The 144,179-nt window shown below is 49.3% G+C and overlaps 2 protein-coding genes and 1 long non-coding RNA gene across 6 annotated transcripts in view; 1 reads left to right on the top strand and 2 right to left on the bottom strand.

The window, feature by feature from the left end:
- Positions 1–7,620, top strand: part of LOC134966874 (tyrosine-protein kinase STYK1-like) — a 49,495-nt gene extending 41,875 nt beyond the window's left edge. Inside the window, exon 10 of the mRNA XM_063943913.1 lies at positions 6,990–7,620. Coding sequence (XP_063799983.1) covers positions 6,990–7,164 — 175 coding nt within the window. The 3' untranslated portion in view covers positions 7,165–7,620. The remainder of the gene's footprint in view (positions 1–6,989) is intronic.
- Positions 7,621–41,011: 33,391 nt separating this feature from the next.
- LOC134966875 (uncharacterized) lies at positions 41,012–44,446 on the bottom strand. Its single transcript, XR_010188719.1, has 3 exons — positions 44,048–44,446; positions 43,784–43,974; positions 41,012–43,182 (listed from the first exon to the last, which is right to left on the bottom strand). It is a non-coding gene; the product is annotated as an uncharacterized LOC134966875 (long non-coding RNA).
- Positions 44,447–59,838: 15,392 nt separating this feature from the next.
- On the bottom strand, positions 59,839–114,173 carry TMEM269 (transmembrane protein 269). Of its 4 annotated transcripts, none has more exons than XR_010188502.1 (9): positions 114,073–114,173; positions 113,459–113,732; positions 93,262–93,313; positions 92,768–92,927; positions 92,437–92,534; positions 70,851–70,994; positions 70,520–70,720; positions 63,059–63,226; positions 59,839–60,434 (listed from the first exon to the last, which is right to left on the bottom strand). XR_010188502.1 is itself a non-coding variant. In XM_063942045.1 (9 exons), the coding sequence occupies exons 3-8, from the start codon at positions 93,284–93,286 to the stop codon at positions 63,117–63,119; spliced, it is 738 nt and encodes a 245-aa protein (XP_063798115.1). In that variant the 5' UTR covers positions 93,287–93,313; positions 113,459–113,732; positions 114,073–114,173; the 3' UTR covers positions 59,839–60,434; positions 63,079–63,116. The 4 variants fall into 4 exon arrangements, 3 of the variants coding, with proteins under 3 accessions (XP_063798115.1, XP_063798116.1, XP_063798114.1); XM_063942045.1 differs by having other exon boundaries at positions 63,079–63,226; XM_063942044.1 differs by lacking the exon at positions 59,839–60,434 and having other exon boundaries at positions 62,854–63,226; positions 113,459–113,671; positions 114,073–114,169.
- Between the last annotated feature and the right edge of the window lie 30,006 nt (positions 114,174–144,179).

The following is a 144,179-nucleotide window of genomic DNA, read 5'->3' on the forward strand; positions in this document are numbered from 1 at the left end:
CCCCCACCAGGGCTATTCATGTAACGTAACTACCCCCACCCAGGGCTATTCATGTAACATAACTGCTCCCAACCAGGGCTATTCATGTAACGTAACTGCCCCCCACCCACAGCTATCCATGTACATTAACTGCCCCCACCCAGTGCTATCCATGTACCGTAACTGCCCCCACCAGGGCTATTCATGTAACGTAACTGTCCCCACCCAGGGCTATTCATGTAATGTAACTGTCCCCACCCAGGGCTTTTCATGTAACGTAACTGCCCCCCACCCAGGGCTATTCATGTAACATAACTGCTCCCAACCAGGGCTATTCATGTAACGTAACTGCCCCCCACCCACAGCTATCCATGTACATTAACTGCCCCCACCCAGTGCTATCCATGTACCGTAACTGCCCCCACCAGGGCTATTCATGTAACGTAACTGTCCCCACCCAGGGCTTTTCATGTAACGTAACTGCCCCCCACCCAGGGCTATTCATGTAACGTAACTACCCCCACCCAGGGCTATTCATGTAACATAACTGCTCCCAACCAGGGCTATTCATGTAACGTAACTGCCCCCCACCCACAGCTATCCATGTACATTAACTGCCCCCACCCAGTGCTATCCATGTACCGTAACTGCCCCCACCAGGGCTATTCATGTAACGTAACTGTCCCCACCCAGGGCTTTTCATGTAACGTAACTGCCCCCCACCCAGGGCTATTCATGTAATGTAACTGCTCCCCACCCAGGGCTATTCATGTAACGTAACTGCCCCCCACCAGGGCTATTCATGTCACGTAACTGCCCCCGCCCAGGGCTATTTATGTCACGTAACTGTCCCCCACCCAGGGCTATTCATGTAACGTAACTGCCCCCCACCAGGGCTATTCATGTAATGTAACTGCCCCCCACCCAGGGCTGTTCATGTAACGTAACTGCCCCCCACCCAGGGCTATTCATGTAACGAAACTGCTCCCACCCAGAGCTATTCATGTAACGTAACTGCCCCCCACCCAGGGCTATTCATGTAACGTAACTGCCCCCTACCAGGGGTATTCATGTCACGTTACTGTCCCCCACCCAGGGCTATTCATGTAATGTAACTGCCCCCACCCAGGGCTATTCATGTCATGTAACTGCCCCCACCCAGGGCTATTCATGTCACGTAACTGCCCCCCACCCAGGGCTATTCATGTCACGTAACTGCCCCCCACCCAGGGCTATTCATGTAACGTAACTGCCCCCACCCAGGGCTATTCATGTAATGTAACTGCCCCTACCCAGGGCTATTCATGTAACGTAATTGCCCCCCACCAGGTTTATTCATGTAACGTAACTGCCCCCCACCAGGGCTACATGCCCTCCAACATTTTACACATAAAAATCGGTATAAATTAAAAAGGGAGCGTAGCCACGGGTAAAGGGGGCGTGGTCACGCCCCTTTTCCTATACTGTCAATGAAAGTTTGGAGAGACAAAAATTGGTATAGACCCTACAAAAAAGGTACAGTTGGAGGATATGGGGCTATTCATGTAATGTAACTGCCCCCCAGCCAGGGCTGTTCATGTAATGTAACTGCCCCCCACCCAGGGCTATTCATGTAATGTAACTGCCGCCCACCCAGGGCTGTTCATGTAATGTAACTGCCCCCCACCCAGGGCTATTCATGTAATGTAACTGCCCCCCACCCAGGGCTGTTCATGTAATGTAACTGCCCCCCACCCAGGGCTATTCATGTAACGTAACTGACCCCACCAGGGCTATTCATGTAACGTAACTGCCCCCCACCGGGTGGGCCATGTCAGACGCAGGTCCCGATCATTGCCAGGCAACCAGGACGCTGCGTCTCTTCCAGACGCCCAAGTCCTCGGCCTCCGTCTGACGCGGTGCCTGCTCTGCCTGCTGGGAGCCACCGGGCGCCTAGCAACTGGGTCGCTGGATGTAGACGGTGTTCCCGGTTGCTAGGCATTCAGGAAGCCACTCAGGAAGTTACCCTGCCGGAATTCCTGCCCGTCTGTGTTATGCTCCTGTCCTGCCTGCTACTACCCAGGTTTAGTGTGGCACTCTCCATCTGCCAACTCTAGTTCCCCGACTGGGAGCCTGCATGCCACCTGCACTGGTAATACTCCTGTCCTGATGGGGGTTAATCCAGCTCATACCTCATACCTCGGCAGCTGTGTGCCTCACTCTCAGTCATTACTCAATGCTATTCAGGGTCTTCAGTCTATTGGGTGAACTCCTGCTGCTGGAGGTATTAAGTCCAGGGCCCCCCTAAGTACCGGTGTGCGCAACAAGCACTAAGAGAACAGCGGGGGGGGGGGGGGGGGTTGTTATTGGTCTTGAAAGCTCTAGGAGTCTCACCCCAATACTACTGGTGTTCCCCACAACACCAAGCAAGTTCAAGTTTCCTCCAGGAACAACAAGTCCAAGGGTCTTCACATTTAGAAGGTCCAAGAATTTCCACACTCATCAAGTCCAAGGACCGCAATTCTAAGCAAGTCCTAGGTTTATAACACCCGCACACACTCTCACCCGAACACACTCTCACCCGCACACCCTCTCACCTGCAGGTCACTCTCACCCGCACACCCTCTCACCTGAAGGTCACTCCCTGGCATCACAAGAGTTCCCATGTGAGCCCCTGACTGAGGACTATGCTGAGCTCTCCAGTCTGCCTACAGGTGTAGTTAGGCACAGGTGACTTCATTAGGGCCTCAGCCAGTCTGAGTATACAATTTGTGCACGAACAGGGAAATCCTTAAAACCTGGACTGTTAGTGTGCCTTGAGGACCTAGTTTGGGAAACTTGATCTAATATCCAAAGCCTGAAGAGGTGGCCAACTAGGGCCACCACACATACCCCGCTAATAACCGCCGGAGTGATCAAATTTGGGACAGCGCCATTCAATCCAGAGTTCTTCTTCAGTTTCCTGGTCCAGGTCTTTCCACCAGCCTGATTCTCCTCCTATCTGGTGGCCTCATCCTCCACGCTCTGAGTCTCTCTGCTTGGGAACTGTGTATCTCTGTGACTAACCCACGACGCCCAATGGCTGGTATTCTATAAATCCAAACGGCTGGGTGCCTCTCCCCATCTCAGGGGGCAGATGTACTAAACTGTGGAGAGAGATAAAGTGGGGAGAAATAAAGTACCAGCCAACCAGCTCCTAACTGCCAAGTTACAGGCTGTTTGAAAAATGACAGGAGCTGATTGGTCGGTAGTTTATCTCTCTCCACATGGCTCTCCCAGACACCCTGAAAAGCAGGCAAGTCCGCTTCCTGAGGGAACTGGATTGTCCGATCGGCTGGATGATGCAATTCATGCTGAATCGCGCCATTATAGCCCCGCCCCCTCTTTACAGTGACAATAGTCATTGTGTAGTGGGTTCCGTTCTCCAGCTATCCTGCACCCTCCGCCCTCTGCCTGCTACCCTGGGTAGCACTGGTCCATAGGAAGCGGCCAGAGGGGAATTAAGCTGGCACCAGCAGGCATTGCAGCAGTGTGACCTCACACATACCCAGAAGTACAGTAAGTGGTCCCAGATGTTGGTGTAGGTGTCTGGTGGTGGTGCCAAGTTACCCACCTATGACGCAGTGGGAGGAGTCAGTGATAGGTGGCTACTAGCTCCCCATCTCTTTACCTGTCCACACATTTTATATCCCAACCCGCAGTGTAACATGATTTTGCCAAGGTGCAATATTACCCACTGTAGGTGGACTCCTTCCTAACAGTAGATGAGGCCCCTAATACACACTGCACGGACAGACCGCAGGCAGAGGTCAGGGTCCCGTTCACTGGGCCTCTAATTGTGCTATTGGCCTCCGCTTTACCTATCCACCCTGCCAAGGAGGCAGCTCACCCCCCACTGTGTGTGCAAAGCAGAACATCTCTGTACGCCTGAAATCATACAACAAGCGCCACTAGGTGGCAGCAGATGCCTGCATAGAAAAGTCAGGAAGGTTCTGGAACTTCTTATATCAGTCCTTGTGGCTGTAACAGGCTCCGGGGATATAATAAGTGTGTTTTGTTTCGTAGAGCCCCAGGAACGGCTGATGTAAGCCCCCAGGACATGGGCACCCATACTGCTGTTTGCTCTCTTACCCCCATTCTGCACCCGAGTTCAATTAATGCCCCAAACCTATAATCCAGCTCTGCACATGCCCAGGACGGATCAGGCCAGAGCGGTGCGCCCCTTCATTGCTCTGACAGTCACTCAATCCCCCCCCCCCTTTGTCACCGGCAGATTGACACTGCCGCCATATCCCGGGTTGTTGCCGGATCTGCCTGGGTTGCAGCTTGGTGTAAAAGTTCTTCATAAATAACCCGGGTTGAGTGACCTGGGATGGATTTGCGCAGCCTATATTGTAAATGGGTGACCCGCGTCGTCTGACCCGAGTCACGCTAAAAGCGATCACCGACACCTGGAGATGATGTCATCTTCAGGCGGCGGCAGAGAATATCCGCCACTAACCCGGGACCAGCCTACGGTGTGACACGACTTGAACCGTGCTCAAAACTGAACCCGGGTTTTTGGAGGAAAAGGGGCATTACCAGGATCAGATCTGTTAGTAATTCACACTCTCACTCCTAATCCTGCTGCGCCCTGCTCATTAATGGTGATATGACCGTGTATGTGATATGTTATGTGTCATGTCTGCTACCGTGTATGTGATATGTTATGTGTCATGTCTGCTACCGTGTATGTGATATGTTATGTGTCATGTCTGCTGCGCCCTGCTCATTAATGGTGATATGACCATGTATGTGATATGTTATGTGTCGTGTCTGCTACCGTGTATGTGATATGTTATGTGTCATGTCTGCTACCGTGTATGTGATATGTTATGTGTCATGTCTGCTACCGTGTATGTGCTATGTTATGTGTCATGTCTGCTGCGCCCTGCTCATTAATGGTGATATGACCGTGTATGTGATATGTTATGTCATGTCTGCTACCGTGTATGTGATATGTTATGTGTCATGTCTGCTACCGTGTATGTGATATGTTATGTGTCATGTCTGCTGGCACTGACACCAGAGTGGAGATACCTCGCCTGAGTCTTAGTTGAGCACAAAGCAGCTGTAGTTGGGTGAAGTCAGATTTACTACCTTATAATTCTGTGTATTTCCCAATTTACTACCTTATGCTTACGTGTTTTTCACGATTTACTACCTTATGCTTCTGTGCATTTTCAGATTTTCTACCTTATGCTTCTGTGTGTTCCTGCACTATATGCTTATGCACGTTTCCTGATTTACTAGCTTATGCGTGTATCCGATTTACTAAATTATGCTTCTGTGTATTCCTGATTTACTACTTTATGCTTCTGTGCATTTCACTATTTACTACCTTATGTTTCTGTGCATTTCCCCGATATACTACCTTATGCTTCTCTGCGTTCCTGATTTGCTACCGTATGCGTGTTTCCCGATTTACTACATTATGCTTCTGTATGCTTCTGTGCATTCCTTATTTGCTACCTTGTGCTTCTGTGCATTTTCAGGTTTACTACTTAATGCTTCAGTGCGTTTTAATATTTACTACCTTATGCTTCTGTGCATTTTCATATTTACTACCCTATGCTTCTGTGCGTTTCCCGATTTACTACCTTATGCTTATGCATATTTCCCAATTTACTACCTTATGCTTACGTGTTTTTCACGATTTACTACCTTATGCTTCTGTGCGTTTTCAGATTTATTACCTTATGCTTCTGTGCATTTTCAGATTTTCTACCTTGTGCTTCTGTGCATTTTCAGATTTTCTACCTTATGCTTCTGTGTGTTCCTGCACCATATGCTTATGCACGTTTCCTGATTTACTAGCTTATGCGAGTTTCCCGATTTACTAACTTATGCTTCTGTGTATTCCTGATGAACTACTTCATGCTTCTGTGCATTTCACAATTTACTACCTTATGCTTCTGTGCTTTTCCCGATATACTACCTTATGCTTCTCTGCTTTCCTGATTTGCTACCATATGCGTGTTTCCCGATCTACTACGTTATGCTTCTGTATGCTTCTGTGCATTCCTTATTTTCTACCTTATGTGTGTGTTTTCAGATTTACTACTTTATGCTTCTGTGCATTTTCATATTTACTACCTTATGCTTCTGTGCGTTTCCCGATTTACTACCTTATGCTTAGGTGCGTTTCACAATTTACTACTTTATGCTTCTGTGTGTTTCACAATATACTACCTTATGCTTCTGTGCATTTCTCGATTTACTACCTTATGCTTCTGTGCGCTCCCTGATTTACTTCCTTATGCTTATGTGCATTTCCAGTTTTGCTAACTTATGCTTATGTACGTTTTCATATTTGCAACCATATGCTTCTGTGCATTTCCCAATTTGCTACCTTATGCTTTAGTGCACTTCCCGAATTACTACCTTATGCACGTTTACTACAATATGCTTATGTGTGTCTCCCGATTTACTACCTTGTGCTTTTGTGCATTCCTGATTTACTACCTTGTGCTTCTGTGCATTTTCGTATTTACTACCTTATGCTTCTGTGCGTTCCTGATTTACTACCATATGCTTATGCGCGTTTCCCGATTTGCTACCTTATGCTTCTGTGCATTTTACCGATTTGCTAACTTATGCTTCTGTGCGTTTCCCGATTTGAAGCCTTATGCTTCTGTGCGTTTCCCAATTAGCATATCCTATGGCTAATAGAGAAGCCTCACCGCCAACGGTTATTCCATCCACAGCCACAATTTTCGTTATTAGTATCAGTATCAATGCCCATGTCGCAGAGACACAGAAACCGCAAAGATCCCTCCGACTCAGATTAAGATGAATATATGGAAAGATACGTAAATGCGCAGTTTTCCAATTTCACTATTTGCGTCCAAACACAGAGATCTATCCGACTCGGAATCAGCCCCATAGTGACTGACCCTAGTAGTGACAGTTTCCCGAGTGCCCCGTGTGTGTGCGGGGCGGGTTCCCAGTAACTCCCGCTGCTGATGGTTCTATGGTTTTGTGCTCGACAGGTACCAGGTGATGATGGATTGCTGGCAGTGGGAGGCGCAGAAGAGACCGTTCCTTTCCGATGTGGTGAAACAGCTGCAGAAGGCCTTGGACACGGCTGATGGACATACAGCCCTCACAGCCGTGGACACCCTCAGCTGGGGGGAGTACCTGCTTGTGGCCGGGATATCATTATGACACCAGTCAGTGACTATCTCTGAGAAGATCGGGACATTAATGTTCTCTAAACCCGACACCGAGTGTCAGAACCGAAGGGTGGCTCCTGGAGAGCTGCGTCCTATCTGTGGCCCCAGGCTATCAGTGAGGGGGAAGGGGGGATGAGATGGAACTATACACTGACATGGGCGCAGGGGGAGGTGAATGTACATATATACTGTAATATTTATACCATGGGAGGAATAAAGCTGAGAAATAGGAGCGTGCTGGAGTCTGGGAATGTATTTCAGCAGTAGAGAGTAGTTTATATGTGGAGGTCTGCCCAGCGGAGGTGGTATAGATGTATTGTATTACCAGTAGTAGAAGGTAGTGGATACATGGGCCAGTATTTACTAAAAATCCGAGTTTGGCCAATTTGTGTTTTTTTTCCCAAGTCCCAATCCGGGAATTCACTAAGCACCAATCTCGGCAGTGTCTGGTCTATTCGTAATGGTTTGAATGACAACGTTCCGAAATACGAATGGATAGACTATCGGTCAAACGCGGCTGTTATTTCATAGAATACGGGAATTCACTATTCATTTGTATTTGGGTGTTAGTCTCTGAGTGCTCAATTGCGGTCGTATTTTTTTGCGATTCGGTAAAAAAAGCGGCAAAAAAATAGATCTGTTTTTTTCAATCGTGTTTACATGTGTTGCAACTCAAAAATCACTCACACCTGAATTAGGATGCCTATAAAAGGATGTTAGGCCCATTTCAATACACCTACACTCAGAAATGGCAGCAGGACTGTGGGCCAGTGATCTTTTGTGTGCTGTGGGATTCCTCAGACTCAGACATCAGCCTGTAAGTACCCAGGGCTAAGAAAATGAACATGGTCAGCAGGTTGTACAGGTTCCGCGGAGGCTGCGCAGGCCTCGTTTTTTTAGGGGGCGTTTAAACTTGAACGCATTGTCCGATGATAAGGTCATACAGATGTTCCGTCTAAATCATAACAACATTTTCTCTAACGTCCTAAGTGGATGCTGGGGACTCCGTAAGGACCATGTGGATTAGCGGCTCCGCAGGAGACTGGGCACAACTAAAGAAAGCTTTAGGACTACCTGGTGTGCACTGGCTCCTCCCACTAAGACCCTCCTCCAGGCCTCAGTTAGATTCTTGTGCCCGGCTGAGCTGGATGCACACTAGGGGCTCTCCTGAGCTCCTAGAAAGAAAGTATATTTAGTTTTTTTATTTTACAGTGAGATCTGCTGGCAACAGACTCACTGCAGCGAGGGACTAAGGGGAGAAGAAGCGAACCTACCTAACAGGTGGTAGTTTGGGCTTCTTAGGCTACTGGACACCATTAGCTCCAGAGGGATCGACCGCAGGACCCGACCTTGGTGTTCGTTCCCGGAGCCGCGCCGCCGTCCCCCTTACAGAGCCAGAAGCATGAAGAGTCCGGAAAATCTGCGGCAGAAGACTTCGGTCTTCACCAAGGTAGCGCACAGCACTGCAGCTGTGCGCCATTGCTCCTCATGTACACCTCACACTCCGGTCACTGATGGGTGCAGGGCGCTGGGGGGGGGGGCGCCCTGAGGGCAATATAAGACACCTTGGCTGGCAAATCATCACAATATATAGTCCCAGGGCTATATATGTGATAAATTACCCCTGCCAGAATCCATAAAAAAGCGGGAGAAAAGTCCTCCGAAAAAGGGGTGGGGCTTCTCCCTCAGCACACTGGCGCCATTTTTTCTTCACAGTGCAGCTGGAAGACAGCTCCCCAGGCTCTCCCCTGTAGTTTTCAGGCTCAAAGGGTTAAAAAGAGAGGGGGGGCACTAAATTTAGGCGCAATATATGTATACAAGCAGCTATTGGGGGAAAAATCACTCAGTTATAGTGTTAATCCCTGCATTATATAGCGCTCTGGTGTGTGCTGGCATACTCTCTCTCTGTCTCCCCAAAGGACTTTGTGGGGTCCTGTCCTCAGTCAGAGCATTCCCTGTGTGTGTGCGGTGTGTCGGTACGGCTGTGTCGACATGTTGGATGAGGAAAGTTACGTGGAGGCAGAGCAGAGGCCGATAAATGTGATGTCGCCCCCTGTGGGGCCGACACCAGAGTGGATGGATAGGTGGAAGGTATTAACCGACAATGTCAACTCCTTACATAAAAGGCTGGACGACGTAGCAGCTGTGGGACAGCCGGCTTCTCAGCCCGCGCCTGCCCAGGCGTCTCAAAGGCCATCAGGGGCTCAAAAAACGCCCGTTACCTCAGATGGCAGACACAGATGTCGACACGGAGTCTGACTCCAGTGTCGACGAGGTTGAGACATATACACAATCCACTAGGAACATCCGTTACATGATCTCGGCAATGAAAAATGTGTTACGCATTTCTGACATGAATCCAAGTACCACATAAAAGGGGTTTTATTTTTGGGGAGAAAAAGCAGCCAGTGTTTTGTTCCCCCATCAGATGAATGAATGAAGTGTGTAAAGAAGCGTGGGTTCCCCCGATAAGAAACTGGTAATTTCTAAACAGTTACTGATGGCGTACCCTTTCCCGCCAGAGGATAGGTCACGTTGGAAGATATCCCTTAGGGTGGATAAGGCGCTCACACGTTTGTCAAAAAAGGTGGCACTGCCGTCTTAGGATACGGCCACCTTGAAGGAGCCTGCTGATAAAAAGCAGGAGGCTATCCTGAAGTCTGTATATACACACACTCAGGTTCTATACTGAGACCTGCAATTGCCTCAGCAAAATAGTGCTGCTGCAACGTGGTCTGATACCCTTTCAGATGATATTAACACCCTAGACAGGGATAATATTTTGCTAACATAGAGCATTTTAAAGACGTCGTCTTATATATGAAGGATGCACAGAGGGATATTTACCGGCTGGCATCCAGAATTAATGCAATGTCCATTCTGCCAGGAGGGTATTAGAAACCCGGCAGCGGACAGGTGATGCTGCCTTTAAAAGGCACATGGAGATTCTGCCTTATAAGGGTGAGGAATTGTTTGGGGATGGTCTCTGGGACCTCGTATCCACAGCAACAGCTGGGAAGAAAATTTTTTACCTCAGGTTTCCTCACAAAAGCCTAAGAAAGCACCGTATTTTCAGGTACAGTCCTTCCGGCTTCAGAAAAGCAAGCGGGTCAAAGGCGCTTCCATTCTGCACAGAGACAAGGGAAGAAGGAAAAAGCTGCACCAGACAGCCAGTTCCCAGGATCAAATATCTTCCCTCGCTTCCTCTGAGTCCACCGCATGACGCTGGGGCTCCACAGGTGGAGACAGGTGCGGTGGGGGCGCGTCTCGGGAACTTCAGGGACCAGTGGGCTTGCCCACAGGTGGATCCCTAGGTTCTGCAAGTAGTATCACAGGGATACAGGCTGGAGTTCGAGGCGACTCCCCCTCGCCGTTACCTCACATCAGCCTTGCCTGCTGCCCTCGGAGAAAGGTAGTACTGGCGGCAATTCACAAGCTGTACTTCCAGCAGGTGAAATCAAGGTACCCCTCCTTCAACAAGGCCGGGGTTACTATTCCAAAATGTTGTGGTACCGAAACTAGACGGTTCGGTGAGACCCATTCTAAAATTGAAATCCTTGAACACTTATATACGAAGGTTCAAGTTCAAAATGGAATCGCTCAGGGCGATTATTGCAAGCCTGGAAAATTTCAGGGTATCACTGGATATCAAGGATGCTTACCTGCATGTCCCTATTTACTCTCTTCACCAGGTGTACCTCAAAATTGTGGTACAGGATTGTCATTACCAATTCCAGACGTTGCCGTGGGTCTGTCCCCGGCACCGAGGGTATTTACCAAGGTAATGGCCGAAGTACTTATCCCGTACTTGGACGATCTCCTTATAAAGGCGAGGTCCAGGGAGCAGTTGTTCGTCGGAGTAGCACTATCTCGGGAAGTGCTACAACAGCACGGCTGGATTCTGAATATTCCAAAGTCGCAGCTGGTTCCTACGACGCGTCTACTGTTCCTGGGTATGGTTCTGGACACAGAACAGGATAAAAAGGATTTCTCCTGGAGGAGAAGTCCAAGGAGTTGGCGTCTCTAGACGGAGACCTCCTAATACAAATACAGGTGTCGGTGCATCAATGCACGCGAGCCTTGGGAAAGATGGTAGCTTCTTACGAAGAAATTCCATTCGCCAGGTCCCATGCAAGGATCTTCCAGTGGGATCTGTTGGACAAGTGGTCCGGGTTGCATCTTCAGATGCATCGGCGGATAACCCTGTCTCCAAGGGCCAGGGTGTCGCTGTGGTGGTGACTGCAGAGTGCTCATCTTCTAGGGGGCCGCAGATTCGGCATACAGGACTGGGTCCTGGTGACCACGGATGCCAGCCTTCAAGGCTGGGGGGCAGTCACACAGGGAAGAAACTTCCAAGGCCTATGGAAAAGTCAGGAGACTTCCCTACACATAAATGTTCTGAAACTATGGGCCATTTACAATGCCCTAAGTCAGGCTAGACCCCTGCTTCAACACCGGCCGGTGCTGATCCAGTCAGACAACATCACGGCGGTCGCTCATGTAAACCGACAGGGCAGCACAAGAAGCAGGATGGCGATGGCAGAAGCCACAAGGATTCTCCGATGGGCGGAAAATCATGTGTTAGCACTGTCAGCAGTGTTCATTCCCGGAGTGGACAACTGAGAAGCAGACTTTCTCAGCAGACACGACCTCCACCCGGGAGAGTGGGGACTTCATCCAGAAGTCTTCCAAATGATTGTACACCGTTGGGAAAGGCCACAGGTGGACATGATGGCGTCCCGCCTCAACAAAATGCTACAAAGATATTGCGCTAGGTCAAGGGACCCTCAGGCGATAGCTGTGGACGCTCTGGTAACACCGTGGGTGTACCAGTCGGTGTATGTGTTCCCTTCTCTGCCTCTCATACCCAGGGTAATGAGAATAATAAGAAGGAGAGGAGTAAGAACTATACTCATTGTTCCGGGTGGCCAAGAAGAGCTTGGTACCCAGAACTCCAAGAAATGATCTCAGAGGACCCATGGCCTCTGCCGCTCAGACAGGACCTGCTGCAGCAGGGGGCCTGTCTGTTCCAAGACGTACCACGGCTGCGTTTGACGGCATGGCGGTTGAACGCCGGATCCTGAAGGAAAAGGGCATTCCGGAGGAAGTTATCCCTACGCTATTTAAAGCTAGGAAAGAAGTGAACGCAAACCATTATCACCGCATATGGCGGAAATATGTTGCGTGGTGTGAGGCCAGTAAGGCCCCAAAGGAGGAATTTCAGCTAGGTCGATTTCTGCACTTCCTACAAGTCAGAGGTGACTATGGGCCTAAAATTGGGTTCCATTAAGGTCCAGATTTCGGCTCTATCGATTTTCTTCCAAAATAGAACTGGCTTCACTGCCTGAAGTTCAGACTTTTGTTAAGGGAGTGCTGCATAGTCAGCCCCCGTTTGTGCCTCCAGTGGCACCGTGTGATCTCAACGTAGTGTTGGATTTCCTGAAGTCGCATTGAGTTGAGCCACTTAAATCCGTGGAGCTACAATACCTCACGTGGAAAGTGGTCATGCTGTGGGCCTTGGCGTCGGCCAGGCGTGTATCAGAATTGCGGCTTTGTCATGCAAATGCCCTTATCTGTATTTTATATGGATAAGGCGGAATTGAGGACTCGTTCCCAATTCCTTCCTAAGGTGGTAGCAGTTTTTCATGTGAACCAACCTATTGTGGTGCCTGCGGCTACTTGGGACTTGGAGGATTCCAAATTTCTGGAAGTAGTCAGAGCCCTGAAAAGTATATGTTTCCAGGACGGCTGGAGTCAGGAAAACTGACTCGCTATTTATCCTGTATGCACCCAACAAGCTGGGTGCTCCTGCTTCTAAGCAGACTATTGCTCACTGGATCTGTAGCACGATTCAACTTGCACATTCTGCGGCTGGACTGCCGCACCCTAAATCTGTAAAAGCCCATTCCACGAGGAAAGTGGGCTCTTCTTGGGCGGATGCCCGAGGGGTCTCGGCTTTACAAATTTGCCGAGCTGTTACTTGGTCGGGTTCAAACACTCTTGCAAGAGTCTACAAGTTTGATACCCTGGCTGAGGAGGACCTAGAGTTTGCTCATTCGGTGCTGCAGAGTCATCCGCACTCTCCCGCCCGTTTGGGAGCTTTGGTATAATCCCCATGGTCCTTACGGAGTCCCCAGCATCCACTTAGGACGTTAGAGAAAATAAGATTTTACTCACCGGTAAATCTATTTCTCATAGTCCGTAGTGGATGCTGGGCGCCCATCCCAAGTGCGGATTGTCTGCAATACTTGTATATAGTTATTGCCTAACTAAAGGGTTATTGTTGAGCCATCTGTTTAGAGGCTCAGTTGTTATCATACTGTTAACTGGGTATAGTATCACGAGTTATACGGTGTGATTGGTGTGGCTGGTATGAGTCTTACCCGGGATTCAAAATCCTTCCTTGTTGTGTCAGCTCTTCCGGGCACAGTATCCTAACTGAGGTCTGGAGGAGGGTCTTAGTGGGAGGAGCCAGTGCACACCAGGTAGTCCTAAAGCTTTCTTTAGTTGTGCCCAGTCTCCTGCGGAGCCGCTAATCCCCATGGTCCTTACGGAGTCCCCAGCATCCACTACGGACTACGAGAAATAGATTTACCGGTGGGTAAAATCTTATTTTCTCTGACGTCCTAAGTGGATGCTGGGACTCCGTAAGGACCATGGGGAATAGCGGCTCCGCAGGAGACTGGGCACAACTAAAAGAAAGCTTTAGGACTACTGGTGTGCACTGGCTCCTCCCACTATGACCCTCCTCCAGACTTCAGTTAGAATCTTGTGCCCGGCTGAGCTGGATGCACACTAGGGGCTCTCCTGAGCTCCTAGAAAGAAAGTATATTTTAGGTTTTTTATTTTACAGTGAGATCTGCTGGCAACAGACTCACTGCAACGAGGGACTAAGGGGAGAAGAAGCGAACCTACCTAACTGGTGGTAGCTTGGGCTTCAAGTTCTTAGGCTACTGGACACCATTAGCTCCAGAGGGATCGACCACAGGACCCGACCTCGCTGTTCGGTCCCGGAGCCGCGCCGCCGGCCCCCTTACAGAGCCAGAAGCAAGAAGTGTTCCTGAAAATCGGCGGCAGAAGACTTCTGTCTTCAACAAGGTAGCGCACAGCACTGCAGCTGTGCGCCATTGCTCCTCATGCACACCTCACACTCCGGTCACTGATGGGTGCAGGGCGCTGGGGGGGGGGGGGGCGCCCTGAGGGCAATATAATACACCTTGGCTGGCAAATCTACACCATATATAGTCAGGAAGGCTATATAGGTGTAAAAATACCCCTGCCAGAATTCCAGAAAAAGCGGGAGAACTCCGCCGGAAAAGGGGCGGGGCCATCTCCCTCAGCACACTGGCGCCATTTTTCCCTCACAGCTCCGCTGGAAGGACGCTCCCTGGCTCTCCCCTGCAGTGTCAAGCTACATAAGGGTAAAAAAGAGAGGGGGGGCACTAAATTTAGGCGCAGTATATATAATATAAGCAGCTATAAGGGAAAAACACTCATTTATAGTGGGATCCCTGTGTTATATAGCGCTCTGGTGTGTGCTGGCATACTCTCTCTCTGTCTCCCCAAAGGGCTTTGTGGGGTCCTGTCCTCTGTCAGAGCATTCCCTGTGTGTATGCGGTGTGTCGGTACGACTGTGTCGACATGTTTGATGAGGAGGCTTATGTGGAGGCGGAGCAGATGCCGATAAATGTGATGTCACCCCCTGCGGGGTCGACACCTGAGTGGATGGTGCTGTGGAGGGAATTACGCGACAGTGTCGACTCCTTGCATAAAAGGTTTGACGACATACCAAATATGGGACAGCCGGCTTCTCAGCCTGTGCCTGCCCAGGCGTCTCAAAAGCCATCAGGGGCTCTAAAACGCCCGCTACCTCAGATGGCAGACACAGATGTCGACACGGATACTGACTCCAGTGTCGACGACGATGAGACTAATGTAACTTCCAGTAGGGCCACACGTTACATGATTGAGGCAATGAAAAATGTTTTGCACATTTCTGATGTTACCCCCGGTACCACAAAAAAGGGTATTATGTTTGGAGAGAAAAAACTACCAGTAGCTTTTCCTCCATCTGAAGAGTTAAATGAAGTGTGTGAAGAAGCGTGGGCTTCCCCTGATAAGAAACTGGTAATTTCTAAGAGGTTACTAATGGCGTACCCTTTCCCGCCAGAGGATAGGTCACGTTGGGAAACATCCCCTAGGGTGGATAAAGCGCTCACACGCTTGTCAAAGAAGGTGGCACTACCGTCTCCGGATACGGCCGCCCTGAAGGAATCTGCTGATAGAAAGCAGGAGGCTATCCTGAAGTCTATATATACACACACAGGTGTTATACTGAGACCAGCTATTGCTTCAGCATGGATGTGCAGTGCTGCAGCTGCGTGGTCAGATTCCCTGTCGGAAAATATTGATACCCTAGACAGGGACACTATATTGCTAACCGTAGAGCATATTAAAGACGCACTTTTATACATGAGGGATGCACAGAGGGATATTTGCCGGCTGGCATCTAAAATAAGTGCAATGTCCATTTCTGCCAGGAGAGGGTTATGGACTCGGCAGTGGACAGGAGATGCAGATTCTAAAAGGCACATGGAAGTTTTGCCTTATAAGGGTGAGGAGTTGTTCGGGGATGGTCTCTCGGACCTCGTTTCCACAGCAACGGCTGGGAAGTCTACATTTTTACCCCATGTTCCCTCACAGCCAAAGAAAGCACCGTATTATCAGGTACAGTCCTTTCGGCCCAATAAGGGCAAGCGGGTTAGGGGCGCGTCCTTTCTGCCCAGAGGCAGAGGTAGAGGGAAAAAGCTGCAGCATACAGCCAGTTCCCAGGAGCAAAAGTCCTCCCCCGCTTCCTCTAAGTCCACAGCATGACGCTGGGGCTCCACAGGCGGAGCCAGGTACGGTGGGGGCCCGGCTCAAAAATTTCAGCAATCAGTGGGCTCGCTCACGGGTGGATCCCTGGATCTTTCAAGTAGTATCTCAGGGGTACAAGCTGGAATTCGAGACGTCTCCCCCCCGCCGTTTCCTCAAATCTGCCTTACCAACAACTCCCTCAGTGTTAGGGTCTCCTGCCCTGTGCTGCCACGTCGTCATGGCAACCGGGAGACAAGTGCTAGTGGAGTAACCTGAGCGCAGCTGATACTCCGGTTCGGGTCTTTTGCTGTGCAGTGGTTATAGGCTCTGTGCACGGCAGGGGATCCGGTGCTGGTTTTTGTGCTCACAGTCTGTGAGGTCTGAGTGGGGCGTGGACAGCACCTGCTTTATAAGGCCTCTTTTCAGGGTAAGCAGATGCTGCTGAATCTCTGTTGGTTAGTCAGTTCATGAAAGTTAGCCAGTACTGTGTAGCTTTGTATTTGTTTGTTGCTTACTGCAAATAGGCCTGGGGATTTGGTATTACACTCTGCCAATCCAGACCTAGCAGTAAGACTGGAGTCAGTCGTTTAGCTTGCTGGGGTTCTGTTATTACTCTGTGAACTTAGCAAGTTTGCGGCTGTATTCTAACACTTGCCTGTCTAATCCTGTCTCACTGTGCTAGGTGTCAGGGGTCAGTTTAGTGGCAGTAAGCTTAAACCTGTGCACTGCAAGTGAGAATCAGGATTGTGGAGGCTCTCCTTGTGTCTATCATTCCATCTCTGACCAAGGAGTTTACTGCCACACCCGTTGGTAACCCTTTAGGGTTTTGCTGTTGCCCTTAGCAACAGCATTTCGGGTTCTCTACGTATTAAAACACAACATCTTGCTTTTTACATCTGAGCAGTTCTAATACAAGGGAGATACCCAGTTCCTTAGCCTCTGGGCTTCTCTGTTCACTGTGTGTGTATTTTGTTACCCTATCACCTTCTGTGTACGTTATGTCATATTCCCCAGTTTGTCTGTGAGTCCATTTGTTTTGCATAACAGTTCAAACACCAGTACATTCCTGCAGACACTGGAGTGCATAACAGTTCTGACACTAGTACTTTCCTGCAGGCACTGGTGTGCATAACACTCAGACAGGGAGGCAGTGTTACAGGCAATTCACAAGCTATATTCACAACAGGTGATAATAAAGGTGCCCCTACTTCAACAAGGACGGGGTTACTATTCCACAATGTTTGTGGTACCGAAACCGGACGGTTCGGTGAGACCCATTTTAAATTTGAAATCCTTGAACACGTATATAAAAAAATTCAAGTTCAAGATGGAATCGCTCAGGGCGGTTATTGCAAGCTTGGACGAGGGGGATTACATGGTATCACTGGACATCAAGGATGCTTACCTGCATGTCCCCATTTACCATCCTCACCAGGAGTACCTCAGATTTGTGGTACAGGATTGTCATTACCAATTCCAGACGTTGCCGTTCGGTCTATCCACGGCTCCGAGGGTCTTTACCAAGGTAATGGCCGAAATGATGATACTCCTTCGAAAGAAGGGAGTTTTAATTATCCTGTACTTGGACGATCTCCTGATAAAGGCGAGGTCCAGGGAGCAGTTGTTGGTCGGGGTAGCACTATCTCGGGAGGTGCTACAACAGCACGGCTGGATTCTAAATATTCCAAAGTCACAGCTGATCCCTACGACACGTCTACTGTTCCTGGGGATGGTTCTGGACACAGAACAGAAAAAAGTGTTTCTCCCGGAGGAGAAGGCCAAGGAGCTGTCATCTCTAGTCAGAGGCCTCCTAAAACCAAAACAGGTGTCGGTGCATCACTGCACGCGGATCCTGGGAAAGATGGTAGCTTCCTATGAAGCAATTCCATTCGGCAGGTTCCATGCAAGAACCTTTCAGTGGGACCTGTTGGACAAGTGGTCCGGATCGCATCTTCAGATGCATCGGCTGATAACCCTGTCTCCAAGGACCAGGGTGTCTCTGCTGTGGTGGCTGCTGAGTGCTCATCTTCAAGAGGGCCGCAGATTCGGCATACAGGACTGGGTCCTGGTGACCACGGATGCCAGCCTTCGAGGCTGGGGGGCAGTCACACAGGGAAGAAACTTCCAAGGACTATGGTCAAGTCAGGAGACTTCCCTGCACATAAATATTCTGGAACTGAGGGCCATTTACAATGCCCTAAGTCCGGCAAAACCCCTGCTTCCAAACCAGCCGGTACTGATCCAGTCAGACAACATCACGGCGGTCGCCCATGTAAACCGACAGGGCGGCACGAGAAGCAGGACGGCGATGGCAGAAGCCACAAGGATTCTCCGAAGGGCGGAAAATCACGTGTTAGCTCTGTCAGCAGTGTTCATTCCGGGAGTGGACAACTGGGAAGCAGACTTCCTCAGCAGGCACGACCTCCACCCGGGAGAGTGGGGACTTCATCCGGAAGTCTTCCAACTGATTGTAAACCGTTGGGAAAGGCCACAGGTGGACATGATGGCGTCCCGCCTAAACAAAAAGCTAGAAAAGTATTGCGCCAGGTCAAGAGACCCGCAGGCGATAGCTGTGGATGCTCTAGTGACACCGTGGGTGTACCGGTCGGTTTATGTGTTCCCTCCTCTTCCTCTCATACCAAAGGTACTGAGGATAATAAGGAGAAGAGGAGTAAGAACTATACTCATTGTTCCGGATTGGCCAAGAAGAGCTTGGTACCCGGAACTTCAAGAAATGATCTCAGAGGAACCATGGCCTCTGCCGCTCAGACAGGACCTGCTGCAGCAGGGGCCCTGTCTGTTCCAAGACTTACCGCGGCTGCGTTTGACGGCATGGCGGTTGAACACCGGATCCTGAAGGAAAAGGGCATTCCGGAGGAAGTCATTCCTACGCTGATTAAAGCTAGGAAAGAAGTAACTGCAAACCATTATCACCGCATATGGCGAAAATATGTTGCGTGGTGTGAGGCCAGGAAGGCCCCAACGGAAGAATTTCAGCTGGGCCGTTTCCTGCACTTTCTACAGTCAGGGGTGACTATGGGCCTAAAATTGGGTTCCATTAAGGTCCAGATTTTGGCTCTATTGATTTTCTTCCAGAGAGAACTGGCTTCACTACCTGAAGTTCAAACTTTTGTTAAGGGAGTGCTGCATATTCAGCCCCCTTTTGTGCCTCCAGTGGCACCTTGGGATCTCAACGTGGTGTTGGATTTCCTAAAGTCACATTGGTTTGAGCCACTTAAAACCGTGGAATTGAAATATCTCACGTGGTAAGTGGTCATGTTGTTGGCCTTGGCTTCGGCCAGGCGTGTATCAGAATTGGCGGATTTGTCATGTAAAAGCCCTTATCTGATTTTCCATATGGATAGGGCAGAATTGAGGACTCGTCCCCAATTTCTCCCTAAGGTGGTGTCAGCCTTTCATCTGAACCAACCTATCGTGGTGCCTGCGGCTACTAAAGACTTGGAGGCTTCCAAGTCGTTGGATGTAGTCAGGGCCCTGAAAATTTATGTTTCCAGGACAGCTGGAGTCAGAAAAACTGACTCGCTATTTATCCTGTATGCGCCCAACAAGTTGGGTGCACCTGCTTCAAAGCAGACTATTGCTCGCTGGATCTGTAGTACGATTCAGCTTGCACATTCTGCGGCTGGACTGCCGCATCCTAAATCAGTGAAAGCCCATTCCACGAGGAAGGTGGGTTTTTCTTGGGCGGCTGCCCGAGGGGTCTCGGCTCTTTAACTTTGCCGAGCAGCTACTTGGTCGGGGTCAAACACGTTTGCAAAATTCTATAAGTTTGACACCCTGGCTGAGGAGGACCTAGAGTTTGCCCATTCGGTGCTTCAGAGTCATCCGCACTCTCCCGCCCGTTTGGGAGCTTTGGTATAATCCCCATGGTCCTTACGGAGTCCCAGCATCCACTTAGGACGTCAGAGAAAATAAGAATTTACTCACCGGTAATTCTATTTCTCGTAGTCCGTAGTGGATGCTGGGCGCCCATCCCAAGTGCGGATTGTCTGCAATACTTGTATATAGTTATTGTTTAACTAAAGGGTTATTGTTGAGCCATCTGTTGAGAGGCTCAGTTGTTATCATGCTGTTAACTGGGTATTGTATCACGAGTTATACGGTGTGATTGGTGTGGCTGGTATGAGTCTTACCCGGGATTCAAAATCCTTCCTTATTGTGTCAGCTCTTCCGGGCACAGTATCCTAACTGAAGTCTGGAGGAGGGTCATAGTGGGAGGAGCCAGTGCACACCAGTAGTCTAAAGCTTTCTTTTAGTTGTGCCCAGTCTCCTGCGGAGCCGCTATTCCCCATGGTCCTTACGGAGTCCCAGCATCCACTACGGACTACGAGAAATAGAATTACCGGTGAGTAAATTCTTATTTTCCATCTGTATGACCTTGTCAAACTGGGCCTAGACCCTGAGACAGCACGCTCTCGCTCTGTCTCAGGCCTGCACAAACTCCTGGCTGTGTTGCACTTTCTGGCTACTGGCAGCTTTCAGGCTGTGTCTGGGGATGTCATAGGAATCTCACAGCCCTCATTTTCCAAAATCTTAACACAGGTGATGTATACCTAACGACCTCTTCTGTTTTGTGTTTGTTTTAATTTCTCGGTGGCCAGTTCTGTCCTAAAATCTCATGTTTATTGTTCTTTAAAATGTTCACACAGGTGTTGGCTGTTTTGCAGCCCCACATCGAGGCCTCAATCTGCTTCCCTACCCAGGAGTCTCAGTGGCATGCCGTCAGGGTAGATTTCTATGAGCTAGCTGGCATGCCCAATGTGCTTGGAGCCATAGATTGCACACACATTCAGCTGAGACCACCTAGGGGCAGGCAGCACATATATACAAACCGCCATTTCGAACACTCCACAAATGTGCAGGTGTTTGTGATGCAAATCTCAAAATAATGAGTGTTGTTGTTGGTTACCCTGGGGGCTGCCATGACTCCTTCATCCTCAGTCAGTCATCCCTCTTTGATAAGTTTGAGGACGGACAAATGGCAGATGGATGGCTGCTGGGTATGTAATTTGATATGTGTAGGCCTGCGTATACTTTGTCCAAATACAGGTGCAGATGTATTAACCTGTAGAAGGCATAAGGAAGTAAGAAACCAGTGATCTGTGCAAGGTGATAAAGGCACCAGCCAATCTGCTCCAATATGTAAATTAACATTTAGGAACAGATTGTCTGCTGCCTTTATTACCTTGCACATATCACTGGTTTTTCACTTCCTTATGCCTTCTACATGTTAATACATCTGCCCCACAGTGTGTTACTTATGTGTTGCTGTATCTTAACATGAATCACGTTACTATATCTGTCTTTTAGGTGATGGAGGTGATAATGTCAATTATTATCTTTAAACATAAAGCTATACACTATTACCGTGGAGCCGCTATGGCCGCTAGACCACGTGCACGTGCTACGCACTTTGTACGCTATTTGCGTACAGAGTCCCACACGTGGTACGCACTTGGCGTACACACGCTGCGCTGAGTGTACGGAATACACACAGCGGGCGCACACACAGTTGATAACCTTTAAACCTTGTTAATAAAACACAGTAAGAATATGCTTATACTCTAAACCTTAGTAGTCAAATACTGGAATGATGTAACGCTTAAAAACCTTAACAATGTGTATGCTGTTTGAGCGATTGAGACGCTAAGAGAGCCCTTTGCAGGAAAGTGAAAACACAACACCGGGTTTGGTTAAAACCACAGCAGCTCTAACACTGCCGTGGATTATTCAGAGAAAAAGGGGAAAACAATACAAGTTATACACTACAAGCTAACACAGAAATCTAACAGAATAACAGAGAATAAGACGAACAATGGCGAACAATGGCTACAGAGAATATACATACGTGGGGAATCTTTCGCATGCGCGACCTGGAATCCAGTCCTCAGCTATCAGGTAGAAAGCCTTCAGAGACATCAGGCTGGCCAGGCAACAGTGGTCTTTATATACACAACATACATTCACAATACAATGGTACCTGTAATCTCATTGTTCATTGGACACAGGGATGTGTCTCTACATTACAGAAAAGGTCATAGGTGGATTTGAACAGGTGGGCTGTGTTTTTCCCCAACTGCTCTGGTGGGAGGTATCCTCAGGATTCCCGCCGCATGTGTAATTTACAGCAAATACAGTTAATGTTCATAATCTACTTCTGTACATAACTATACGCAGGAGTGAGCGAGCGATCCTTTCCTAACTAACATCGGAATGTTACTCTTAAAATACCCTACAGCTGGATACTAGACACCACCTTTCAACCTTTATCTGACCCTTCCTATCATGCAAAGAGGAATCTCTCTGTCCAGGAACAGTTTAAACTAATCATACTCGCTGACATAGTCTAGGGGAATATTAACTACAAAATGCACTATTTGGGTTAAATATGCTACGATCGAGTCACACGCTCACAAACTCCGCCGTAAATACACATCTCATGCGCACGATCGCCGGAGCGATCCTACGCAACTTGCGGGTATGTGCACGCACGGGGGAACAGGTGCACGAGCAGCGTGCATGTGCATGAGGGGTTAGTACAAGGGATATGCATCATGATATTTTTCGACTTTGACAGTCCACCCTTTGGCAGTCAACAATAACTGCCACTATCTAAACAATTAAGCAGAAAAATATACAATACAATGAAAATACCTATAAATGATTGGGTGGAGGGAGGAGAGGAGAAGGTGGGAAATGTATGACCTAGTGAGATAGTAAAAGCATGTATGTATGAAATTCATGTCTGAGGGGTCATGTATCATCGTCCCGTACATGTTCTAGATAAGCTTCGAGGTATTGCGAAGTATACATTAAATCCTTCTTATCCCGAATTAAGGGTCTGTAAGTGGGCTAACAAACACCACCGAGCTCTTTTCGGCTTTTAGTTCCAACAAATGGGGTGCACATTAGTTGATGATACATGGAGGGGGAAAATATGTGAGTGCTAATATATGTACCTATATCACCTGTCGACTATGTGTGTCACTACCTGAAGATCGTAGAGATGAAGATAAGAAACATGTGTTATAAATACATTCTTATGATAATGTGTGTAATTGTCCTTGGATGTCTTGTTGAAGTCTTGTCCGGATAGGTGTATCTTTGCTGTGGGTGGTAAGCAAAGTTTTTCAAGTGTCCATAGAAAGTTAAAGTCTCTAAAGTGTCTCGCAAAGTCTGTGAAAATCTTCATCAAAGGTCTGTAGAAATGTTCATCAAAAGTCTGTAGAAATGTGCATCAAAATCTTCTTCCGAGTGGATGTCTTTTTTACCTTGGAGAAAAACAAAGGAGAAACGGACCGTGGAATCACGTCTTATCACAACATTGTCTCGATTGATGGGTCATAAATTAAACCAGTTGTTGTAACAATGCCCTCGCTCCTCAAACTCATCACTCTGGTACTGCGCTTACAATGCATTAAAATCCGAACACATCTAAATATCAATCCAATCATTATGACAACTCCCAGGATACACAAGAGAAATTTCCCTACATTCACGATAACATTTTGAGCCCATTCTCCTAAACCTGAGAACCAATTGCGTGGATTCAACCATGAAACCCAGCCGGTCAGTTCATTACTCACAGCAGTAAGGGTAAGGTTGTGTCTCCTTCGGAACTCCCACTTCAACTGCAAGATATCGTCCATCTTTTGATCTATGACCTCGGTTGGGTCATCGGTGCTGTTTGTGATATATGTACAGCACTTCACGCCATACTGAGTTGCTAGGGTGACACAATACCCGCCTGTCACCGCTGTGAGGTAATTGAGAACCATCCTGTGCTGGATCAGTTCCATTTTGTAAGCTTGCAATTCCCTCCCAGTATACCTGAAGGTGTCATCATACATCTCGGTGATATTGTCTATCAGGTTCGCTAGCGCAGTAATATACCTAAAATTTATAATTCCTCTGGCGGTACGGGTTATATTTAACGCGAGTAGGAATTGAATCCCCGTGGATTCGTGGATCAAATCAGAGGCTGCGTGCTCTGTCCTATCTATAAGGTGTCTCTTAACAATGTGTTCGTAGTGAGTGTGAGTGTAAGGAGCTTGAGCATTGCGGTGAACGTCTTTCATCTTATCATGGGTAATGGTCATTACTTCTGGCAACACTCTTCCAATGTAACACAATCCCTCTGAGTTTGGGGCAAGCCACTTATACGCCTTCCTCCCACATATGAAATATGCATCATCGGAGAGGACATATGGGACAGAATATGACATCACCATATTGCAAACCTTCCAGGTAAAAAATCCTATCCCTAACTCTCATCTGTTCAGTACACGTATCAGGCTGTATGATATGCGCACAGTATCCTGGTGATACTTCTCCAACCCGCATGGTCCTACTTCCTAGAGTGTACCTATACTGAAAATATCTCCCACCGTTGGCTATTTGGCGTATAAGTTCTGAGTCTACGGGCATTCTATCGGCTCTGTGTGAAAATGCCATGGTTTGGTTGTTCCATGTCACTTCCCAATTTCCCGGCTTTCGGGGATTGGAAATGTTAAAACATACTAAGGACCTATCCACTTGATATTGGTGGAGCTTCAAACTAGGAGGCCTAGAAATATTAAATTTCTTGTCCACCGGTCTCCCACCCCTTAATTCAAGTACCTCACCTATTGTTAAAGAGTATGGCACTAGTCCTGACTTGCTCTGACCTTGAGGTACTTGAGAGCACACCCAGCATTCTGTTTGGTTTAAAACCTTACCCACTAATGAGTGATAGTCACTCAATGGATGACGGTCCATGTTGATATTAAGGCTGGACTGACATCTCTGGATGCACCCGTCCTCAACTATGTTTTCACAATTCCTACAGATACAATTCTCTTCAGCTAACAATCCTTCACAATGTCTTCTAGTGTCATGACTACCAGATCGTTTTCTGATACTCGCCTTTGCTCGGTGATTGTGTTGCTCTTGGAATTCTACGAATCCGTCCTTGTCATTAGAACCCATTCCAGATCCTTTCTCGACCTCTCTGGTACTCTCACCGAAATAGACTGCTCTGGTCAACAACAGGGTCAACAGGAAAACCCGGAATGCAGTCTCTTGGGGCAAGTCCATCTTGCAGGAGGCGAAAGAAAGAGTGGTAATGGGAGGTAAAGAAAATAATTAGAAGGGAAAGAAAACTGGCGCGACAACCGCCTCTGATCCTGTAGTTCTCTGTGCTCAGGTGCCGTGACAACAGTCCTGCCTCTCAACTTTCCCGGAACAGGCACTCCAGTGATATGGTTTCCTTCACACTCTGTTCTACGTCACGGGCTTTCTCTGGGTCAGCGACCTTCTTACAGTGGGACGAGTGGACCCAAGTCTCTCTTTCGGCAACCTTCAATGCTGTCGTGCTGGTCAGTAAGACTTGGTACGGTCCTTCCCACCGGTCAATCAGGCAACCTGAGCGTAGAAAGTTTTGAATCATTACATAATCCCCAGGTTCAATGTCATGACAATTACTGTCTGGCAGATCAGGAATCACTAGCTTTAGATTGCTGTTTTGATTCCTCAACTGCTTGCTCATCTTAACCAAATACTTTACAGTTACTTCATTGTTGCATTTCAAATCATCCTGGGGGTCAATCATTACATGGGGTTGTCGACCAAAAAGAATCTCAAAGGGTGACAGGTTAAGAGGGGACCTGGGAGTGGTTCTGATGCTGTACAGTACAAGTGGCAAAGCTTCTGGCCACAACAATCCAGTTTCAGCCATCACTTTGCTCAACTTGTTCTTAATAGTGCTGTTTACTCTTTCCACTTTCGCACTCGCCTGTGGGCGGTACGGAGTATGCAGCTTACTATTAATTCCCATTAATTTGCACATTACCTGAAAGACTTCACCTGTAAAATGGGTACCCCTATCACTTTCAATTATCCTAGGGATACCATACCTGCACACAAATCCTGCACAATTTTCTTTGCAGTAAACACAGCAGTATTTGTGGCAGCGGGGAACGCTTCTACCCAATTTGAAAACACATCAATACAAACCAATACATACTTTAAGTTTCTACAAGGTGCCAATTGTATGAAATCAATTTGTATCACCTGAAAAGGGCCGTCTGTTGGCGGGATATGGGATGGTTCTGTTGGTATTGCCTTTCCAATATTCTTCCTCAAGCAGGTGAGGCATGTCATTGCTCTCTTACCCGCATGAGAAGAGAATCCTGGCGCGCACCAGTAGGCTCTTACCAACTTGCACATACCTTCTTTGCCCAGATGAGTCAGACCATGTGCGCCTCAGCTAAACTTGGAAGGTATGCTCTGGGTGCCACTGGCTTACCCTGTCCATCTGTCCAGAGGACTCCTGGCCATATCCTTTTAACCTCCAGACTGCCTTTTCCTGTGAGGAACACAAATTTTGCATTTCACTCAATTTCTGTGTGTTGACGGTATTGAATACCTTCAGTTGTGTGATGTCTGTCTGTATGGGGGTGCTGGCTGCTAATTTAGCAGCTTCGTCTGCCCGGCTGTTACCAAGTGACACTGGGTCTTGGCTGTACGTGTGGGCTTTACACTTGATAACAGCCACTCTGTCAGGTTCCTGTATCGCTGCTAGAAGTCTTTTGATGTGGGTCGCATGCGCCACGGGTGTGCCAGCTGCCGTCATGAAATTTCTGAGGCGCCATAGGGCCCCGAAATCATGTACTACTCCAAAGGCATACCTAGAATCCGTGTAGATATTGGCTGACTTACCCTTAGCCAATTCACACGCTCTGGTTAGGGCGACCAGCTCAGCAACTTGTGCTGAGTGAGGTGGGCCCAGGGGTTCCGCTTCTATGGTACCTTTGTCATCTACGACTGCGTATCCAGTACACAAGTCTCCCGAGTCCGTCTGTCTGTGGCAACTACCGTCAGTGTAAAAAGTAAAATTTACACCTTCCAGTGGGTTGTCACTGATGTCAGGCCTTGCAGTGAAATTTTGGGTCAAATATTCCATACAATCATGTGTGTCAGTGTCTGTATTAAATCCTCTTTCACCATCACTCTCATCCCCCACCCTTTGTGCCTGTCCAGGCACACCTGGGAGATACGTTGCAGGATTTAGTGCGCTGCATCTCCTTATGGTGATGTTTACAGGGGCCATTAGTGCTAATTCCCACCTTGTAAACCGTGCAGATGAGACGTGTCTGGTTTGGGCAGAATTCAGTAAGGCTGACACTGCATGAGGTGTGTGTATGGTCAGGTTGTGTCCTAGCACTACATCTTCGCTTTTACTCACTAGCAATGCTATCGCTGCAACACTTCGCAAGCATGTGGGGAGGGATCGTGCTACGGTGTCTAGCTGAGCGCTGTAGTAGGCTACCGGCCTGCTGGCATCACCATGTTTCTGGGTTAAAAATAAGAATTTACTCACCGGTAATTCTATTTCTCGTAGTCCGTAGTGGATGCTGGGTACTCCGTAAGGACCATGGGGTATAGACGGGCTCCGCAGGAGACTGGGCACTCTTAAAAGAAAGATTAGGTACTATATCTGGTGTGCACTGGCTCCTCCCTCTATGCCCCTCCTCCAGACCTCAGTTAGGGAAACTGTGCCCGGAAGAGCTGACATTACTAGGAAAGGATTTGGAATCCAGGGTAAGACTCATACCAGCCACACCAATCACACCGTACAACTCGTGATAACTATACCCAGTTAACAGTATGAACAATAACTGAGCCTCTCTCAACAGATGGCTCATACAATAACCCTTTAGTTAAGCAATAACTATATACATGTATTGCAGAGAGTCCGCACTTGGGACGGGCTCCCAGCATCCACTACGGACTACGAGAAATAGAATTACCGGTGAGTAAATTCTTATTTTCTCTGACGTCCTAGTGGATGCTGGGTACTCCGTAAGGACCATGGGGATTATACCAAAGCTCCCAAACGGGCGGGAGAGTGCGGATGACTCTGCTGCACCGAATGAGCAAACTCAAGGTCCTCCTCAGCCAGGGTATCAAACTTGTAGAATTTTGCAAAAGTGTTTGAACCCGACCAAGTAGCAGCTCGGCAAAGTTGTAAAGCCGAGACCCCTCGGGCAGCCGCCCAAGAAGAGCCCACCTTCCTCGTGGAATGGGCTTTTACTAATTTAGGATGCGGCAGTCCAGCCGCAGAATGTGCAAGCTGAATCGTGCTACAGATCCAGCGAGCAATAGTCTGCTTAGAAGCAGGAGCACCCAGCTTGTTGGGTGCATGCAGGATAAATAGCGAGTCAGTTTTTCTGACTCTAGCCGTCCTGGAAACATAAAGTTTCAGGGCCCGGACTACGTCCAGCAACTTGGAATCCTCCAAGTCCCTAGTAGCCGCAGGCACCACAATAGGTTGGTTCAAATGAAACGATGATACCACCTTAGGGAGAAATTGGGGACGAGTCCTCCATTCTGCCCTTTCCATATGGAAGATCTGATATGGGCTTTTACATGACAAAGCCGCCAATTCTGACGACACACGCCTAGTCCAAGCTAAGGCCAAAAGCATGACCACTTTCCACGTGAGATATTTTAGCTCCACGGTCTTAAGTGGCTCAAACCAGTGGGATTTTAGGAATCCAACACACGTTAAGATCCCAAGGTGCCACTGGAGGCACAAAAGGGGCTGAATATGCAGCACCCCTGTAACAACGTCCGAACTTCAGGCAGTGAAGCCAGTTCTTTTTGAGAGAAAAAGGGATAGGGCCGAAATCTTGGCCTTTATGGATCCTAATTTTAGGCCCATAGTCACTCCTGACTGTAGGAAGTGCAGGAATCGACCCCCCTGGAATTCCTCTGTAGGGCCTTCCCGGCCACACACCAAGCAACCTATTTTCGCCATATACAGTGAAAAAGTCTTGCTGTCACGTCTTTCCTAGCCTTTATCAGCGTAGGAATAACTGCATCCGGAATGCCCTTTTCCGCTAGGATCCGGCGTTCAACCGCCATGCCGTCCAACGCAGCCGCGGTAAGTCTTGGATCAGACAGGGTCCCTGTTGCAACATGTCCTGACTGAGAGGCAGAGGCCATGGGTCCTCTGAGAGCATTTCTTGCAGTTCCGGGTACCGAGTCCTTCTTGACCAATCCGGAGCAAAGAATATTGTTCACACTCCTCCGTTTATTACAATTCTCAGCCCTTGGGTCTGAGAGGAAGAGGAGGGAATATATAGACCGACTGGAACACCCACGGTGTTACTAGTGCGACCACAGCTATCGCCTGAGAGTCCCTTGACCCAGCGTAAAACCTTTTTTATCTTTTTATTGAGGTGGGACGCCATGTAGTCCACCTGAGGCAGTTTCCATCAATTTGCAAAACTGCGTGAAGACTTCCTGATGAAGTCACCACTTTCCCGGGTGGAGGTCGTGTCCACTCCCGGAATGAACACTGCTGACAGTGCGCTTACTTGATTCTCTGCCCAGCGAAGAATTCTGGTGGCTTCTACCCTCGCCACCCTGCTCCTTGTGCCGCCCTGGTGGTTTACATGAGCCCCTGCGGTCTGACTGGATCAGAACCGGTTGGTCGCGAAGCAGGAACTCCGCTTGACTTAGGGCGTTGTATATGGCCCTTAGTTCCAGGATATTGATGTGAAGGCAAGTCTGTTGGCTTGACCACAAACCTTGGAATTTTCTTCCCTGTGTAACTGCCCCCCACCCTCGGAGGCTTGCATCCGTGGTCACCAGGACCCAGTCCTGAATGCCGAATCTGCGGCCCTCGAGAAGGTGAGCACTCCGCAGCCACCACAGGAGAGACACCCTGGCCCTGGGGGATAGGGTGATTAACCGATGCATCTGAAGATGTGATCCGGACCACTTGTCCAGTAAGTTCCATTGTCCTTGCATGGAACCAGCCAAAGGGGATGGCCTCGTATGATGCCATCATCCTTCCCAGGACTCGAGTGCAGTGATGCACTGACACCTGTTTTGGTTTTCAATGGATTCCTGACCAGTGTCATGAGCTCCTGAGCTCTCTCTATCGGGAGATAAACCCTCTTCTGGTCTGTGTCTAGGATCATGCCTAGGCGAGGCAGATGAGCTGTAGGAACCAACTGCGACTTCGGAATATATAGAATCCAGTCGTGTTGCCGTTTCACTTCCAGAGAAGGTGATACGCTGTCCAGCAACTGCTCTCTTGATCTCGCTTTTATGAGGAGATCATCCAAGTATGTGATAATAGTGACACCTTGCTTCCGCAGGAGCACCATCATATCCGCCATTACCTTGGTGAAATTGGTAATGACAATCCCGTACCGCAATTCTGAGGTACGCCTGATGAGGTGGATAAATGGGGACACGAAGGTATGCATCCCTTATGTCCCGATTCATTTCAGGCTTGCAATGACCGCTCTTAGCGATTCCATCTTGAACCTGAACCTTTTCAGGTATATGTTCAGGGATTTTAATACAATATGGGTCTAACCGAACCGTCTGGTTTCGGGATTATAACATGGTCGAATAATAACACCCTCTTGTTGAAGGAGGGGACCCTTGACCACCACCTGTTGAAGATACAATTTACGAATTGCAGTTAACACTGGGTCCTCGGTGAGGGGGCATCTTCTCACAGTCCAGCCTGTATCCCTGTGATACAATTTCTATTGCCCAGGGATCTAACAGGGAGTGAACCCACTTGTGGCTGAACTTACGAAGGCGTGTCCCCACCGGGCCTAGCTCCGCCTGTGGAGCCCCAGCGACATGCAGTGGATTTTTGTAGAGGCCGGGGAGGACTTCTGTTCCTGGGGACTAGCTGTGTTGTACAGCTTCTTTCCTCTGCCCCCGGCTCTGACAAGAAAGGACGCACCTCAGACTTTCTTGTTTCTTTATTCGAAAAGCTGCATTTAATAATGTCGTGCTTTCCTAGGCTGTGCAGGAATATAAGGCAAAATATCAGAATTACCAGCTATAGCTGTGGAGACCAGGCCCGAGAACTTTTCTCCACACAATCCTCAGCCTTCCATATGCCTCTTAAGTCGGCATCATCTGTCCAATGTATATTCTACAGGACACGTCAAGCAGAAATCGACATAGCTTTTGTCTCTAGGACCCAGTATACTCATGTCCCTTTGGGCATGCTTTATAATTATATATCTATCACTTAAGACAGCATCTTAAAATATTTATATGCATACTAGGGTCTCAATCTCTGCTGATAAGGTACCTGTCCACGCTGCCACAACGCTATAAACCCATGCCGACACAATCGCCGGTCTGGGTAGTATACTAGAATGTGCACACTATCTGCAGGATCCCTGAGAATAGCTAGTGCAAACAGGACACCCAAGAGGAAGATTCTCAACACATCCTGGCCCTAGTGGGGGAAAGGATACAGCCTGAGAATTCTCTTGTGGGAAGCTGCCGTCTCTTGTCTGGAGATTCCCGCTCTTTTTCCTCATGAGAGGAGGGAAATTTACCTCAGCATTCTTCCCCTTAACATGTGTACTCTCGTGTCAGGGACAGATGAGTCATCAGTGATATGCAAATCATCTTTTATTCCAATAATCATATATTGAATATCTTTTAGCCCTCTTGGCTGTAACTTTGCATTATCGTAGTCGATAGTGGAGTTAAACTCCGTGTCGATACTTTGTTATTTTGGATAGTGAACATAGAGAGACTCTGAAGGACTCTGTGACATAGGGACAGACCAGGGTAGATTTCCTTTCTGTTCCCTAACCTTTTGTGCAATAATTTTACCTCATCACTTACACATATCCAAACAGGTGTCGGCGTTGTTGACGGAGACACCCTCCCACACACATATCCGCTCTATCACCTCCTTAGAGGAGCCTTTTACCTCAGACATGTCGACACACGCGTACCGACACACCACACACACAGGGGATGCTCTATTTGAAGACAGTTCCCCCACCAGGCCCTTTGGAGAGACAGAGAGAGAGTATGCCAGCACACACCACAGCGCTATATAATACAGGGATGTACACTATACTGAGTGATTTTTCCCCTATAGCAGCTTATATACACAGTTTTGCGCCTAAATTTATGTGCCCCCCCCTCTCTTTTTTACCCTTTGTGTACCAGGATACTGCAGGGGAGAGCCTGGGGAGCTTCCTTCCAGCTGAGCTGTGAAGAGAAAATGGCGCCGGTGTGCTGAGGAAGAAGGCCCGGCCCCCTCAGCGGCGGGCTTCTGTCCTTTTATGTACTTTAATGGCGGGGGTTAATGCACATATACAGTTTATCAGACTGTATTATGTGCTTTTCGCCAAGAAAGGTAATCTAATTGCTGCCCAGGGCGCCCCCCCCCCCCAGCGCCCTGCACCCATCAGTGACCGGAGTGTGTGGTGTGCTAAGGGAGCAATGGCGCACAGCTACCTTAATGAAGACCGGAGTCTTCAGCCGCCGATTTTCAACTTCTCTTCGTTCTTCTGGCTCTGCAAGGGGGACGGCGGCGCGGCTCCGGACGACCGAGGACTGGGCCTGTGTTCGATCCCTCTGGAGCTAATGGTGTCCAGTAGCCTTAGAAGCCCAAGCTAGCTGCAAGCAGGTAGGTTCGCTTCTCTCCCCTCAGTCCCACGTAGCAGTGAGTCTGTTGCCAGCAGATCTCACTGAAAATAAAAAACCTAAGAAATACTTTCTTTTCTAGGAAGCTCAGGAGAGCCCCTAGTGTGCAACCAGCTCGAGCCGGGCACAGATTCTAACTGAGGTCTGGAGGAGGGGCATAGAGGGAGGAGCCAGTGCACACCAGATATAGTACCTAATCTTTCTTTTAAGAGTGCCCAGTCTCCTGCGGAGCCCGTCTATACCCCATGGTCCTTACGGAGTACCCAGCATCCACTAGGACGTCAGAGAAACACCTGCCGCACACCCAGCACTCTCCGTACCGTACAATTCAAAGGGTTTCCCATAATCTGGCATACCTAATGCTGGTGCCTGCGATAGGCACTGTTTTAGTCTCTCAAATGCCAGTTCGGACTCGTCTGTGTGCGAAATCCGATCTGGTTTGTTTGATGAGACCATCTCTTGTAAAGGTAAGGCCAGTATGGAAAACCCTGGGATCCAGTTGCGGCAGTACCCACACATTCCTAGGAATGTGCGAATCTGTTGCTGGGTTTGTGGCAGAGTCATGTCGCGAATCGCCTGTATTCTATCAGCGGTGAGGTGTCTCAGTCCTTGTGTCAAGCAATGTCCCAAATATTTTACCTTGGTCTGGCATAACTGTAACTTATCCTTTGAAACCTTGTGTCCCGTATTAGAAAGATGAAACAGAAGCTGTTTCGTGTCTCTCTAGGACGATTCGAGTGAATCAGAACACAGCAGTAAGTCGTCTACATACTGTATTAATACTGATCCGCTCTCAGGTTGAAAGGATTGTAAACAATCATGCAAAGCCTGTGAGAAAATACTTGGACTGTCTATGAAACCTTGTGGTAAGCGAGTCCAAGTGTACTGTACTCCTCTATATGTAAATGCAAACAAGTATTGGCTGTCAGGGTGCAGAGGTACCGAGAAGAAGGTGGAGCAGAGGTCAATTACAGTGAAAAATTTGGCAGTGGGAGGGATTTGCATAAGGATGACAGCTGGATTTGGCACTACGGGGAATTGGCTCTCGACTATTTTGTTGATCCCCATTAGATCCTGCACTAGCCTGTAACCCCTCCCCCCACTCTTTTTCACAGGGAAGATGGGACTTTTGGCAGTGCTGGACGTCCTAACTAGGATGCCCTGTTGCAGCAAGCGCTCTATGACTGGGTACACTCCTAACTCCACCTCTGGCTTCAGAGGATACTGTGGGATTTTTGGAGCTATCCTACCATCTTTTACTTTTTAGCTACATTTGCCATCAATCCAGTGTCTTGTCCATCTTTGGTCCAAAGTGACTCCGGTATCTGGGAGATCATTTCCTCTACCTTGGATGGACACCTGTCTATAACAGCAGTATGCGTCATTAACCTTTGTGGGGAGTCTAACATATCCTGCACTTCCTGAGCGTGATTCTCAGGTATATCTAAGAATACACCTTCAGGAGTACAATATATGACACACCCCATCTTACACAGTAAATCTCTACCAAGTAGATTAGTCGGAGCCGATGTAGCTAGCAAAAAGGAGTGCTTGGTCTGCAAAGGCCCTATCGTAATCTCTGCTGGTTTGCTTAACGGGTAGTATTGTACTATTCCTGTTACCCCCATTGCTGGAATTGTTTTACCCGTGGTTTTCATACCCACCGTTGAATTTAACACTGACTTGGCCGCCCCCGTATCTACAAGGAAAGGTAGTGATCTACCAGCTACATCAATTGTGACCTCAGGTTCACTTCCAAGGCTCGCAATTAATTTCACTGGCTGCAGACTACAGGTGTGGCCTGACCCCTATTTTAAGTTGTGACCATCCCGCAGCGCATTGGCAGCTACAATATGTGAGGGGGGTAACTGAGAATTTTCAGAGACCTGCCAGTCTCTCTTTGGTGGGTACCTCTTTGTTTCCCCTGCATGTGGCTCATAACTCCTCCTCTGCGGTCCCTGATCCTATTTGCGTGCACCATACCGTGTGTCATGTTCTGGTCTAGGGGGTCGATATACCTTATGTGGGTCTCTAAAAATACAGCTTTGTGCGTAATGTCCTTCTCTCTGACAGTTAAAACATGTTATCACATTCGACTTACCAACAGGGGTCTGGGGTTTAGGCTGAGGTGGCCTTGTTGTAAGGGCCTGTATACTTACTGTCATCAGCTTATCCCCCTGTGACTCCCTGTGTCTAACGATGTTCCGATCATGCCCAACAGCGGACTCTCTTAATGCAGCCACCGAGATACCTCTCCAGTTGGGTTGAGTGGTCTGTACCCTTGTTCTCAACACTTCCTTTAAACGGTCCATTAATACGAACACCACTACCTCCCTATGATGCCTATTTTCCTCAATGTCCACGACCCCAGTGTATTTAGCCAGAGCCGGCCCTAACCAATATGATGCCCTAGGCAAGATTTTGGCTGGTGCCCCCTAGCACCACCGCTGGTTCCTCCTAGCACCACCGCTGGTTCCGCCTCTGACCTTCCACCTCTTTCCCAGCACCATCACCCCTCACCCATAGCAGTCCTTATTTTGGTGTTTGTACCCCCTATATTTTAAATAGCAACAGTTCGCACATTTGGCGCACAGCCCAAAAAGGGGGGTGTTTTTGCTGGGAAGGGGAATGGCCACACAATAGTAACCCCAATTCAAATTACGCCACACAGTACTGCAACTTTATTCACATTTGATCATGCGATAGTGTCCATAATTCACATTACATTCACAGTAGTATCACTTTACCTTATAAACGTTACTCCTCACAGTAGAGCCCCTTATTCACATTACATCACACTGAATTGCTCCTTATTCACATTACACCATACCCATTTGCTCTTTATTCACATTAGACGACACAGTAGTGCTCTTTCTATATGCAATGCCACATAGTAGAGCACCTTGTACACATAATGCCATACATTAGTAATGCATTTATACACATAATTCCGCACCGTAATGCCCCTTACACATTTGAGACACATTATTAATGTCCTTATAAACATAATGCGCCTTACACATTATGACAACCTTTATTAATGCCCTTTTACGCATATTGTCCACACATATGCCGCACATTATTAATGCCCTTATACACATAATGACACACATTGTGCCCCCTACACATGTGCTGCACATTATTAGTGCCCCTATACACATAATGACACAGATAGTGCCCCTTACACATATGTTGCACGTTATTAATGCATTTTTACATGACACACATAATGCTCCTTACACATATTCTGAACACTACTGCACAACCAACCAACTCACATGCACACAGCACTCACACTGCCGCTAACACTGTGCCTCTGCTTGGATACAGATGTGTCCTCATAATTCTTGCCTCAATGCTAACGTTGGGCACCTTTTTTTATGAAAATGCATCTTATTTGCATTGCTGTGTGGCTAGGATTCACAAGCTGCTTCTGCTGATTAAAATTATATGCAGCATGCCTATATACTGTGTGAGACTGTGGCTGTGGCTGTATCTGCATATGAAATGCTACATACAGAATATAGGCATGCCGCATATCATTTTAATCAGCAGAAGCTGCTGATGCCCCTAGGCCTATCAAATGCCCTAGGCAATTGCCTAGTTTGCCTATGCCTATGGCCGGCTCTGTATTTAGCCATTTCCTCTAGTGCTCGATGGAAATAGTCAGAAGCAGTTTCACCTTCTTTTTATCTAATGGAGAAAATTTTGTTCCACTTGACAACAGTTGGGAAATATACTCCTAACTGCAGATTGATCTGTTTAACATTTTCCTGATTGTATTCATCAGTGAGAGGTACCTCTTCATCTAATTTACAATCAGTAATGAATTTCACAGGGTCAATACTAGAGGGCAAACATGCCCGCAGCACTGTCCGCCAATCTTTGTTATTGGGTTCGGCGGCGTTACCTAGTTCTTTAATAAACCTTTGACATGCGGCTAGATCTTTCCTGGGATCGGGAAATTCAGACATAATTGTCCTTAATTCTGTCCGGGACCAGGGACAATGCATTGCAATGTTCCTGACGGGAGTGACTCCCTGTGCGTCAGTCTTTCCATTGGGGACTGCGATCACCCTGACAGGATTAAGTTCAATTACATCACTCTGTGTTGATTCTACAATGTGAGGTGTGATTGTTTCTGCATAATGTACAGTACCGTACTTACCTGTGGACACGACCTCACCTGTCCCTCCACTAGGGGCCTTTGCTACTGCTCTTACTGGTTGGGCCGTGCCCACTGTAGTATCTTGTATGGTGGCTGCTAGAGAGAGTGCCGATATCGTGGTGGGCTCATCTTCCTGGTCTCAGTCCTGAGGGAAGTTTAAGATGGGATACAACTTGCACGGGTTAGCATTAGCATCAATACACTTATCTACTTTACTCTTATTACCATTAATACATTTATTAAGTGCACTTTTATCGTATACCAGTGTGCCATTCTCTGTAGCCATTTTCTCTCCTGTTATGTATGGTAGTGGTGGTGCTGTTGCTATCAGTTTCCTGCCAGGGTTGGAACCAGCTGCTTGAGCTAGTCCCTGTTGTATCTCACCCTCCTGTTGCCATAACTGTAAATAATCATAATGTCTAATCCTTTGTTTCTTGGATTTTATCAGACATATCCTTCTCCTTAGATTTTGCAACACCTCACGATTAAAACTGCCTACCCTAGGGAATGGTTCCCTATCGTCCACAGTCATTCGTTCCCACTCATTGCATAAGACCTCTGCGTGTGATCCATATTTCTCACACATTATGTACCTCGCCGACCCTTTGGGCCGACAAATATCAACGTGAACCCTTGTTGATCGTCCCTTACTTGAGCAACTGGCCCCCATTCTTTGCAGGTATTGCCTTCTCAGCTAATCCTTACAAAAACCAAATTACTCAGTGCTAAGGTGACGGTGAAAGATCTCCGAGCGCTCTCACCCACTCACGCCCCTATTGGCCAATACACCGAACACTGTGCCCAATGCTGGTCGTACCCAACCTCGGGCTCCTGTGTAACCTCTATTTACTGAGAGCGTGTGGGAGTATGCTACCCCTCCCAGTTAATATCAGTCGTTGGAGATTTCCTGAGTGAACAGCGAAACTCCCTTAAAATAAAAAAACCTACACAAATCACGTTTACCTGTACAATTAGCGTCTATGACCCCGCAAATTGAGTGGGTATCAAGGTGAACTAACTAATGCACACAGTAACGTGCGGTCCAGTCGCACTGCGTATAAGTAACTATTATCCGCCGAACGACCAACGGAATCGGTTGTTTAGGCTGCGAAACTTCAGCCGGAGCGTATCTCAAAACGGGCCTATATGGGTACTACGCAAACCCCCGGGGCTGCGCTCTCTACCTCTGACCTTTCTCAGGCCAGGGTTTTCAGAGCTTCGCTTGACCTGGTCAGCGGATTTCTGACTTCGCCGACCTTTTGGTCTGCTGTAATACTAATTGCTTCTTTATACCTTATACAATGTTAACGTGAGAAAGCCACTCCCACGCCACCAAGTGTCCACTCACCTGATGTGGTCTCCTACGGGATCCCCAATTCTGGGTTCACAAAACCTTTATTTGCACACTCACTCTTGCTCACTCATATACACTTCAATTTTTCTGTACAGAAAATTACTTTCATTCAGGTGAAACAGGCTAATCCCAGAGGTGATGCAATAAGAGAAGGATCTTTTAAACTAAAATATTGGAAACTGAACAAATTTGTGCTATTATCGCGTGGCTACCGTATCGCCTAAACTAAAACAATGCTATTGTGTGATTTGTATTTAGTGGGCGTATCTGTACGCACGTTGCGTAAACACGCCACGTGTGTAGGCCTTTGCGTTGCGTATGCAGTCCCGTACGCTGTCCGAGACACGTGTACAAAGGCCGGATACGCCCGCAGTAACACAAATAACACGTTTCTATAAATGTAAACGATATTCAACTATAATCGCTTACTAACACCACACAGTATCTCCTGTATAAACCTTTATAACTGGGTCAGGCTGCGTGTGTGTTTTACAATTACTCCCTTAAATATTACTCTTTACTTTTAACTAAAATAGTAACAAATTTCTCAGCATGTAATCAATGCTAATGGCAAACAAGAGGGTAGATATGCGAAAATACACCAATGAAATACAGGTGTGTGCGTGTGTTACGTGTGTTGCGTGCGCAGTTGGCACCAAACAGAAATTTAACAGATTTAAAACCAAACAATAGCTTTACGTTCTTACCTTCCGGATCCCACCAGCATCCCTTCAAACCAAGCGGAGCAGACGCTTATCTAATCAGCACTAATGTATCCCCGACCACAAAACGGCTAACAGGGGATACTACCTTCCCGCCCTTTGCTGATAGATAAAAGTCTGCCTTGTCCTGCTAGGCTGTGGATATGAGGAGAACCGGACGAGCTCCCAATTGATAATGTAAATTATTATCTTTAAACATAAAGCTATGCACTATTACCATGGAGCCGCTATGGCCGCTAGACCACATGCACGTGCTACGCACTTTGTACGCTATTTGGCGTACACACGCTGCGCTGAGTGTACGGAATACACACAGCGGGCGCACACACAGTTGATAACCTTTAAACCTTGTTAATAAAACACAGTAAGAATATGCTTATACTCTAAACCTTAGTAGTCAAATACTGTAATGATGTAACGCTTAAAAACCTTAACAATGTGTATGCTGTTTGAGCGATTGAGACGCTAAGAGAGCCCTTTGCAGGAAAGTGAAAACACAACACCGGGTTTGGTTAAAACCACAGCAGCTCTAACACTGCCGTGGATTATTCAGAGAAAAAGGGGAAAACAATACAAGTTATACACTACAAGCTAACACAGAAATCTAACAGAATAACAGAGAATAAGACGAACAATGGCGAACAATGGCTACAGAGAATATACATACGTGGGGAATCTTTCGCATGCGCGACCAGGAATCCAGTCCTCAGCTATCAGGTAGAAAGCCTTCAGAGACATGAGGCTGGCCAGGCAACAGTGGTCTTTATATACACAACATACATTCACAATACAATGGTACCTGTAATCTCATTGTTCATTGGACACAGGGATGTGTCTCTACATTACAGCAAAGGTCATAGGTGGATTTGAACAGGTGGGCTGTGTCCCCAACTGCTCTGGTGGGAGGTATCCTCAGAATCCCCGCCGCATGTGTAATTTACAGCAAATACAGTTAATGTTCATAATCTACTTCTGTACATAACTATACGCAGGAGCGAGCGATCCTTTTCTAACTAACATCGGAATGTTACTCTTAAAATACCCTACAGCTGGATACTAGACACCACCTTTCAACCTTTATCTGACCCTTCCTATCATGCAACGAGGAATCTCTCTGTCCAGGAACAGTTTAAACTAATCATACTCGCTGACATGGTCTAGGGGAATATTAACTACAAAATGCACTATTTGGGTTAAATATGCTACGATCGAGTCGCACGCTACACGCTCACAAACTCCGCCGTAAATACACATCTCATGCGCACGATCGCCGGAGCGATCCTACGCAACTTGCGGGTATGTGCACGCACGGGGGAACAGGTGCACGAGCAGCGTGCATGTGCATGAGGGGTTAGTACAAGGGATATGCATCATGATATTTTTCGACTTTGATAGAGGATATGGCTGTTTCTCTTGGCTTCTAACTCCACTGTCCCGACCTGATACCCCTGCTGAACACAATTACAATAGTGCACATAAGTCCACGCGGAATGTGATAGAAAGATGTTTTGGTGTGCTGAAATCTAGGTTTCGGTGTCTGGATAAGTCTGGTGGCCTTTTGTTTTATAGTCCCTCCAAGGTGACTCAAATTGTGTTCTGCTGCTGCTTTCTTCATAACATGTGTTTGCAACAACATCTGCCACATGTTGAGGAGGAGGAGGAAGAAAGCAGCCAGCAAGCAGAGGAATTAGAGACATCTGGTGGTACTTGGAGTACTGATGTAGGGAGGCAGGTTAGGCAACAGATCATCAATCGCTATTTCTAAGGTAAGCTTGGTTTGCTTATTTCATTTGTTGTGTAATCATAAATAGATGTTTTGCCTTTTTTTCCAAAAACCATTACTCAGAATGTGACAGTCTCCTTGACACATACAAACATACCCTCGCTATATGAAAAACAAATGTCGCATGTGTATTGTGTGTATTTTTAATCTCAAAACAACAGATTATGAGTGGCATGCATTAAGTCTGGATAAGTGATCGAAAACTTGCAGTGCTAATTTCTTACAAGCCCACATCATCCATTTAGTATTTCACTTTATCATTGTGTGTAACGTCCTAATGCACAGGTTCACAAACTCGGCCCTCAGGACCACACACAGTGCATGTTTTTCACGTAACCCAGTAGAAGCACAGGTGTATGAATTACTCACAGACATATGTTAAAAGGTTCACAGGTGGAGCTAATTATGTCACTTGTGATTCTGTGAGTAGACCTGCAAAACATGCACTGTGTGGGTTCCTGAGGGCCGAGTTTGAGAACCTGTGTTCCCAAAAAACACTCCTCAACATATAATATGTTAGCCTTGAGGAATACATGTGTCCCTATGTGTGATGCACCATCATATTTAAGACTCACAAACTTACTGTAATCAGGACAAATTTATTTCCTAATGTTTGATGCTGTAAACTTGATGATGTGTAAGTAAATACACAGTTTGCCACACATATACATTATTATACACAGTTTTGGTTTTTTGTTGTAAAAGTACATATTTGTTTGTTTCAGCATCATGTGTAAAAACATGCTTAATAATTTTTAACACACACAAACATGTCCCAACAATACTGACATTCATTTGGACAATGTTTTACAAACAAAACAAAGGCAACATATTACAAGCTTTTTACGCAACTCAATTGTGTTCTTCTTGTAATGTTGTATAGATAAGATAGCTAAGATATGTATCACTAACATTGTAATTTGGATTGTCTGCAGGCAAAGAGAATGATTGTAATCTAGAAAGAGTAATGATTAGAAAAAAATCAAGTGGTCAGTTTACTTCCTGCTAAAGACATTCTGCCTGGCTGGCAATTATTGTATCTGCAGGCAAAGAGAATGATTGTAATCTAGAAAGAGTAATGATTAGAAAAAAATCAAGTGGTCAGTTTTCTTCCTGCTAAAGACATTCTGCCTGGCTGGCAATTATTGTATCTGCAGGCAAAGAGAATGATTGGAATCTAGAAAGAGTAATGATTAGAAAAAAAAACAAGTGGTCAGTTTACTTCCTGCTAAAGACATTCTGCCTGGCTGGCAATTATTGTATCTGCAGGCAAACAGAATGATTGTAATCTAGAAAGAGTAATGATTAGAATAAAATCAAGTGGTCAGTTTACTTCCTGCTAAAGACATTCTGCCTGGCTGGCAATTATTGTATCTGCAGGCAAAGAGAATGATTGTAATCTAGAAAGAGTAATGATTAGAAAAAAATCAAGTGGTCAGTTTACTTCCTGCTAACATGTATGTGTGGCTCCATCAACATTTCCCTCCTCCAATACAAAAAAAAAATGATAATGAATAAATGTGCGTACTAAATTTATGGGTTTTTTTGGCCCACTTATAATTAATGATGTTGAAAAAAGGGTCAAGGAGCTAAGTGTTATATATTTTAAGCAACAAAAACACTTGCTAACTATTTTGAGTTACTTATCACAAATGTCTAACTTGTTTTTTTTTCACGTTTTTTTGGGTGGCTGCTTGTTCTGCCCTTTGCCTTTAGCACTGTCATGTTGTCGTGCTCTGGTGGACCGTCTTGGTGGTAATGAGACTGGCGTGATATTTGGAGTAGTCGTACCAGAACTGCTGCTTGTTTGCTGTTGGTGCATGCATCTGAGTGTTTCATTCAGGTTAGTGAGGGTGGCATTGAGTTCACGTGTAGCAGCATTTTGATTGTCTACTATTTGGAATAAACTTTCATTAATCTTTTGATTGTTTTGAAAAATGCTCATACAGATGTGTCTACTTACATCTTTGCTTTTTTACAAATTTGGCGCAACATGCAAAACACGGCTAAGCTGTTTTTCACGAGTAGCGAGTAAATGAATTTTACAATTTTTGTTTGCCATAATAGCATATGTATAAGGTAATATATTAAAGAAGCAAATTAAGAAAAATCACAAGGCATGGATAAATATTTGAGTCTATAGCATGCCAAACTGTGCCATACCTGGTGGGATATAGCAAAGATGTATGTGGACACATCTGTATAACTTTTCTGTTGTCTGTGCTGTTCTTCCATTATGCGCTGTAAGTTGCCCATGACCTGTGTAATGTCTGTTCGCATGAGTTCCATGGTATTGCCTATTCTGGTTGTTTGCTCATTTTGTCTACTCAGATTTCTTGATATTCTTCTGAGGTGAGATGGTAGGCTTGCAAACATTTGTGTCTGCTTACGCAGGCAATCTTCATTAGTGGCCTGCTGTCTAGCCCAAATAGTCCAAAACACCTGATCAGGGCCTTGTGTTCCTGGTGTTGTTGGGCTGTGTTGTGGTGGTGGTGTGCTTTGCTGTGGTGGTGTACTCACAGGTGCTGGGGGGCTCATTCCTTGCATTAATGGCTGCATTTCTAAGATGTTTGTCTCCTCCATGTCACTGTGTTGGTGTTGTTGCGGAGGGATGCTGTTCCCAGGACTCGAAGCTGAAATGTTAAACAAATCTCCGTTAGCTATCCATATGTTTGTGAAATGTTAAAAAATCACTACACATGGAACACATGTCATTCACTGTTGCTTTCAACTATTCTGGCTAGCAACATCATCACTCATTGCTTAAATACATACATATGCCTGTTTGAGGCAAATGTGTCTGGTTACTTAATTGTGAAAGCAAACACTTTAGTTTTATTGTAGCTCACACATACTCCACCATAAAAACACATTGGAATACATAATGTGTTACCTTATAGCTTTGTTCAAACAAACATAGTAATGTTTTTATATGTATTTTGCAATGTTACCTCAAGCACACATGTGATTTTTGGAAAAACAACCTTACTTTTTGCAAACAAACCAACATGCTTTTTTGTTGCAGCATCTTATACCCAATGTCATACTGTATGGCTCAAGTGGACATACATATCTTTACTGGATGTGGACAAGGCCATTTAGTTTGGATTCCATTTCAGCTTTTACTTACTGCGGTAAGTATTTTACTTTTGGATGTGTTTTGACTTAATGCGGTTAGGACTGATTTTGATTATGTTCTGACATTTTTCACATATTTTTCAGTTTGATACTCACAATCAAGATGTGAGGTGTGTCCAAAATTTGGAGTGGGGGTACAGAACATACGGACGATAATCTACGTGGCGGGGTAGCCTGCTGTGTTTGTGCCGGGACATACCACCTTGCTTTCTTTTCGGGCACAGTTTTTTTGTGGTGATGACTTACAGAAGTGCCACTTCTGCTGCTCCATACTTCTTTTGATGGACCTTTTAATGAAAGTGCAATTTTGTTATGCCCATTCCTTTACAAGCATACCCTATACTACAATGGACACTTTACCTGCTTCCGCAGCGTCATCATCATCAGATGTGATAGGAGTTACTGGCCGACGAGGAGTACTGCTTTTTTCAGACACTGTATAAAATGAATGATATTAAAAAATCATGCTATTGTGTATACATCCACCCATTATGCTTATAAACATTTATTCTTTTAGAAATGCTTGGTTTTTAATTAAAACAAACATAAGGACCAGAAAAAAAAAAAAAAAAAAACAATGACCAAAACACATATGCACTATGGCAACATCAACACAGGAAAACATGTACAGGACACTGACATAGGCCACAAGTTCAAGGAAAGGTTTTTAAAAAATAAAAAAAACACAACTTCATTTTGTATTGGAAGGAAAAATATTACAGATGCAATATCTAATTTGCTCTGTGATGTGGCACTCCAAAGACACATTACCACTATATGAGCAAAAACAAAATGCAGCAATTTAAAAAAAAATTACACTGCAGTGTGGTGTCACTGTACAAATACAAGCAAAAATAAAATAAAAAATATTGTTTTTTAAATTAAATAATTAACATTATCTAAAGATGACATTACACATGTAAGTGGTTTCCAAACCACTTTCCAGTACTCCAGCATCTAACATCACAACCACTTTTTAAAAAAAAACAACACATGGATCACTTAAATATAAAACATAGTCACAATTTTTTTTTTTAAAAAGCCCAAAAGGAAAACATTATTGCAGGACAATTCAGAGACACACCAAGTCCAAACTACACATGCAAAAAATCTGTCTGAAAAACACATGACATACAATAAAGTAAGATGTTACATTGACTTTTATATAAAACATTAACCAAAACAATGTATTTGCTGACACACACTTGAAGATGGGAGTAATATGCAACGTCACATGACACACATTACAAAAAAAAAAACAAATAAAACAAATAAATGCAAATACACATGCTCACCATTCTTCCTGGGCCTATCTGAATCCCGGACATGGGTTGCAGAGACAACTTCTAGAGGTATTACACTCCGCATGGGCTCCTCATACTCCAGATAACTTGCAATATAGGGCTGCCCACCACCGGTTTTCCGAGCCGACTTGGCCTCCTTGGCCATTTTGGACTTGACACGTCGCTTTATGTCATAGTACCGTTTGCGGCACGTGTCCTCCGTCCGCTGGACCACCCCCTCACTATTTACAGCAGCAACTACTTTCGCCCACAACACCGTCTTCCTCCGTGTTGGCACCTTGGCGGACTCAGGGCCAAATAGCTGCCTCTGATACTTCATCAGCTCACGCACCAATGCCACATTTTCAGCAAAACTAAACTTAACATTCCGCCCAGTCTTAGTAGTGGTGCGTGGCTGCGGAGCACTCTGACTGTCACTATCACTTGAGGCTGCTGCAGCAACCTCACCCACCTCCTCCACCTCACTAACCTCACTAACACTCACCTCCTCCACCTGACCGACCTCCTCCCCCTCACTCACACCCTCCACCTCTGAGTCACACATAATTGTGTGTCTAAACAGTTAACACAGGAAAAAAAAAAAAGACAAACAACACACTCCTCCACTACCACTACACAACTCACACACACACACACACACACACACACACACACACACACACACACACACACACACACACACACACACACACACACAAACACTGACAAGGGACTATAAAGAAAAATAACTTGGACTAAAAATGAGACAAAACCACAAAATACAAGACAACAAGAATGACAAGACGACTTTCAAACACAATACCACACTCAGAAATCGCTACCACCACTCCTCTTCAAACCACAAATTCACCTACCTCCACAGCACAACCTCCCTCCTCCTCACCACTAACTAAACCCACGAGGTGCGGACGGTTTGGGGCGTATTTATATGGTTGCGCACAGACACTCCTACCATCTGAAACACAACCAATCACGAACGGGGATGAAAATCGAAACTGAAAGTGAAAATGCGGCCGCGGGAAAAAAAAAACCCTGCCACGTTTAACTTAGGGAAAAAAACAGCAAATACAACAAAAACACGTACGCAAACGACAATGACGGCCGTAAATGTGCCAAAAAAACCCGACTGGCATCGACATCGGAAAACACGAAAACAATAAAGTCGACTGCTTCGTAACTTTGCGTATATGGATTCAAAAAGTTGCATGAAAATGCACCCGATACAAAACGAGTTTAAACACTACACAAACCGACTCAAACACGAATATTAGTAAATATTGGGGGTCATTCCGAGTTGTTCGCTCGGTAAATTTCTTTGCATCGCAGCGATTTTCCGCTTAATGCGCATGCGCAATGTTCGCACTGCGACTGCGCCAAGTAAATTTGCTATGCAGTTAGGAATATTACTCATGGTTTTTTCATCGTTCTGGTGATCGTAATGTGATTGACAGGAAGTGGGTGTTTCTGGGCGGAAACAGGCCGTTTTAGGGGCGTGTGGGAAAAAACGCTACCGTTTCTGGGAAAAACGCGGGAGTGGCTGTAGAAACGGAGGAGTGTCTGGGCGAACGCTTGGGTGTGTTTGTGACGTCAAACCAGGAACGACAAGCACTGAACTGATCGCACTGGCAGAGTAAGTCTCGAGCTACTCAGCACAGAGATGTCTTATCGCAATATTGCGAATCTTTCGTTCGCAATTTTAAGATGCTAAGATTCACTCCCAGTAGGCGGCGGCTTAGCGTGTGCAATGCTGCTAAAAGCAGCTTGCGAGCGAACAACTCGGAATGACCCCCAGTGCCCATGGACTGTCCGCAAAACCGAGGTGGTATAGATGTATTGTATTACCAGTAGTAGAAGGTAGTGGATATGTGGACTGTCTGCCCAGCGGTGGTGGTATGGATGCATTGTATTACCAGTAGTAGAAGGTAGTGGATATGTGGACTGTCTGCCCAGCGGTGGTGGTATGGATGTATTGTATTACCAGTAGTAGAAGGTAGTGGATATGTGGACTGTGTCTGCCCAGCGGAGGTGCTAAATAAACTTGAAAGTTTGGGATTGGATATTAGGATTATTGAATGGATAAGATCTTGGTTGAAGGATAGAAAACAGAGAGTTGTGGTAAATGGAGTGCATTCACAGGAGGGAAATGTTACCAGTGGAGTACCCCAGGGATCTGTACTTGGACCAGTGCTTTTTAATATCTTTATTGGTGACATTGCAAATGGCATTAAAGGGAAAGTATGCCTTTTTGCAGATGACACAAAGGTATGCAACAGGGTAGACACACCAGGTGGGATAAAACAAATGATTGAGGATCTAGGTAGACTAGAGGAATGGTCAAGAGTCTGGCAATTACAGTTTAATGCCAAAAAATGCAAAATCATGCACTTGGGTCTCAAAAATCCTAAAGCTAAATACAGTATTAATGGCACTATACTGGAAACTACTGAGGAGGAAAGGGATCTAGGAGTCACTATTTCAGATTACTTAAAAGCAGGTAAGCAATGTAACAAAGCAATGAGAAAGGCAAGTCAGATGCTTGGCTGCATTGGGAGAGGAATCAGCAGCAGAAAGAAAGAAGTAATAATGCCACTGTATAGGTCATTGGTACGGCCTCATCTAGAATACTGTATTCAGTTCTGGAGGCCATATATTCAAAAGGATATTAATACATTAGAAACTGTACAAAGGAGGGCAACTAAAATGGTGCATGGCCTACATCACAAAACATACCCAGAAAGACTAAGAAATCTCAATATGTATAGTTTGGAGCAGAGAAGGGAAAGGGGGGACATGATAGAAACTTTCAAATATATCAAGGGTTTTAACAAAGTCCAGGAGGGAAACATTCTCCAAATGAAGAGAAGCAAAAGGACACGAGGACATGCACTGAGACTGGAGGGGGGGAGGTTCAGGGGAAATTTGCGGAAAAATTATTTCACAGAAAGGGTAGTGGACAAGTGTATTAGCCTCCCATCAGAGGTGGTAGAGGCTAAGACAGTAGAGCAATGTAAACATGCATGGGATAGACATAAGGATATCCTTACAAAGAAATAAGGATCAAATAAGGTTAGAGATAAAAAATAATATTAAAAAAAAAAAAAAGGGGGCAGACTAGATGGGCCAAGTGGTTCTTATCTGCCGACAAATTCTATGTTTCTATGTATAGATGTATTGTATTACTAGTAGTAGAAGGTAGTGGATATGTGGACTGTCGGCCCAGCAGAGGTGGTATAGATGTATTGTATTACCAGTAGGAGAAGGTAGTGGATATGTGGACTGTCTGCCCAGCGGAGGTGGTATAGATGTATTGTATTACTAGTAGTAGAAGGTAGTGGATATGTGGACTGTCTGCCCAGCGGAGGTGGTATGGATGTATTGTATTACCAGTAGTAGAAGGTAGTGGATATGTGGACTGTCTGCCCAGCAGTGGTGGTATGGATGTATTGTATTACCAGTAGGAGAAGGTAGTGGATATGTGGACTGTCGGCCCAGCAGAGGTGGTATGGATGTATTGTATTACCAGTAGGAGAAGGTAGTGGATATGTGGACTGTCGGCCCAGCGGAGGTGGTATAGATGTATTGTATTACCAGTAGTAGAAGTAGTGGATATGTGGACTGTCTGCCCAGCGGAGGTGGTATGGATGTATTGTATTACCAGTAGGAGAAGGTAGTGGATATGTGGACTGTCTGCCCAGCGGAGGTGGTATGGATGTATTGTATTACCAGTAGTAGAAGTAGTGGATATGTGGACTGTCTGCCCAGCGGTGGTGGTATAGATGTATTGTATTACTAGTAGTAGAAGGTAGTGGATATGTGGACTGTCTGCCCAGCGGTGGTGGTATGGATGTATTGTATTACCAGTAGTAGAAGGTAGTGGATATGTGGACTGTCTGCCCAGCGGTGGTGGTATGGATGTATTGTATTACCAGTAGGAGAAGGTAGTGGATATGTGGACTGTCGGCCCAGTGGTGGTGGTATGGATGTATTGTATTAACAGTAGTAGAAGTAGTGGATATGTGGACTGTCTGCCCAGCGGAGGTGGTATGGATGTATTGTATTACTAGTAGTAGAAGGTAGTGGATATGTGGACTGTCTTCCCAGCGGAGGTGGTATGGATGTATTGTATTAACAGTAGTAGAAGGTAGTGGATATGTGGACTGTCTTCCCAGCGGAGGTGGTATGGATGTATTGTATTACCAGTAGTAGAAGGTAGTGGATATGTGTACTGTCTGCCCAGCGGAGGTGGTATAGATGTATTGTATTACTAGTAGTAGAAGGTAGTGGATATGTGTACTGTCTGCCCAGCGGAGGTGGTATGGATGTTCTGCAGTATCAGTAGTGGGTGTGTGGACTGTCTGCCCAGCGGAGGTGGTATGGATGTATTGCAGGATCAGTAGTAGATGCATGGACTGTCGCCCAGCAGAGGTGGTATGGATGTATTGCAGTAACAGTAGTGGATATGTGGACTCTCTGCCCAGTGGAGGTGGTATGGATGTATTGCAGTAACAGTAGTGGATATGTGGACTCTCTGCACAGTGGAGGTGGTATGGATGTGCTGAGGTATCAGTTGTAGAGAGTAGTGGATACGTGGACTGTGCCCAGTGAAGGTGGTATGGATGTGCTGCGGTATCGGTAGTAGAAAGTAGTGGATACGTGGACTGTGCCCAGTGGAGGTGGTATGGATGTGCTGCTGTATCAGTTGTAGAGAGTAGTGGATACGTGGACTGTGCCCAGTGAAGGTGGTATGGATGTGCTGCGGTATCGGTAGTAGAAAGTAGTGGATACGTGGACTGTGCCCAGTGGAGGTGGTATGGATGTGCTGCTGTATCAGTTGTAGAGAGTAGTGGATACGTGGACTGTGCCCAGTGAAGGTGGTATGGATGTGCTGCGGTATCAGTAGTAAAGAGTAGTGGATACGTGGACTGTGCCCAGTGGAGGTGGTATGGATGTGCTGCGGTATCAGTTGTAGAGATTAGTAGACACGTGGACTGTGCCCAGTGGAGGTGGTATGGATGTGCTGCGGTATCAGTTGTAGAGAGTAGTGGAAACGTGGTCTGTGCCCAGTGGAGGTGGTATGGATGTGCTGCGGTATCAGTTGTAGAGAGTAGTGGAAACGTGGACTGTGCCCAGTGGAGGTGGTATGGATGTGCTGCGGTATCAGTTGTAGAGAATAGTGGATACGTGGACTGTGCCCAGAGGAGGTGGTATGGATGTGCTGCTGTATCAGTAGTAGAAAGTAGTAGATACATGGGCTGTTACCAGTGGAGGTGGTATGGATGTGCTGCAGTATCAGTAGTAGAAAGTAGTGGATACGTGGACTGTGCCCAGAGGAGGTGGTATGGATGTGCTGCGGTATCAGTAGTAAAGAGTAGTGGATACATGGTCTGTGCCCAGTGGAGGTGGTATGGATGTGCTGCGGTATCAGTAGTAAAGAGTAGTGGATACGTGGACTGTGCCCAGAGGAGGTGGTATGGATGTGCTGCGGTATCAGTAGTAAAGAGTAGTGGATACATGGTCTGTGCCCAGTGGAGGTGGTATGGATGTGCTGCGGTATCAGTAGTAGAGATTAGTGGATACATGGACTGTGCCCAGTGGAGGTGGTATGGATGTGCTGTGGTATCAGTTGTAGAGAGTAGTGGATACGTGGACTGTGCCCAGTGGAGGTGTTATGGATGTGCTGCGGTATCAGTTGTAGAGAGTAGTGGATACGTGGGCTGTTGCCAGTGGAGGTGGTATGGATGTGCTGCGGTATCAGTAGTAGAGTAGTGTATACGTGGACTGTGCCCAGTGGAGGTGGTATGAATGTGCTGCGGTATCAGTAGTAGAGGGTAGTGGATACATGGACTGTTCCCAGTGGAGGTGGTATGGATGTGCTGCGGTATCAGTTGTAGAGAGTAGTGGATACATGGACTGTGCCCAGTGGAGGTCGTATGGATGAGCTGCGGTATCAGTAATAGAGGGTAGTGCATACATGGACTGTGCCCAGTGGAGGTGGTATGGATGTGCTGTGGTATCAGTAGTAGAGGGTAGTGGATACGTGGATTGTTTACCCAGTGGAGGTGGTATGGATGTGCTGCGGTATCAGTAGTAGAGAGTAGTGAATACGTGGACTGTGCCCAGTGGAGGTCGTATGGATGAGCTGCGGTATCAGTAATAGAAGGTAGTGCATACATGGACTGTGCCCAGTGGAGGTGGTATGGATGTGCTGTGGTATCAGTAGTAGAGGGTAGTGGATACGTGGATTGTTTACCCAGTGGTGGTGGTATGGATGTGCTGCGGTATCAGTAGTAGAGAGTAGTGGATACGTGGACTGTGCCCAGTGAAGGTGGTATGGATGTGCTGCAGTATCAGTAGTAAAGAGTAGTGGACACGTGGACTGTGCCCAGTGGAGGTGGTATGGATGTGCTGCGGTATCAGTTGTAGAGAGTAGTGGATACGTGGACTGTGCCCAGTGGAGGTGGTATGAATGTGCTGCGGTATCAGTAGTGGAGAGTAGTAGATACGTGGACTGTGCCCAGTGGAGGTGGTATGGATGTATTGCAGTAACAGTAGTGGATATGTGGACTCTCTGCACAGTGGAGGTGGTATGGATGTGCTGAGGTATCAGTAATATATACATGGGCTGTGCCCAGTGGAGGTGGTATGGATGTGCTGCAGTATCAGTAGTAGAAAGTAGTGGATACGTGGACTGTGCCCAGAGGAGGTGGTATGGATGTGCTGCTGTATCAGTTGTAGAGAGTAGTGTATACGTGGTCTGTGCCCAGTGGAGGTGGTATGGATGTGCTGCGGTATCAGTTGTAGAGAGTAGTGGATACGTGGACTGTGCCCAGTGGAGGTGGTATGGATGTGCTGCGGTATCAGTAGTAGAGAGTAGTGGATACGTGGGCTGTTGCCAGTGGAGGTGGTATGGATGTGCTGCGGTATCAGTTGTAGAGACTGGACTGTGCCCAGTGGAGGTCGTATGGATGAGCTGCGGTATCAGTAGTAGAGGGTAGTGCATACATGGACTGTGCCCAGTGGAGGTGGTATGGATGTGCTGTGGAATCAGTAGTAGAGGGTAGTGGATACGTGGATTGTTTACCCAGTGGTGGTGGTATGGATGTGCTGCGGTATCAGTAGTAGAGAGTAGTGAATACGAGGACTGTGCCCAGTGGAGGTCGTATGGATGAGCTGCGGTATCAGTAATAGAGAGTAGTGGATACGTGGACTGTGCCCAGTGGAGGTGGTATGGATGTGCTGCGTTATCAGTAGTAGAGGGTAGTGGATACGTGGACTGTGCCCAGTGGAGGTGGTATGGATGTTCTGCGGTATCAGTAGTAGAGAGTAGTGGATACGTGGAATGTGCCCAGTGGAGGTGGTATGGATGTGCTGCGGTATCAGTAGTGGAGAGTAGTAGATACGTGGACTGTGCCCAGTGGAGGTGGTATGGATGTATTGCAGTAACAGTAGTGGATATGTGGACTCTCTGCACAGTGGAGGTGGTATGGATGTGCTGAGGTATCAGTAATATATACATGGGCTGTGCCCAGTGGAGGTGGTATGGATGTGCTGCGGTATCAGTAGTAGAAAGTAGTGGATACGTGGACTGTGCCCAGTGGAGGTGGTATGAATGTACTGCTGTATCAGTTGTAGAGAGTAGTGGATACGTGGACTGTGCCCAGTGAAGGTGGTATGGATGTGCTGCAGTATCAGTAGTAAAGAGTAGTGGACACGTGGACTGTGCCCAGTGGAGGTGGTATGGATGTGCTGCGGTATCAGTTGTAGAGAGTAGTGGATACGTGGACTGTGCCCAGTGGAGGTGGTATGAATGTGCTGCGGTATCAGTAGTGGAGAGTAGTAGATACGTGGACTGTGCCCAGTGGAGGTGGTATGGATGTATTGCAGTAACAGTAGTGGATATGTGGACTCTCTGCACAGTGGAGGTGGTATGGATGTGCTGAGGTATCAGTAATATATACATGGGCTGTGCCCAGTGGAGGTGGTATGGATGTGCTGCAGTATCAGTAGTAGAAAGTAGTGGATACGTGGACTGTGCCCAGAGGAGGTGGTATGGATGTGCTGCTGTATCAGTTGTAGAGAGTAGTGTATACGTGGTCTGTGCCCAGTGGAGGTGGTATGGATGTGCTGCGGTATCAGTTGTAGAGAGTAGTGGATACGTGGGCTGTTGCCAGTGGAGGTGGTATGGATGTGCTGCGGTATCAGTTGTAGAGAGTAGTGGATACGTGGACTGTGCCCAGTGGAGGTCATATGGATGAGCTGCGGTATCAGTAGTAGAGGGTAGTGCATACATGGACTGTGCCCAGTGGAGGTGGTATGGATGTGCTGTGGAATCAGTAGTAGAGGGTAGTGGATACGTGGATTGTTTACCCAGTGGTGGTGGTATGGATGTGCTGCGGTATCAGTAGTAGAGAGTAGTGAATACGTGGACTGTGCCCAGTGGAGGTCGTATGGATGTGCTGCGGTATCAGTAGTAGAGAGTAGTGGATACGTGGACTGTGCCCAGTGGAGGTGGTATGGATGTGCTGCGTTATCAGTAGTAGAGGGTAGTGGATACGTGGACTGTGCCCAGTGGAGGTGGTATGGATGTTCTGCGGTATCAGTAGTAGAGAGTAGTGGATACGTGGAATGTGCCCAGTGGAGGTGGTATGGATGTGCTGCGGTATCAGTAGTGGATACGTGTACTGTGCCCAGTGGAGGTGGTATGGATGTGCTGCGGTATCAGTAGTGGAGAGTAGTAGATACGTGGACTGTGCCCAGTGGAGGTTTTATGGATGTATTGCAGTAACAGTAGTGGATATGTGGACTCTCTGCACAGTGGAGGTGGTATGGATGTGCTGAGGTATCAGTAATATATACATGGGCTGTGCCCAGTGGAGGTGGTATGGATGTGCTGCGGTATCAGTAGTAGAAAGTAGTGGATACGTGGACTGTGCCCAGTGGAGGTGGTATGAATGTACTGCTGTATCAGTTGTAGAGAGTAGTGGATACGTGGACTGTGCCCAGTGAAGGTGGTATGGATGTGCTGCAGTATCAGTAGTAAAGAGTAGTGGACACGTGGACTGTGCCCAGTGGAGGTGGTATGGATGTGCTGCGGTATCAGTTGTAGAGAGTAGTGGATACGTGGACTGTGCCCAGTGGAGGTGGTATGAATGTGCTGCGGTATCAGTAGTGGAGAGTAGTAGATACGTGGCCTGTGCCCAGTGGAGGTGGTATGGATGTATTGCAGTAACAGTAGTGGATATGTGGACTCTCTGCACAGTGGAGGTGGTATGGATGTGCTGAGGTATCAGTAATATATACATGGGCTGTGCCCAGTGGAGGTGGTATGGATGTGCTGCAGTATCAGTAGTAGAAAGTAGTGGATACGTGGACTGTGCCCAGAGGAGGTGGTATGGATGTGCTGCTGTATCAGTTGTAGAGAGTAGTGTATACGTGGTCTGTGCCCAGTGGAGGTGGTATGGATGTGCTGCGGTATCAGTTGTAGAGAGTAGTGGATACGTGGACTGTGCCCAGTGGAGGTGGTATGGATGTGCTGCGGTATCAGTTGTAGAGAGTAGTGGATACGTGGGCTGTTGCCAGTGGAGGTGGTATGGATGTGCTGCGGTATCAGTTGTAGAGAGTAGTGGATACGTGGACTGTGCCCAGTGGAGGTCGTATGGATGAGCTGCGGTATCAGTAGTAGAGGGTAGTGCATACATGGACTGTGCCCAGTGGAGGTGGTATGGATGTGCTGTGGTATCAGTAGTAGAGGGTAGTGGATACGTGGATTGTTTACCCAGTGGAGGTGGTATGGATGTGCTGCGGTATCAGTAGTAGAGAGTAGTGAATACGTGGACTGTGCCCAGTGGAGGTGGTATGGATGTGCTGCGGTATCAGTTGTAGAGAGTAGTGGATACGTGGACTGTACCCAGTGGAGGTGGTATGGATGTGCTGCGGTATCAGTTGTAGAGGGTAGTGGATACATGGGCTGTTACCAGTGGAGGTGGTATGGATGTGCTGCGGTATCAATATTAGAGGGTAGTGGATACGTGGACTGTGCCCAGTGGAGGTGGTATGGATGTGCTGCGGTATCAGTAGTAGAAAGTAGTGGATACGTGGACTGTGCCCAGTGGAGGTGGTATGGATGTGCTGCGGTATCAGTAGTAGAGGTTAGTGGATACGTGGACTGTGCCCAGTGGAGGTGGTATGGATGTGCTGCGGTATCAGTTGTATTGAGTAGTGGATACGTGGACTTGCACAGTGGAGGTGGTATGGATGCGCTGCGGTATCAGTTGTAGAGAGTAGTGGATACATGGGCTGTTGCCAGTGGAGGTGGTATGGATGTGCTGCGGTATCAGTAGTAGAGAGTAGTGGATACGTGGGCTGTTGCCAATGGAGGTGGTATGGATGTGCTGCGGTATCAGTAGTAGAGTAGTGGATACGTGGACTGTGCCCAGTGGAGGTGGTATGGATGTGCTGCGGTATCAGTAGTAGAGGGTAGTGGATACGTGGACTGTGACCAGCGGAGGTGGTATGGATGTGCTGCGGTATCAGTAGTAGAGAGTAGTGGATACGTGGACTGTGCCCAGTGGAGGTGGTATGGATGTGCTGCGGTATCAGTAGTGGAGAGTAGTGGATACGTGGACTGTGCCCAGTGGAGGTGGTATGGATGTGCTGCGGTATCAGTAGTAGAAAGTAGTGGATACGTGGACTGTGCCCAGTGGAGGTGGTATGGATGTGCCCAGGTATCAGTAGTAGAGGGTAGTGGATACGTGTATTGTGCCCAGTGGAGGGGGTATGGATGTGCTGCGGTATCAGTAGTAAAGAGTAGTGGATACGTGGTCTGTGCCCAGTGGAGGTGGAATGGATGTGCTGCGGTATCAGTAGTAGAGAGTAGTGGATACGTGGACTGTGCCCAGTGGAGGTGGTATGGATGTGCTGCGGTATCAGTAGTAGAGAGTAGTGGATACGTGGACTTGCACAGTGGAGGTGGTATGGATGCGCTGCGGTATCAGTTGTAGAGTGTAGTGGATACGTGGACTGTTCCCAGTGGAGGTGGTATGGATGTGCTGCAGTATCAGTTGTAGAGAGTAGTGGATACGTGGACTGTGCTCAGTGGAGGTGGTATGGATGTGCTGCAGTATCAGTTGTAGAGAGTAGTGGATACGTGGGCTGTTGCCAATGGAGGTGGTATGGATGTGCTGCGGTATCAGTAGTAGAGTAGTGGATACGTGGACTGTGCCCAGTGGAGGTGGTATGGATGTGCTGCGGTATCAGTAGTAGAGGGTAGTGGATACGTGGACTGTGACCAGCGGAGGTGGTATGGATGTGCTGCGGTATCAGTAGTAGAGAGTAGTGGATACGTGGACTGTGCCCAGTGGAGCTGGTATGGATGTGCTGCGGTATCAGTAGTGGAGAGTAGTGAATACGTGGACTGTGCCCAGTGGAGGTGGTATGGATGTGCTGCGGTATCAGTAGTGGATACATGGACTGTGCCCAGTGGAGGTGGTATGGATGTGCTGCGGTATCACTAGTAGAAAGTAGTGGATACGTGGACTGTGCCCAGTGGAGGTGGTATGGATGTGCTGTGGTATCAGTAGTAGAGGGTAGTGGATACGTGTACTGTGCCCAGTGGAGGGGGTATGGATGTGCTGCGGTATCAGTAGTAAAGAGTAGTGGATACATGGTCTGTGCCCAGTGGAGGTGGAATGGATGTGCTGCGGTGTCAGTAGTAGAGAGTAGTGGATACGTGGACTGTGCCCAGTGGAGGTGGTATGGATGTGCTGCAGTATCAGTAGTAGAGAGTAGTGGATACGTGGACTTGCACAGTGGAGGTGGTATGGATGCGCTGCGGTATCAGTTGTAGAGAGTAGTGGATACGTGGACTGTTGCCAGTGGAGGTGGTATGGATGTGCTGCGGCATCAGTAGTAGAGAGTAGTGCATACGTGGACTGTGCCCAGTGGAGGTGGTATGGATGTGCTGCGGTATCAGTAATAGAGGGTAGTGGATACGTGGACTGTGCCCAGTGGAGGTGGTATGGATGTGCTGCGGTATCAGTAGTAGAGGGTAGTGGATACGTGGACTGTGACCAGTGGAGGTGGTATGGATGTGCTGCGGTATCAGTAGTGGAGAGTAGTGGATACGTAGACTGTGCCCAGTGGAGGTGGTATGGATGTGCTGTGGTATCAGTAGTGGAGAGTAGTAGATACGTGGACTGTGCCCAGTGATGGGTGGTATGGATGTATTGCAGTAATAGTAGTGGATATGTGGACTCTCTGCCCAGTCGAGGTGGTATGGATGTGCTGCGGTATCAGTAATAGATACATGGGCTGTGCCCAGTCTAGGTGGTATGGATGTGCTGCGGTTTCAGTAGTAGAGAGTAGTGGATACGCGGACTGTGCCCAGTGGAGGTGGAATGGATCTGCTGCGGTATCAGTTGTAGAGAGTAGTGGATACGTGGACTGTCCCCAGTGGAGGTGGTATGGATGTGCTGTGGTATCAGTAGTAGAGGGTAGTGGATACGTGGACTGTGCCCAGTGGAGGTGGTATGGATGTGCTGTGGTATCAGTAGTAGAGGGTAGTGGATACGTGGATTGTTTACCCATTGGAGGTGGTATGGATGTGCTGCGGTATCAGTTGTAGAGAGTAGTGGATACGTGGACTGTACCCAGTGGAGATGGTATGGATGTGCTGCGGTATCAGTAATAGAGAGTAGTGGATACATGGGCTGTTACCAGTGGAGGTGGTATGGATGTGCTGCGGTATCAGTTGTAGAGAGTAGTGGATACGTGGACTGTGCCCAGTGGAGATGGTATGGATGTGCTGCGGTATCAGTTATAGAGAGTAGTGGATACATGGACTGTGCCCAGTGGAGGTGGTATGGATGTGCTGCGGTATCAGTTGTAGAGAGTAGTGGATACATGGGCTGTTACCAGTGGAGGTGGTATGGATGTGCTGCGGTATCAGTAGTAGAGAGTAGTGGATACGTGGACTGTACCTAGTGGAGATGGTATGGATGTGCTGTGGTATCAGTTATAGAGAGTAGTGGATACATGGACTGTGCCCAGTGGAGGTGGTATGGATGTGCTGCGGTATCAGTAGTAGAGAGTAGTGGATACGTGGACTGTGCCTAGTGGAGATGGTATGGATGTGCTGTGGTATCAGTTATAGAGACTAGTGGATACATGGGCTGTTACCAGTGGAGGTGGTATGGATGTGCTGCGGTATCAATAGTAGAGAGTAGTGGATACGTGGACTGTGCCTAGTGGAGGTGGTATGGATGTGCTGTGGTATCAATAGTAGAGAGTAGTGGATATGTGGACTGTGCCCAGTGGAGGTGGTATGGATGTACTGCGGTATCAGTAGTAGAGAGTAGTGGATACGTGGACTGTGCCCAGTGGAGGTGGTATGGATGTGCTGCGGTATCAGTAGTAGAGGGTAGTGGATACGTGGACTGTGCCCAGTGGAGGTGGTATGGATGTGCTGCGGTATCAGTAGTAGAGGGTAGTGGATACGTGGACTGTGCCAAGTTGAGGTGGTATGGATGTGCTGCGGTATCAGTAGTAGAGAGTAGTGGATACGTGGACTGTGCCCAGTGAAAGTGGTATGGATGTGCTGCGGTATCAGTAGTAGAGGGTAGTGGATACGTGGACTGTGCCCAGTGGAGGTGGTATGGATGTGCTGCGGTATCAGTAGTAGAGGGTAGTGGATACGTGGACTGTGCCCAGTGGAGGTGGTATGGATGTGCTGCGGTATCAGTAGTAGAGGGTAGTGGATACGTGGACTCTGCCCAGTGGAGGTGGTATGGATGTGCTGTGGTATCAGTAGTAGAGGGTAGTGGATACGTGGACTGTGCCCAGTGGAGGTGGTATGGATGTGCTGCGGTATCAGTAGTAGAGGGTAGTGGATACGTGGACTGTGCCCAGTAGAGGTGGTATGGATGTGCTGCGGTATCAGTAGTAGAGAGTAGTGGATACGTGGACTGTGCCCAGTGAAAGCGGTATGGATGTGCTGCGGTATCAGTAGTAGAGGGTAGTGGATACGTGGACTGTGCCAAGTTGAGGTGGTATGGATGTGCTGCGGTATCAGTAGTAGAGAGTAGTGGATACGTGGACTGTGCCCAGTGAAAGTGGTATGGATGTGCTGCGGTATCAGTAGTAGAGGGTAGTGGATACGTGGACTGTGCCCAGTGGAGGTGGTATGGATGTGCTGCGGTATCAGTAGTAGAGGGTAGTGGATACGTGGACTGTGCCCAGTGGAGGTGGTATGGATGTGCTGCGGTATCAGTAGTAGAGGGTAGTGGATACGTGGACTCTGCCCAGTGGAGGTGGTATGGATGTGCTGTGGTATCAGTAGTAGAGGGTAGTGGATACGTGGACTGTGCCCAGTGGAGGTGGTATGGATGTGCTGCGGTATCAGTAGTAGAGGGTAGTGGATACGTGGACTGTGCCCAGTAGAGGTGGTATGGATGTGCTGCGGTATCAGTAGTAGAGAGTAGTGGATACGTGGACTGTGCCCAGTGAAAGCGGTATGGATGTGCTGCGGTATCAGTAGTAGAGGGTAGTGGATACGTGGACTGTGCCCAGTGGAGGTGGTATGGATGTGCTGCGGTATCAGTAGTAAAGGGTAGTGGATACGTGGACTGTGCCCAGTGAAAGTGGTATGGATGTGCTGCGGTATCAGTAGTAGAGGGTAGTGGATATGTTGGCTATGCCTAGTAGAGGTGGTATGGATGTGCTGCGGTATCAGTAGTAGAGTAGTGGATGCGTGGATTGGTTACCCAGCGGAGGTGGTATTGATGAATTGCAGTATAACGCATTTGCCACGAGCCATGGACCAACCTCTACAAGGAGTAACACGTCAGCAGATGGTTTGGAACATTCCAAACTTTATTTATTTGTACCTGAACAATCCAGGGTATTGTGTCATCTATTTACTTTATATACAATCTATATACAGCAAATAACTATTCACACTGAGTGATGAGAGAGGACATTGTCCCTGGGCATCAGCCCCCCAGCCGATGATGCTGAGTTCTACACGTGCGATGATAACGCTTCCAACATTCACATGAACAGGGCGCAGGATCCCAGCGATGACCAGTACTGCGCTGAGGTGTATGTGCGGTGGTAATAACGCTTCCAACATTCACATGAACAGGGTGCAGGACCCCAGCGATGACCAGAACTGCTCTGAGGTGTTTGTGCGGTGGTAATAACGCCTCCAACGTTCACATGAACAGGGTGCAGGACCCCAGCGATGACCAGAACTGCTCTGAGGTGTTTGTGCGGTGGTAATAACGCCTCCAACGTTCGCAGGAACAGGGCGCAGAACCCCAACGATGACCAGAACTGCGCTCAGGTGTATGTGCGGTAGTAATAACGCCTCCAATGTTCGCAGGGACAGGGCGCAGGACCCCAGCGATGATCACGAGGTGGGACCACGGGTGCTGGATCTGAAATCACTGATAAAAGGCAAAAATATCATCCTATCCTGTGTCATTCAGCCTCCTCCCCCTCACTTACACCGTGCTGCCCTCACTCACACACACAATGTTGTCGTCACTCACATGGTGCTCTCCTCATACAGACACACACACAGTGCTGTCATCCCTCACACACACCGTGCTGCCCTCACTCACACACTGCTGTCCTCACACACACCCACCATGCTGTCCTCACACGCACACACACCGTGCTGCCCTCACACACTGCTGTCCTCACACACACACACACCGTGCTGCCCTCACACACTGCTGTCCTCACTCACACACACACCGTGCTGTCCTCACACACACACACACACACACACACCATGCTATCCTCACACACACACCATGCTGTCCTCACTCACATCGTGCTCTCCTCATACACACACACACACAGTGCTGTCCTCCCTCATACACACCGTGCTGTCCTCACTCACACACTGCTGTCCTCACACACACACCGTGCTGTCCTCACACACACACACACACACACCCCCACACCATGCTGTCCTCACACACACACACACACACACACACACACACACACACACACACACACACACACACACACACACACACACCATGCTGTCCTCACTCACATCATGCTCTCCTCATACACACACACACACACACACACACACACACACAGTGCTGACCCTCCCTCACACACACCGTGCTGCCCTCACTCACACACACCATGCTGTCCTCACTCACACACACCGTGCTGTCCTCACTCATACACACCGTGCTGTCCTCACTCACACACACACCGTGCTGACCTCACACACTGCTGTCCTCACTCACACACACACCGTGCTATCCTCAAACACACACACACACACACACACACACACACCATGCTGTCCTCACACACACACCATGCTGTCCTCACACACACACCATGCTGTCCTCACTCACATCGTGCTCTCCTCATACACACACACACACAGTGCTGTACTCCCTCACACACACCGTGGTGTCCACACACACACCGTGCTGCCCTCACTCACACACTGCTGTCCTCACTCACACACACACCGTGCTGTCCACACACACACACACACACACACCATGCTGTCCTCACACACACACCATGCTGTCCTCACTCATATCGTGCTCTCCTCATACACACACACACACACACACACACACACACAGTGCTGTCCTTCCTCACACACACCGTGCTGTCCACACACACCGTGCTGCCCTCACTCAAACACTGCTGTCCTCACTCACACACACCGTGCTGTACACACACACACACACACCATGCTGTCCTCACACACACACCGTGCTGTCCTCACACATACACACACCATGCTGTCCTCACACACACACACCATGCTGTCCTCACGCACACCGTGCTGTCCTCACACACACACCGTGCTGTCCTCACACACACACACCGTGCTGTCCTCACACACACACCGTGCTGTCTTCACACACACATCGTGCTGTCTTCACACACACACCGTGCTGTCCTCACACACACACCATGCTGTCCTCACACACACACACACACACACCATGCTGTCTGGATTAAATACATAATCCTGCCAGGCGGGATGACGATTGTCAGTATCCCGAGAGCGGCACCCCACATGGCAGAATGCTGGCAGCGGGGTGAGCGGTACGAGTCCCCTTATGGGCTCACTGTGATCAGCGCGCTGTGGGCTCGGTGGAGAGCTGTGCTCGCCACAGGTTCTATTCCCACTGTATGGGTGTCGTGGACACCCATGAGTGGATATAGACCTTCTGCTCCGGTATTTCGGCTGGCGGCATTGCCGGCTGGCGGGATTCTGGAGTCGGCATACTGACCGCCGGGATTCCGACAGCCGGCAAATTGAACGGATCCATGCTGTCCTCCCTCACACACACTGTGCTGTCCTCCCTCCCTCTCACCACGTTGTCCTCTCACACAATGCTGTCCTCTCTCTCTCACACACCGCGCTGTCCTCTCTCTCTCACACCGGGCTGTCCCCCCTCACTCACACCGCGCTGTCCCCCTCACTCACACCGCGCTGTCCCCCCTCACTCACACCGCGCTGTCCCCCCTCACTCACACCGCGCTGTCCCCCCTCACACAATGCTGTCCTCTCTCTCTCTCACACCGCGCTGTCCCCCCTCACACAATGCTGTCCTCTCTCTCTCTCTCACACACCGCGCTGTCCTCTCTCTCTCACACCGGGCTGTCCCCCCTCACTCACACCGCGCTGTCCCCCTCACTCACACCGCGCTGTCCCCCCTCACTCACACCACGCTGTCCCCCCTCACTCACACCGCGCTGTCCCCCCTCACACAATGCTGTCCTCTCTCTCTCTCACACCGCGCTGTCCTCCCTCACACCGAGCTGTCCCGCCTCACTCACACCGTGCTGTCCCCCCTCACACCGCGCTGTCCCCCCTCACTCACACCGCGCTGTCCCCCCTCACACAATGTTGTCCTCTCACTTTCACACCGCGCTGTCCTCCCTCACTCACACCGCGCTGTCCACCCTCACTCACACCACGCTGTCCCTCCTCACTCACACCGCGCTGTCCCCCCTCACTCACACAGCGCTGTCCTCTCTCATTCACACAATGCTGTCCTCTCTCACTCACACCGCGCTGTCCTCCCTCACACATAGCCATTGGCGAGCATTCTGTTATCTCTAGGAGGTCACACTTTGAAGTTCCACAACGCCTCCGGAAAGAGAATGTAGGAGATGGACCATACCAAGTGGTATAAACACGCCAGGGGTGAAAAGCAGCAGAGCATCATCAACACACCTGCAAAATATAATGATGAGATAATCATGAGATGCCAACATGCTACACCAGTGGTTCACAAACTTTTTTGAATCACAGCGCCCTAGAGTATTAGAATGTTTTTCACAGCACCCCTAGGCCAAAAGTTTTACAAAGAAATAATAAATTAAGTAAATTGTGTTTTTATGTCATCCTTGGGTACAACTGTGCGGTGAAGGACAAGATTTGCTTCTCTTTGTCCACATATTTTATGATTGGAAGCCACCAGCACTGGATTTGCCTGATATATTGACCATAAATCATTTGAATTGGTCCTGGACCGCCAATACAAGGCACCTCTGCAAGTGTCCCAAGGGAGTCACGGCACACAGTTTGAGAACCACTCTGCTACACAACAAATCGCTAACATTGCCTGTAATTGTATTGTTAAACTTCAAACATGGACCTCTTTACACCACAAACATCCCCTCTATAATATCCCTCCCCCTCTATCATGTACGGACCTGGACCCATAGACCTCACATAAACCCCTCTATCATGTATAGACATATACTCATAAGCCTTAGATAGCCCCTCTATTATGTACAGACCTGGACCTGTAGACCTCACATAGCTCCTCTATCATGTACACACCTGGACACATTAACCTCACATAGCTCCTCTATCGTGTACAGCCATAGACCCATAAACACCTTATGTACAGACCTGGACCTATAGATTTCACATGGCCCATCTATTATGTACAGATCTGGACCTGTAGACCTCACCTACCACCTCTATCATGTACACACCTGGACACATTAACCTCACATAGCTCCTCTATCGTGTACAGCCATAGACTCATAAACACCTTATGTACAGACCTGGACCTATAGACCTCACATGGCCGATCTATTATGTACAGATCTGGACCTGTAGACCTCACCTACCACCTCTATCATGTACAGACCTGGACCTGTAGACCTCACATAGCTCCTATATCATATACAGACCCGGACATGTAGACCTCACATGGCCGATCTATTATGTACAGATCTGGACCTGTAGACCTCACCTACCACCTCTATCATGTACAGACCTGGACCTGTAGACCTCACATAGCTCCTCTATCATGTACAGCCATAGACCCATAAACACCTTATGTACAGACCTGGACCTATAGATTTCACATGGCCCATCTATCATGTACAGACTAGGACCTATAGACCTCACATAGCTCCTATATCAGGGGTGGCCAACCAGTCAGTGACAAAGAGCCAAAAAACCTTGTTAGGTACGTCAAAGAGCCGGCATCGAGCCGATGGCGCACATGCAAAAATGGAACGTGGCCTTGTGCCTGCTAGACCACACCCCTGGTATAAAATACATTGAAAAAGCCAGAACAACATAAAATAATTTTTTTTTAAGCCAGATCCATTGAAAAAGCCACTTTCACATAATAAACTTCAGCTCCCCCATGTGTCACTTCTGCCAACACCCTCCTGTCACTCCAGCCAGCTCCCCCATGTGTCACTCCAGCCAACACCCTCCTGTCACTCCAGCCAGCTCCCCCATGTGTCACTCCAGCCAACACCCTCCTGTCACTCCAGCCAGCTCCCCCATGTGTCACTCCAGCCAACACCCTCCTGTCACTCCAGCCAGCTCCCCCATGTGTCACTCCAGCCAACACCCTCCTGTCACTCCAGCCAGCTCCCCCATGTGTCACTCCAGCCAACACCCTCCTGTCACTCCGGCCAGCTCCCCCATGTGTCACTCCAGCCAACACCCTCCTGTCACTCCAGCCAGCTCCCCCATGTGTCACTCCAGCCAACACCCTCCTGTCACTCCAGCCAGCTCCCCTATGTGTCACTCCAGCCAACACCCTCCTGTCACTCCAGCCAGCTCCCCCATGTGTCACTCCAGCCAACACCCTCCTGTCACTCCAGCCAGCTCCCCCATGTGTCACTCCAGCCAACACCCTCCTGTCACTCCAGCCAACACCCTCCTGTCACTCCAGCCAGCTCCCCATGTGTCACTCCAGCCAACACCCTCCTGTCACTCCAGCCAGCTCCCCCATGTGTCACTCCAGCCAACACCCTCCTGTCACTCCAGCCAGCTCCCCCATGTGTCACTCCAGCCAACACCCTCCTGTCACTCCAGCCAGCTCCCCCATGTGTCACTCCAGCCAACACCCTCCTGTCACTCCAGCCAGCTCCCCCATGTGTCACTCCAGCCAACACCCTCCTGTCACTCCAGCCAGCTCCCCCATGTGTCACTCCAGCCAACACCCTCCTGTCACTCCAGCCAGCTCCCCCATGTGTCACTCCAGTCAACACCCTCCTGTCACTCGAGCCAGCTCCCCCATGTGTCACTCCAGCCAACACCCTCCTGTCACTCCAGCCAGCTCCCCCATGTGTCACTCCAGCCAACACCCTCCTGTCACTCCAGCCAGCTCCCCCATGTGTCACTCCAGTCAACACCCTCCTGTCACTCCAGCCAGCTCCCCCATGTGTCACTCCAGCCAACACCCTCCTGTCACTCCAGCCAGCTCCCCCATGTGTCACTCCAGTCAACACCCTCCTGTCACTCCAGCCAGCTGCCCCATGTGTCACTCCAGTCAACACCCTCCTGTCACTCCAGCCAGCTGCCCCATGTGTCACTCCTGCTAGCACCCTCCTATGTCACTCCAGCCAGCACCCTCCTATGTCACTCCAGCCTGCTCTCCCATGTGTCACTGCTGCCAAGACCCTGCTGTGTCACTCCAGCCAGCTCTCCCGTGTCACTCCAGCCAGCTGCCCCATGTGTCACTCCTGCTAGCACCCTCCTATGTCACTCCAGCCAGCTCCCCCATGTGTCACTCCAGCCAGCTCTCCCATGTGCCACTACTGCCAAGACCCTGCTGTGTCACTCCAGCCAGCTCTCCCATGTGTCACTGCTGCCAAGACCCTGCTGTGTCACTCCAGCCAGCTCTTCCATGTGTCGCTCCAGCCAACACCCTCCCACGTCACTCCTGCCAGGACCCTCCTGTGTCTCTCCAGCCAGTTCTCTCACGTGTCACTCCTGCCAACACCCTCCTGTCACTCCAGCCAGCTCTCCCATGTGTCACTGCTGCCAAGACCCTGCTGTGTCACTCCAGCCAGCTCTTCCATGTGTCACTCCTGCTAGCACCCTCCTATGTCACTCCAGCCAGCTCCCCATGTGTCACTCCTGCTAGCACCCTCCTATGTCACTCCAGCCAGCTCTTCCATGTGTCACTCCTGCTAGCACCCTCCTATGTCACTCCAGCCAGCTCCCCATGTGTCACTCCTGCTAGCACCCTCCTATGTCACTCCAGCCAGCTCTTCCATGTGTCACTCCTGCTACCACGCTCCTATGTCACTCCAGCCAGCACCCCATGTGTCACTCCTGCCAGGACCCTCCTGTGTCTCTCCAGCCAGTTCTCCCACGTGTCACTCCTGCCAACACCCTCCTGTCACTCCAGCCAGCTCTCCCATGTGTCACTGCTGCCAAGACCCTGCTGTGTCACTCCAGCCAGCTCTTCCATGTGTCACTCCTGCTAGCACCCTCCTATGTCACTCCAGCCAGCTCTCCCATGTGTCACTGCTGCCAAGACCCTGCTGTGTCACTCCAGCCAGCTCTTCCATGTGTCACTCCTGCTAGCACCCTCCTATGTCACTCCAGCCAGCTCCCCATGTGTCACTCCTGCTAGCACCCTCCTATGTCACTCCAGCCAGCTCCCCATGTGTCACTCCTGCTAGCACCCTCCTATGTCACTCCAGCCAGCTCCCCATGTGTCACTCCTGCTACCACCCTCCTATGTCACTCTAGCCAGCTCCCCCGTGTCACTCCAGCCAAATCTCCCATGTGCAACTACTGCCAAGACCCTGCTGTGTCACTCCAGCCAGCTCTGCCATGTGTCACTCTATCACTCCCTCATGTATCACTACAGCCCCCCCATCAACTCGTGCCTTTGCAGCAGTCCCTAATGTGTCCTCTGTTTGCTGGTGGGTGTCTCACCTCTAGTGTCTGACTCCTTCAGTTTTCAGTCCCTGTAGTGCTGCTGCGTGTCTGGCTGGAGTGCAGCGGTTGGGAGCCACATTTGAATAAAGAAAGAGCCACATGCGGCTCAAGAGCCACAGGTTGGCCACCGCTTTCCTATATCATATACAGACCCGGACCTGTAGACCTCACCTACCACCTCTATCATGTACAGACCTGGACCTGTAGACCTCACATAGCTCGTATATCATATACAGACCCAGACATGTAGAGCTCACATGGCCCATCTATTATGTACAGATATGGACCTGTAGACTTCACATACCACCTCTATCATGTACAGACCTGGACCTGTAGACCTCACATAGCTCCTATATCATATACAGACTTGGACCTATAGACCTCACATAGCTCCTATATCATATACAGACTTGGACCTATAGACCTCACATAGCTCCTATATCATATACAGACTTGGACCTATAGACCTCACATAGCTCCTATATCATATACAGACTTGGACCTATAGACCTCACATAGCTCCTATATCATATACAGACCCGGACATGTAGAGCTCACATGGCCCATCTATTATGTACAGATATGGACCTGTAGACCTCACATGGCCCATCTTTTATATATACCCACCAGGACCTATAGGCCTCACAGAGCTCCTCTATCATGTGCAGACCTAGAGCTGTAGAACTCACAGAGCTCCTCTATCATGTACAGACCTGGACTGTAGACCTCACATAGCTTCTCTATCATGTACAGACCTGGACCTGTAGACCTCATATAACTCCTCTATCATGTACAGACCTGGACCTGTAGACCTCAGTCACCTCACATACCCCTTCTAATATGTACAGATCTAGACCTGTAGACCTGACATACCCCATCTATCATGTACAGGCCTGGACTCGTATACCTCACATAGCTTTTCTATCATGTGTAGACCTGGACCTATAGACTTCACATAGCTTCTCTATCATGTACAAACCTGGACCTGTAGACCTCACATAGCTCCTTTATCATGTACAGACCTGGACCTGTAGACCTCACATACCCCTTCTATCATGTACAGACCTGGACCTGTAGACCTCACATAGCTCCTATATCATATACAGACTTGGACCTATAGACCTCACATAGCTCCTATATCATATACAGACTTGGACCTGTAGACCTCACATAGCTCCTATATCATATACAGATCCAGATAAACTTCAAACATGGACCTCTTTACACCACAAACATCCCCTCTATAATATCCCTACCCCTCTATCATGTACGGACCTGGACCCATAGACCTCACATAAACCCCTCTATCATGTATAGACATATACTCATAAGCCTTAGATAGCCCCTCTATCATGTACAGACCTGGACCTGTAGACCTCACATAGCTCCTCTATCATGTACACACCTGGACACATTAACCTCACATAGCTCCTCTATCGTGTACAGCCATAGACCCATAAACACCTTATGTACAGACCTGGACCTATAGATTTCACATGGCCCATCTATTATGTACAGATCTGGACCTGTAGACCTCACCTACCACCTCTATCATGTACAGACCTGGACCTGTAGACCTCACATAGCTCCTATATCATATACAGACCTGGACCTATAGATTTCACATGGCCCATCTATTATGTACAGATCTGGACCTGTAGACCTCACCTACCACCTCTATCATGTACAGACCTGGACCTGTAGACCTCACATAGCTCCTATATCATATACAGACCCGGACATGTAGACCTCACATGGCCCATCTATTATGTACAGATATGGACCTGTAGACCTCACATGGCCCATCAATTATATATACATCAGGACCTATAGGCCTCACAGAGCTCCTCTGTCATGTGCAGACCTAGATCTGTAGAACTCACAGAGCTCCTCTATCATGTACAGACCTGGACTGTAGACCTCACAGAGCTCCTCTATCATGTACAGACCTGGACTGTAGACCTCACATAGCTTCTCTATCATGTACAGACCTGGACCTGTAGACCTCACATAACTCCTCTATCATGTACAGACCTGGACCTGTAGACCTCAGTCACCTCACATACCCCTTCTAATATGTACAGATCTGTACCTGTAGACCTCACATACCCCATCTATCATGTACAGGCCTGGACTCGTAGACCTCACATAGCTTCTCTATCATGTGTGGACCTGGACCTGTAGACTTCACATAGCTTCTCTATCATGTACAAACCTGGACCTGTAGACCTCACATAGCTCCTTTATCACGTACAGACCTGGACCTGTAGACCTCACATACCCCTTCTATCATGTACATACCTGGACCTGTAGACCTCACATACCCAATCTATCATGTACAGACCTGGACCTGTAGACCTCACATAGCTCCTATGTCATGTACAGACCTGGACCTGTACACCTCACATAGCTTCTCTATCATGTACAGACCTGGACTTGTAGACCTTACATAGCTCCTACATCATGTACAGACCTGGACCTGTAGACCTCACATACCCCATCTATCATGCACAGGCATGGATTCGTAGACCTCACATAGCTACTCTATCATGCACACACCTAGAGAGTCATCTCCCTCAAATACCCCTAAGAATGCACACCAGCCAAGTATATCTCAACACAAGTTTTATTTCACCTAGACAAATACGAATTTGATAATAATATTTTGTCATATACTGCGAGAGGTATTTCTGAGGTGTACACCTTCCACACATCTATTATTAACCCCACTGAATACTATGGGCCTGATTCAGAGGAGGATACTGCTACGTCCGCTCTTGCACCTGTTGCGGAGTCGTTGCGGCTGCGATAATATGCAAATGCTAGTATCAGCCATTTCCCATTTTCAGCATCTCTGTGCACTGTTATACCACCACCATCGATCGCACCATCGCCACTTGCACTAGCCCTATGACAGCTGCAGTTTCTCCATCTGACTATGTCACAGAGGCTGCTCTCACTGACATGCCCGCGACACTCCCATACCACCCACGCAGTTCTAGCCACCTCACAGTCATTGCCCAGGAACGCTAATCGCTTTGCTGCCCCACTTCTGACACCATCGGGCATAAGCAGTTGCAAATAATCGCTCGCCTACGTGACCGTTGGCATTGCGTGTGCCTCTGAATCATGCCCTGTGACCAATCTCAGCTGTTCCCCACAAGGTGTCTGCTGACACGACATTATATGTGGGGACCTACAGAAAAGGTCAGCTTCTGAGGCTGAAATAAATGTGGGGTCCTGAATCTCACACCTGCTGTAGGATATCACGGAGAGAACATTCCCACCATTGCCTGTAGGGCTAAACTCTCTCACCCCCTGCGAAGACCATCTTTTTCCATAGCTGGGACTCCAAGATCTTGTCATGAGGGTAGAATCCCTTGTCGATCATGAAGAGAATCATTATGACGGCTATAGTGCGCAAGATCACGAGGTGGCTGCCGGTTAGCAGGGAGGCGCAGGCCAGGATGGCGGAGGCGTATGGGCAGGGCAGCCCTTGGTACATGAAAGGAATTCCTATATAGGAGACACGTTCTGTTCAGTAACATGTATAGGAGCATACAAGGACAACACACAGAGGCCGCAGATGCGGGATTGCGTTACATGTATGGACACCGATACGCTGGTGACTGAAAATGGCTCTTACCACTTGAGTAGAAACAAAGGCGCGTGAAAACAGCCAGAACGTAGACCATCACCAGGAGGCCATCCAGCAGGCCACTCGTGTGCAGCAGTAATGCTGTGGCCAGACCAAATGACGTGAAATCAGCAAAGTCATCCAGCTTTGCACCTGGAAACCGAGAAAGAGACCTGGGCGGTTATAGTGACTCCGTACAGACTGGCAGAGCAGCATCTTATACACAGTGTGGCTGGTGCAGAACCTGTGCTCGTCTGTGTAGTGCACGTTGCCTGAATTCATGCTGCGCATGCACAGAGAGCGAGCACACGTATGTGCGGCAATGCAGAACCCTATGCATTTAGCACAGATCAAACCTTCTGACCGGTGAGGGGGTCCGAGGGTCGTTGTCTCATGTTGGGTTAGCTCGGTAATGGTATTACGCATGTACAGCCCACGCAGACTCTATAGCCGGGATACACCAACGGAACCAGACTCTATAGCCGGGATACACCAATGGCACCGAACTCTATAGCTGGGATACTCCGACGGCACCAGACTATATAGCCGGGATACACCGACAGCACCAGACTATATAGCCGGGATACACCGACGGCACCAGACTATATAGCCGAGATACACCGACGGCACCAGACTATATAGCCGGGATACACCGATGGAACCAGACTCTATAGCCGGGATACACCAACGGAACCAGACTCTATAGCCGGGATACACCAATGGCACCGGACTCTATAGCTGGGATACTCCGATGGCACCAGACTATATAGCCGGGATACACCGACAGCACCAGACTATATAGCTGGGATACACCGACAGCACCAGACTATATAGCCGGGATACACCGACAGCACCAGACTATATAGCCGGGATACACCGACGGCACCAGACTATATAGCCAGGATACACCGACGGCACCAGACTATATAGCCGGGATACACCGATGGAACCAGACTCTATAGCCGGGATACACCAACGGAACCAAACTCTATAGCCGGGATACACCAATGGCACCGGACTCTATAGCTGGGATACTCCGATGGCACCAGACTATATAGCCGGGATACACCGACAGCACCAGACTATATAGCCGGGATACACCGACGGCACCAGACTATATAGCCGGGATACACAGACGGCACCAGACTATATAGCCGGGATACACAGACGGCACCAGACTATATAGCCGGGATACACCAATGGCACCAGACTATATAGCCGGGATACATCGACGGCACCAGACTATATAGCCGGGATACACCAATGGCACCGGACTCTATAGCTGGGATACTCCGATGGCACCAGACTATATAGCCGGGATACACCGACAGCACCAGACTATATAGCCGGGATACACCGACAGCACCAGACTATATAGCCGGGATACACCGACGGCACCAGACTATATAGCCGGGATACACAGACGGCACCAGACTATATAGCCGGGATACACCAATGGCACCAGACTATATAGCCGGGATACATCGACGGCACCAGACTATATAGCCGGGATACACCAACGGAACCAGACTATATAGCCGGGATACACCAATGGCACCGGACTCTATAGCTGGGATACTCCGATAGCACCAGACTATATAGCCGGGATACACCGACGGCACCAGACTATATAGCCGGGATACACCAACGGAACCAGACTCTATAGCCGGGATACACCAATGGTACCGGACTCTATAGCTGGGATACTCCGACGGCACCAGACTATATAGCCGGGATACACCGACAGCACCAGACTATATAGCCGGGATACACCAACGGAACCAGACTATATAGCCGGGATACACCAATGGCACCGGACTCTATAGCTGGGATACTCCGATAGCACCAGACTATATAGCCGGGATACACCGACGGCACCAGACTATATAGCCGGGATACACAGACGGCACCAGACTATATAGCCGGGATACACCAATGGCACCGGACTCTATAACTGGGATACTCCGATAGCACCAGACTATATAGCCGGGATACACCAGTGGCACCAGAATATATAGCCGGGATACACCAACGGAACCAGACTCTATAGCCGGGATACACCAATGGTACCGGACTCTATAGCTGGGATACTCCGATGGCACCAGACTATATAGCCGGGATACACCGACGGCACCAGACTATATAGCCGGGATACACAGACGGCACCAGACTATATAGCCGGGATACACAGACGGCACCAGACTATATAGCCGGGATACACCAATGGCACCAGACTATATAGCCGGGATACATCGACGGCACCAGACTATATAGCCGGGATACACCAATGGCACCGGACTCTATAGCTGGGATACTCCGATGGCACCAGACTATATAGCCGGGATACACCGACAGCACCAGACTATATAGCCGGGATACACCGACAGCACCAGACTATATAGCCGGGATACACCGACGGCACCAGACTATATAGCCGGGATACACAGACGGCACCAGACTATATAGCCGGGATACACCAATGGCACCAGACTATATAGCCGGGATACATCGACGGCACCAGACTATATAGCCGGGATACACCAACGGAACCAGACTATATAGCCGGGATACACCAATGGCACCGGACTCTATAACTGGGATACTCCGATAGCACCAGACTATATAGCCGGGATACACCAGTGGCACCAGAATATATAGCCGGGATACACCAACGGAACCAGACTCTATAGCCGGGATACACCAATGGTACCGGACTCTATAGCTGGGATACTCCGATGGCACCAGACTATATAGCCGGGATACACCGACAGCACCAGACTATATAGCCGGGATACACCAACGGAACCAGACTATATAGCCGGGATACACCAATGGCACCGGACTCTATAGCTGGGATACTCCGATAGCACCAGACTATATAGCCGGGATACACCGACGGCACCAGACTATATAGCCGGGATACACAGACGGCACCAGACTATATAGCCGGGATACACCAATGGCACCGGACTCTATAACTGGGATACTCCGATAGCACCAGACTATATAGCCGGGATACACCAGTGGCACCAGAATATATAGCCGGGATACACCAACGGAACCAGACTCTATAGCCGGGATACACCAATGGTACCGGACTCTATAGCTGGGATACTCCGATGGCACCAGACTATATAGCCGGGATACACCGACAGCACCAGACTATATAGCCGGGATACACCGACGGCACCAGACTCTATAGCCGGGATACACCGACGGCACCAGACTATATAGCCGGAATACACCGACAGCACCCGACTATATAGCCGGGATACACCGACAGCACCAGACTATATAGCCGGGATACACCGACGGCACCAGACTATATAGCCGGGATACACAGACGGCACCAGACTATATGGCCGGGATACACCAATGGCACCAGACTATATAGCCGGGATACATCGACGGCACCAGACTATATAGCCGGGATACACCGATGGAACCAGACTATATAGCCGGGATACACCAACGGAACCAGACTATATAGCCGGGATACACCAATGGCACCGGACTCTATAGCTGGGATACTCCGATAGCACCAGAATATATAGCCGGGATACACCAACGGAACCAGACTCTATAGCCGGGATACACCAATGGCACCGGACTCTATAGCTGGGATACTCCGATGGCACCAGACTATATAGCCGGGATACACCGACGGCACCAGACTATATAGCCGGGATACACAGACGGCACCAGACTATATAGCCGGGATAATAGGATTTTGGTACTTACCAGGTAAATCCTTTTCTTTGAATCCATAGGGGGCACTGGAGTACTCTTGGGATATGGACGGCTTAGCAGAAACAAAGGCACTGAATATTTAAATTTAGAACTCTCCACCCCTCCATATCCCAGAGTACCTCAGTGTAGTATCTCAGTGTTTTTTACTGAGCCGAACAGGAACTATAGAGAGGTTGGCAATGGAGAATTCCTATAACATAACGGACAACAACAAAGTTGACACATAACGTTACTGACAACGAAACAGTTAACACCATAACCGATAGAACCTTATAATTGAACCAGTCGGTGAAAATGTGTTACCATAAGATCCCCTGAGCTTAATACAACCCAGGTAAAACTGCTCTGGGTGGGCGTCCAGTGCCCCCTATGGATTCAAAGAAAAGGATTTACCTGGTAAGTACCAAAATCCTATTTTCTTTTTCATCCACTAGGGGTCACTGGAGTACTCTTGGGAGGTACCAAAGCTTCCCCCGTGGGCGGGAGAGCTGTTTGACACCTGTAACACTAGGCGGCCAAAGCTAGATGCTGATGCCGCAAACGTATCAAACTTGTAAAAGCGCACAAATGTGTGCACTGAAGACCATTTAGCCGCACGGTCAAGCTGTGTCGTAGAAGCTCCACGACCAGCTGGCCATGACGTTCCCACAGAACCTGTGGGATGAGCTATTACTGATGTAGACGACTGTAACTTAGCCTTAAGGTAAGCCTGACGTATAGTCAGTTCTATCCATCTGGATAAGGTCTGCTGAGAAGCTGGCCAACCCCACTTGGCAGCATCATAGAGAACAAACAACGTATCCGTATTACGAACTGTAGACGTCCGGGACATATAAACGCGTAATGCGCGTACCACATACAGAATTCTAGAATGTACTGTCAACACAGGAACCACTATTGGTTGATTGACGTGAAAAGATGACACTAGCTTTGGTAAGAAATCGGAAATCGTCCGAAGTTAAGCTCTGTCATCAGGAAACACCAAATACGGTGGCTTGCAAGACAAGGCACCCAAATTTGAAAAACGCCTTGCCGAAGCTAAGGCTAGAAGAAAAAACGTTTTCCAAGTCAGAAACTTAATATCCACTTGCTGTAAGGGTTCAAAATATGAAGACTGTAAGAAATCTGAACCCAAATTCAAGTCCCATGGCGCTGTAAGTGGGATAAATGGAGGCTGTACTCTGAGGACACCCTGCAGAAAAATGTGTACCGACGGCAATGGAGCCAATCGTCTTTGAAAATAAATTGACAACACAGATACCTGCACCTTCAGTGTAGATAAACGCAGTCCTCCATCCAACCCCGTCTGTAAAAATAACAGAATACGGGTACTTGAAAAATGATGTCGGAAACTTCCGAGCTTCACACCAACCTATATAGGCACGCCAAATTCTGTAATAATGAGCTGCCGTAACCGGCATCCTAGCTCGTAACATGGTTGGTATAACCGATACTGTAATGCCCTCTCTTTCTTCTGAAGAGGGCGGTCTCAACAACCACCTCGTCAACCGCAGCCGCGCTAAAAAGGGGTAAAAGAACGGCCCCTGTTGTAACGGGTTGGACGTAGTATGAGCGGCCAAGGATCGTCTGCGAGTAGTCCTCGGAGATTCGAGAACCAAACTCTCCGAGACCCATGAGATATCACTAGTATGACTGTGACAGACTCTCTTATGATCCGTTTTAGCAACGGAGAAAACAGCGGAAAACGGTGGAAACAGATACACGAGGCTGTACGGCCACGCGATTGTGAGAGCATCCACCGCCACTGCCCTTGGGAACTGTCGTTCTGGACACATACTGGGCGTTTGTAATTGTGGCGAGATCCCATCATGTCCACCTGAGGGTAACCCCACCTGTGGACCAACCTGTGAAACACCTCTGGATTTAATGCCCAGTCTCCTGGATGAAAATCCCGACGGCTGAGATCATCTGTCTAACAGATGTCCACTCCCGGAATGAACCCAGTCTACAATATCACCTTGTGGTATTCTGGGCAATTGAGGATTCGAGCTACTTCCCGCATTGCCATGCGGCTTCTCGTTCCTCCCTGGTTGTTGTGTATGCGACTGCCGTCGCGTTGTGTGACTGGCCTTGGACAGTCTGAGAGCGAAGCATGTAGTGCATAGTAAATTGCACGGAGTTCCAGGACCTTTATAGACAGCAATCTGTCGTGATCCGTTTAGAAACCCTGTCGCTGACCATTTTAACTACAACTCCCCAACCTCTGAGACTCTCGCCCAGAGTAGAGACACCCTCGCCCCCCTGTGGGATACGCGAGTGAAAACCTCCGAACTGAAGCGCTTCGAAAGCCCATCATTGTTCCTAATAGGCGAATACACCAATGTACCGATAGTGTGCGTGGCTTGAGCACTAATTGTACCAGATGGCATATCATCTGTTCTTTCTGGTGTAGTAGGTAAATTCTTTGATTTACCGTATCTGGAATCATACCTAGGAATTGAAGTCGTTGAGACGGAATTAGATGCGATTGTTTTTGAACTTGACACTGCAACCGTGGTGTACGTTAGCAGCGCAAGTCGGAGGAGCATCTGTTGAGACGGAGCTCTTATGAGCAGATCGTCTAAGTATGGAACGATTGTCACTGCCAGGGATCTGAGATGAGCTATCATCACAAACATCACTTTGGTGAATACCCGAGGCGCTGAGAAGAGGCCAAACGGTAGAACCTGAAACGGTTAATGGTTGTGGCGTATTGCAAAACGCAAGAACCTGTGATGAGGTGACCAAACCGGAATGTGTAAGTACGCATCCTGGAGATCAAACACAATCATGCAATCTTGTGGCTCCAAAAATGCAAATACTAACCGCAGAAAATCCATCTTCAATCTGTAGTAAGTGACTTGCTGATTGAGACTGCGACGGAGCCCTCCGGCTTCGGTACCACAAACAGACGGGAATAATAACCCTGACTTTGTTGGTGTACCAGGCTTGGAAATAAAAACTGCTGAAACCAGCAGAAACTGAATGGCAACCTGCCAAAACGCCTAATTTCGTCCGACAGAGGCAGTCCTGTCTTTTACCCTAAATAGCGGATACATCCATGAGTGGATGGCTGGAAACCCGGGCAATGTAACGTGTAAAGGCGCACTCCCACAATTGGAAATTCGAGATGGGCTGAGAGCCCGTCAAGCCACTGGCTTGTTGTGACTTTAGCGCCCTGGCGTTACAAGGCGTGACTGTTTTTGTACCACAGCCTTGAAAAGACTGAAGTCTAAAAGCTTTAAACGCCGGACCAGAGTATTTCCGGCTTGATACCGGAGGAGGCCATTTTGTCCAATTTAGGACCAAACAACTTCTGGCCTTGTCGTGCTGAAACTAGCGACGATGAAAAACGAGAAGCAAGGTAACCGGCGGCAGCAGACGCTGTACAGAGATACTCAGCAGCTTCTCATTAACGATAAGTATAACGTGATAGTCATTGTTTCCATACACAGAGCGCCCTAGTGACCCAAATGTATCTTGGGTCTTTATAAGGTTTGACACAGACAAATTCACCAATGGCGAATTCTCCAATTTAGATGTCACTGTGTGGAAACGGGTAAATAGCCTTAAATCTTAGTAAGATATCCTAAATAAGAAAACCATTGAAGATCTGTCGTTTAGTAAATACAACGGATTACATGTTAGAGGCTCCTTATTCTCTGTAAATTGAGATGTTAGAGGCTCCTTATTCTCTGTAAATTTCAGAGACTGACTCACTGGTCATTAGCAATGTATGGTTGTCAAAACCCGCACTATCTGACTGTCTAATGTGCCCTCCTCACTCGTATTTAGCGCTGTGAGGTTTGACATAGAATTGTCAGGACTGCAACATAGAAGAAATGTTTAAATTATAAGACCAGTTAAATTAACACCCTGGTATCCAAAGTGAAATTGGACTGAGACTCCTCCGTTAAAGCTGGCGGAGTAACTTCCGAGACTCCGATGTTACCGCTCCTGTCGAGCGGAGTCAATTTGAATTGCCAATGCTTCACATAGGATCTGGGAATGAACCGGCTTCCGGAGTGGAAACCTACAAAACATACTGAACATGTGGTAGATTTATGTCCAGACTTTTGTTTAAAAGTATTTTTAGTCTGTGCTGGAGCCTTACTCCTTATGCCGACAGACAACACAATAGGCAAAGGGCAGACACTTGCACGACTCAGTAAAATTATTACTTAAGGTGTGTAATATATATCTATCTATTTATGGCCGAAATGCAGTTCACATGGCCAGCCTATGCGAAACCTGAACCAAACTTCCCACTAACACCCCTGCGCCTCCGGTGGAGTAGAGATGTAGGGCAGGAATGTTCTGGAATTACAAACTGGAAGAAACAGGAAGCATGGTTAAAATGGCCCCCATGCCATGCTTACACTGATAATCACAGTTACAATGGCTACAGTGTTAACATAGGCTCAATAGCCTATTATACAGTGATAATCACAGGCAGGGTACAATACATGCTGTAGTGTAATATAGGCTGAATAGCCTATTATACAGTGATAATCACAGGCAGGGTACAATACATGCTGTAGTGTAATATAGGCTGAATAGTCTATTATACAGTGATAATCACAGGCAGGTCACAATACATGCTGTAGTGTAATATAGGCTGAATAGCCTATTATACAGTGATAATCACAGGCAGGTCACAATACATGCTGTAGTGTAATATAGGCTGAATAGTCTATTATACAGTGATAATCACAGGCAGACCACAATACATGCTGTAGTGTAATATAGGCTGAATAGTCTATTATACAGTGATAATCACAGGCAGGGTACAATACATGCTGTAGTGTAATATAGGCTGAATAGCCTATTATACAGTGATAATCACAGGCAGTCCACAATACATGCTGTAGTGTAATATAGGCTGAATAGCCTATTATACAGTGATAATCACAGGCAGGTCACAATACATGCTGTAGTGTAATATAGGCTCAATAGCCTATTATACAGTGATAATCACAGGCAGACCACAATACATGCTGTAGTGTAATATAGGCTGAATAGCCTATTATACAGTGATAATCACAGGCAGGTCACAATACATGCTGTAGTGTAATATAGGCTGAATAGTCTATTATACAGTGATAATCACAGGCAGGTCACAATACATGCTGTAGTGTAATATAGGCTGAATAGCCTATTATACAGTGATAATCACAGGCAGTCCACAATACATGCTGTAGTGTAATATAGGCTGAATAGCCTATTATACAGTGATAATCACAGGCAGGGTACAATACATGCTGTAGTGTAATATAGGCTGAATAGTCTATTATACAGTGATAATCACAGGCAGGTCACAATACATGCTGTAGTGTAATATAGGCTGAATAGTCTATTATACAGTGAAAATCACAGGCAGGTTACAATACATGCTGTAGTGTAATATAGGCTGAATAGCCTATTATACAGTGATAATCACAGGCAGGGTACAATACATGCTGTAGTGTAATATAGGCTGAATAGCCTATTATACAGTGATAATCACAGGCAGGTCACAATACATGCTGTAGTGTAATATAGGCTGAATAGCCTATTATACAGTGATAATCACAGGCAGGTCACAATACATGCTGTAGTGTAATATAGGCTGAATAGCCTATTATACAGTGATAATCACAGACAGGTTACAATACATGCTGTAGTGTAATATAGGCTCAATAGCCTATTATACAGTGATAATCACAGGCAGTCCACAATACATGCTGTAGTGTAATATAGGCTGAATAGTCTATTATACAGTGATAATCACAGGCAGGTCACAATACATGCTGTAGTGTAATATAGGCTGAATAGCCTATTATACAGTGATAATCACAGGCAGGGTACAATACATGCTGTAGTGTAATATAGGCTGAATAGCCTATTATACAGTGATAATCACAGACAGGTTACAATACATGCTGTAGTGTAATATAGGCTCAATAGCCTATTATACAGTGATAATCACAGGCAGTCCACAATACATGCTGTAGTGTAATATAGGCTGAATAGCCTATTATACAGTGATAATCACAGGCAGGTCACAATACATGCTGTAGTGTAATATAGGCTGAATAGTCTATTATACAGTGATAATCACAGGCAGGGTACAATACATGCTGTAGTGTAATATAGGCTGAATAGCCTATTATACAGTGATAATCACAGGCAGACCACAATACATGCTGTAGTGTAATATAGGCTGAATAGTCTATTATACAGTGATAATCACAGGCAGGTTACAATACATGCTCTAGTGTTAATATAGGCTGAATAGTCTATTATACAGTGATAATCACAGGCAGGTCACAATACATGCTGTAGTGTAATATAGGCTGAATAGCCTATTATACAGTGATAATCACAGGCAGGTCACAATACATGCTGTAGTGTAATATAGGCTGAATAGCCTATTATACAGTGATAATCACAGGCAGGTCACAATACATGCTGTAGTGTAATATAGGCTGAATAGCCTATTATACAGTGATAATCACAGGCAGGTCACAATACATGCTGTAGTGTAATATAGGCTGAATAGTCTATTATACAGTGATAATCACAGGCAGGTCACAATACATGCTGTAGTGTAATATAGGCTGAATAGCCTATTATACAGTGATAATCACAGGCAGTCCACAATACATGCTGTAGTGTAATTATATAGGCTGAATAGCCTATTATACAGTGATAATCACAGGCAGTCCACAATACATGCTGTAGTGTAATATAGGCTGAATAGTCTATTATACAGTGATAATCACAGGCAGGTCACAATACATGCTGTAGTGTAATATAGGCTGAATAGCCTATTATACAGTGATAATCACAGGCAGGTCACAATACATGCTGTAGTGTAATATAGGCTGAATAGCCTATTATACAGTGATAATCACAGGCAGTCCACAATACATGCTGTAGTGTAATATAGGCTGAATAGTCTATTATACAGTGATAATCACAGGCAGGTCACAATACATGCTGTAGTGTAATATAGGCTGAATAGCCTATTATACAGTGATAATCACAGGCAGGCCACAATACATGCTGTAGTGTAATATAGGCTGAATAGCCTATTATACAGTGATAATCACAGGCAGGTCACAATACATGCTGTAGTGTAATATAGGCTGAATAGTCTATTATACAGTGATAATCACAAGCAGGTTACAATACATGCTGTAGTGTAATATAGGCTGAATAGCCTATTATACAGTGATAATCACAGGCAGGGTACAATACATGCTGTAGTGTAATATAGGCTGAATAGTCTATTATACAGTGATAATCACAGGCAGACCACAATACATGCTGTAGTGTAATATAGGCTGAATAGCCTATTATACAGTGATAATCACAGGCAGGTTACAATACATGCTGTAGTGTAATATAGGCTGAATAGCCTATTATACAGTGATAATCACAGGCAGGTCACAATACATGCTGTAGTGTAATATAGGCTCAATAGTCTATTATACAGTGAAAATCACATCTACAATACATGGATCCAGTATTAATATAGGCTCACTAGCCTATCATACATTAACTCTGCCTGCTGTTTATAAAGGTATGGCAGCCCTTTACATTCCCTTGCCGCTGTAATCAGCCAGATTCCCCCCCCCCCCCCCCTTCCCCCTGTACTCCCTGTAGCGCTGTGTCTCAGCGGGGAGCGCCGGGAAGTTGCAGGGAGGCGAGGGACACTTCTTGCCGAGCAGCGGAGGTCGGCTGGCCGGAGCGGCGCGTAGCGGCTTTCGGCGTCGCTAGCCGAGCTGCGGCGGTTCTCCCCCTCTCAGCGCTGGCACCATGACGGAGCGTCTGGGCGGGCGGACGGTGCTGGGGCGGCCGGACGGAGCGGCTGGGCGGACGGAGCGGAGCGGCTGGGGCGGGCGGCTGTATGAGCGGCGGCGGCATTACAACAGTGACCCCACACAGCGGGGCGGCAGCCTGCGCTGACCGCCCCGTTTCCCCAGCATACCTTGTAGGGAGGCCTGCGACGGGCTTCTAAGCTCCTCTTCCGGTCATGGCTGCGACGGGGCTTCTATCTGTAAGCCCCGTCCAGCTGTTGCAGGAGACAGTGGGCTGCCTGTGGCTGTGAGGGTGCTCTTTGTGAGGACCGACACGCCATGCGCTGCCCGTGCAGCGGCACAATCCCGGACCCATGTTTTTCCAGAAACTGGGAAGGGATGTGCTAAGTGAAAAAAGTAAAAGTAAAAATGAAAAATTAATAAAATCTTCCACCAAGTGTGGGATCTCCCCACAAGCCTTGTTAGTGCTGTGAGCACAGAAAAAATAAGAATTTACTTACCGATAATTCTATTTCTCGTAGTCCGTAGTGGATGCTGGGGACTCCGTAAGGACCATGGGGAATAGCGGCTCTGCAGGAGACTGGGCACAAAAGTAAAGCTTTAGAACTAGCTGGTGTGCACTGGCTCCTCCCCCTATGACCCTCCTCCAAGCCTCAGTTAGGATACTGTGCCCGGACGAGCGTACACAATAAGGAAGGATTTTGAATCCCGGGTAAGACTCATACCAGCCACACCAATCACACCATATAACTTGTGATCTAAACCCAGTTAACAGCATGATAACAGAGGAGCCTCTAGAAAAGATGGCTCACTACAGCAATAACCCGATTTTTTTTGGTAACAATAACTATGTACCAGTATTGCAGACAATCCGCACTTGGGATGGGCGCCCAGCATCCACTACGGACTACGAGAAATAGAATTATCGGTAAGTAAATTCTTATTTTCTCTAACGTCCTAAGTGGATGCTGGGGACTCCGTAAGGACCATGGGGATTATACCAAAGCTCCCAAACGGGCGGGAGAGTGCGGATGACTCTGCAGCACCGAATGAGAGAACTCCAGGTCCTCCTCAGCCAGGGTATCAAATTTGTAGAATTTCGCAAACGTGTTTGCCCCTGACCAAGTAGCTGCTCGGCAAAGTTGTAAAGCCGAGACCCCTCGGGCAGCCGCCCAAGATGAGCCCACCTTCCTTGTGGAATGGGCTTTTACAGATTTTGGCTGTGGCAGGCCTGCCACAGAATGTGCAAGCTGAATTGTACTACAAATCCAACGAGCAATAGTCTGCTTAGAAGCAGGAGCACCCAGCTTGTTGGGTGCATACAGAATAAACAACGAGTCAGATTTTCTGACTCCAGCCGTCCTGGAAACCTATATTTCTAGGGCTCTGACAACGTCTAGCAACCTGGAGTCCTCCAAGTCCCTAGTAGCCGCAGGCACCACAATAGGTTGATTCAGGTGAAACGCTGAAAACCACCTTAGGGAGAAACTGAGGACAAGTCCTCAATTCCGCCCTGTCCGAATGGAAAATCAGATGAGGGCTTTTACAGGATAAAGCCGCCAATTCTGACACGCGCCTGGCCCAGGCCAGGGCCAACAGCATGACCACTTTCCATGTGAGATATTTTAACTCCACATATTTAAGTGGTTCAAACCAATGTGACTTTTGGAACCCAAAAACTACATTTTGATCCCAAGGTGCCACTGGAGGCACAAAAGGAGGCTGTATATACAGTACCCCTTTCACAAACGTCTGAACTTCAGGGACTGAAGCTAGTTCTTTTTGGAAGAAAATTGACAGGGCCGAAATTTGAACCTTAATGGACCCCCATTTCAGGCCCATAGACACTCCTGTTTGCAGGAAATGTAGGAATCGACCCAGTTGAAAATTCCTCCGTCGGGGCCTTACTGGCCTCGCACCACGCAACATATTTTCGCCAAATGCGGTGATAATGTTTTGCAGTTATATCTTTCCTGGCTTTGATCAGGATAGGGATGACTTCATCCGGAATGCCTTTTTCCTTCAGGATCCGGCGTTCAACCGCCCTGCCGTTAAACGCAGCCGCGGTAAGTCTTGGAACAGACAGGGTCCTTGCTGGAGCAGGTCCCTTCTTAGAGGTAAAGGCCACGGATCCTCCGTGAGCATCTCTTGAAGTTCCGGTTACCAAGTCCTTCTTGGCCAATCCGGAGCCACGAATATAGTGCTTACTCCTCTCCATCTTATAATTCTCAGTACCTTGGTTATGAGAGGCAGAGGAGGGAACACATACACTGACTGGTACACCCACTGTGTTACCAGAGCATCTACAGCTATTGCCTGAGGGTCCCTTGACCTGGCGCAATACTTGTCGAGTTTTATAAACATGTGGAAGACTTCTGGGTGAAGTCCCCACTCTCCCGGGTGGAGGTCGTGTCTGCTGAGGAAGTCTGCTTCCCAGTTGTCCACTCCCGGAATGAATACTGCTGACAGTGCTATCACATGATTTTCCGCCCAGCGAAGAATCCTTGCAGCTTCTGCCATTGCCCTTCTGCTTCTTGTGTCACCCTGTCTGTTTACGTGGGTGACTGCCGTGATGTTGTCCGAATGGATCAACTCCGGGTGACCTTGAAGCAGAGGTCTTGCTGAGCTTAGAGCATTGTAAATGGCCCTTAGCTTCAGGATATTTATGTGAAGTGATGTCTCCAGGCTTGACCATAAGCTCTGGAAATTCCTTCGCTGTGTGACTGCTCCCCAGCCTCGCAGGCTGGCATCCGTGGTCACCAGGACCCAGTCCTGAATGTGCGGCCCTCTAGAAGATGAGCACTCTGCAACCCCCACAGGAGAGACACCCTTGTGCTTGGTGACAGGGTTATCCGCTGATGCATCTGAAGATGCGACCCAGACCATTTGTCCAGCAGGTCCCACTGGAAAGTTCTTGCGTGGAATCTGCCGCATGGGATTGCTTCATAGGAAGCCACCATTTTTTCCAGAACCATCTCATTGATGTACTGAGACTTGGCTCGGTTATAGGAGGTTCCCGACTAGCTCGGATAACTCCCTGACTTTCTCCTCCGGGAGAAACACCTTTTTCTGAACTGTGTCCAGGATCATCCCTAAGAACAGAAGACGAGTCGTCGGAATCAGCTGCGATTTTGGAATATTGAGAATCCAATCGTGCTGCCGCAACACTACCTTGCTACACCGACCTCCAACTGTTCCCTGGATCTTACCCTTATCAGGGAATCGTCCAAGTAAGAGATAACTAAAATTCCCTTCCTTCGAAGGAGTATCATCATTTCGGCCATTACCTTGGTAAAGACCCGGGGTGCCGTGGACCATCCATACGGCAGCGTCTGAAACTGATAGTGACAGTTCTGCACCATAAACCTGAGGTACCCTTGGTGAGAAGGGTAAATTGGGACATGAAGGTAAGCATCCTTGATGTACCGAGACATCATGTAGTCCTCTTCTTCCAGGTTCGCAATCACTGCTCTGAGTGACTCAATCTTGAATTTGAACCTCTGTATGTAAGTGTTCAAAGATTTTAGATTTAGAATCGGTCTCACAGAGCCGTCCGGCTTCGGTACCACAACAGTGTGGAATAATACCCCGTTCCCTGTTGCAGGAGGGGTACCTTGATTATCACCTGCTGGGAATACAGCTTGTGAATGGCTTCCAAAACTGTCTCCCTGTCAGAAGGAGACATCGGTAAAGCCGACTTTAGGAAACGGCGAGGGGGAGACGTCTCGAATTCCAATTTGTACCCCTGAGATATCACCTGAAGGATCCAGGGGTCTACTTGCGAGTGAGCCCACTGCGCGCTGAAATTCATTGAGACGGGCCCCCACCGTGCCTGATTCTGCTTGTAAAGCCCCAGCGTCATACTGAGGGCTTGGCAGAGGCGGGAGAGGGTTTCTGTTCCTGGGAACTGGCTGATTTCTGCAGCCTTTTTCCTCTCCCTCTGTCACGGGGCAGAAATGAGGAACCTTTTGCCCGCTTGCCCACGAAAAGACTGCGCCTGATAATACGGCGTCTTCTCATGTTGAGAGGCGACCTGGGGTACAAACGTGGATTTCCCAGCTGTTGCCGTGGCCACCAGGTCTGAAAGACCGACCCCAAATAACTCCTCCCCTTAATAAGGCAATACTTCCAAATGCCGTTTGGAATCCGCATCACCTGACCACTGTCGTGTCCATAACCCTCTACTGGTAGAAATGGACAACGCACTTAGACTTGATGCCAGTCGGCAAATATTCCGCTGTGCATCACGCATATATAGAAATGCATCTTTTAAATGCTCTATAGGCAATAATATATCAATATTTTCAGTCAGGGAATCCGACCACGCCAACCCAGCACTGCACATCCAGGCTGAGGCGATTGCTGGTCGCAGTATAACACCAGTATGTGTGCAAATACCTTTTAGGATGCCCTCCTGCTTTCTATCAGCAGGATCCTTAAGGGCGGCCATCTCAGGAGAGGGTAGAGCCCTTGTTCTTACAAGCGTGTGAGCGCTTTATCCACCCTAGGGGGTGTTTCCCAACGCACCCTAACCTCTGGCGGGAAAGGATATAATGCCAATAACATTTTAGAAATTATCAGTTGTTATCGGGGGAAACCCACGCATCATCACACACCTCATTTAATTTCTCAGATTCAGGAAAACTACAGGTAGTTTTTCCTCACCGAACATAATACCCCTTTTTGGTGGTACTCGTATTATCAGAAATGTGTAAAACATTTTTCATTGCCTCAATCATGTAACGTGTGGCCCTACTGGAAGTCACATTTGTCTCTTCACCGTCGACACTGGAGTCAGTATCCGTGTCGGCGTCTATATCTGCCATCTGAGGTAACGGGCGGCGCTTTAGAGCCCCTGACGGCCTATGAGACGTCTGGACAGGCACAAGCTGAGTAGCCGGCTGTCTCATGTCAACCACTGTCTTTTATACAGAGCTGACACTGTCACGTAATTCCTTCCAACAGCCCCACTAGCCCTTTGGGGAGACAGAGGGAGAGTTTGCCAGCACACACCAGAGCGCTATATATATATATATAGGGATAACCTTATATAAGTGTTTTTCCCCTTATAGCTGCTGTATCTTTAATACTGCGCGTAATTAGTGCATCCCTTCTCTTTTTTAACCCTTTCTGTAGTGTAGTGACTGCAGGGGAGAGCCAGGGAGCTTCCCTCCAACGGAGCTGTGAGGGAAAATGGCGCCAGTGTGCTGAGGAGATAGGCTCCGCCCCCTTATCGGCGGCCTTATCTCCCGTTTTTCTATGTATTCTGGCAGGGGTTAAATTCATCCATATAGCCCAGGAGCTATATGTGATGCATTTTTTTTGCCATCCAAGGTGTTTTTATTGCGTCCCAGGGCGCCCCCCCCCCCCCAGCGCCCTGCACCCTCAGTGACCGGAGTGTGAAGTGTGCTGAGAGCAATGGCGCACAGCTGCAGTGCTGTGCACTACCTTGTTGAAGACAGGACGTCTTCTGCCGCCGATTTTCCGGACCTCTTCTGTCTTCTGGCTCTGTAAGGGGGCCGGCGGCGCGGCTCTGGGACCCATCCATGGCTGGGCCTGTGATCGTCCCTCTGGAGCTAATGTCCAGTAGCCTAAGAAGCCCATTCCACTCTGCACGCAGGTGAGTTCGCTTCTTCTCCCCTTAGTCCCTCGATGCAGTGAGCCTGTTGCCAGCAGGTCTCACTGAAAATAAAAAACCTAAAACTAAACTTTTCACTAAGCAGCTCAGGAGAGCCACCTAGTGTGCACCCTTCTCGTTCGGGCACAAAAATCTAACTGAGGCTTGGAGGAGGGTCATAGGGGGAGGAGCCAGTGCACACCAGGTAGTTCTAAAGCTTTACTTTTGTGCCCAGTCTCCTGCGGAGCCGCTATTCCCCATGGTCCTTACGGAGTCCCCAGCATCCACTTAGGACGTTAGAGAAAACACTGAGATACTACACTGAGGTACTCTGGGATATGGAGGGGTGGAGAGTTCTAAATTTAAATATTCAGTGCCTTTGTTTCTGCTAAGCCGTCCATATCCCAAGAGTACTCCAGTGACCCCTAGTGGATGAAAAAGAAACACCAATGGCACCAGACTATATAGCCGGGATACACCGACGGCACCAGACTATATAGCCGGGATACACCAATGGCACCAGACTATATAGCCGGGATACACCAATGGCACCAGACTATATAGCCGGGATACACCGACGGCACCAGACTATATAGTCGGGATACACCAGTGGCACCAGACTATATAGCCGGGATACACCAATGGCACAGGACTATATAGCCGGGATACACCAATGGCACAGGACTATATAGCCGGGATACACCAATGGCACAGGACTATATAGCCGGGATACACCGATGGCACAGGACTATATAGCCGGGATACACCGATGGCACAGGACTATATAGCCGGGATACACCAATGGCACAGGACTATATAGCCGGGATACACCACTAGCACCGGACTCTATAGCCAGGATGATATTATTATTAATATTACATTTTATTTATAGGGCGCCACAAGTGTTTAGCAGCGCCGTACAGAGGACAGTACAGGGAGACAGAAGTTACATTACAGTAAATAAATAACAGAAACAGAGTACAGGTAACAGAGCAGCACAACTCTCATACATAATACAGCTTAGATGTAAGTAGTGAGGGAGTGATCATTGTACTACTAGGGGCTGGCGGCCATAGATAGAGCCTTTACCAGCAGGAAAGAAAGCGGGAAAGATGGTCGCTGAGTAGGGGAGAGCTGTGAGTGATATGTGATGAGAAGAGGGCTTAGATAATAAGAGGAAAGAGGGCCCTGCTCTGAAGAGCTAACAATCTAGTGGGAAGGGGGCGACAGACAGATGACATGAGGTGCAGCAAGCGGGAGGTAGCCTGATGGCAGTATGTAAGGAAAGCTGAGATGTTCAAGGTATGAGGCAGGGGGATGGAGGAGAGGCCTCAGGGCAGGGGGGATGGAGGAGAGGCCTCAGGGCAGGGGGGATGGAGGAGAGGCCTCAGGGCAGGGGGGATGGAGGAGAGGCCTCAGGGCAGGGGGATGGAGTAGCGGCCTCAGGGCAGGGGGATGGAGGAGCGGCCTCAGGGCAGGGGGATGGAGGAGCGGCCTCAGGGCAGGGGGATGGAGGAGCGGCCTCAGGGCAGGGGGATGGAGGAGAGGCCTCAGGGCAGGGGGGATGGAGTAGAGGCCTCAGGGCAGGGGGATGGAGTAGCGGCCTCAGGGCAGGGGGATGGAGGAGAGGCCTCAGGGCAGGGGGGATGGAGGAGAGGCCTCAGGGCAGGGGGATGGAGGAGCGGCCTCAGGGCAGGGGGATGGAGGAGCGGCCTCAGGGCAGGGGGATGGAGGAGCGGCCTCAGGGCAGGGGGATGGAGGAGCGGCCTCCGGGCAGGGGGATGGGGGAGCGGCCTCAGGGCAGGGGGATGGGGGAGCGGCCTCAGGGCAGGGGGATGGGGGAGCGGCCTCCGGGCGGGGGGATGGGGGAGCGGCCTCCGGGCGGGGGGATGGTAGAGCGGCCTCCGGGCAGGGGGATGGGGGGGAGCGGCCTCAGGGCAGGGGGATGGAGGAGAGGCCTCAGGGCAGGGGGATGGAGGAGCGGCCTCAGGGCAGGGGGATGGAGGAGCAGCCTCAGGATAGGGGGATGGAGGAGCGGCCTCAGGGCAGGGGGATGGCCTCAGGGCAGGGGGATGGAAGAGCAGCCTCAGGGCAGGGGGATGGAGGGGGATGGAGGCGCGGCCTCATGGCAAGGAGATGGAGGAGAGGCCTCAGGGCAGGGGGATGGAGGAGCGGCCTCAGGGCAGGGGGATGGAGGAGAAGCCTCAGGGCAGGGGGATGGAGGAGCGGTCTCAGGGAAGGGGGATGGAGGAACGGCCTCAGGGCAGAGGGGTGGAGGCGCGGCCTCAGTGCAGGGGGATGGAGGAGAAGCCTCAGGGCAGGGGGATGGAGGAGCGGCCTCAGGGCAGGGGGATGGAGGAGCGGCCTCAGGGCAGGGGGATGGAGGAGCGGCCTCAGGGCAGAGGGAAGGAGGAGCGGCCTCAGGGCAGGGGGATGGAGGAGAGGCCTCAGGGCAGGGGGGATGGAGGAGCGGCCTCAGGGCAGGGGCATGGAGGAGCGGCCTTAGGGCAGGGGCATGGAGGAGCGGCCTCAGGGCAGGGGGATGGAGAAGCGGCCTCAGGGCAGGGGGATGGAGGAGTGGCCTCAGGGCAGGGGGATGGAGGAGAGGCCTCAGGGCAGGGGGATGGAGGAGAGGCCTCAGGGCAGGGGGATGGAGGAGCGGCCTCAGGGCAGGGGGATGGAGGAGTGGCCTCAGGGCAGGGGGATGGAGGAGCGGCCTCAGGGCAGGGGGATGGAGGAGCGGCCTCAGGACAGGGAGATGGAGGAGCGGCCTCAGGGCAGGAGGATGGAGGAGCGGCCTCAGGGCAGGGGGATGGAGGAGCAGCCTCAGGGCAGGGGGATGGAGGAGCGGCCTCAGGACAGGGAGATGGAGGAGAGGCCTCAGGGCAGGAGGATGGAGGAGCGGCCTCAGGGCAGGAGGATGGAGGAGCGGCCTCAGGGCAGGGGGATGGAGGAGCGGCCTCAGGACTAGGGATACACCGACGGCACCAGACTCTACAGCCGGGATACACCGACGGCACCGGACCCTACAGCCGGGATACACCGACGGCACCGGACCCTACAGCCGGTATACACCGACGGCACCGGACCCTACAGCCTAGATTCAGTAGCAGAGCATTAGTCTCAGAGTGTCATGGCAGCACCATAGTACCACTGTGTTAGCACCAGGCTACATACAGAGGGGAGGCGTGTGACACCTCGCACCTCACCCTCGCAGTCTATGTCTGGCCGGATCCTCAGTGTGGCAGTAGCGGGAGGATTTGAAATTAATAGTAAATTAGCTGACAGCATCCAGTCTGTGATCTCTGTCACTAACAGTGGCTCACGTGAATGCGCAACCTGTGCTTCAGGCCAATCGCCGACTCCCCTCATATAATACCTGTTACATGGCTCCTAGGTTTCAGACAGATGGGGGAGATGTACCAAGCCTTGGAGAGAGATAAAGAGGAGCTGTTACCAAAAGCAGCCACAATCAGTGACTAACTGTCATTTCATACACGGTGCATTATACATGACAGCAAGCAGCTGATTGGCTGGGATCGGTAGTTTGTCTCTCTCCAAGGCTTGATTTATTTCCACATGTATCTTATTAATATCTAATATCTCAATTAAAGGTTAATTGAATGAAAACTCCCTAGTTAATTGCATCATTACTCCTTGCAGAGCGGAGGGGCGCGGCCTGTTAGGGACCATAGGGGGTCATTCCGAGTTGTTCGCTCGTTATATTTTTCTCGCAACGGAGCGATTAGTCGCTAATGCGCATGCGCAATGTCCGCAGTGCGACTGCACCAAGTAAATTTGCTATGCAGTTAGGTATTTTACTCACGGCATTACGAGGTTTTTTCTTCGTTCTGGTGATCGTAATGTGATTGACAGGAAGTGGGTGTTTCTGGGCGGAAACTGTCCGTTTTATGGGTGTGTGTGAAAAAACGCTGCCGTTTCTGGGAAAAACGCGGGAGTGGCTGGAGAAACGGAGGAGTGTCTGGGCGAACGCTGGGAGTGTTTGTGACGTCAAACCAGGTACGAAACTGACTGAACTGATCGCAGTGGCAGAGTAAGTCTGGAGCTACTCAGAAACTGCTAAGAAGTGTCTATTCGCAATTCTGCTAATCTTTCGTTCGCAATTCTGCTAAACTAAGATTCACTCCCAGTAGGCGGCGGCTTAGCGTGTGCAATGCTGCTAAAAGCAGCTTGCGAGCGAACAACTCGGAATGACCCCCATAGAGCAGAGCATTGCACATGGCGCCTAATTTAGACCTGATCGCAGCAGCAAATTTGTTCTCTAATGGGCAAAATCATGTGCAGTGCAGGTGGGGCAGATGTAACCTGTGCAGAGACCTGGGTAACACCATGCTGCACTGCAGGGGGGGTGGGGGGATGTAACCTGTGCAGAGAGTTGAGGTGGAAGGTGGACATGACTCACCCAAAGCTGAGCACGCGTTGAGTCGTCGCGCCACTGCTCCGTCAGCCAGGTCCAACATGAATCCAATGAGGAGAAGCCAGCAGGCCGACTGCCGAGATCTGGAGAAGACAAGCACACTGGAGTCACACCCGACGTAACACCACAAGTTCCATACTCCCTGCCAAGGGCCAAATGCCAGGAGGTCATCTGATGGGGGGCAGAGGCAATATCACAGTGACAGAAGAGCTAGCAATCACGTTATGGACATGAGCAGGTCTGACGGCCACCCCATAGAGACATGTGCCAGTGAGGGGATCTAATCCACGTGCCAGGCGTGCGTTTAGGTACTCACCCGTTTAGAATGCAGAGTATGGAGGCCAGACCCATCAGTAGATTGCCCAGGGACAGGAAATTGGCAGCGTTTGTTCGGGCAAACTCCAGCGTTTGGCAGTGGGACGGGCGGCCATGGTGGATCGCCTTCCTGGCATGAGTGACAAGCCCTGGTGCCCAGGCTGAGGGGCAGTGAGAGAAGATATAAAGTGTTATAAGGGAGTCATTATATTTCTGTTATTACGATGTGCGCCCAAACAACGCCCCACACAGACACAGAACGCAGGATATGTGCTAGAAGTGCCAGTCAGTAGGTGAGGAGTAGTCTCAGAATAAGAAAGCAATTAATACATAGGGAGGATATTTACTGGTACGTAGACCCCAATATCTGCTATGATAAGTGTGGACTATAACACCCAGCAAGTCCTCGTACTATTGGAGTACTGTCCTGGAGTTTAATGACTTGATGTTATGTTTGTCCTATAAGCTCCGGATTTATCTTCTCAGAACTCTTACCAGACGGGGGAACTTGCATTAACATCCCGGAATAGCAGAATACGTGTCCTTTCTGTGTGGAAACAAAATAAGTCAGTGAGATAACATCGTATGGACATTACACATCAGTGCCGTCACCATCATTTCATTTATCAATGTCATAACATGTATTACACGTGACCTGAGAGTGAGGGGACACCGGGACTGTCTGTACTACACGTGACCTGAGAGTGAGGGGACACCGGGACTGTCTGTATTACATGTGACCTGAGAGTGAGGAGACACCGGGACTGTCTGTATTACATGTGTCCTGAGAGTGAGGGGACACCGGGACTGTCTGTATTACACGTGTCCTGAGAGTGAGGGGACACCGGGACTGTCTGTATTACATGTGACCTGAGAGTGAGGAGACACCGGGACTGTCTGTATTACATGTGACCTGAGAGTGAGGAGACACCGGGACTGTCTGTATTACATGTGACCTGAGAGTGAGGAGACACCGGGACTGTCTGTATTACTTGTGTCCTGAGAGTGAGGGGACATCGGGACTGTGTGTATTACATGTGTCCTGAGAGTGAGGAGACATCGGGACTGTCTGTATTACATGTGTCCTGAGAGTGAGGGGACACCGGGACTGTCTGTATTATGTGTGTCCTGAGAGTGAGGGGACACCGGGACTGTCTGTATTACATGTGTCCAGAGAGTGAGGGAACACCGGGACTGTCTGTATTACACGTGTCCTGAGAGTGAGGAGACACCAGGACTGTCTGTATTACATGTGTCCTGAGAGTGAGGGGACACCGGGACTGTCTGTATTACACGTGTCCTGAGAGTGAGGAGACACGGGGACTGTGTGTATTACATGTGTCCTGAGAGTGAAGGGACACCGGGACTGCCTGTATTACACGTGTCCTGAGAGTGAGGAGACACCGGGACTGTCTATATTACACGTGTCCTGAGTGTGAGGAGACACCGGGACTGTCTGTATTACATGTGTCCTGAGAGTGAGAAGACACCGGGACGGTCTGTATTACATGTGTCCTGGGAGTGAGGAGACTCCGGGACTGTCTGTATTACACGTGTCCTGAGAGTGAGGAGACATCGGGACTGTCTGTATTACATGTGTCCTGAGAGTGAGGGGACACCGGGACTGTCTGTATTACAGGTGTCCTGAGAGTGAGAGGACACCGGGACTGTCTGTATTACACGTGTCCTGAGAGTGAGGGGACACCGGGACTGTCTGTATTACATCTGTCCTGAGAGTGAGGAGACACCGGGACTGTCTGTATTACAGGTGTCCTTAGAGTGAGGGGACACCGGGACTGTCTGTTTTACATGTGTCCTGAGAGTGAGAGGACACCTGGACTGTCTGTATTACACGTGTCCTGAGAGTGAGAGGACACCGGGACTGTCTGTATTACACGTGTCCTGAGAGTGAGAGGACACCGGGACTGTCTGTATTACACGTGTCCTGAGAGTGAGAGGACACCGGGACTGTCTGTATTACATGTGTCCTGAGAGTGAGAGGACACCGGGACTGTCTGTATTACACGTGTCCTGAGAGTGAGGGGACACCGGGACTGTCTGTATTACACGTGTCCTGAGAGTGAGAGGACACCGGGACTGTCTGTATTACACGTGTCCTGAGAGTGAGGGGACACCGGGACTGTCTGTATTACATCTGCCCTGAGAGTGAGGAGACACCGGGACTGTCTGTATTACATCTGTCCTGAGAGTGAGGAGACACCGGGACTGTCTGTATTACAGGTGTCCTTAGAGTGAGGGGACACCGGGACTGTCTGTATTACATGTGTCCTGAGAGTGAGAGGACACCGGGACGGTCTGTATTACACGTGTCCTGAGAGTGATGGGACACCGGGACTGTCTGTATTACACGTGTCCTGAGAGTGAGGGGACACCGGGACTGTCTGTATTACACGTGTCCTGAGAGTGAGAGGACACCACTGGTTTTTTTAACTAAAGTCCCGATTTAGTCCGTTTTTTTTTTTTTTTTTTTCTAAGTGTCAACACGGGAATTTACTAAGCACAAATCTCGGCAGTGTTGGGGCTATTCGTAATGGTTTTCATGGCAGAGATCACAAATACAAATTAATACACCATCGGTCAAACACGGCTGTTTGTTCATACAACACGGGAATTTACTATTCATTCGTATTTGGGTATTTGTCTCTGAATGGTCAATTGTGGGTGTATTTTTTTGCGAATCTTTAAAAAAAAAACAGCAAAAAAATAGACCTGCCTTTTCCTGGCGTGTTTGGATAGTCATGCACGGATCAGTGAGATCTGTGCATGGTTATCTGTGGGAAAGGGCCTGTTTAGGTGACAAATGTAAAAAAAAAATTGCATGGGGTCCCCCCTCCTAAGCGTAACCAGCCTCGGGCTCTTTGAGCCTGTCCTGGTTGTAAAAATACAGGCGGAAAAAATGCGTTGGGTTCCCCCCCATATTTAAACAACCAGCACAGGGCTCTGCGCCTGGTCCTGGTGCAAAAAATATGGGGGACAAAAGACGCAGGGGTCCCCCGTATTTTTTACACCAGCACCGGGCTCCACTAGCCAGAGAGATAATGTCACAGCCGGGGGACACTTTTATATTGGTCCCTGCGGCCCTGGCATTACATCCCCAACTAGTCACCCCTGGCCGGGTTACCCTGGAGGAGTGGGGACCCCTTAAATCAAGGGGACCCCCCTCCAGCCACCCAAGGACCAGGGGTGAAGCCCGAGGATGTCCCCCCATCCGTGGGCGGTGGAAGGGAGGCTGATAGCCTTTGTGTAAAAAGAAAGAATATTGTTTTTTGTAGCAGAACTACAAGTCCCAGCAAGCCTCCCCTGCAAGCTGGTACTTGGAGAACCACAAGTACCAGCATGCTGGGAAATAACGGGCCCGCTGGTACCTGTGGTTCTACTACAAAAAATACCCCCCAAAAAAACACTACACAGACACTGTGAAAGTACAACTTTAATGTACATACATGCACACTTACATACATACTTACCTATGTTGACACGGAGCCCCTCGGCCTCTTCTCCAGTAGAATCCATGGGGTACCTGTAAATAAAATATATACTTACAAACAATCCTGTGTAGATCGGTCCTCTTCTTTATCTTTGTAATCCAGGGACTTGTTAAAATAAAAAAACAAAATACCCGAACCACGAATTGAAAGGGGTCCCATGTTTACACATGGAACCCCTTTCCCCAACTGGCGGGACCCCCCGTGACTCCTGTCAAAAAGGGTCCCGCCAGCCAATCAGGGAGTGCTACGTCATGGCACTCTCCTGATTGACAGGGCAGGAACGCACAGCCAATCAGGAGGAGCGCACTGGTTACAATGTAGCGTAGCGGCACTCCATTATAGCCAATGGTGGGAACTTTGTGATCTACAGTTAACCGCAAGTTAATTGGGGTCACCCACAAGATTAACCACAATTAACTTGCGGTTAACCGCAGACTGCAAAGTTCCCACCATTGGCTATAATGGAGTGCCGCTACGCTAAATTGTAACCAGTGCGCTCCTCCTAATTGACAGGGCAGGAATGCACAGCCAATCAGGAGAGTGCCATGACGTGGCGCTCCCTGATTGGCTGGCGGGACCCTCTTTGTCAGGAGTCACGGGGGGTCCCGGCAGTCGGGGAAAGGGGTTCCATGTGTAAACATGGGACCCCTTTCAGTTCGTGGTTCGGGCATTTTGTTTTATTATTTTAACAAGTCCCTGGATTACAAAGATAAAGAAGAGGACCGATCTACACAGGATTGTTTGTAAGTATATATTTTATTTACAGGTACCCCATGGATCCTACTGGAGAAGAGGCCGAGGGGCTCCGTGTCAACATAGGTAAGTATGTAAGTGTGCATGTATGTACATTAAAGTTATACTGTCACGGTGTGTGTGTGTTGTGTTTTATTTTGGGTATTTTTTTGTAGTAGAACTACAGGTACCAGCGGGCCCGTTACTTTCCCTCATGCTTGTACTTGTGGTTCTCCAAGTACCAGCTTGCGGGGGAGGCTTGCTGGGACTTGTAGTTCTGCTACAAAAAACAATATTCTTTTTTTTACACAAAGGCTATCAGCCTCCCATCCACCGCCCACGGATGGGGGGGGACAGCCTCAGGCTTCACCCCTGGTCCTTGGGTGGTTGGAGGGGGACCCCTTGATTTAAGGGGTCCCCACTCCTCCAGGGTACCCAGGCCAGGGGTGACTAGTTGGGGATGTAATGCCAGGGCCGCAGGGACCAATATAAAAGTGTCCCCTGGCTGTGGCATTATGTCCCTGGCTAGTGGAGCCCGGTGCTGGTGTAAAAAATATGGGGGACCCCTACGTCTTTTGTCCCCCATATTTTTTGCACCAGGACCAGGCGCAGAGCCCGGTGCTGGTTGTTTAAATATGGGGGAACCACAGTCATTTTTTCCCCTGTATTTCTACAACCAGGACCGGCTCAAAGAGCCAGAGGCTGGTTACACATAGGAGGGGGGACCTCACGCAATTTTTTTATTATTTTTTAACCCTTTCATCACTTGTCATAATGCACACAATGAAGCCCTGCACGTATCTCACTGATCCGGCAATATGAATCACATCGACATCGGAAAATACGAAACTAGAAAACTCGGCAGCTTAGTAAATTACAGTATATAGATTCAAAAATAAGATTTTACTTACCAGTAAATCTATTTCTCGTAGTCAGTAGTGGATGCTGGGGACTCCGTAAGGACCATGGGGGGAATAGACGGGCTCTGCAGGAGACATGGGCACTTTAAGAAAGAATTTAGATTCTGGTGTGCTCTGGCTCCTCCCTCTATGTCCCTCCTCCAGACCTCAGTTAGAGAAACAGTGCCCGGAAGAGCTGACAGTACAAGGAAAGGATTTTGGAAATCCAGGGCAAGGACTCATACCAGCCACACCAATCACACCGTATAACTTGTGATAAACTTACCCAGTCAACAGTATGAACAACAACAGAGCATCAGTTCAACCCTGATGCAACAATAACATAGCCCTTATTGCAGCAATAACTATATACAAGTATTGCAGAAGAAATCCGCACTTGGGACGGGTGCCCAGCATCCGATACGGACTACGAGAAATAGATTTACCGGTAAAGTAAAATCTTATTTTCTCTAACGTCCTAGTGGATGCTGGGGACTCCGTAAGGACCATGGGTTTATACCAAAGCTCCCAAACGGGCGGGAGAGTGCAGATGACTCTGCAGCACCGATTGAGCAAACAATAGGTCCTCATCAGCCAGGGTATCAAACTTGTAGAACTTTGCAAAAGTGTTTGAACCTGACCAAGTAGCAGCTCGGCATAGTTGTAATGCCGGGACCCCTCGGGCAGCCGCCCAAGAAGTGCCCACCTTCCTAGTGGAATGGGCTTTAACTGATTTTGGCAGCGGCAATCCAGCCGCAGAATGAGCCTGCTGAATCGTGTTACAGATCCAGCGAGCAATAGTTTGCTTTGAAGCAGGAGCACCAAGCTTGTTGGAAGCATACAGGATAAACAAAGACTCTGTTTTCCTGACTCCAGCCGTTCTGGCTACCTAAACCTTCAAAGCCCTGACCACATCAAGCAACTCAGAATCCTCCAAGACAGTAGTAGCCACAGGCACCACAATAGGTTGGTTTATATGAAAGGTTGAAACCACTTTCGGCAGGAATTGTGGACGGGTCCTCAATTCTGCTCTATCCGCATGGAAAACCAGATAGGGGCTTTTATGTGACAAAGCCGCCAATTCTGACACACGCCTAGCCGAAGCCAAGGCTAGTAGTATGACCACCTTCCACGTGAGATATTTCAATTCCACCGTTTTGAGTGGTTCAAACAGTGGGATTTCAGGAAACTCAACACCACGTTAAGATCCCAAGGTGCCACTGGAGGCACAAAAGGGGGCTGAATATGCAGCACTCCCTTTACAAACGTCTGAACTTCAAGTAGAGAAGCCAGCTTTTTTTGAAAGAAAATGGATAGGGCCGAAATCTGGACCTTAATGGAACCCAATTTTAGGCCCAAAGTCACTCCTGACTGTAGGAAGTGAAGGAAACGGCCCAGCTGGAATTCCTCCGTAGGGGCATTCCTGGCCTCACACCAAGCAACACATTTTCGCCATATACGGTGATAAGGTTGAGCTGTCACGTCCTTCCTAGCCATTATCAGCGTAGGAATAACCTCATTCGGAATGCCTTTCTCTGCTCGGATCCGGCGTTCAACCGCCATGCCGTCAAACGCAGCCGCGGTAAGTCTTGGAACAGACAGGGCCCCTGTTGCAACAAGTCCTGTCTTAGAGGCAGAGGCCACGGGTCCTCTGTGAGCATTTCTTGCAGATCTGGATACCAAGTCCTTCTTGGCCAATCCGGAACAATGAGTATTGTTCTCACTCCTCTTCTTCTTATGATTCTCAGCACCTTGGGTATGAGAGGAAGAGGAGGAAATACATAGACCGACTGGAACACCCACGGTGCCACCAGTGCGTCCATAGCTATCGCCTGAGGGTCTCTTGACCTGGCGCAATACCTCTGTAGCTTTTTGTTAAGGCGGGATGCCATCATGTCCACCTGTGGCAGTTCCCACTGACTTGCAATCTGCGTGAAGACTTCTTGATGAAGTCCCCACTCTCCCGGGTGGAGGTCGTGCCTGCTGAGGAAGTCTGCTTCCCAGTTGTCCACTCCCGGGATGAACACTGCTGACAGTGTGCTTACGTGATTCTCCGCCCAGCGAAGAATTCTGGTGGCTTCCGCCATCGCCACCCTGCTCCTTGTGCCGCCTTGTCGGTTTACATGAGCCACAGCGGTGATGTTGTCTGACTGAATCAGAACCGGTTGGTCGCGAAGCAGGGTCTCCGCTTGACGTAGGGCGTTGTATATGGCCCTTAGTTCCAGGATGTTGATGTGAAGGCAAGTCTCCTGACTTGACCACAGACCTTGGAAATTTCTTCCCTGTGTGACTGCCCCCCACCCTCGGAGGCTTGCATCCGTGGTCACCAGGACCCAGTCCTGAATGCCGAATCTGCGGCCCTCGAGAAGGTGAGCACTCTGCAGCCACCACAGGAGAGACACCCTGGGGGATAGGGTGATTAACCGATGCATCTGAAGATGTGTCATGAGTTCCTGAGCTTTCTCTATTGGGAGATAAACCCTTTTCTGGTCTGTGTCCAGAATCGTGCCCAGGAAAGGCAGACAAGTCGTAGGAATCAACTGCGACTTTGGAATATTTAGAATCCAGCCGTGTTGCCGTAACACTTCCAGAGAACGTGCTACACTGATCAGCAACTGCTCTCTTGACCTCGCTTTTATGAGGAGATCGTCCCAGTATGGGATAATTGTGACCCCTTGCTTCCGCAGGAGTACCATCATTTCCGCCATTACCTTGGTAAATATTCTCGGAGCCGTGGAGAGACCAAACGGCAACTTCTGACATTGGTAATGACAATCCTGTACCACAAATCTGAGGTACGCCTGATGAGGTGGATAAATGGGGACATGAAGGTATGCATCCTTTATGTCCAGAGACACCATAAAATCCCCCCCTTCCAGGCTTGCGATGACCGCTCTCAGCGATTCCATCTTGAACCGGAACCTTTTCAGGCACATGTTCAGGGATTTTAAATTCAATATGGGTCTGACCGAACCGTCCGGTTTCGGTACTACAAACATAGTCGAATAATAACCCCTTCCTTGTTGAAGGAGGGGAACCTTGACCACCACCTGTTGAAGATACAATTTGTGAATTGCAGTTAACACTATTTCCCTCTCGTGGGGGGAAGCCGTCAGGGCCGTCGGTGAGAGGGCATCTCCTCGAAGTCCAGCTTGTATCCCTGAGACACAATGGGCGGGATGTACTAATGTACATCGCCGCCCATCGCCGCCCTGCGCCACGATGCTGATCGCATATGTACTAACATATGCGATCAGCATTGCGGAGGACAGCTCTTCCGATAAGAGCTGTCCTCCGCGATGCGCAGCGGCAGCCTGACTTCCGGGATTCGGCCCAGGAGTCAGTCTGCGCATGCGCGGGATGACGGGGGCGGCCACAGGGCATGCTGGGAGGGATCCGATCGGATCCCTCACACTGCGCCGCGGAGAGAAGCCCATAGGCTTCTATGGACGTACGCCAGCTAAAGCTGGCGTACCCCGCCGCGGCGCTGTCCTGCCGGCCGGGGGTTAGTACATCAGGAAAATGCGGTAAACAGGGAGTTTACCGCATTTTCCGCTTAGTACATCACGCCCCATATCTATTGCCCAGGGATCCAACAGGGAGTGAACCCACTTGTGGCTGAAATTTCGAAGACGTGCCCCCACCGGGCCTAGCTCCGCCTGTGGAGCCCCAGCGACATGCGGTGGATTTTGTAGAGGCCGGGGAGGACTTCTGTTCCTGGGAACTAGCTGTGTTGTGCAGCTTCTTTCCTCTGCCCCTGCATCTGGCAAGAAAGGACGCACCTCGGACTTTCTTGTTTCTTTGTGATCGAAAGGCTGCATTTGATAATGTCGTGCTTTCCTAGGCTGTGCAGGAATATAAGGCAAAAGATCAGAATTACCAGCTATAGCTGTGGAGACCAGGTCCGAGATCCCTTCTCCACAAAATCCTCAGCCTTCCATATGCATCTTAAGTCGGCATCACCTGTCCATTGCATATTCTACAGGACACGTCAAGCAGAAATCGACATAGCGTTGACTCTAGAACCCAGTAGACTAATGTCTCTTTGGGCATGTTTTTTATATATATATATCTAAGACAGCACCTTTAATATATATATCTATATATATACATATATATATATACATACTAGGGTCTCAATCCCTGCTGATAAGGTACCTGTCCACGCTGCTACAGCGCTATACACCCATGCCGACACAATCGCCGGTCTGAGTAGTGTACCAGAATGTGCACGCTATCTGCAGGATCCCTGAGAATAGCTGTTAAGTCAGCGCTACCTTTTTGGGTAAACGGGTCAATGCCTTGTACACCCTAGGGGAAGATTCCCATCGTATCCTGGCCCTAGTAGGGAAAGGATACTCCCTGAGAATTCTTTGTGGGAAACTGCAGTCTCTTGTCTGGAGATTCCCGCTCTTTTTCATTATGAGAGGAGGGAACCTCAGCTTTCTTCCCCTTAAACATGTGTACCCTTGTGTCAGGGACAGATGGGTCATCAGTGATATGCAAATCATCTTTTATTACAATAATCATATATTGAATACTTTTCTGCCATTTTGGCTGTAACTTTGCATTATCGTAGTCGACACTGGAGTCAGACTCCGTGTCGATATCAGTGTTTATTATTTTGGATAGTGAGCGTTGTGAGACTCTGAAGGTCTCTGCGACATAGGGACAGACATGGGTAGATTCCCTGTCTGTTCTCTAATCTTTTGTGCAATAAATTCACCTTAGCACTTAATTACACATATCCAAACAGGTGTCGGCGTTGTCGACGGAGACACCCCTCACACACACATTTGCTCCATCTCCTCCTTAGGGGAGCCTTTTACCTCAGACATGTCGACACACACGTACCGACACACCACACACTCAGGGAATGCTCATCTGAAGACAATTCCCCCATAAGGCCCTTTGGAGAGATAGAGAGAGAGTATGCCAGCACACACCCCAGCGCTATTAACCCTGGAATAACACAGTAACTTAATGTTAACCCAGTAGCTGCTGTTTATATTGATTTTTGCGCCTAATTATGTGCCCCCCCTCTCTTTTTACCCTCTTCTACCGTGTATCTGCAGGGGAGAGGCTGGGGAGCTTCCTCTCAGCGGTGCTGTGGAGAAAAAACATGGCGCTGGTGAGTGCTGAGGAAGAAGCCCCGCCCCCTCAACGGCGGGCTTCTGTCCCGCTTAAATATACATTTTCTTGGCGGGGGCTCATACATATATACAGTGCCCAGCTGTATATATGTTCACTTTTGCTAAAAAGAGGTCCAAATGCTGCCCAGGGCGCCCCCCCCCCCCCCCCCTGCGCCCTGCACCCTTACAGTGACCGGAGTATGTGAGGTGTGTGGGAGCAATGGCGCACAGCTGGAGTGCTGTGCGTTACCTCAGTGAAGATCGGAGTCTTCTGCCGCCGATTTCGAAGTCTTCTTGCTTCTCATGCTCACCCGGCTTCTGTCTTCCGGCTCTGCGAGGGGGACGGCGGCGCGGCTCTGGGATCGGACGACGAGGGTGAGATCCTGTGTACGATCCCTCTGGAGCTAATGGTGTCCAGTAGCCTAAGAAGCAGGACCTATCTTCAGAGAGTAGGGCTGCTTCTCTCCCCTCTGTCCCACGATGCAGGAAGTCTGTTGCCAGCAGAGCTCCCTGAAAATAAAAAACCTAACAAAATACTTTCTTACAGCAAGCTCAGGAGAGCTCACTGAACAGCACCCAGCTCGTCCGGGCACAGATTCAAACTGAGGTCTGGAGGAGGGACATAGAGGGAGGAGCCTGAGCACACCAGAATCTAAATTCTTTCTTAAAGTGCCCATGTCTCCTGCGGAGCCCGTCTATTCCCCATGGTCCTTACGGAGTCCCCAGCATCCACTAGGACGTTTGAGAAAAGTTGTAGTAAATTACATCCGATAAAATTCGATATCAAACTCCCTTAAAAACGGCACAAACACAAATATTAGTAAATAAACCTCCGGGACTGTCTGTATTACATGTGTCCTGAGAGTGAGGGGACACCGGTACTGTCTGTATTACATGTGTCCTGAGAGTGAGGGGACACCGGGACTGTCTATATTACATGTGTCCTGAGAGTGAGGGGACACCGGGACTGTCTGTATTACACGTGTCCTGAGAGTAAAGGGACACCAGGACTGTCTGTATTACACGTGTCCTGAGAGTGAGGGGACACCGGAACTGTCTGTATTACATGTGTCCTGAGAGTGAGGGGACACCAGGACTGTCTGTATTACATGTGTCCTGAGAGTGAGGGGACACCGGGACTGTCTGTATTACATGTGTCCTGAGAGTGAGAGGACACCGGGACTGTCTATATTACATGTGTCCTGAGAGTGAGGGGACACCGGGACTGTCTGTATTACATGTGTCCTGAGAGTGAGGGGACACCGGGGCTGTCTGTATTACATGTGTCCTGTGAGTGAGGGGACAACGGGACTGTCTCTATTACACGTGTCCTGAGAGTGGGGGGACATCGGGACTGTCTGTATTACACGTGTCCTGAGAGTGAGGGGACACCGGGACTGTCTGTATTACATGTGTCCTGTGAGTGAGGGGACAACGGGACTGTCTCTATTACACGTGTCCTGAGAGTGAGGAGACACTGGGACTGTCTGTAATATATGTGTCCTGAGAGTGAGGAGACACCAGGACTGTCTGTATTACACGTGTCCTGAGAGTGAGGGGACACCGGGACTGTCTGTATTACATGTGTCCTGAGAGTGAGGAGACACCAGGACTGTCTGTATTACACGTGTCCTGAGAGTGAGCGGACACCGGGACTGTCTATATTACATGTGTCCTGAGAGTGAGGGGACACCGGGACTGTCTGTATTACATGTGTCCTGAGAGTGAGGGGACACCGGGACTGTCTATATTACATGTGTCCTGAGAGTGAGGGGACACCGGGACTGTTTGTATTACACGTGTCCTGAGAGTGAGGGGACACCGGGACTGTCTGTATTACACGTGTTCTGAGAGTGAGGGGACACCGGGACTGTCTATATTACATGTGTCCTGAGAGTGAGGGGACACCGGGACTGTTTGTATTACACGTGTCCTGAGAGTGAGGGGACACCGGGACTGTCTGTATTACACGTGTCCTGAGAGTGAGGGGACACCGGGACTGTCTGTATTACACGTGTCCTGAGAGTGAGGGGACACCGGGACTGTCTGTATTACACGTGTCCTGAGAGTAAGGGGACACCGGGACTGTCTGTATTACACGTGACCTGAGAGTGAGGGGACACCGGGACTGTCTGTATTACATGTGTCCTGAGAGTGAGGGGACACCGGGACTGTCTGTATTACACGTGTCCTGAGAGTCAGAGAACACCGGGACTGTCTGTATTACATCTGTCCTGAGAGTGAGGAGACACCGGGACTGTCTGTATTATATGTGTCCTGAGAGTGAGGGGACACCGGGACTGTCTGTATTACACGTGTCCTGAGAGTGAGGGGACACCGGGGCTGTCTGTATTACACGTGTCCTGAGAGTGAGGGGACACCGGGACTGTCTGTATTACACATGTCCTGAGAGTGAGGAGACACCGGGACTGTCTGTATTACACATGACCTGAGAGTGAGGGGACACCGGGACTGTCTGTATTACATGTCCTGTGTGTGAGAAGAAACCAGGACTGTCTGTATTCCATGTGGAGATGGTGTATTGAAACCCCTTGACAACAAGCAGGTAGTTTAAAATTAGGTAGTCTTACTGTGTGGCATAATGCGTAAGGGGTATTACTGTGTTGCATAATGTGTAAGGGGCATTACAGTGTGTGATAATGTGTAAGGGGCATTACTGTTGCATAATGTGTAAGGGGCGTTACTGCATGGCATAATGTGTAAGGGACATTCCAGTGTGTGGTATAATGTGTAAGGGGCATTACTGTGTGGGATAATGTGTAAGGGGCATTACTGTGTGGCATAATGTGTAAGGGGCATTCCAGTGTGTGGCATAACATGTAAGGGGCATTCCAGTGTGTGGCATAATGTGTAAAGGGCATTACTGTGTGGGATGTGTAAAGTGCATTACAGTGTGTGATAATGTGTAAAGGGCATTACTGTGTGGCATGTGTAAGGGGCATTACTGTGTGTTTCAATGTGTAAAGGGCATTACTGTGTGGCATAATGTGTAAGGGTAATTACAGTGTGTGGCATAATGTTTAAGCGGCATTAGAGTGTGTGGCATAATGTGTAAGGGGCATTACTGTGTGTGATTATGTGTAAGGGGCATTACAGTGTGTGATTATGTGTAAGGGGCATTACTGTGTTATTATGTGTAAGGGGCATTCCTTGTGTGACATAATGTGTAAGGGGCATTACTGTGTGGCATAGTGTGTAAGGGGCATTCCCAAGTGTGGCATAGTGTGTAAGAGGCATTCCTGTGTGTGGCATAGTGTGTAAGTGGCATTCCTGTGTGTGGCATAGTGTGAAAGGGGCATTGCTGTGTGGCATAGTGTGTAAGAGGCATTATGGTGTGTGGCATAATGTGTAAGGGACATTACTGTGTGGCATGTGTAAGGGGCATTCCTGTGTGTGGTATAATATGTAATGGCCATTGTGGTGTGTGGTATAATGTGTAGGGGGTATTACTGTGTGGCATAATGTGTAGGGGCATTACGGTGTGTGGTATAATGTGTAGGGGCAATACTGTGTGGCATAGTGTGTAAGGGGCATCACTGCGTGGCATAATGTGTAAGGGGCATTACAGTGTGTGGCATAATGTGTAAGGGGCATTTCTGTGTGGCAGAATGTGTAAGGGGAATTGTGCTGTGTGGCATAATGTGTAGGGGCATTACTGTGTGTGGCATAACATGTAAGGGGCATTCCAGTGTGTGGCATAATGTGTAAGGGGCATTACTGTGTGACATAATGTGTAAAAGGCATTACTGTGTGGGATGTGTAAGGGGCATTACAGTGTTTGGCATAATGTGTAAGGGGCATTCCAGTGTGTGGCATAATGTGTAAGGGGCATTACTGTGTGACATAATGTGTAAAAGGCATTACTGTGTGGGATGTGTAAGGGGCATTACAGTGTTTGGCATAATGTGTAAGGGGCATTCCAGTGTGTGGCATAATGTGTAATGGGCATTACTGTGTGACATAATGTGTAAAAGGCATTACTGTGTGGGATGTGTAAGGGGCATTACAGTGTTTGGCATAATGTGTAAGGGGCATTACAGTGTGTGGCATAATGTGTAAGGGGCATTACAGTGTGTGGCATAATGTGTAGGGGCATTACTGTGCATGGCATAATGTGTAGGGGGCATTACAGTGTGTGGTATGGTGTGTAATGGGCATTACTGTGTGGCATAATGTGTAAGGGGCATTACTGTGTGGCATAATGTGTAAGGGGCATTCCTGTGTGTGGTATAATATGTAATGGGTATTGTGGTGTGTGGTATAATGTGTAGGTGCGTTACTGTGTGTGGCATAATGTGTAGGGGGCATTACGGTGTGTGGTATAATCTGTAGGAGGCATTATGGTGTGTGGTATAATGTGTAAGGGGAATTACTGTGTGTCATAGTGTGTTAGGGGTATTTCTGTATGTGGCATAATGTGTAGGGGGCATTACTGTGTTGTATAATGTGTAAGGGACATTACTGTGTGTGGTATAATATGTAATGGGCATTGGGGGTCATTCTGAGTTGTTCGCTCGTTATTTTTTTCTCGCAACGGAGCGATTAGTCGCTAATGCGCAATGTCCGCAGTGCGACTGCGCCAAGTAAATTTGCTATGCAGTTAGGTATTTTACTCACGGCATTACAAGGTTTTTTCTTCGTTCTGGTGATCGTAATGTGATTGACAGGAAGTGGGTGTTTCTGGGCGGAAACTGGCCGTTTTATGGGTGTGTGCGAAAAAACGCTACCGTTTCTGGGAAAAACGCGGGAGTGGGTGGAGAAACGGAGGAGTGTCTGGGCGAACGCTGGGTGTGTTTGTGACGTCAAACCAGGAACGACAAGCACTGAACTGATCGCAGATGCCGAGTAAGTCTGGAGCTACTCAGAAACTGCTAAGAAATGTCTATTCGCAATTCTGCTAATCTTTCGTTCGCAATTTTGATAAGCTAAGATTCACTCCCAGTAGGCGGCGGCTTAGCGTGTGCAAAGCTGCTAAAAGCAGCTAGCGAGCGAACAACTCGGAATGACCCCCATTGTGCTGTGTGTCATAATGTGTAGGGGGAATTACTGTGAGTGGCATAATGTGTATGGGGCATTACTATAGGGAGAGAAAAGGCCATGGCCGGATTAAGGCAGGGGCGACAGGGGCGGCCGTCCTGGGGCCCCCACACTGTTTGTTGTTAAGTGGAGGTCGGAGTCTTCCTCTGGCGGCTCAGCTGTTCAATAACAGTGGCCGCTGAGCACTGCAGCTCCTCCAGTCAGTCAGTCTCGCGGAATAGTTAAGTAGAATTCCGTCAGTGACTGATAGATCCAGCGCGTTGTCCCTGCTGGCCGGTCCAGTGAAGTACCTGCTACAACAGCTTTGTGAGTGACGCCGACTGGCCACCCTATTGTGTCCATGTGTGTGTCTCTTGCGGGCACAGCAGGGATGTCCCTTTCAGGCAGCCGAGGGGGAAGTTATGGTCTCCTGTGGGCGGTGGCGTGGGGGTGCCCCCTTGCGGGCAGCCGAGGGGGGGTGTTAGTGTTTCGGGTGGGCAGCCTGCCACGTGTGTCTGGGGGGGGGGGGGGGGGGGGGGGGGGTTTGCCGGGGTTAGTGTAGCTTGCAGGTGGACGGGGGGGTCGGTTTAGTGTCTCCTGCAGGCTGACAGGGTGTCCTTTGCGGGCAGCCGAGGTGGGGCTGGGCTTTGCCAGCAATATAAGTAGTGGGGGCCCCCACAACCTCCATTGCCCTGGGCCCCCAGCAGCCTTAATCTGGCCCTGAAAAAGGCAAATAACGTAAGGGGCATGAATCAGGAATTAGATTTTTCCTGTGGTGGCCAATATCTGGGTGAGCAGGGTGCACAACTCGGGTGTGAGGTAGCAATCTCCTGCAAAGCCACGCCCCTTGCAATGAGGCCACAAACCCTTTTTGGGTGCACGTAAATGTTTCATTTTGAAAATGTCTATGGGGGGGCGCATTGTTTACTGTTCGCACAGGGAACCAAATTGTTTAGAAACGGCCCTGGTATCACATGTGCCCTGAGAGCGGGGGGGGATACTGGGACACATGCCACGCTCTAATCTATTGAGAAATCTGAATTGAGAAATAGTTTGCATGAAAACATACATGACATCACCCAGACATCTTTACTGCATGTGATCCTGTATCATGTGACTGCGGCCAGGGATGTCACTGAGTAACCAGCCACAGGAAACACAACGCTAAGGTCACAGTGCAAACATGACAGGAAACTCCCTATGTGTAGAGATCTGCAGAAGAGACATAAACAGTGCTGAATTTATCAAGACGTAGGATTCTTTCCAAAAAACCCAAATACGCAGTCAGTAATGTAATAATCTGCAGGATAGATCACTATGTCAGGGGGTAAATGGGACAGAGCAATGTTCTGCAGATGTCTAGCGAGGTCAGAGCTGTTTCTAGCCAATTTGGCTCCCAGTGCAAGATTTAAAAATGCGCCGCCACCCCCCCCCCACCAGTGGACATAAAAAATGCACCCCCAGAGATATCAGAAACGCAAATTTGCGTGCGCTCCCGGTGTGGGGGCGTAACCTCGCTAAAATTGGCATGGCCTCAATAAAATGGGTGTGGAAAAGACTACCTTACACTACATATTTAACCCCACACAGTAATGCCCTATATTATGCCCCTGCACCATATTATGCAACACACCTCAATGCCTGTGATACATTATGCCCTACAGTAAAGTTTACAATTACTTTTAAATTACCTGCTCGTTGCCAGGGGTTTCACACGCTGGGTGTCATGCTCGTTGCCAGGGGTTTCATGCTCTGGGATCCATGCTCGTTGCCAGGGGTTTCATGCTCTGAGACAGGTGTCATGATTGTTGCCAGGGGTGTGTAGTGCTCGTTGACAGGGGTAATGCTCATTGTCAGGGCTCAGGGGCGTGTAGTGCTCGTTGCCAGGGGTAATGCTCACTGTCAGGGCTCAGGGGCGTGTAGGGCTCATTGCCAGGGGTAATGCTCACTGTCAGGGCTCAGGGGCGTGTAGTGCTCGTTGCCAGGGGTAATGCTCATTGTCAGGGCTCAGGGGCGTGTAGGGCTCGTTGCCAGGGGTAATGCTCACTGTCAGGGCTCAGGGGCATGTAGTGCTCGTTGCCAGGGGTAATGCTCACTCTCAGGGCTCAGGGGCGTGTAGTGCTTGTTGCCAGGGGTAATGCTCATTGTCAGGGCTCAGGGGTGTGCAGGGCTCGTTGCCAGGGGTAATGTTCATTGTCAGGGCTCAGGGGTGTGTAGTGCTCGTTGCCAGGGATAATGGTCATTGTCAGGGCTCAGGGGCGTGTAGTGCTCGTTGCCAGGGGTAATGCTCATTGTCAGGGCTCAGGGGTGTGCAGGGCTCATTGCCAGGGGTAATGCTCATTGTCAGGGCTCAGGGGCGTGTAGTGCTCGTTGCCAGGGGTAATGCTCACTCTCAGGGCTCAGGGGTATGTAGTGCTCGTTGCCAGGGGTAATGCTCATTGTCAGGGCTCAGGGGCGTGTAGTGCTCGTTGCCAGGGGTAATGCTCATTGTCAGGGCTCAGGGGCGTGTAGTGCTCGTTGCCAGGGGTAATGCTCATTGTCAGGGCTCAGGGGTGTGCAGGGCTCGTTGCCAGGGGTAATGCTCACTGTCAGGGCTCAGGGGCGTGTAGTGCTCGTTGCCAGGGGTAATGCTCACTTTCAGGGCTCAGGGGCGTGTAGTGCTCGTTGCCAGGGGTAATGCTCATTGTCAGGGCTCAGGGGCGTGTAGGGCTCGTTGCCAGGGGTAATGCTCATTGTCAGGGCTCAGGGGCTTGTAGGGCTCGTTGCCAGGGGTAATGCTCACTCTCAGGGCTCAGGGGCGTGTAGTGCTCGTTGCCAGGGGTAATGCTCATTGTCAGGGCTCAGGGGCGTGTAGTGCTCGTTGCCAGGGGTAATGCTCATTGTCAGGGCTCAAGGGCTTGTAGGGCTCGTTGCCAGGGGTAATGCTCACTCTCAGGGCTCAGGGGCGTGTAGGGCTCATTGCCAGGGGTAATGCTCATTGTCAGGGCTCAGGGGCGTGTAGTGCTCGTTGCCAGGGGTAATGCTCATTGTCATGGCTCAGGGGCTTGTAGGGCTCGTTGCCAGGGGTAATGCTCATTGTCAGGGCTCAGGGGCATGTAGTGCTCATTGCCAGGGGTAATGCTCATTGTCAGGGCTCAGGGGTGTGTAATGCCACTAGTGTGTGCTAGCTGCCAGGGGTGTGTAATACTAGTCGCCAGGGGTGTGTAATACTAGTTGCCAGGGGTGTGTAATACTAGTTGCCAGGGGTGTGTAATGCCAGGGGTGTGTAATACTAGTTGCCAGGGGTGTGTAATGCCAGGGGTGTGTAATACTAGTTTCCAGGGGTGTGTAATGCCAGGGGTGTGTAATACTAGTTGTCAGGGGTGTGTAATGCCAGGGGTGTGTAATACTAGTTACCAGGGGTGTGTAATACTATTTACCAAGGGTGCGTAATGCCAGGGGTGTGTAATGCCAGGGGTGTGTAATACTAGTTTCCAGGTGTGTAGTGCCAGGGGTGTGTAATACTAGTTGTCAGCGGTGTGTAATGCCAGGGGTGTGTAATACTAGTTGCCAGGGGTGTGTAATACTAGTTACCAGGGGTGTGTAATACTAGTTGCCAGGGGTGTGTAATACTAGTTACCAGGGGTGTGTAATGCCAGGGGTGTGTAATACTAGTTACCAGGGGTGTGTAATACTATTTACCAGGGGTGCGTAATGCCAGGGGTGTGTAATGCCAGGGGTGTGTAATACTAGTGTCCAGGGGTGTGTAGTGCCAGGGGTGTGTAATACTAGTTGTCAGGGGTGTGTAATGCCAGGGGTGTGTAATACTAGTTGCCAGGGGTGTGTAATACTAGTTACCAGGGGTGTGTAATACTAGTTGCCAGGGGTGTGTAATACTAGTTACCAGGGGTGTGTAATGCCAGGGGTGTGTAATACTAGTTACCAGGGGTGTGTAATGCCAGGGGTGTGTAATACTAGTTACCAGGGGTGTGTAATACTAGTTACCAGGGGTGTGTAATGTCAGGGGTGTGTAATACTAGTTGCCAGGGGTGTGTAGTGCTCGTTGTCAGGGCTGTGTACAGCACCTGTAAAAAGGCCCAAAGCAGCCCGCCAGCCCGCGGCTCCCGCATGGCAGCCCTCGGCGCTCAGCTCCCCCTTCTCCCTGTCATTAGTATTCCGCTCGGGGGGCGGAGTTTCGAGAAATGACGCATTGCATTGTGACGTCATGAAGCAAACGCGTCATTTCTCAAAACTCCACCTCCCAAGTGGAGTACTAATGACAGGGAGGAGAGGGAGCACCCAGAGCATCTCAAAGTGCCGCGGCGTGCCCCTCGTGCGACGGCATGGCTGGCCCGCCACAAGAAACGGCACTGAGCGAGGGGAGTAATGTAGTAATCTCCAGAATGTATCACTATGTACCTGTCAGGGGGTGAAGATGGGACAGAGCAATGTTCTGCAGATCACTATAGAGGTCAGTAATGTAATAATCTGCAGGGTATATCAATATGTAGCTGTCAGGGGGAAGATGGGACAGAGCAATGCTCTGCAGATCACTAGAGAGGTCAGTAATGTAATCATCTGCAGAGTATATCACTATGTACCTGTCAGGGGGTACATGGGACAGAGCAATGTTCTGCAGATCACTAGAGAGGTCAGTAATGTAATAATCTGCAGGATATATCACTATGTACCTGTCAGGGGGTAGATAGGACAGAGCAATGTTCTGCAGATCACTGGAGAAGTCAGTAATGTAATAATCTACAGCAGGGATGGGGAACTTTCGGACCTCCAGCTGTTGTTGAACTACACATACCAGCATGCCTTGCTACAGTTTTGCTATTTGCCCATTCTAAAGCTGTTGCAGGGCATGCTGGGATGTGTAGTTCAACAACAGCTGGAGGGCAGAAGGTTCCCCATCCCTGATCTACAGGATTTATGTAAATGAATGATACAGAGCAATGCTCTGCAGATCACTAGAGAGGCTAGTAATGTAATAATCTGCAGGATATATCTAAATGGGTGGAACAGAGCAATGCTCTGCAGATCACTAGAGAGGCCAGTAATGTAATAATCTGCAGGATATATGTAAGTGGATGGAACAGAGCAGGATATATGTAAGTGGGTGGAACAGAGCAATGCTCTGCAGATCACTACAGAGGCCAGTAATGTAATAATCTGCACGATATATGTAAATGGGTGGAACAGAACAATGCTCTGCAGATCACTACAGAGGCTAGTAATGTAATAATCTGCAGGATATATGTAAGTGGGTGGAACAGAACAATGCTCTGCAGATCACTACAGAGGCTAGTAATGTAATAATCTGCACGATATATGTAAGTGGGTGGAACAGAGCAATGCTCTGCAGATCACTGGAGTGGGCCGAGTGAATGGAGACACTGACCTTCGGTTTATTCGGGGAGGCTCATGCGTGTGAGAGACGTGCAGAGTGATCCTCTAGCTCTGGGGATGAAGCTTGGACTGTGCAGGTGAAAAGCAGTCGCAGCTCTATATTCCAGCATCCGCTCACTGCTGCCCCCTCATGTCAGCATTCCACAGGAAATTTCCATCGACGCCATCACTCTCCAACAGTAGAGAAGGTTCTGCCTCAGAAATCCTGTTACACAGAGCCGGATTAAGGCTCTGGGAGGCCCGGGGCACTTCAGAGAGCGAGGCCCCTAATTAAAAGGCAGGCAGCTGATAGATATATATATATATATATATATATATATATATGTAAACACACACACACACACACACACACACACACACACACACGTATACTATACATACATACACATATAAATGCAAATACATATATACACACACGCATATACAGTATGTTTACATATACTGTATATGCACACACAGATATATACACAGATACAGATATATTATATACAGATATATATATATATATATATATATATATATATATACTAACAAACATTTATGTACATATGTATAGACAGACACAAAGGTGATGTGAACCATAATAATACAGCCAGCCAGCCTTACTTTTACTGGCAGGCTGCTGTAGCATAGGAGACAGGAGAGTGAGTGTTCGTTCCTCTCCTTCTCCTTCTCCTCCAAACACCAGCTGCCATTCCCTACACTACAGCCTGCGCACTCAGACGGTGACTGAGCCGCAGGCTGTTACATTACACACTATTGGACAGCTGAGCCGTCGCTCAGCTGTCCTGTACTGATAGGCGGCGCCGGCGCCACGGCTCAGATGTTAGGTTGCCAGGGCAACCAAACAGGAGCCGGGAATGCAGCGCAGCGCCGCAGATCGGTAAGAGCTCCGGTCTGTGGCGGGGGGCCCTTTTAGGAAGGGGGGCCCTGGGTACATACCCCCCCCCCCCCCCCTTAATCCGGCTCTGCCGTTACACTGTATCAGCAGGGCTGCCATCAGAAACTGTGGGGCTTGGGATTGACAAAATAGCCCCTCCCCCCCCCAAAAAAAAATAATAATAATAATAATAATAAAATTATAAACAAATATATATATATAATTTTTTTTCTTTTAATTAAAATTCCTGTGCCCCAACAGTTATGCCCCTATCACCATATTATGCCCCACACAGTAATGCCTCAGTACCTGCTCGCTGTCAGGTGTTCTGCTCGTTGTCCGAGGTTCTGCTCATCACCCCCACCCCCTGCCGCCGCAGCAGACTGTTTACACCTTCACAGTTTTATGCGCAGTGTTACCTGCTTCAGGTGATGACTGGTGTCTAACAGCTGCGGCTCGAGGCTGGAAACGAGAAGCCTGAATAGAACTCTTTTGCATGGGAATTAGGTAGCAGTGAGAACTGCCTTCAGTATGTAAGAGACAACTAAGTGGTACTGTACCAGACTGGTTACCGGCTGAAGGGTTGAAGCTGGACCGGACTGGTTACTGGTTGAAGGGTTAAAGCTGGACTGGACTGGTTATCGGCTGAAGGGTTAAAGCTGGACCGGACTGATTACTGGCCGAAGGGTTAAAGCTGGACCGGACTGGTAACTGGCCGAAGGGTTAAAACTGGACCGGCTTGCTTACTAGCTGAATGGTTAAAGCTGGACCGGACTGGTTACTGGCCGAAGGGTTAAAGCTGGACCGGACTGATTACTGGCCGAAGGGTTAAAGCTGGACCGGACTGATTACTGGCCGAAGGGTTAAAGCTGGACCGGACTGGTAACTGGCCGAAGGGTTAAAACTGGACCGGCTTGCTTACTAGCTGAATGGTTAAAGCTGGACCGGACTGGTTACTGGCCGAAGGGTTAAAGCTGGACCGGACTGGTAACTGGCCGAAGGGTTAAAACTGGACCGGCTTGCTTACTAGCTGAATGGTTAAAGCTGGACCGGACTGGTTACTGGCCGAAGGGTTAAAGCTGGACCGGACTGGTAACTGGCCGAAGGGTTAAATTTGGACCGGACTGATTACTGGCTGAATGGTTAAAGCTGGACCGGACTGATTACTGGCCGAAGGGTTAAAGCTGGACAGGACTGGTAACTGGCCGAAGGGTTAAAACTGGACCGGCTTGCTTACTAGCTGAATGGTTAAAGCTGGACCGGACTGGTTACTGGCCGAAGGGTTAAAGCTGGACCGGACTGATTACTGGCCGAAGGGTTAAAGCTGGACCGGACTGGTTACTGGCCGAAGGGTTAAAACTGGACCGGACTGATTACCGGCCGAATGGTTAAAGCTGGACCGGACTGGTTACTGGCCGAAGGGTTAAATTTGGACCGGACTGGTTACTGGCCGAAGGGTTAAAGCTGGACCGGACTGGTTACTGGCCGAAGGGTTAAATTTGGACCGGACTGGTTACTGGCCGAAGGGTTAATGCTGAACCGGACTGGTTACTGGCTGAAGGGTTAAAGATGGACTGGACTGATTACCAGCTGAAGGGTTAAAGCTGGACCGGATTGGTTACCGGCTGAAGGGTTAAAGCTGGCACAGACTGGTTACTGGCCGAAGGGTTAAAGCTGGACCGGACTGGTTACTGGCTGAATGATTAAATAATAATAATAATTTTATTTATATAGCGCTCTTTCTCCAATAGGACTCAAGGCGCGTAACAGATACATAGCATAATATAGTACAGAAAATAATGAAGTACATTTTCATAAAATACAGAAGCATGAAGATACTAAAATGGACACTATGGGAATGCTGAGTAAACAGAAAAGTCTTGAGTCTACTTTTGAAGGATTCTATAGTTGGGGCCTCTCGCACTGTGCAGGGAAGTGAGTTCCATAGAGTCGGAGCCGCATGACTAAAAGCTCGACCCCCAGGTGAATTACGGTAGATTCTAGGTACTGCTAAAAGTCCTTCATCTACAGATCGCAGTATCGAGTGGGGCAGTATGGGGTCAGAAGCTGTTTCAGGTACCTTGGGCCTTGGTCATGTAATGCTTTGAAACTCAGTAAGCCAATCTTGAAGATGATTCGCCATCGTACAGGCAGCCAGTGAAGGGAGTAGAGGATGGGTGTTATGTGGCTAGAACGGGGCTGGTTGGTTAATAGCCTGGCAGCTGTGTTTTGCACCAGCTGTAAGCGCTGCAATTCATTTGCTGGGAGACCAAGGTAGAGGGCAATACAATAGTCTAATCGAGATGATACAAATGCATGTATGACTTTTGGCATATCATCTGAGGGAATTAAGTGCTTGATTCTGGCTATGTTCCTCAGGTGAAAAAATGAGGATTTGATTGTGGCTGATATCTGATGTTTAAGTGTCAAGCCACCATCCAGGACAACGCCAAGATTCCGCACACGATCACTGGTCTGTAATTCTGAATCCCCGAGTGTAAGTCCAGTTGGTTGGCTATGCTGCAGTCTTGTCCTTTGATGTTGCGGTCGTATCATAAGGACCTCTGTTTTATCCGGGTTCAGTCGCAGCCAACTGGCGCTCATCCACTCCTGGAGTTCAGCTAGACAGCCATTTAGGGTTGCTATTGGGTTATCAGTGCCCGGAGCAAAGGACAAGTACAGTTGTGTATCATCTGCATAGCAGTGGTAGACCAGGCCATGGCGCCTGATTATTTCGCCCAATGGGAGCATGTATACTGCAAAAAGCATGGGGGATAGTATAGAACCTTGTGGGACACCACATGTAAATGGCACTGGTGGTGATGAGTATAATCCAGATGATACTCTGTGACCTGCCTGTGAGAAATGATTTGAACCAGCTTAGGACTGTGCCATCCAGACCACAGAAATGTATCAGTCGCTCAATCAGAAGCCCATGGTCCACGGTATCAAATGCTGCAGAGAGATCCCCTGAATCCTGATTGGAATGGATCATAGATATCATGGGTTGTCAGGTGGGTTTCCAGTTGTTTTGCAACCACTTTCTCAATAACCTTTCCTAGGAAAGGAAGGTTTGATACCGGTCTATAGTTGATCATGCAGTCAGGATCTAAATTAAGTTTTTTAAGAAGAGGTCTAACAATTGCTTCCTTTAGGGGTCCAGGAAATATGCCTGTCTGCAAAGGGGTTTCTTGGGCTGCAAAGACAGGCACCCCTTCTTGTGCTGCAGAGACAGACGCCCCTTCTTGTGCTGCAGAGACAGATGCCCCTTCTTGGGCTGCAGAGACAGACGCCCCTTCTTGGGCTGCAGAGACAGACGCCCCTTCTTGTGCTGCAGAGACAGACGCCCCTTCTTGTGCTGCAGAGACAGATGCACCTTCTTGGGCTGCAGAGACAGACGCCCCTTCTTGGGCTGCAGAGACAGACGCCCCTTCTTGGGCTGCAGAGACAGACGCCCCTTCTTGTGCTGCAGAGACAGGCACCCCTTCTTGGGCTGCAGAGACAGATGCACCTTCTTGGGCTGCAGAGACAGACGCCCCTTCTTGTGCTGCAGAGACAGACGCCCCTTCTTGGGCTGCAGAGACAGACGCCCCTTCTTGGGCTGCAGAGACAGACGCCCCTTCTTGGGCTGCAGAGACAGACGCCCCTTCTTGTGCTGCAGAGACAGATGCCCCTTCTTGGGCTGCAGAGACAGACGCCCCTTCTTGGGCTGCAGAGACAGACGCCCCTTCTTGGGCTGCAGAGACAAATGCCCCTTCTTGTGCTGCAGAGACAGGCACCCCTTCTTGGGCAGCAGAGACAGACGCCCCTTCTTGTGCTGCAGAGACAGATGCCCCTTCTTGGGCTGCAGAGACAGATGCCCCTTCTTGGGCTGCAGAGACAGACGCCCCTTCCTGGGCTGCAGAGACAGATGCCCCTTCTTGTGCTGCAGAGACAGATGCCCCTTCTTGGGCTGCAGAGACAGATGCCCCTTCTTGTGCTGCAGAGACAGATGCCCCTTCTTGGGCTGCAGAGACAGATGCCCCTTCTTGTGCTGCAGAGACAGACGCCCCTTCTTGGGCTGCAGAGACAGGTGCCCCTTCTTGGGCTGCAGAGACAGACGCCCCTTCTTGGGCTGCAGAGACAGGCGCCCCTTCTTGGGCTGCAGAGACAGACGCCCCTTCTTGGGCTGCACAGACGCCCCTTCTTGGGCTGGAACTTCAGATGCTAATATCCTGCTTGAAGCTAGCGAGACCAATGCCTCACTTGAAGCTTTAGGAACAGGTGCTTCTCCGTTCCTGGACGTGGGATTAGGGCTCCTGGCACAGGACACCAGTCATGAACCCAAACGAGTTTTTTATGCCCCAGTCTCCGCGGAGGTGGTTCTTCTCCTTGAATTGGCCCATTTTTCAGATCACAAATTTCTCTGCACATCTAAGTCAAGCGAGATGCCAACTCCTCTATCCTTGTAGTCGGTGCACTAAGTGGATCACTTGTGACCTTCTCTGAGCCTTGCACAACAATCTCTTTAAAAATCTGTTTCTCCATAAAATCAGGTATTTCCAAGAAAGGCTTTACTTGATCTTGTGATTGCCCTATCACTTGAATCGCTACTTCCTTAAAACTCCGGAAATTTTCTTGGGGCAGCTGCCTATGAAGCAACTTTAGCTGTGTTTTACTGTTTCTGTATTTGCTCCTTCTATGAACCACGTTACAAGAGTTTCATCTTAATTTCTTACTTCTTGTTTATCTACTGCTCTAACAGCTCGTAAGGACTCTGGCGATCCCAATGCATAGTATACTTTCTGACTTTTTGTCTAGGGAGCAGCCGAGTCACACAGAAGGGGGGCGTGGAGGAGGCGGAACGAGGGGCGTGGCGACACAGTCGTGTCATTGTAGCGCTACAATGCCCCCATTACTGGCATTGTAAAGGGGGTGGGGCTACGGTGACGCAATTTAACTTGAATTGCGTCATCAACTGGATACCAGCGGGGAGCAGGTGGCGGTGAGCGCGGGGAAGGGGGTAGGGTGCGGCTAGGGGAAACGTGATGCAGGAGGCTTGCCCCCCTACCTGGGGGGCCAGGAGTGTCACCCGATTTTCAGGTGACTGCTTAGTCTCTTAGGGGTTCTCCAGGTAACTGTTTTCTCCAATAAAACTTGAATTTTAATTCAGGAATTTTCTTATTTTTATTATCCTTTATTTATATGGTGCCACAAGGGTTCCGCAGCGCCCAATTACAGAGTACATAAACGAATAATCAAAACAGGAAAATAGTGACTTGCAATTGATGACAATATAGGACAAGTACAGGGTATATAGACATAGCTATAGTGTTCACGCTAGGCTGTTTTAGCAGGGTGCCGCGCCCTGCCAGATTTTTTAAGGTCAAAACCCACCCTGCCCTTTCTGCGGCGCCCTGCTAAAACAGCCGCCCGCTTTCTGCCCTCCCAGCGTGTAAAGATGCCGTGCGCATGCGTGTGGCATCCATTCACACTGTGAGAGAGCTTGGGGGAAGCCCAGCACCTCCGTAGGTGCTGGGCATGCCCCCAACACTGACGCCGTCGGCCGCCCACGCCCCCGTCTGTGACTGAACCGCCCACTTGTATTACGTTTATTGGCAACGCCCCCTATTTGCATGGCCACGCCCCGCTTGGCCGCGCACACACTTGTGCCCCTCACGGACCGGCACCCTGCCCTGCACGTCCCCTAGAGTGAACACTAAGCTACATCAGCAGATGACACTGACATAATTATCAGGTGGCAGAAAACTGCTGGATTTGGTGCAGTTGAAGACTATTAAAGTAAGAAAAGGATAAGCACATGAGGGAAGAGGACCCTGCTCGTGAGAGCTTACATTCTAAAGGGGGGCCGTGTGAATGGTGGTAAGTTCATATAGCTTTGCCAGACATTGTAAAACTTGATCTGCTGTTTTCTTTTCTTGTGGGGGCCATGCCGCTACTTCTCGCAGAGCCAAACCTTTAAGTTGCTCCGTTAGAATTTCCACTTGTTGAGCATCTGTCAATGCATACAAATGAATCATAGATCGCATTTTCTTTCTAAACTCTAAGGCAGTGTTTTTCAACCGCTGTGCCGCGGCACACTAGTGTGCCGCGAGCGGTTGCCAGGTGTGCCGCCGTCTGCCAGAGAGAGACCTGCTGCCGCCCGCCAGAGAGAGACCTGCGCCGCCGCCAGAGAGAGACCTGCGCCGCCGACAGAGAGAGACCTGCGCCGCCCGCCAGAGATGCCAGCACAGCTGACGCTGCAATCAGTAGCCGGTTCGGCAGTGCTGTGCACTTCCGCTACCCACCCATGACCTATGGCGAGACATAGGTCACGCACGACCCACCCACTGCTGCTCCGTGCTGCTGCTGCGCCGTGCTGTTGCTGCCGCTGCCTGGTCCATCCACTCAATGCTCCTCATTTCTACCAGATTTAACAGGTATAGGTTATTTATATATATTTTTTTCCATTATGTATGTGTGGAATTACTGTGGGGTGGGGGCAGATTTTATATGGAATTACTATGGGGGGGGGGGGGGGGGCAGTGTGTGGAATTACTGGGGGGGGGGGGCAGTGAGTGGAATTTCTATTTGGGGGGCAATGTGACATTACTGTGGGGGACAATGTTTATGCAATATGGAGCTGTGCATATACGAAGTGGCAATTTTGTACTGCTGGTGGGGAGTTTTAGACGTGGTCCTGATGACTCCTTCTGCATTATACAGTTATAAATAAGGAGTAAATAGTGGCCAGGTTAAGTTGCAGGTGAAATTAGTTGGGGAGGCAGTGTGTGGTTGAATTACTCTGGGGGACAGTGTGTGGCATTATTATAAATTAGTTTTAGTACTGTGGGGGCCAATGTGTTTGCACTTCTGTGGGGGCCTGTGTTTTTGTTTAATTGCCATGGGGGCCAATGTGTGTGTATGCGGTTTTTATCCCGTGGGGCACTGATGGTGTGCCTTGGCAATTTTAAAGTCTTGTAGGTGTGCCGCGAGTTGAAAAAGGTTGAAAATCACTGCTCTAAGGGTATCATATTCTTTTACTCTTGGTTCTCCTGAATATGTAGGTAGCTAGGGGGCACTAAAGTAATAAGGTAGCGTCAAAGGCTTCAATTGGACTTGCTGAGGGGCGTCTGGCCTGGAATGAACCATTCCATGCTGTGGAAGGTTTGGAGTATTATCAACTCCCTGCAGTGGAGGATTTGGAACATTATCCCCGCCTGGTTGTCAGGGGCTGGCTGGCAACTTTTAGCCTGGAGGGCAAGTCCAGAGCACTGGCCCATAAGTAATGGCGCCATCTTAAATGGAGGTTTTTTGTTTAAAAGATGTTTATTAATAAAAAAAAATTAGGCCTGGTGTAAATTATCCCAAAGATACTTTTTTATGAATTTGTCAGTGCGGCCGCGGCTTGAGCAGAGCTGTGTAGTGCAGGGGTGGCCAACCAGTCAGCGGCAAAGAGCCAGAAAAGATCTGTAGTCAAGGGCAAGAGCCATATCATGCAAAAATGGGGGCGTGGCATAGTTGTCACAAAGCCACACCCCATTGTTATGCGCACACCTTTCGGTTTGACGTTTGTAGGAGTATGACCTTGTGTCATAACCCTATTTTTAGTCATGTTGTACAGTGCCACATACAATAAAGCCTTTGTACAGTGCCACATACATATAAAAACACAAAAATGGGTGCCTACACAGTGCCAAATACATATATGCCCCCACAGTGCCAGATACATATATTCCTCCACAGTGCCAGATACATATATGCCCCCTTATGAGCCTCATGCGGAGATAGAAAGAGCCGCGGGTTGGCCACTGCAGGTGTAGTGGAAGGAGGCAGTCGGCCCGTGACCCTTGGCAGTATCGTGGCCCGTGGGGCACATGGCACCCTGCCCCCCGGGCCAGCCCGCCTCTGCTGGTTGTGGTGGATATGGGACTACTGCTGGTTGGTCCTGTGGTTGTGACATGATCTCCCTAGTGCGGACTCCTGTTCATAACGCCAAGTATAAAACCCCAGGGTTGGCGGGAATGTCTACGTGGTTGAGAGTGGTATCACAGGTGTTGGGTGGCTATGTGACTGACCTTTCCCCTGAGATGTTTCTCCCTGTACCTTGTTCTGCAGTACCATGTTTAGAGAGTTAATATGAAACAGGAGTGAGTCAGCAATTCCAACACAATGATGGAAATTTACTAAGGTCCCGATTTGATTCGAGATTAATGCAACTCGGAAATTTACTAAACACAAATCTCGGCAGTGTTGGGGAAATTCATACTGACATACACGGCCGTCCACACAAATATGAATCAATAGACCATCGGACAAACACAGTTGTTTAAATACCGGGGGGAAAATTGCACAGGAGTTCCCCGTATTTTAACAATTAGCACCGGGCTCTTGGACCAGTCCTGTTCCAAAAATACAGGGGACAAAGGACATAGGGGTCTCCTCTTCATTCCAAGTAGGCATCCACAGGGTTAAAAAAAAAAAATTCCAGCCCAACACACTAAAGGGGGTCCATGTTTACACATGGAACCCCTTTCTTCGAATGCCGGGACCCCTCGTGACTCCTGTCACTTGGGGATCCGCCAGCTAATTAGGGAGTGCCATGTCATAGCGCTCTCCTGATTGTCTGTGCATTCCCGGCCTGCCAATCAAGCAGAGCGCATAAGACCGTAATGGGGAAAGAAATCCCCAATATAGCCTATGATGGGAACCTGCAGTCTGCGGTAGACTGCGAGGTTAATTGAGGTCACTCTTGTGGGTGACCTCAATTAACCTTGCGGTCTACCTGGCCAGGGGTTACTAGTTGGGGGGGGGGAGGGGGTAATGCCACAGCCACAGGAACCAGTATAAAAGTGTCCCCCCGCTGTGGCATTATCTAATTGGCTAGTGCAGCCTTGTGCTGGTTTCAAAAATACAGGGGACCCTTATGTCCTTTGTCCAGGGCCGTAAATAGGTGTGTGCGGAAGGGGCACCGCACATAGCGCTGCAGAGTAAGGGGCGCTGTTGGCAGTACTTGTCAATTATCTTTTATTTTATTACTTTCACTAGCAGCTTTCCCCTTTTTAAAGCCCAGCATCTCTTGACCGCCGCTGTCTCCTACCCTGACCCTTCTGTCAGTAATACCTATATAACATTCATGAACACAACTTGACATATCTTTGCTATTCAGTCACACTGTCCTTTATTACATTTCAAGATGCTGACAGACCCGGGATTCAAACCCATTGCCTGTGGCATTGCAGTCAGACAATCTATTCATTGAGCTATCTGCCCTTGTATATTCAGCTAGAGAATTCTAACTATTTGAAGCTTACCTTGTACTTTGTGAAAAAAATATCGGTATTACAGCTGAGCAGATCTATGTAGTGTGGCTGCAAGAGATTGGATGTGTGGCTGCACACTACATAGATCTGCTCAATTGCAATGCTGATTTTTTGTTTTTAAACAAAGTACCAGTAGCTTCATATACTGTTCACAGTTTTTATACAGGATCAAGTAGCATAATGAGTAGGGTATCTGATTAGAATTTAACAGGTTGTAGGTATGAATCCTGGGTATGGCAGTATGTTGAAATGTGTTATTTATTAAAGGGTATAGTAACTGAATAAAAACAAGCTCTCACGTTAAGTGCATGAATGTGTTATAAAGAGGATTTGTGTCCAAATCCATTTTCTTGCAGTGGTCTATAAATGTGTGTGTGTACTATATGTATATATAATGTGGGAATATGGGAAAGGTCATCATAACATGGGCTTTCTCTGGGATCAACCTTGTCGTGTCCCTTTGCCACGAGGCATGTGCCTTATGTCCCTATTGGAAAAAATAGGGGGGGGGGGGGGCGGCGCCAATTCTCTCTCTGGCACAGGGCACTAAAATGTCTAGTTACGGCTCTGCCTTTGTCAACCATATTTTTGAAACCAGGACCAGTCCAAGAGCCCAGTCCTGGTTGTTAAAATATGGGGAACCCCTGTGCAATATTTTCCAGCTATTTTAAAAACAAGGCCCGGGGCTGGTTATGCTTAGGAAGGGGGACCCCACGCAATTTTTTTTTACTATTTAACTATTTAAATACTGGCCGGATCTCACTGATCCGGCCATGCTTCATTGTGTTATGTCCGGCAGTGTTTTACTAATCTCTTACTGTAAAACACTGCCCAAAAATATGAATTACATTGGTATTGGTGAACTCTAACTGAAAAAAAACAAGGTAGTTTAGTAAATTACCATGTTTTTTTTTTCTTAAAAAAGTTGCAATCTCAAACAGCTGAATCGGCTGCAACACGAATAATAGTAAATTTACCCCAATGTCTTTTATTGAGCTGCAATGAACTCTGGATTGAGGATGATGATTGGTTAATTGGCAAAAAAAAAAAAAAAATTATCCCAATAAGAATTTGGCATCAAAAGGAGATAAGGAGAAGACAACAGGCTACTGTTCACGTCACAATGGAACATTCGAAATGCAAAAGACAATCAACTGAATCACAGAAATTATCATACTATAATTAGAATCACAGATATTAGCATATTATAATTGAAATCACAGTATATAATGTGGTTATGGGAAGAGTAATGAAAAACACTTTTCAGTGACAACTACGAAATGAATAGCTTTCTCTAGCCGGGGTATTATGATCTTCACCGGCAATTAACATTGGAGCTCTGGTAGAATTCTGCAGTGCCACTGCACTTCAATGGGGGAATTGGCACACAGATGTATATAGAATCCTGGGCTGTAATAATGAAATTGTATCTCAGTTCTTATCCAAAGAGGGTGTACCTAGCAAAGGGATGGTAGAGGCTTTTGGCAAATAATCTTAGTCTTTCTTAGTTAAAGAATTTACTATCACTTGCATAAAGTACTCTTTCCAGTCTTTTCTAGATTAAATATCTGACTTGCACTTGCACAATAACTCAGTCTTTTTTATCCTAACCGTGTCAACGCAGGGAGAATGGTTGTCTGTACTGGCCCCTTAACAGGGATGAGCATGTGGATATGGCGCTATGCACCCTTTTAACACTGCACAGTGGGAGACAATGGATACTTAAGCTTGGCACCAGGTCTGCCTGTGGTTTAGGTCAATCAGTTTCAATGTACTCAGACCCTTAAAGCAGAGGTATTGATTTGCTAAGCCAGTTTTCAACGGCTCCTCCCTGTTACAAGATGTCCACAGTGTCCGCGCTTTTCACAAGGCCTGGCGGTGTCCGGTCCCTGGCTGTGACTCGCTCTCCCGGCGCTTGGCTCTCCGGCAGCACCCCGCTGCTTCCACTCTGCAGCGCTGCTCTCACCGCCCAGCATGACCCTGCGTCTGACACCCGTTCTCAGCTCCCGCTCTGCTCCTCACTCACCGTACATCCAGCACCTCCAGTCACTCCTGCCAACTCCTCATTCTACTTCCCACAAGGCTCCTCTCTTCCCAAGCTGCCTTGTCCAATCGGGTGTCCGCATCCAGACCTTGTTATCGGACCAAGTTCCTCGCATAACTGTTGCTGTGACAACGCTTCCTCTTTGCTCCTGCGGACCTGTAAAGCAACTTTAAAGGGGCACATACACCATTTTCCGGGGTGCCACACATAAACTATATAGGTAATTTGAATCTGTGTGATAAAAAAGTCAAAGAAGGAATGTACATTATTTGGAGAGAGAGAGATCTCTTCTGAGGAGAGATAGCCGCTGTAGACATCTTGCATTCTGTACCCTCTGAGAAATGTTTGTAAAGAGGAAAGATTTTTTTTTTTAAGACTTTAAGCATAAACATCTTTTCTTCAAGATAAATGCTTTTTCATATTGTGACAAACAGGAACACAACAAGGGTAGTCCCGACCTCCGGTTATGCTGGGGTGTGTCCAGTGTCTGCAAGCTCCGCCCTCTGCTAGCTAATGTGCAGGGTCTATTCCAAGTCAGTAACCAGTGGGAGTCAACCAACGCCAGTCAGGAGGTACATACCCTCTACTGCACCTTTTTGGCAGGTACGGTACCTTTTTTTTTATGGTCTGTACCAATTTTTGGCTCTCCAAACTTCCATTGAAAGTATAGGAAATGGCCTTTACCCGTGGGCACGCCCCTATTTGGAATTTGTAGCGATTTTTATGTGTAAAATGTTGGAGGATATGGAGGTATATCAGCAGCATGTCCACGCATACACAGCAGCAAGGGGTTCCAAGTGCTGGTGGGAGGAGCCCGGTGGTGGCAGCAAAATACTCGCCCACTGCGCAGTGGTTGGAGTCAGTACAGGCAGTTACTGATGGTAAGAGGGAATCCCCTATTGGCCAGGTCTTGTGAGACCCAACCCCAATCTGTGATCACTTGCAGCAGGCAGCGGGGCATGTCTGGTCACAGATTTTGGTGGCAAAGTGGTGGGATAGTCCCAGGTGGCTTTTCGGTCACCCAACTGGAGAAGTTGAGTTACCCAGGAAAAGAGTAACTGCAGCGCAGGAGAACACGCAAGATGGCTGACCAGAGGCGTAATTAGGGTTTTTGGAGCCCAGGGCAAGATCAGGAATGGCGCCCCCCCCCCCCCCCCCCCCCCTTCCCCCCAACCTTACCCCACCACCACCTAAAAAAAGAAGGAAAGTAAAGCATTAGAAACAAATGGACAAATTGTGTGTGCGCGTCTGCGGCGCGCGTCGAAAAAATGGGCGTGGTCACATACCAGAAGGGGCATAGTCACAGAAAATGGGCTTACCCCTGCGTGTCTGCTGGTCTGTGTTGCGGCCTCTGCCTTCGGTGGGCCACGGGCTCCGGCGTCTGGCTGGCGCGGCTCCCGGCGGTTCTCCGGGGCATGGGCGCCGCCATGACACCCGGCATCACATGGACGGGGGGCATGTGACATCATCAGACTGCTCCGCCAATCCAGCGGTGGCGGGGAATTCAAAGTCAGACGCCGGACAGAGCTTCAGTGCCTGAGTATCGTCTTTCCCTGACGTGGATACCAGCGCTCTTGTTCCCAGCAAGGATCTCTGAAATTGTACTCCAGTGTCTCCGGCATTTCCAGGTGCCAGCTCGCTGCACCGGTACCAGTGTATTCAGCGGCCGGTGTATCTCTCTGCGGTCCAGTCACCAGTGCTCCTAGGAATCAGCGTGGCTGCGGGCCTAAATCACCGTTCACAAGTTCTACGAATCAACAGCGTCTTAAACCCCTGCACTTCAGTTCTCCACATCATCAGCGTCTCAGTCACTGTTCTCAAGTTCTACAAATCAACAGCGTCTTAAACCCCTGCACTTCAGTTCTCCACATCATCAGCGTCTCAGTCACCGTTCTCAAGTTCTACAAATCAACAGCGTCTTAAACCCCTGCACTTCAATTCTTCACATCATCAGCGTCTCAGTCACCGTTCTTAAGTTCTATGAATCAACAGCGTCCTAAACCACTGCACTTAAGTTCTTCAAATCATCAGCGTCACAGTCACCATTCTACTTCTACAAATCATCAGCGTCCTAAACCTCTGCACTTAAGTTCTTCAATTTACCAGTGTCCTTATCTCCGCTCACAAGTTCTTTAATCATCTGTGTCTTTAACCACCGTTTATAAGTTCCTTAAGTTATCAGTGACAGGGCCGTCTTTTCGTATGGGCTCAATGGGCTCTTGCCCAAGGGCCCCAAGAGAATAAGGGCCCTAGGCTGATACCTGAGGGTCCCCTCTTTCCAGAGGTACCATATTTTTGAAAATCGGCCCTGGGGAACCGGAGATATCCGACTTGAAAGCAGTGGTCCCCATCCAAGCTTGTTAATTGCTTTTCCCAGCCAGATATTTCGGGTTCTGTCTGACTTTGAGTATTTCTAAGGGTATAAGCCAAAAGCTTGGACTCTTCCCTTTTAGTGGACACTGGCAGTGTGTCTCTACTATGCCCAGAACCAGAGATATCAGTCTTCAAGCAGCTGGTCATTGCTCCAGCTCCACATGCGTAATATGCAGTTTTAGATTTTCGTTAGTGAATTGCTCTGGCTCCAGAACTCTGATCCCCAAGCCCCCAGAATCTTCTGAAAGGTGGGACTCTCTACTATTTTATCCTATTCAAAGCTAAGAAATATATTTTCAGGAACCTGAGATATCTGCAGTCAAGCAAGCTGCCCTCCCACCGTAAAATGATAAACATTAAGCCCACTCCACTAGCCACCCCTCCCCTACATATTAAACACCCCCTACCACCCTGGAAGTCATGTACCAGGGCTTCTTCATTCAGCCCAATGACCCCTTCTACAGTTTAGCCCCATCTGTGCAGTAAAGGAGTAATTAGCAGAAATCACTGCTTCAGGTCCTACATGCTGGGCAGAAGATAGAACACCCCTAACCGCCTGCAGGACATCAAGGCTGCCGCTGATAGCTCCTCCCACCGCTACCGCTGGAGCATGGGTAGGGGGCCCAGTGCATTGCTGTGCCCAGGGGCCTACACTGCTGTTAAGACGGCTCTGATCAGTGACTTTTGTCACCAGCATCTCTAATATTGCTCACAAAACCCTCAATGGATCTGGACATTTCCCCACAAATCCCTTTTTGACATATGACTTTAAGTTGTTCTTTCCCTGCAATAAAGCTCTTCAATATTTCACCAAACTTCACTGTCAGTGTCCTGTATGAGGAAATCCTATATTAGGCCACCCCAGTTCCGGCTCAGTTGTGGTTCCTCTTCCCAACCATCGGAAGAATCCCCGAGTTCACAACACCCACAGTCTAGGCCAGTGACAGTATACTCAGGCCACATGGACCCGGGGAATCGGAACCCAGAGGCAAGCACCATGCAGGACCTGGTTTCCCGAGTACAGAGTCAGGAAGCAGCACAGAATCAGGTGATGCATTATCTCCAGGAATTATCTGGCCGGCTGGATCAGATCCAGACTTCTCTGGCTTCAGTGGTTCCAGCTCCAGTTCCAGTATCCGCTCCAGTGATTGTCTCTGGCAATGTTCCCTCCTTGTCTGGAACCAGGTCACGCCTTCAGCTTCCCACTCCTTCTCGTTATAACGGGAATCCGAAAAATTGCCGTGGATTCCTCAATCAGTGTGAGGTACATTTCGAACTCCTCTCACATAATTTCCCTACTGATCGGTCTAAAGTGGCATACATTATCTCAATACTTGAGGGTTCAGCGTTGGAGTGGGTGTCACCGTTGTGGGAGCGATCAGATCCGTTAGTTTCTAGTTATACCAACTTCATTGCATCATTCCGAAGGATCTTTGATGAGCCCGGCAGGACGACTGCTGCCTCTGCTGACTTGCTCCGAGTTCGACAAGGCTCTCGTACAGTGGGACAGTATGTGATTCACTTTCAAACTATAGCTTCTGAACTGAGCTGGAATAATGATGCCCTTCGGGCTGCTTTTTGGAACGGGCTCTCGGATCGTTTAAAAGACGAATTGATTACTAGAGATCTGCCAGATTCCTTGGAACAGTTGATCTCACTCTGTGTAAAGGTGGATCTTCGCATGCAGGAACGAGGTGGTGAACGTAGTCGGTCAGACCGGTCGAGATTCCGATCTCTTCCTTCTAAGCAAACAGTTAATTCAAGTCCAGACGAACCCATGCAGATTAATCGGTCTCGGCTGTCCTCAGAAGAGCGTCAGCGTCGTCGTGAGGGTAGACTTTGCCTCTACTGTGGAGCCGCGGATCATTTTCTCCAGTCTTGCAAGTCTCGCCCGGGAAAACGGGCAGTCCTAGCTTGTTCTGGAGAAGTCGAGCTAGGGGTTGTTTCTCAATCTTCTCCGGCAGTGGACTGTCTACTCTCTGTGTCTCTGTTTTCTGAGTCTGAAGTCAAAACCGTTAAGGCACTGTTGGACTCAGGGGCTGCGGGGAATTTTATTTCCCTTTCCTGCGCCCAGAATCTGGGTTTGAAGTTACAGTCGGTCGAACGACCTATTACGATAACTGCTATTAATGGTACCCAAATTCCTAATGCTCTGATTTCAAGTCGTACTATGCCAATCAAGCTGCAAGTGGGAGTTCCTTGTGATTCAGGAGATGCCTCACGATCTCGTCCTTGGTCTTCCCTGGCTCAAGCTTCACAACCCTTACGTCGACTGGAGGTCGACACAGATAATTTCTTGGAGTCCATTCTGTCACTCGAATTGTCTCACTCCTGTCTACCCGCTCCGTGTATCTTCCAAGTCGGACGAAGAGCTTATTCCAGAGGCTTATCGGGAGTTTACAGATGTGTTCTCGGAACAGGCGGACGATAAGTTACCACCGCATAGACCCTGGGACTGTCCTATAGAGCTCATTCCGGGGAAAATGCCACTTCGAGGTCGTACTTATCCTTTGTCAGTACCTGAGACTCAAGCCATGTCAGAATATATCAAGTCTAATCTGCAGAAGGGATTCATCCGCCCCTCTACTTCCCCAGCGGGAGCAGGCTTCTTCTTTGTGAAGAAAACAGACGGAGGCCTGAGGCCATGTATCGACTATCGTGGTCTAAATGAAGTCACCATTAAGAATAAGTATCCTTTGCCGCTCATCACGGAGCTTTTTGATAGAGTTCGCGGAGCTCGAGTCTTCACTAAGCTCGATTTAAGGGGAGCTTATAACTTGATACGTATCCGACAAGGGGACGAATGGAAGACGGCCTTCAATACTAGGGACGGGCATTATGAGTACCTGGTAATGCCGTTTGGCCTCAGCAACGCCCCCGCCATCTTCCAGGGATTCATTAATGAAGTCTTTCGGGACATGTTATATCTAAATGTAGTGGTATATTTGGATGACATCCTGATATTTTCGAAGAATCTACCTGAGCACAGAATACAAGTTAAGGAGGTACTCCTTCGGTTGCGAGAGAATCATCTTTACGGCAAGATTTCCAAGTGCACCTTTGAGGTCCCCTCTATTCCATTTCTGGGTTACATTATTTCAGGCACGGAGTTGCGTATGGATCCGGAGAAACTTTCTGCTATTCGGGACTGGACTCAGCCTCTTTCCTTGAAAGCAGTGCAACGATTTCTACGGTTCGCAAATTACTACCGGAAATTCATAAGGGGTTTCTCTACTATTGTGGCGCCTATTACTGCCCTAACCAAGAAGGGGGCTGACCCAAGCCATTGGGCCTCTGAAGCTGTAGCAGCGTTCGCTCAGTTGAAGGCAGCCTTTATGACCGCTCCGGTACTTCAGCAACCAGACTTTCTAAAACCTTTCTTTCTGGAGGTTGATGCTTCTACGGTAGGCATTGGTGCCGTACTTTCGCAGTACGCTCCAGATGGGAAGTTACATCCATGTGGTTTCCATTCTCGCAAGTTCTCCCCTGCTGAACTAAATTACACCATTGGAGACAAAGAGCTGTTGGCAATAAAATCTGCCTTGGAAGAATGGAGGTATCTTTTGGAAGGTGCTAAACACCTAATTACGATTTTCACGGATCACAAGAATTTGCTGTATCTCAAGACGGCCCAGTGCTTGAATCCCCGTCAAGCAAGATGGGCGCTCTTCTTTGCCCAGTTTTCGCTTGTCATTAAGTACCGGGCTGGAACTCTAAACACCAAGGCGGATGCCCTATCCCGTTCCTTAATGGCTTCGGATGAGGAGAATTCCGTTGAAAAGGCGTTGATCCTCAGTCCAGTTTCTATTTCTGCGGCTCCCACCGCGTTGGGTCCTCCTCCTGGAAGAATGTCTGTGCCAGCTAAATTTCGTCCAAGATTGTTGCAGTGGGCTCACGTTTCCAAGTTTTCTGGCCATCCTGGAGTTCAAAAGATGTGGGAATTTCTACGAAGATCTTACTGGTGAGACACTATGAAGAAGGACGTTCAAAAGTATGTCAACTCGTGTCCTCCATGTGCTCAGCACAAAATTCTTCGTCTGCCTCCTGCGGGGTTGTTGCACCCATTGTCCATTCCTAAGAGGCCTTGGACTCATATCTCTATGGACTTTGTTACTGAACTGACTCTCTCTAAGGGTCATAACACCGTCTGGGTGATCATCGGCCGATTCTCTAAGATGGCACATTTTGTTCCGTTGACCGGGTTACCATCAGCTTCTAAGTTGGCTTTGTTATTCATTCGGGAACACTTCCGTCTGCACGGGTTACCTCTGGAAATAGTTTCTGATCGAGGGGTACAGTTTACGGCAAGATTCTGGAGAGCCCTCTGTACGGCCCTACAAATAAAACTCAAGTTTTCATCCGCTTACCATCCACAGACCAATGGGCAAACTGAACGCGTCAATCAAGATTTAGAGACTTTTCTCCGTGTTTACCTCTCCCCCTCACAAGATAATTGGGTGGAGTTCTTGCCTTGGGCCGAGTTCGCTCATAATCATCTATATCACTCCTCGACTGGTGAGTCTCCATTTTTCATTAATTATGGATTTTATCCCCAAGTTCCAAAATTACCCATTTGTCCTCCAGAAGAAGTTCCTGCTGCAGCCTCTACTCTCCGGCACTTCAGTCAAATCTGGAGTTGAGTTCATGCCAACCTCAAGAGAGTTTCTGGCCGCTATAAGTTCTTTGCGGATAGGAAGCGACGGGCAGCTCCTCAATACAAGGTTGGTGACAGGGTATGGCTCTCTACCCGCAATCTCCGTTTAAAGGTGCCCACTATGAAGTTTGCTCCAAGGTTCATTGGTCCTTATCCCGTGTTACAAGTCCTGAATCCGGTTGCCTGCAAATTGGGATTGCCTTCCCATCTCCGGATACCAAATTCCTTCCATGTCTCTCTTCTTCGCCCTCTTGTTTTGAACCGGTTTCATTCCAAGTCCCCAAGGCCAACCTCTGCAGAGGCTGAAGAGGGTACGGACTTTGAGATCAAAGCTATTCTTGATTCTCGCTATCTTCACAAGAATCTACAGTATTTGGTGGAATGGAAAGGTTTTGGCCCAGAGGAAAGGAGCTGGGTCAAAGCTACTGAAGTTACGGCTCCCCGACTGGTGCGGATTTTCCATTCCAGACATCCAACAAAACCTGGAAAGTGTCCAGGGGCCACTCCTGGAGGAGGGGGTACTGTCACACACCAGAGGCGGCGTTCGCCGCGCTTACCCCTGCGTGTCTGCTGGTCTGTGTTGCGGCCTCTGCCTTCGGTGGGCCACGGGCTCCGGCGTCTGGCTGGCGCGGCTCCCGGCGGTTCTCCGGGGCATGGGCGCCGCCATGACACCCGGCATCACGTGGACGGGGGGCAGGTGACGTCATCAGACTGCTCCGCCAATCCAGCGGTGGAGGGGAATTCAAAGTCAGACGCCGGACAGAGCTTCAGTGCCTGAGTATCGTGTTTCCCTGACGTGGATACCAGCGCTCTTGTTCCCAGCAAGGATCTCTGAAATTGTACTCCAGTGTCTCCGGCATTTCCAGGTGCCAGCTCGCTGCACCGGTTCCAGGGTATTCAGCGGCCGGTGTATCTCTCTGCGGTCCAGTCACCAGTGCTCCTAGGAATCAGCGTGGCTGCGGGCCTAAATCACCGTTCACAAGTTCTACGAATCAACAGCGTCTTAAACCCCTGCACTTAAGTTCTTCAAATCATCAGCGTCACAGTCACCGTTCTTAAGTTCTATGAATCAACAGCGTCCTAAACCTCTGCACTTAAGTTTTTCAATTTACCAGTGTCCTTATCTCCGCTCACAAGTTCTTTAATCATCTGTGTCTTTAACCACCGTTTATAAGTTCCTTAAGTTATCAGTGACTTTTACATCACCCACAGTTTCTTCAGTCACCAGCATCTCTAATATTGCTCACAAAACCCTCAATGGATCTGGACATTTCCCCACAAATTCCTTTTTGACATATGACTTTAAGTTGTTCTTTCCCTGCAATAAAGCTCTTCAATATTTCACCAAACTTCACTGTCAGCGTCCTGTATGAGGAAATCCTATATTAGGCCACCCCAGTTCCGGCTCAGTTGTGGTTCCTCTTCCCAACCATCGGAAGAATCCCAGAGTTCACAACACCCACAGTCTAGGCCAGTGACAATGGGGCGTGGCAACATGACACGCCACCTGTTTCACGTCCCACTGGGATCATTCTTTTCAATTCAACATGCACCTTACATGTATGATGGTTTCTCACAATATGGAACCTCTGAAGAACTGTATCATCTGAGGCAGATGGTGTCTTCAGTTGGTATTCACTATTCATGTAGGAGATCCCATCGTCCGGAAGATGCCCGTTTGTGTAGGAATATTAACAAGGTCAGTATCATGCAACAGCGGTTCAACAAGACTCACATATACTGTCGCTGTGTCACATCCTTCCCCCTGCGTCTCTCAGCCACACCATCATCTCCCTCTCGTGTCATCTCTCAGTCACACCATCACCACCCCTGCATCATCTCTCAGCCACGCCATCACCTCCTCCTGCGACATCTCTCAGCACACCATCACCTCCCCCTGCGTCGTCATTCAGCACACCATCACCTCCCCCTGCGTCTCTCAGCCACACCATCATCTCCCTCTTGTGTCATCTCTCAGTCACACCATCACCACCCCTGCATCATCTCTCAGCCACGCCATCACCTCCTCCTGCGACATCTCTCAGCACACCATCACCTCCCCCTGCGTCATCATTCAGCACAGCATCACCTCCCCCTGCGTCATCATTCAGCACACCATCACCTCCCCCTGCGTCATCATTCAGCACAGCATCACCTCCCCCTGCGTCATCATTCAGCACACCATCACCTCCCCCTGCGTCATCATTCAGCACACCATCACCTCCCCCTGCGTCATCATTCAGCACACCATCACCTCCCCCTGCGTCATCATTCAGCACACCATCACCTCCCCCTGCCTCGTCATTCAGCACACTATCACCTCCCCCTGCCTCGTCATTCAGTACACCATCACCTCCCCCTGCGTCATCATTCAGCACACCATCACCTCCCCCTGCGTCATCATTAAGCACACCATCACCTCCCCCTGCGTCATCATTCAGCACACCATCACCTCCCCCTGCGTCATCATTCAGCACACCATCACCTCCCCCTGCGTCATCATTCAGCACACCATCACCTCGCCCTGCGTCATCATTCAGCACACCATCACCTCCCCCTGCGTCATCATTCAGCACACTATCACCTCCCCCTGCCTCGTCATTCAGCACACCATCACCTCCCCCTGCGTCATCATTCAGCACACCATCACCTCCCCCTGCGTCATCATTCAGCACACCATCACCTCCCCCTGCGTCATCATTCAGCACACCATCACCTCCCCCTGCGTCATCATTCAGCACACCATCACCTCCCCCTGCGTCATCATTCAGCACACCATCATCTACCCCTGCGTCATCATTCAGCACACCATCACCTCCCCCTGCGTCATCATTCAGCACACCATCACCTCCCCCCGCGTCATCATTCAGCACACCATCACCTCCCCCCGCGTCATCATTCAGCACACCATCACCTCCCTCTGCCTCGTCATTCAGCACACCATCACCTCCCCCTGCCTCGTCATTCAGCACACCATCACCTCCCCCTGCCTCGTCATTCAGCACACCATCACCTCCCCCTGCGTCATCATTCAGCACACCATCACCTCCCCCTGCGTCATCATTCAGCACACCATCACCTCCCCCTGCCTCGTCATTCAGCACACCATCACCTCCCCCTGCATCGTCATTCAGCACACCATCACCTCCCCCTGCCTCGTCATTCAGCACACCATCACCTCCCCCTGCGTCATCATTCAGCACACTATCACCTCCCCCTGCCTCGTCATTCAGCACACCATCACCTCCCCCTGCGTCATCATTCAGCACACCATCACCTCCCCCTGCCTCGTCATTCAGCACACCATCACCTCCCCCTGCGTCATCATTCAGCACACTATCACCTCCCCCTGCCTCGTCATTCAGCACACCATCACCTCCCCCTGCGTCATCATTCAGCACACTATCACCTCCCCCTGCCTCGTCATTCAGCACACCATCACCTCCCCCTGCGTCATCATTCAGCACACCATCACCTCCCCCTGCCTCGTCATTCAGCACACCATCACCTCCCCCTGCCTCGTCATTCAGTACACCATCACCTCCCCCTGCGTCATCATTCAGCACACCATCACCTCCCCCTGCGTCATCATTCAGCACACCATCACCTCCCCCTGCGTCATCATTCAGCACACCATCACCTCCCCCTGCGTCATCATTCAGCACACCATCACCTCCCCCTGCGTCATCATTCAGCACACCATCACCTCCCCCTGCCTCGTCATTCAGCACACCATCACCTCCCCCTGCGTCATCATTCAGCACACCATCACCTCCCCCTGCCTCGTCATTCAGCACACCATCACCTCCCCCTGCGTTGTCATTCAGCTCTCGCCATCACACTCTGTGTCTCTGTGTGTGTTCCATGTGCTGGGAGCCCATGCTGCTGCTTTCAGGGAGACTGCACCGCACCTGAGCGCCCTGTGCTGGCATTCTGACAGAGAGGGCAGGATGTATTAAAATACATTGCCGCCCCTCGCCACCTACCGCAGCGATGCTAACATATGCGATTAACATCGCAATGCGGTAGACGAACCCCCTCGTGATGTTGAATAGAGATACTCACACTGCTGGCGGGGAGGGGGCATGGAGACACACTGCTGATGGGGGGAGGGTGCATGGAGACACACTGGTGTGGGGAGAGGGGGCATGGAGACACACTGCTGATGGGGGGAGGGTGCATGGAGACACACTGATGTGGGGAGAGGGACATGGAGACACACACTGCTGATGGGGGGGACATGGAGACACACGCACACACACTGCTGTTGTGGGGGGCATGGAGACACACACTGCTGATGGGGGGAGGGGGACATGGAGACACACACACACACTGCTGATGGGGGGCATGGAGATATACACACTGCTGATAGGGGGGCATGGATACACACACACATTGCTGATGGGGGGGTATGGAGACACACACACACACTGCTGATGGGGGGCATGGAGACACACACTGCTGATGGGGGAGGGGGACATGGAGACACACACACACTGCTGATGGGGGGCAGGGGGGCATGGAGAAACACACATACTGCTGACGGGGGTAGGGGGTCACGGAGACACACACACACTGCTGATGGGGGTAGGGGGGCACGGAGACACACACACTGCTGATGGGGGTAGGGGGGCACGGAGACACACACACTGCTGATGGGGGTAGGGGGGCACGGAGACACACACACTGCTGATGGGGGTAGGGGGGCACGGAGACACACACACTGCTGATGGTGCTAGGGGGCACGGAGACACACACACTGCTGATGGGGGTAGGGGGGCATGGAGACACACACACACTGCTGATGGGGGTAGGGGGGCATGGAGACACACACACTGCTGATGGGGGTAGGGGGGCATGGAGACACACACACACACTGTTGATGGGGGTAGGGGGTCATGGAGACACACACACACTGCTGATGGGGGTAGGGGGGCACGGAGACACACACACTGCTGATGGGGCTAGGGGGGCACGGAGACACACACACTGCTGATGGGGGTAGGGGGGCATGGAGACACACACACACTGCTGATGGGGGTAGGGGGGCATGGAGACACACACACTGCTGATGGGGGTAGGGGGGCATGGAGACACACACACACTGTTGATGGGGGTAGGGGGTCATGGAGACACACACACACTGCTGATGGGGGGTAGGGGGACATGGAGACACTCTGGTGTGGGGAGGGGGACATGAAGAAACACACTGCTGATGGGGGGAGGGGGACATGAAGAAACACACTGCTGATGGGGGGAGGGGGACATGAAGAAACACACTGCTGATGGGGGGAGGGGGACATGGAGACACACACACACTGCTGATGGGGGTAGGGGGACATGGAGACACACACACACTGCTGATGGGGGGCAGGGGGGCATGGAGAAACACACATACTGCTGACGGGGGTAGGGGGTCACGGAGACACACACACACTGCTGATGGGGGGTAGGGGGGCACGGAGACACACACACTGCTGATGGGGGTAGGGGGGCACGGAGACACACACACTGCTGATGGGGGTAGGGGGGCACGGAGACACACACACTGCTGATGGGGTTAGGGGGGCACGGAGACACACACACTGCTGATGGGGCTAGGGGGGCACGGAGACACACACACTGCTGATGGGGGTAGGGGGGCATGGAGACACACACACACTGCTGATGGGGGTAGGGGGGCATGGAGACACACACACTGCTGATGGGGGTAGGGGGGCATGGAGACACACACACACTGTTGATGGGGGTAGGGGGTCATGGAGACACACACACACTGCTGATGGGGGTAGGGGGGCACGGAGACACACACACTGCTGATGGGGCTAGGGGGGCACGGAGACACACACACTGCTGATGGGGGTAGGGGGGCATGGAGACACACACACACTGCTGATGGGGGTAGGGGGGCATGGAGACACACACACTGCTGATGGGGGTAGGGGGGCATGGAGACACACACACACTGTTGATGGGGGTAGGGGGTCATGGAGACACACACACACTGCTGATGGGGGGTAGGGGGACATGGAGACACTCTGGTGTGGGGAGGGGGACATGAAGAAACACACTGCTGATGGGGGGAGGGGGACATGAAGAAACACACTGCTGATGGGGGGAGGGGGACATGAAGAAACACACTGCTGATGGGGGGAGGGGGACATGGAGACACACACACACTGCTGATGGGGGTAGGGGGGCATGGAGACACACACACACACACACTGCTGATGGGGGTAGGGGGGCATGGAGACACACACACAGTGCTGATGGGGGTAGGGGGGCATGGAGACACACACACACACTGCTGATGGGTGTAGGGGGGCATGGAGACACACACACTGCTGATGGGGGTAGGGGGGCACGGAGACACACACACTGCTGATGGGGGTAGGGGGGCACGGAGACACACACACTGCTGATGGGGGTAGGGGGGCACGGAGACACACACACTGCTGATGGGGGTTAGGGGGGCACGGAGACACACACTGCTGATGGGGGTAGGGGGGCATGGAGACACACACACACTGCTGATGGGGGTAGGGGGGCATGGAGACACACACACACTGCTGATGGGGGTAGGGGGGCATGGAGACACACACACTGCTGATGGGGGTAGGGGGGCATGGAGACACACACACACTGTTGATGGGGGTAGGGGGGTCATGGAGACACACACACACTGCTGATGGGGGGGTAGGGGGACATGGAGACACTCTGGTGTGGGGAGGGGGACATGAAGAAACACACTGCTGATGGGGGGAGGGGGACATGAAGAAACACACTGCTGATGGGGGGGAGGGGGACATGAAGAAACACACTTGCTGATGGGGGGGAGGGGGACATGGAGACACACACACACTGCTGATGGGGGTAGGGGGGGCATGGAGACACACACACACACTGCTGATGGGGGTAGGGGGGCATGGAGACACACACACACAGTGCTGATGGGGGGGCATGGAGACACACACACACACTGCTGATGGGGGTAGGGGGGCATGGAGACACACACACTGCTGATGGGGTAGGGGGCACGGAGACACACACACTGCTGATGGGGGGTAGGGGGGCACGGAGACACACACACTGCTGATGGGGGCTAGGGGGGCACGGAGACACACACACTGCTGATGGGGGTAGGGGGGGCATGGAGACACACCACACACACTGCTGATGGGGGGTAGGGGGGCATGAGAGACACACACACTGCTGATGGGGGTAGGGGGGCATGGAGACACACACACACACTGTTGATGGGGGTAGGGGGGCATGGAGACACACACACACTGCTGATGGGGGGGTAGGGGGACATGGAGACACTCTGGTGTGGGGAGGGGGGACATGAAGAAACACACTGCTGATGGGGGGGAGGGGGACATGAAGAAACACACTGCTGATGGGGGGAGGGGGACATGAAGAAACACACTGCTGATGGGGGGAGGGGGACATGGAGACACACACACACTGCTGATGGGGGTAGGGGGGCATGGAGACACACACACACACTGCTGATGGGGGTAGGGGGGGCATGGAGACACACACACACAGTGCTGATGGGGGGCATGGAGACACACACACACACTGCTGATGGGGGTAGGGGGGCATGGAGACACACACACTGCTGATGGGGGTAGGGGGGCACGGAGACACACACACTGCTGATGGGGGTAGGGGGGCACGGAGACACACACACTGCTGATGGGGCTAGGGGGGCACGGAGACACACACACTGCTGATGGGGGTAGGGGGGCATGGAGACACACACACACTGCTGATGGGGGTAGGGGGGCATGGAGACACACACACTGCTGATGGGGGTAGGGGGGCATGGAGACACACACACACTGTTGATGGGGGTAGGGGGTCATGGAGACACACACACACTGCTACTGCTGATGGGGGGTAGGGGGACATGGAGACACTCTGGTGTGGGGAGGGGGACATGAAGAAACACACTGCTGATGGGGGGAGGGGGACATGAAGAAACACTGCTGATGGGGGGAGGGGGACATGAAGAAACACACTGCTGATGGGGGTAGGGGGGCATGGAGACACACACACACTGTTGATGGGGGTAGGGGGTCATGGAGACACACACACACTGCTGATGGGGGTAGGGGGGCATGGAGACACACACACACTGCTGATGGGGGTAGGGGGGCATGGAGACACACACACTGCTGATGGGGGTAGGGGGGCATGGGGACACACACACACTGTTGATGGGGGTAGGGGGTCATGGAGACACACACACACTGCTGATGGGGGGTAGGGGGACATGGAGACACTCTGGTGTGGGGAGGGGGACATGAAGAAACACACTGCTGATGGGGGGAGGGGGACATGAAGAAACACTGCTGATGGGGGGAGGGGGACATGAAGAAACACACTGCTGATGGGGGTAGGGGGGCATGGAGACACTCTGGTGTGGGGAGGGGGACATGAAGAAACACACTGCTGATGGGGGGAGGGGGACATGAAGAAACACTGCTGATGGGGGGAGGGGGACATGAAGAAACACACTGCTGATGGGGGGTAGGGGGACATGGAGACACTCTGGTGTGGGGAGGGGGACATGAAGAAACACACTGCTGATGGGGGGAGGGGGACATGAAGAAACACTGCTGATGGGGGGAGGGGGACATGAAGAAACACACTGCTGATGGGGGGTAGGGGGGCACGGAGACACACACACACTGCTGATGTGGGGCATGGAGACACTAAGGGACGCACACAGAGGTGCCCTCACCTTTGATGACTTGTAGCCTCCAGCAGCTCCTCCCTCCTCTTCCACGCTGCCAGCCAGGGCCCAATAGAAGAGCTGTAGAAAATCCTGATGTAGCCCCGCCCCCTGCTTGGGTCAGATGAGCATGTGCTGGGCTCCACCAATCTGAGCTCAGCACATGCTTCTCTGACCCCACTGTCACAGGTTACTCTCTGCTGCTGCTCCTCCTGCTCCTCGTTCTCACACAGCAGGCTCCCGGCGGCAGCAGCAGCACATTAATGGAGGCAGGGGTGGGTGAGCAGGTATGATGCCCTGGCCGGCGGTGCCCCCTTCTGCTGGGCCTGCCACGGCGCTCAGGGCACGTGCCCTGCTCGACCCCCCCCCCTTAGTTACGCCTCTGTGGCTGACTACAGTAGAATGTCCAAGGACGATCTTATAATGGTGTGTCAGGAAAAGTATGCAGAGATCCCTTTCAATTCATCCAAATGCATCATAAGGGCGGCGCTCAAGAGCTGGGATAAGTCGCATCAAATGGAAGTGGGAAGCGCTGACGGCAGCAGTATCCAAAACGCTGGCTCAACGGTAGAGCTTCATCAGGACTCTGTGAGATCTCCAAGCCCTGCCCCCTCTAACAGCAGCCATGTTTCCCAACCTTCCCCAGCAGGGCAGGAATCCCAATGTACCAGGGGGCGGAATGGACAGCCTAGTGGATCGGCTAGCGGAATTGGGAGAAAAGGTAATGAAGCAAGAAGCTGAACGAATACTCATCGCCCTTATCAGGGCTGGCCCCAGCTTATTATTTTTTTTGTAAGCAAATATAAATTTCGGCCTTCGGCGCGCACTGCAAAACAGGTGTACCCCCAGGTTACAGGGATATAGTAGGTAACTGGGGAGGCATGGATGACAGACAGATAGTGGGTGACAGGGGTGGCAGGAAGACAGTAGGTGACTAATGAGCAGTGGTGCAAGTAAAAATGTCTTATTAGTGGTACTAATAGCAAAAATGGCATGGTCACGTGTCATGAGGGGGCGTGGTCACACAAAACTAGGGGAGTGGCTACATGACAATAAGGGCATGGTCACATTATGCCACACACTGTAATGCCCCTTACACATTATGCCAGACACCGTAATGCCCCTTACACATTATGCCACACACTGTAATGTTTATTACACATTATGCAACACACCATAATGCCCATTACACATTATGCCACACACTGTAATGTTTATTACACATTATGCAACACACCATAATGCCCATTACACATTATGCCACACACTGTAATGTTTATTACACATTATGCAACACACCATAATGGCCATTACACATTATGCCACACACTGGCCCTCATTCCGAGTTGTTCGCTCGTTCTTTTTCATCGCATCGCAGTGAAAATCCGCTTAGTACGCATGCGCAAAGTTCGCACTGCGACTGCGCCAAGTAACTTTACTATGAAGAAAGTATTTTTACTCACGGCTTTTTCTTCGCTCCGGCGATCGTAATGTGATTGACAGGAAATGGGTGTTACTGGGCGGAAACACAGCGTTTCAGGGGCGTGTGGCTGAAAACGCTACCGTTTCCGGAAAAAACGCAGGAGTGGCCGGAGAAACGGTGGGAGTGCCTGGGCGAACGCTGGGTGTGTTTGTGACGTCAACCAGGAACGACAAGCACTGAACTGATCGCACAGGCAGAGTAAGTCTGGAGCTACTCTGAAACTGCTAAGTAGTTAGTAATCGCAATATTGCGAATACATCGGTCGCAATTTTAAGAAGCTAAGATTCACTCCCAGTAGGCGGCGGCTTAGCGTGTGTAACTCTGCTAAATTCGCCTTGCGACCGATCAACTCGGAATGAGGGCCACTGTAATGTTTTTTACACATTATGCCACACACTGTAATGTCCATTACACATTATGCCAGACACCGTAATGCCCCTTACACATTATGCCAAACATCATAATGGAATGTGTGTGGGGGGGGGGGGGCAGTGGAATCAACAGCTTCAAGGCCCACCTAGGACTATTTTCCGGGCATTCTCCCCTCTTACAGAGTCTACCTGCACCTCCGTTCTCTATGTCCTAGCGTCCGCCTGTGTCGATCTTCACAGCGTGCTCCAGTGGCTGCTGCTCTCTGGCACTTCCATTTCCTGCATTCTGCTGCACCCAGATCGGGATGTATACAATTTGCCAAGTGATGGACATTTCCAAGTTTCTGAGAGGACTTGCAAACTCCATGATTTAGAGTAACCAAGCCTGAGAGGGTGAGACAGCTAGTGCCCACTCTGAATGAAGAGGCACTGGAGGCCTATGAAGGAGCAGCCACTGAGGACTGCGGAGATTATGACTAACTCCTACAACGATACTCCTGAGATCTACAGGAAAAAGTTTTGGGACTTGCCCAAGAACCCCCTTGAGAGTGAGGGGACACCGGGACTGTCTGTATTACATGTGTCCTGAGAGTGAGGGGACACCGGGACTGTCTGTATTACATGTGTCCTGAGAGTGAGGGGACACCGGGGCTGTCTGTATTACACGTGTCCTGAGAGTGAGGAGACACCGGGACTGTCTGTATTACACGTGTCCTGAGAGTGAGGGGACACCGGGACTGTCTGTATTACACGTGACCTGAGAGTGAGGAGACATGGGGACTGTCTGTATTACACGTGTCCTGAGAGTGAGGGGACACCGGGACTGTCTGTATTACACGTGACCTGAGAGTGAGGGGACACCG

This window comes from Pseudophryne corroboree, chromosome 10, assembly GCF_028390025.1.
Source record: "Pseudophryne corroboree isolate aPseCor3 chromosome 10, aPseCor3.hap2, whole genome shotgun sequence".
NCBI lineage: Eukaryota > Metazoa > Chordata > Amphibia > Anura > Myobatrachidae > Pseudophryne > Pseudophryne corroboree.

Excerpts from the sequence above, each read along its gene's own strand:
- TMEM269 (XM_063942045.1), bottom strand. The coding sequence starts at position 93,286 with ATGTTAATGCAAGTTCCCCCGTCTG. Across the intron at positions 92,928-93,261 it reads AATGCAAGTTCCCCCGTCTG|CCTGGGCACCAGGGCTTGTC; the intron begins GTAAGAGTTCTG and ends ACTGCCCCTCAG. Across the intron at positions 92,535-92,767 it reads ATACTCTGCATTCTAAACGG|ATCTCGGCAGTCGGCCTGCT; the intron begins GTGAGTACCTAA and ends TGTCTTCTCCAG.